Source organism: Dendropsophus ebraccatus, chromosome 1 (genome assembly GCF_027789765.1).
Source record: "Dendropsophus ebraccatus isolate aDenEbr1 chromosome 1, aDenEbr1.pat, whole genome shotgun sequence".
NCBI lineage: Eukaryota > Metazoa > Chordata > Amphibia > Anura > Hylidae > Dendropsophus > Dendropsophus ebraccatus.
The window spans coordinates 86,823,237-86,963,890 of record NC_091454.1 but is presented as its reverse complement, the minus strand read 5'-3'; the positions used below and the strand labels follow the sequence as shown (position 1 = coordinate 86,963,890).

The 140,654-nt window shown below is 43.3% G+C and overlaps 4 protein-coding genes across 6 annotated transcripts; 3 read left to right on the top strand and 1 right to left on the bottom strand.

Moving 5' to 3' along the window:
• The first annotated feature begins 65,347 nt into the window (after positions 1–65,347).
• On the top strand, positions 65,348–87,044 carry USP44 (ubiquitin specific peptidase 44). Of its 2 annotated transcripts, none has more exons than XM_069974339.1 (6): positions 65,348–65,582; positions 70,569–72,069; positions 83,564–83,762; positions 84,866–84,974; positions 85,164–85,369; positions 86,532–87,044. In XM_069974339.1, the coding sequence occupies exons 2-6, from the start codon at positions 70,639–70,641 to the stop codon at positions 86,708–86,710; spliced, it is 2,124 nt and encodes a 707-aa protein (XP_069830440.1). In that variant the 5' UTR covers positions 65,348–65,582; positions 70,569–70,638; the 3' UTR covers positions 86,711–87,044. The 2 variants fall into 2 exon arrangements, with proteins under 2 accessions (XP_069830440.1, XP_069830432.1); XM_069974331.1 differs by lacking the exon at positions 65,348–65,582 and adding an exon at positions 65,607–65,990.
• Positions 87,045–90,472: 3,428 nt separating this feature from the next.
• On the bottom strand, positions 90,473–104,872 carry METAP2 (methionyl aminopeptidase 2). The gene is made up of 11 exons (XM_069974325.1): positions 104,676–104,872; positions 102,691–102,795; positions 98,940–99,005; positions 96,362–96,464; positions 96,014–96,175; positions 94,710–94,891; positions 94,531–94,625; positions 92,177–92,273; positions 91,911–92,014; positions 91,705–91,820; positions 90,473–91,139 (listed from the first exon to the last, which is right to left on the bottom strand). Exons 1-11 carry the CDS (start codon positions 104,827–104,829, stop codon positions 90,887–90,889), a joined length of 1,437 nt encoding a protein of 478 aa, XP_069830426.1. The 5' UTR covers positions 104,830–104,872; the 3' UTR covers positions 90,473–90,886.
• Positions 104,873–104,982: 110 nt separating this feature from the next.
• On the top strand, positions 104,983–116,715 carry LOC138783072 (uncharacterized). Its single transcript, XM_069957301.1, has 8 exons — positions 104,983–105,115; positions 108,364–108,594; positions 110,808–110,867; positions 113,102–113,205; positions 113,360–113,925; positions 114,899–114,973; positions 115,170–115,269; positions 116,490–116,715. Exons 3-8 carry the CDS (start codon positions 110,820–110,822, stop codon positions 116,713–116,715), a joined length of 1,119 nt encoding a protein of 372 aa, XP_069813402.1. The 5' UTR covers positions 104,983–105,115; positions 108,364–108,594; positions 110,808–110,819.
• Positions 116,716–117,967: 1,252 nt separating this feature from the next.
• On the top strand, positions 117,968–140,379 carry LOC138775083 (uncharacterized protein C3orf20-like). 2 transcript variants are annotated; one of them, XM_069955815.1, is made up of 12 exons: positions 117,968–118,105; positions 118,467–118,587; positions 119,628–119,759; positions 119,838–119,948; positions 122,321–122,474; positions 124,231–124,477; positions 124,706–124,798; positions 125,401–125,725; positions 130,673–130,789; positions 133,003–133,145; positions 137,478–137,553; positions 139,955–140,379. In XM_069955815.1, exons 1-12 carry the CDS (start codon positions 118,053–118,055, stop codon positions 139,982–139,984), a joined length of 1,602 nt encoding a protein of 533 aa, XP_069811916.1. In that variant the 5' UTR covers positions 117,968–118,052; the 3' UTR covers positions 139,985–140,379. The 2 variants fall into 2 exon arrangements, with proteins under 2 accessions (XP_069811916.1, XP_069811920.1); XM_069955819.1 differs by lacking the exons at positions 137,478–137,553; positions 139,955–140,379 and adding an exon at positions 135,398–135,471.
• The last annotated feature ends 275 nt before the right edge of the window (positions 140,380–140,654 follow it).

Here is a 140,654-nt window from a genome sequence, read left to right as displayed (position 1 = left end):
TGATCTTTAGTTAAATGAAGATCATGTGTGTGCAGTCAAAAAGGGGGTATACTTTACTATAATTTATGGCAGTAAACTAGTTATGGCTGAAATTTACCCTAGCTCCTAGCTGCTGTAACTTTCAGGCTATGTTCAGATACCATAAAATAAAGTAATTGTAAGGTTAACATGCGCTCCATTAGGCTATGTTCCCAATGTCTTTTTAGGTAAAATATCAGCTGTTATTTTATAATGAGAGACGTAAATAATGATCTAAACAAGACATTGCGGCAACATGGCCTAAAGTCCATTGGAAATTAGCTGGGGTTGCCTTTTTTCATCTGTTCATACATTGATTTATTTTCACTCAAAATAACGGTCGTATTTAGCTTTAATTTTACTATGTGTGGACCTAGGCTGAATCTGTGAGTACATGGAAAGCCATTAAATATATACCATCTTACTGCAGTGCAGATTAGCTAAGAACCGGCATATAAAATATTTCCCCAGTAAATTTTCTCCAAATTGTTTTCAGTGTTTCTAGTGTGATATAGTTGTATCTGAAAGATCTTCAGGTAAACCATTTTTTTGGGGGAAAAAAACTAATTGTATAAACAGAACACTTAGGCCATGTTCCCACACAGTATTTCTGCTCAGTATTTTGCAACCAAAACCAGGAGTGGATTGAAAACAAAGAAAGGCTATGTTCACACACTGTTGAAATTGAGTGGATGGCCGCCATTTAATGGCCATTTAAATGGTTTTAAAATAATAGCAGGGAAGGGAGGCAGATAGGTGATTGAAGCACATTAAAGAGTTATATAACTTTGTAATGTGCTTCAATTACTGGGAAAAAGTTTTTCATGGCACTTGTCCTTTTAACAGTACCTATGGCTGGAATGATCATTATCATGATCATTAATTCTGGTCATCGCTAGTGTTAAACAACGGCCATTCACGGAGAACGGTCGTAGTTTGCACAGCTTGTGAACATAGCCTAAAAGTATATACACATTTCTTACAAAACATCTTCATCAATTGCAATTATTAAACACAAACTATACACATTCACCATTTACTGTGGTCCTTACATAGAAAATACACTGCCATGTATGTCAGCTGCAACCTTGGATAAAACTGGAGCCAATATTACAATCTGACCAATTCTGCAAAGAAGATTTGCAAAGAAATTTGCAGTTATAGTTCTATAAACACTATTCACTCAAATGAAAGGTTTCTACTAAATCCTGAGTTAAATTTAATTTGTGTTTAACAATTGTAAGAACCAAGTATCACTTTTTACCATTTGTTTTCACTTCTTAATAGAACCATCTTCACCAGTGACAAAGATATATATTTTTTATTCAATATTGCTACAATAAAACATGAGAAAGTCTGTGATGTGTATTGCAAAAGAGGAGTCCGTGGAGCCTCATTGAAGAGTCTCAAAACACAGGACTAGCCAGATATCCCTCCGGGAAGGACCCAGCCAAGGGGCAGCTCCTGTTAGGAAACTACCAAATCCACCATATTAAGTGGCCCTATAAGTCAATGTAATGACAAGGGATAAACCAAGGCTAAGTAACCATCCACATACAGCTGTTTCGGGGTGTTGCCCCTCATCAGTGTGGAGCAGGATTCTGGCTAGGTGGGAGCAATGCCTAGTAGAGCCATAAGAGAAACAGATTGCTGAACTCAGGGAGATCAGCCAAACGACAACACCGCCGGCTGCTAGTGAAAGCGCTCAATGCAGTGAAGTCCTAGGTGCATTGCCCCCTGGGAAACATGAATATGCAAAAGAGGAGTCCGTGGAGCCTCATTGAAGAGTCTCAAAACACAGGACTAGCCAGATATCCCTCCGGGAAGGACCCAGCCAAGGGGCAGCTGACTTATAGGGCCACTTAATATGGTGGATTTGGTAGTTTCCTAACAGGAGCTGCCCCTTGGCTGGGTCCTTCCCGGAGGGATATCTGGCTAGTCCTGTGTTTTGAGACTCTTCAATGAGGCTCCACGGACTCCTCTTTTGCATATTCATGTTTCCCAGGGGGCAATGCACCTAGGACTTCACTGCATTGAGCGCTTTCACTAGCAGCCGGCGGTGTTGTCGTTTGGCTGATCTCCCTGAGTTCAGCAATCTGTTTCTCTTGTGATGTGTATTAGCACTGTATTTGATAATACAGAGGTCAGCCCCATTGGTGTGTTCACCACACATGCCTGTCTAGTTATCCATATGGTTCGCAGTACAACAGACTATCAATATTCATAATGCAGAAGACTGAAGCAAAGATTTTTTCTATAAAATATAAGTCCATCAAAAGGATTTGACAGGGCTGGAATTTTAGAAACAGATGTTCAAAGAAAAATACAGGAATTATATATTGCTGAAGACTTTGTGGTGGTTTATGGGATGCTGGACTAACCTGTTCCCTGGAAATAACATATACATTGCACCTCTAGAGCTAAATTGGGAGCTACAGAGATTTTCAGTTCCCTCTGTACACTATCTAGAAGTTTTGTTCATGTTAATTAGATTTCACATATTGGCTGGGGTCTTTTTTTCCAGGAAAAGGAGTGAATAGATGAGCTGTTACTTATGAATCGCACCTCTGTACCTAATGTTATCTATTGCCTCCACAACGAAGACATTTACCAGAATCTGCATGGTTTAACAGGGGTCCTTTCACACGGGCAGATAACTTGACTGTTATGAGTGCCATTCAACTATATAGGAGGCTGATTGGAACGTGTTTACTTTTATTTTCAAAGGTCAGTTATTGGGAAGGGCTTGAATGAATGTTCAGTCTTACATTTATTTCAATCCCCTAGGGCCAAAGACATACATTGTTCGTCAGCAGCACATTCTCTGTTGTGCACAGATGTGGTGACAGCACATGATGATTTTATTGTCTGCCTAAAAGACATTTTTTTCACTGATCACTGACATGTTTACACTGGGCAACAGTAAGGAATGAGTGATCATAGGAATATAGGCCCTTGTGTTACGCCAAGCGCTCACACAACATACAAAATACTGTCAGTGTTAAAATGAGTAAAATGACAGGCAAACCATTAGGCCATGCCTCTGGCATGCTTAGGTATGCATTTTAGTCTCAAATTTGAATTTTCATGCAAATTTTGTTTCTAATGACTGAGGTAGTTTTGCATATACATTACTAATTACTGTAGTTCTGTAGTACATGGCATGCTGTGTGCTTTTTAAAAAGAGTCTACATTTTAGTAGTATACTAGACTATACTATACTATATAGCACAAAAAGTTCCTTTTTATTAGTATAGTACACTCATGAGTAAAAGAAATTGCACCCTCTTTGAATACTGTAGTGTTACATAACAGGAAATAATACAAATATATGGTTCTTGGAAGTGCTTAAAGAGGCTGTCCAGGCAAAAAAAACTTGTACCCTATCCACAGGATAGGGGAAAAGTAGGAGATTGCAGGAATCCAACCTCCGTACCCCCCGCCAATCTCCATATCAGCTCCTGACTCCTTTGTTATGAATACAGCTGTGGGTACATCATGTCACTGCAGTTCTATTTATTCCTATTGAGTCACTGGAAGGAGCCGAGTGAGGTACTCGACTCTATCCAGCGGCTCTATTCATTCTCTATGAAGCTGCTGGAGAAAGCGGAGTACAGCACTCTGAATGAATAGAGCCACTGGTCACATGCCCGCAGCTGTATTCAAAACAATGTAGTCGGGGGTTGAGACAGTATCTTACTATGCCTCCTAATCCTTAGTTAGTTTTACCTGCACAGCTTCTTTAATATTAGGTAAATACAAGCTCAGATTAATAACAACACATAGCAAATTACACAATTTCATTATTTTACAAAAATTTTGCCAAAATTGAAAAACCATGTGTGAAAAAGTAAGTACACCCCATGAATTAATTAATAGCTTGTGGAACCAACTGATAATGTACTGTGTATGAGATATAGACTTACTAATCCCCCATATGCAATCTTCAGGAAGTACTGGCAGGATCGTGGGAAAGTGTCTGCACTGTTGCATGGCAATAGCGGGGTCACAATTTAGAGAGGAAACTAGGAAGTGATCTTATCCATTGAAAAACAGTACAGGGAAGTAAGTTACCTTACTAAAACAGCACATTTGTACTCCTTTACACATATATATGAGGTACACATCTGATTTTAACAGCTTTGCTTTATGGCATAAACCCTTTAAGTTTCCACCACAGCATTTCAATCTACATAGTATGGTATGCTTGGTATCATTGCTCTGTTTCATGTTTAGGCCAAGCTTGGACCATGGCCTCACTTCAGTCTTTTTTAAAAATTGTTATGAACTTGACAACTTGTTTAGATGCTAACTGAGGTTGTAGACTCTAAGATGTAGCTCTTGAGTTTTTTTTTTACAGTTTCTCTCATCATTGCATGGACTGAAATGTTAAATAGTTTTCAAAGGATCTCATGACTATAAGATAATTACTGATGTGTTCTCTCCTTGACATTGTGTTATTACACACCCGAATGCCCCAGACAAGCAAGCTGAAAAAAATGTTGCTTTTATAGAGGTGGTCATACTTCATGACAATCAACTAATCAAAGGCACTTGTTTAGCAGCACCTGGCTGATACTTAGGGTACTATTACACGAAACGATAATCGGCAGGTCCCGGCCTGTGATTGGCTGAGCGGCCTGTCAGCTGACAAGCCACTCTGAAGCTAGAGCGCACGGGACCTGTGGATAAGCGGACCGCAGGAGCAGCCCTGGAGCGTGGATAGGTAATGTATGTAGTTTAAACAAGGGCTGCAAGGAGATCGGTAACGATGCCCGGCCAATCAGTGGCTGCGGCAGGGCAAAACACTGATAGGCCGGGCGCGAGAGCAGGACGCCGGGACCCCGTGGAGCGAGGAGGGAATGTATACAGAGCTGGGCGGGAGGCGGCTGGCATCAGAAGGGGTTAAGCAGCCGGCAGATTTACATACACGCAGCGGTCGTCCAGGACCTAGCCGACTTGCAGCGTTATTAACGCTGCGAGTCAGTAGGTGTGAAGGCACCCTAAACGATTATCGGGCCGTGTAATAGGCCCAGTAAACGAGCGACGATCTAGCAGATCGCTGCTCGTTTACAGGTATTATTGGGCCCCCATCGGCCCGTGTAATTCCACCCTTACCTTCTTGATTCCTATGGAGGCAGTAAGGGTGTATTTGCGTGTTACTGCCACAAAGACATGTCAAAAATTTTGCCTGGTGAGAATCTCAGTTCTTTAACCCCCACAATCTCTAGATATAGCAGGGAGAAGCATGCGGCAGGGTACTTTACACCACGGGTTGCCCCTTAATTCATCTCATTGCAAGAGACAGGCTCCATTAACTGTCGCATGCTGCGTCTGCATTTTGGCCTAGCTTTTGTTAAATAAATAATGACATTGTGGAATCTGTTGTGTGTTGTGGTTCATCTGAGGTTGTATTTACCTAATTTTAAGACCTTCTAAGAGCCAGATGTTATTTTATTATGTCCTGATGCATAAGGAGGGTGTACTTTCTTTGTTCTTATGACTGTAGCTGTTTCTGATCTGCACTTAATTTTTTTATCACATTTATAGATTGGACAAACTCTCAGTAGATGTGGCTTTTATTATCAGCTCCACATAGATGGCACTCAGCTTCCGTGACATCACCACTGAACTACTACAGAATATCAGAGATTTCCGCTGCCTCTAACATCATATCTTCTGTCTTTATATAAGACTAAGGGCCCTATTCCACAGTAACGATAATCGGCCGGATCGGCCCCATTTGGCCCAATTCGGCCGATTATCGTTCGGTGAAATAGAGAGAACGATCAGCCGATGATCATGTCATCGGCTGATCGTTCATTTAGGGCCAGACCTAAAATCAACGTTCCCCCACCGGTTGAATAGCGGTGCGCGGCGGGCGACCGACGATTTGACAAGCAGCAGCAGCATACATTACCTGTCCAGGCTTCTTCATCCCCGGGTCCCGCGCTCTCTATCTTCAGAATGGCCGGTCAGCTGACGGAGAGCTCAGCCAATCACAGGCCGGGACTGCCAGGGCCTGTAATTGGCTGAGTGTGGCCAGCTGACCGTCCATTCTGAAGATAGAGCGCGCAGGAACCGGGGATGAAGACAGCGCGGGGAAAAAGCCTGGACAGGTAATGTATGATGCTGCAAGGGCTGCAAGGAAATCGGTAACGATGTCCCTGCAGCCCTCACTCAACGATCATCGGGCAGTGGAATAGGCCCAGTAAACGAGCGGCGATCTAGCAGATCGCCGCTCGTTTACATCGTTGATCGGGCCCTCCTCGGCCCGTGGAATAGGACCCTAAGTGAAAATCTCAACTTCCTAAACCTGGTATATACATTTCAATGTGGTACTACCATAGGCAGCTTGTTGTCTAGGGGTCATGTTAAACAAAGATAACCCACAGCACACCACTTTTGCAGGTTGATTCCAAGTTTTATAGCTCAGCAGTAAATCTAGATAACGCACACTATAGTTTGTGTAATTTGCTTTTCAAACTGAAAATAGCAAAGCTTTTATCAGTGAGCCATGAGAATTTTAGCATATTTTCTTGCAAAGTTTTGGTCCCTTAACCTTTTTTTAAGATATAACGGTACATGAAGAAGGGGACAAGAATGTGGACCGGGGCTGAGTCGATTCAATATCTTTAACGTTTGATGCAATATCTTTAACATTTACAATTAGAAATCTAATGAAATGTACAAACCTTAGTAGTTAGCCTGTATCCATGTACCCATGACAAAAAATAAATACATTAAATGATCACACTGTAATGAATAGATACTCTCAGAAGCATGACTGCAATTCGAAGGTTGAAGACTGCCCTGCAATTACATTCGATTTCAGTAGTTTCTGCATTTTTTTCTGCCACTGCATAAGTTGTACTGAAAAGGGGCCCACTAAGTGGGGGTCTCAGAGGCCAATCCCCTCCAATCCTAAAATAATGGCATATCCTAGCAATAGAGATCAGAAAAGAAAGCCCTATTTAAAACATCAGAGATGGTGCAATAATAGGACTGTGATTTCTTTTTCTGGTGATTTTTGTGGATGGCTGAAAATATTCCATAAATTATAAAGCTTAAGAAAGTTACTATTTGCTTTGGATCTGTGTTGTAAACAATGATCCTGCAGCCTTTACCCTGCAATTCCTCCTCCGCCCAGCAATGTCTGACACTTCTGGATCTGTATCTTTACTGACAGGCAACTCAGCCAATCATTGACAGTGGGGCTGGCCTGTCTCTGCCAGTGATTGGCTGAGCGGCCTTTTACTGAAGAGACAGGACCAGAAGTTTAAGAGAAAGCTGTGGGGAGCAGGAAATGCGGGGTAAAGGCTTAAGGACACCAGAGAGCATGGTCAAGAATAAACTTTATTATTTTCTATGTGAAAGCAAGGGCTGCACAGACATCATCAACAATGTCTGTGCAGTCCTTGCTACACAATCGTCAAGCCGTGTAATAGGCTCAGTAAGTGAGTGCTGATCTAGCAGATAGTCACTCGTCTACACTGCTCATTGGGCCATGTAATATGGCCTTTAGTCTCAGGTTTCACAGTCTTTCACTACCTAAAAATAGACACTAATGTCTACCCCTTGTTCTTAAAATTCTAAGTACTTGATTTGTACTGCTCTCAAATGCACAAAGGGACAAAAAGATTTATGGTAATTTTGTTTAAATTGCATATGTCAGACAGGTATTGTTACATACCTTGAACCTGTTTAACTGTCAACAGATCTCAACACATAACTGCAGACTTGTCATGACAGAGCTAAGAGGTAACAAGCAAATGGAGTCAATGAGAGATACCATAGAATTCCTTTCGTACTTTCCCGAGGGAATTTCACACACATTAAGAAAAATCTAGACTACTGTGGTGAGCAGAACTATTCTACTGTAATTGTTTATATGATCTGTTTAGGAGAGAAGAGGGACAAGTCAGAGATAAATACGGTATAGCCATCTATGGTGGGCTCCTACAATGACCATGGGCTTTGACTATAAAGGAATAATGTGCTCATATCTTCCAGCCTTGTATGGGGGAGAGTTGGTACATATGCATATGCTTCTATAGTAAAGGACTATTCAAATCTAGGGGGTTAGAAAAGGATCCCAAATCACTGGAATCAGCAATCTGCAGTACATACAAAAGTTGATAGAAGGTGTTCTATCCTTGGTGGGAAGTTCATCAAGTCATGCAAAGTCCAACATGGCAGAGATAGATCAGTCAAATTAACTTCTTTGAGAGACTAGCAATCCAGCAGACAAAGGAAGATATTCAGATCGAAGGTGTACCCCCATCTGTAAGGAAATCCACAGGAATGGAGATGGTCAGGGAATATTGTGAGGGACACTCCTTCTGGTTAAGTCAATAAGGATTTGGAGGTGCTGTCCATCATAAAGGAGTGGGTATATTGTCTTGAAAAGCTGATCTAGAAGGGTGGTCACTAGAGAGCAAATACTCATGTTTAACAAATACAGTACTACCATGCAGGACCAAAGACCACGAAGCAGCACCCGTGTTATTCACAACAGTACCAACCAAATACCACCATGCAGTTAGCATAATACTATCTAACAAAACCAAACACCACAGTGCAGAGGAAAATAACGGACCAGCAATGCCAAATACCACACTGCCACACAAAATACTCCTGCATCAGCGCAGTCAGGGAAAGTGATCATGATCCCTGCAATCACACTGCGGGGCTTCTGATTGTTAAGTGACAGGAAATGCTCCTGTCACTTAAACATAAATGCTGTGATTGTGCCTATGGCTATATCCATGTTTTCCATGCAGCCTTAGGTCTGCATCCAACTTTTTCAACCAACATACAAAGTGAGAGTGCTCAAGGTTCGTTTATCTCTGCTAGAGACTGCTGGTAGCATGTTTGGGTCTATTTTTTCATGGACTGGGTGGCAGGTTGGCAGTGGGGCTGCCCATTCCACTTTCTATCCCCTCCAGGTTTTGTAGTTTGGTTTCAGCCTGCACAGGTGCTAAGGCTGGGTCATTAAGTTGACTATTAAGTCTGCAAACTGTGCAGACAGAGTGAGGCTGGGTGTTGCAGAGGGTGCTGTAAGGCTACTGGCCTCCAAGAACACAGTATCCAGGAGGTAAAAGATTTGTCTAAGAGTATTACTTAGTTGCACGTACAGTTAGGAGTTTTACTCTGTTTAGTAAGTGCTGGAAAAGCAGGATTTATTTTGTTGCCTGAAGTCAGGGTTGTATTTTGTTTATTTTGCACATGCCAATAAATACCGTCAAAGTCTATACTTAGACTATAACTTCGTGTCACTGTCTCTGGCTGCTGTTCACACCAGGCAAGAAGAGGAAGCTCTGCACCCAATGTTCCAGCTAGTGTTTCTTGCTCTAATAGTTGTTTCAAGACATTGTCTAAGAACCATGATAAAGAGAATGCAGAGGTCAGTCATATGTCATTACACATCTTCTCTTGATCTTGATCATGTGTTATGCAAATGCTTGTCTGTAGAATGTGTAATTATATCCGGAGATTAAGCATTAACGACATCTGATGAATCATATCCTCAACAGATGAGTGGTAGAATAAAGTGCTAAATGTGACTAACCAGAAAATAATTGGAATCTTTGCCAGGAATTCTGACTAAACTAAAAAATAACATAAGTAATATAAACTTCCTGATATATTGATCCTTGTATGGTTGCTTTACAACAGAGTCTGCCCGAATCAGAGCATAGAGGCCCACTTGCTGCCTGGTTTATGTCAAACATATTTAAAGAGGTTTTCAGATTTAACCTTACCACCCCAGTTCCTTTGTTATGAATCTCTAGATCGGCACCCCATCTCCTCCGTTATGAATGGAGCCATGGGATGGTGCCTGACTTGCAGCTCTATTTATTCTCTATGGTGCCACTGGAAAGAGTCAAGTGTTGTGCTTTGCTCTCTCCGGCGGCTCCACAGAGAATGAATGGAGCTGAAATTTACAAGCCGACCCGCAGCTCTAATCATAACAAAGGAGGTGGGGTGCCGATGTAGAGATTCATACCAAAGGAGGCGGGTGCCAATCTAGAGATTCATAACAAAGGAGGCAGGGCACTGATCTAGAGATTTATTACAAAGGAGGAGGGATGCCGGTCTAGAGATTTATAACAAAGGAGGCAAAGTGCCAATATAGAGATCCCTGCAGGGCATGGAGGTCGGATGCCCCACAATCTCATACTTGTCCCCTATCCTGTGGGGACATAGGGGAGTTGAAATTTAAGAAAAACCCTTTAGGTAAAAATAAGAATGCAGAATACAGTCAATGCTTACCCACCAGAGTTCCCCACAGTGTGCTCCTTCTTAAGTCTATGTGTCTCCTGAGTCTCAGCCAATCAGAGGCTGCGGCAGGACATTGCTTGACTGCTTGAGCTTTAAGCAGGAGTGCATGGGGAGGGGGGGGTAAGCATTGGCTCTTTATTACTGTTACAGGCACGGCAGCTAAACAGTTAACCATGGCTGTTACTACATTCTCACAGCGGAATGAAAATCTGCAGCGAGAATAAAGGGCCATAGACTATGATGGTACAGAGTATTGCAGCAGATTTCACTGTGAAACTTACTACGTGTGAATGCCCCCTTAGTAGTTTTTTAAAGAATTTTTTGGGGTGTTTTTACATAATTTTTAATGGAGTGTTCCTTTCAAAATAGACTGATGAGATATTCACAGGAAAGGTCATCAATCACTCATCAGCTCCTTTTCATTTAAATGGCAGCTGAGCTCAGGTTACATGTCGCTACTAGAGATGAGCACCACTCTAGTGTGCTCGAGAACGATTGCTTGCCATTTGAATACTGGTGGCTGAAGAATTTGGATGCAGTCCTAAGGAGTCCTGGAAAACATGGATAGAGCTTATGGCTCTATGATATCATATGCTATCACATTTTGTAATAGATTTGTTGGGTCAATGGTGTTTTTTTTCCATATGCTGCATGCTGTATATTGTGGGTATTATTTACTATTTATAAGCCTATGGGGGGTAATGCATGTTTAGTATGTTATTGGCACATGCATGCTGCATTAAAAAAAACAAAACTGATGATATGTCCAAAGGATGCTTCACCAGTCGCTGATCTGTAGAGTGCTCACACATCAGCTGTTCAGCCCGTCCACACTACACAGTAAATGGGGCTGGAAGCAGTTTGTCCCTCTGTAGAGCCAGTGACTAGAGATGAGCATAGACTGCGATCCCTCAGCATGTGAATACCAGTGGCTGACGAAGTTGCATGCAACCCTATGGAGTCCTAAAAAACATGGACACACAAGTAGATTGAAAAGGAATGGGAAATATAAGGGAGGATGTATATTTCTTCTCCTACTTGCTGAATCCACTTCTGGTTTATTGCTTAGTATTGCCTAGATCAGGGGTCCTCAACCAGTGGCTCATGACCCACAGCTGTGTGACTTGCCATAGAAATTCTGAGTAATGATTAAACTGACGCTAATAATTAAGAACATATACCGGCAATTTGGATGATGTAATAATCAACAATAAGGGAGATCTTCTCTGACATGGGTGGTCAAGATGAATGCCATGATTACCTCCCCACCCTTGAACCCATCACTATCTTACATTAACTCTTAACTAGGGGATAAAACATCTCACTCACTCAGTATGAATATGTTTAACAAATGAGCCATTATTTTTGAAGATGCTGAAATACTTAGATTCTTGAGGGATAGGCCACTGTTCATTGAGCCGTGTCAAGTGAGAGATGAAGGAAAATGTAGATTACTAGCTTGCCCAAAATGTAACCAACCATCCAAAGATCCAAATTCATCTCTCTCGTTAATGCTAAATGGCAGGTCTGAATTCCAAATACACCAAAGTCTCTTCTTTTTAATGCTATCCCTGACATTAGGGGTCCTTTGCTGCCATACATGTGACACTGGGTATGGAAAAGACATAGTAGAAATGCTAACCCTTGCACTGACATTCAGGGTTAGTCAAAAGTCTCAAGAGAACCCTTTATTTTAGAAATGAGATGGAAAATGACATATCTGAATATCCCAGCAAGTAATGGGTAAGGGGGCCTATGTTTTAGATTATGTCTGGAAAATGGCTGTTATCTTGAAAGCTGCCATATTGGATCATGAGCAAGTTTTTCCAGCGGTTAGGTGGTCGTGTAGCATATCAAAAAGACCAGAATTTTCTCACACATTGATTGTCACAATCATATTTGCAATATCTTTTGTGGTTCAAAAGTTATCAATACAGAAGTTTGCAACTAAACCAGGAAAGTTCCCAGGGATGCGCAACTATCTCACATGTTCATTGTGTTGTCTATGGCACTAAACACATAGCTGAAGATAAAGACAAAGGAACATGGCCCAATATGGCTGCTTTCAAGATGAAGGCCATGTTACGGACATATCCGAAAAAGATAGACCACCCTCACCCATTACGTGCTGTAGTATTCTGATATGTCATTTTCCCTTTCAATTCTTTTTACTTACCCTGTAATTCAGTGTATGCTGTGAAGCAGTTAGTAGAAGTGTGACAAGTAGCTGTACATACACTCTATATATCATACCTAAACATATATTAAAGGAGAAGTCCGGTGAAAATGTTATATTAAAGTATTGTATTGCCCCCCCCCAAAAGTTATACAAATCCCCAATATACACTTATTACGTGAAATGCTAATAAAGTGCTTTTTTCTGTGCACATACTACAGCATCAAGGCTTCACTTTCTGGATAACACGGTGATGTCACGACCCGACTCCCAGAGCTGTGCGGGCTGTGGCTGCTGGAGAGAATGATGGCAGGAGGACACTGAGGGACACAGGGCACTGGAGGGACACTGAGCATCCCTCTGCCATCATCCTCTCCAGCAGCCACAGTCCGCACAGCTCTGGGAGTCGGGTTGTGACATCACCATTTTATCCAGGAAGTGACATCACCATTTTATCCAGGAAGTGAAGCCTTGAAGCAGTAGTAAGTGCAGGGAAAAAAGCACTTTATAAGTATTTCCCGTAATAAGTGTATGTTGGTGATTTGTATAACTTTTGGGAGCAATACAAAACTTTTAAAAAATTTTTTGCCAGACTTCTCCTTTAAGATGCAAGGTTAAGTTTTCCTCATCCACATAACAACCTTGCACATAAAGCAGCTGGAGAACGGGTACTGGGACACTGAAGGTGAGATTCTGATGTGCTGGACTAGTGAGACTTCCAGTGTATGGGAGAAACATGGGAGAAATCTTGGAGGTGCTAATGTGAGAGACAGACAAGAGGAGCACACAAGAGTTCTTGTGAGGATCAGAGACACATCTACACATGTATACTTAATTCAAACTATTATTTAGCAAGCTCATTAATAATATATGACATTTTAACAGCAATATATTTGTTAGGATAAGTACAGGGACATACAAGGACAAAGTAAGGGACAAGCTGGGCCAGGGGTAGGGGGGCATATGCCCTCCGGGCCGGTCCCCCTGTGCCGTTAAAGGGCCGGGCCGCCGGATCTCTTGTAAATTCAGTGAGCTTCCGGCCCGGACTTCTCCTGCTCGGCAGCGGACATGTGACGTCATCATGTCACATGTCTCCGCCGAGCAGGAGAGAAGTCCAGGCGCCATGGTGCTGCAGCAGTGAGCTTCTGGGGCCGGTGTGTAGCAGGCCGTCTGTGCCGGAAGCTCACTGAATTTACAAGATCAGCTGCCAGACCAGAGGGAGATGCTGCTGCTGGATCCAGGAGAGGTGAGTGTACTTTTTTTTTTCACATAAATGCTGCAATGTGGGGGCTACAAAAGGGCCTATACTATGAGGGCTTCACAGGGGGTCTACACTATCGGTGGGGCTACACAGGGGGTATATACTATGGGGGGCTACACAGGGGCCTATACTATGGGAGGCTACACAGGGGCCTATACTATGGGGAGGCTACACAGGGGGTCTATATTATGGGGGGCTACAAAGTAGCCGATACTATGTGGGGCTACAAAGGGGCCTATACTATGGGGCTACACCGGGTCTATACTATGGGGAGGCTACAAAGGGGCCTATACTATGGGGGGCTACACAGGGGGTCTATACTATGGTGGTTACAAAGGGGCCTATACTATGGGGGGCTAAAAAAAGGCCTATGCTATGGGGCTATAAAGGGGCCTATACTATGGGGGCTACACAGGGGGTCTATACTATGGGGGGCTACAAAGGAACCTATACTATTGGGGGCTACACAGGGGGTCTATACTATGGTGGCTACAAAGGGGCCTATACTATGGGGGGATAAAGAAGGGCCTATACTATGGGAGGCTACACCGGGGGTCTATACTGTGGGTGGGCTACAAAGGGGCCTATACTATGGGGGGCTACACAAGGGGTCTATACTATGGGGGCTACAAAGGGGCCTATAACATGGGGGAGTTACAAAGGGGCCTATACTATGGGGGGCTACAAAGGGACCTACACTATGGGGGGCTACATAGGGGGGGTCTATACTATGGGGGCTACAAAGGGGCCTATACTATGGGGGGGGCTAAAAAAGGGCCTGTGCTATGGGAGGCTACACAGGGGCCTATTCTATGGGGGGCTACAAAGAGGCCTGTACTATTGGGGGCTACACAAACACCTATACTATGGGGAGCTACACAGGGGCCTATACTATGGGGTACTACACAGGGGGTCTATACTATGGGGGGGCTACAAAGGGGCCTGTACTATGCGGGCTACACAAATGCCTATACTATGGGGAGCAACACAGGGGCCTATACTATGAGGGCTACACAGGGGGGTCTACGCTATGGGGGCTACAAAGGGACCTATACTATAGGGGCCCACACATGGGGTCCATACTATGGGGGCTATAAAGGGGCCTTTACTATGGTGGCTACAAAAGGGTCTATACTATGGGGGGCTAAAAAAGGGCCTTAACTATGGGAGGCTACACAGGGGGTCTATACTGTGGGCGGGCTTTAAAGGGGCCTATACTATGGGGGGCTACAAAGGGGCCTATACTATGGGGAGCTACAAAGGGGCCTATACTATGGGAAACTACACAGGGGGTCTATACTATGGGAGCTACAAAGGGGCCTATACTATGGGGGGCTACACAGAGGGGTCTATACTATGGGGGCTACACAGGGGGTCTATACTACTATAGGGGGCTTCACAAAGATGGCATATGGGGCTCAAAGAGGGTCAAACTATATTGTACACAGAGGGACTTAACTACTATAGGAGCAATAAAAAAGTGGCCTAATACTGTATGGGGGCAGAGCACACTGGGGCACAGAGGAGCACTGTATCTATGTGAAGCAATACACATGAGGACTTAGTATAACAAATAGCATAATGCTGGAATGAGCCTAAAATTTTGTCTGAAAGATCCTATGGAGACAACTGGAGAAGTCTTTGTGATAGCCAGGCCAGATGGAGAAGAAAAGGAAAAACGAGCAACCTTCATAAGCAAATTGCACTTGCAATTCATGCAGAGAAGACGCCCCCTGTGAGTCACTGGATGTAGCTGCACTATTATCACTTATAATGTCTGCAAAACCTGTGTAGGCTGGATCTACCTCTATATGGTCACTGCATAAGGAGAATATTGGTCTTTTTATAGTGGATTTTATACAGTAACAGTACAGTGGTATTATCCACTTAATATGTCGTTAAAAAGGTAGTGTTCATGGTATATTATTTGCCCTTTGTATACTGGTATCATTGGTAATATTTGTGTTTTATATAGTGGAATCAGTATTCAGTTTTTTTTGGGAAAAGCAGCCTTGTTTTTTTTAATCCTGGATGACCCCTTAGAGGGAATCTGTCAGATCACAGCTGCAGATCTCACCAGGTGTATGGGAGATATAAGTCACAGGATCTTTAGTCACCATTTGTAAACTTTTAAAATTGCCCTTTTGATAACCAGCTGAAGTGTCACAGTGACAGGAGTGGCAGCACCGCCCTATATGTCAATGAGAGCAGAAAGAAGCAGGGTAGGGAGATGCTGCTGCTTAGCTCCGCCTCTATGACACTTCAGCTGTTAAATGGCTGATATTAAAGAGGACCTGTCACCCCCGGTGACGGGGTGACAGGCTCCTGACCCCCTGTTAGAGCCTTCTATACTCATGTGATCCTGCCGGGTCCCACTTCTGGAGATGGTCGGGTCACGGAGATATCGGCGCCGAAGCCCCGCGCGCGCGCTCCTCAGATGAGTCCAACGCTCATAGAGAATGACAGGAGAGTCCAGCGCTCCATCATTCTCTATGAGCGTTGGACCCATCTGAGGAGCGCGTGCGTCGGGCTGCAGCGGCTGAGATCACCGTGACCCGACCATCTCCAGAAGCAGGACCCGGCGGGATTAGGTGAGTATAGGGGGCTCTAACGGGGGGTCGGAAGCCTGTCAACCCGGCACGGGGGGTGACAGGTTCCCTTTAAACCTTTATGCTACGTTTACATGGAGCGATAATTCGCCCAATCGATCGTTTAACGATTTTGAAGCTACGATTTGTTTTTTTAATGATCAGCGTTTAGACGAATAAATCGTTAGAAAAATTTTTTGAAAATTCGTAGGAAAAATCGTTATTGCGATCGATTTTAAGATCACTTAAGCCCCATCTTTTACATAGAGTAAATTGGTGAAAGACTGTTTACACGAAGTGATCTGCGAATTTTAAGAACATGTTGAAAGATCAAAATGAACGATTTCTCGCTCGTCGTTTGATCGTTTGCTGTGTATGATTATCGCTCAAATGCTATCGTTTATGCGAAAATTCAAACGATAAGCGTTCCGTGTAAACGCAGCAATACAGTCAGTGATCAGCAGCACTAAAGGCCAATCATCTCTACCTCCCCAGCACCTGTCTTCTGGAATCTGCCTCTCTGTACCTCATATGGACCTGATGGATTCTCTTTGAAAAGGTGGTTTTCCTGGCTCTAAAAAACATGGTGGCTTTCTTCCAGAAACAGAACCACTCTTGTCCTCAGTTTGGGTGTGGGTTTTGCAGTTTGGTCCCACTGACATGAATAAAGCCTAATTGTAATACCACGCAGAACCTGAAGAAAAGGGTGGCGCTGTTTTTGCAATAAAAATAGCTTTGCTTTTCTGTAATCTTGGATAAACCCTTTAAGAGTCTTTTCACACTCACTTAATCTGTTTTAGATTTGATGCTGTTGATTTTATCAGTATAAATTCATATATATATATATATATATATATATATATATATATATATATCCCAACATTAAATTCAGGTTGGATTAAAAACATGTGAATGTACCCTGAAGATTGGTGGCTACTAGAGATGAGCGAACCGGGTTCGGATTAGAGTCCATCCGAACCCGAACGTTCGGCATTTGATTAGCGGTGGCTGCTGAACTTGGATAAAGCTCTAAGGTTGTCTGGAAAACATGGATACAGCCAATGACTATATCCATGTTTTCCACATAGCCTTAGGGCTTTATTCAACTTCAGCAGCCACCGCTAATCAAATGCCGAACATTCGGGTTCGGATGGACTCGAGCATGCTCGAGGTTCGCTCATCTCTAGTCAAGAGCAAAAGTCAGGTAACCAGAGAAAAAATGCAGGAAACCGCTAGGTCAAGTAAACTAGGAGCTAGATAATAACACAAGCATAAACCATGATACAAATGCCGGTACTTATGGAACCTGTAGTCCCAGCCCCAGGCTTGATTGGAGCTGAGGCTCCAGGTCCTGCAGAGATACTGACAGCTAACTGGTGAGTCAGCTGTCAGTCAACAATCAGTGAACACATACAACACCTTATGCTGATCAATCAGGGGAGTGAAACCCTGGCCTCTGCTACAACAAAGAACAGCAGAGCAGAGTAGGTGAAAAACATTAGAATTAGTCTGGCTGCTATGGACACAGTCGTCGTGCCCCCAGCAACCAGCCTGAGTGGTTGTTATTAGAGATGAGCGAACCTCGAGCATGCTCGAGTTGATCCGAACCCGAACTTTCGACATTTGATTAGCGGTGGCTGCTGAACTTGGATAAAGCCCTAAGGCTTTGTGGAAAACATGGATATAGTTATTGGCTGTATCCATGTTTTCCAGACAACCTTAGAGCTTTAGCAGCCCCGCTAATCAAATGCCGAAGGTTCAGATGCACTCGAACCCGAACCCAGTTCGCTCATCTCTATTTGGCATTTGATTAGCGGTGGCTGCTAAAGTTGGATAAAGCTCTAAGGTTGTATGGAAAACATGAATACAGCCAATGACTATATCCATGTTTTCCACATAGCCTTAGGGCTTTACCCAACTTCAGCAGCCACCGCTAATCAAATGCCGAAAGTTCGGGTTCGGATCAACTCGAACCCGAACCCGGTTCGCTCATCTCTAGTTGTTATATATGCTTTGGCAGCACGCATCAGCAAAACCTGGGGCCGAATGCAGGGCCCTAGTCCTAACAATATTAATACATTTCTGTTCTACTCCATTATCAACAGATTCCTTACATCCCAAAGCTTTTTAGCTGAAGAAGTCATTGCATTGCTGAACAGGTATTTGGGGAAATTAGTCTCTCATTGGAAGCTACACTTGTTTTTCTGAGAATATGTGTTGGAGATTTAGGTACAAATAACGCCTGTGTAGTTGAGCACTTACACATGAATCATTCTAACAGTCTATTCACTGTCATAACATGCCAAAGCAATCATCAACCAAGAATGTTTATTGTGCAACACCATCCAAATGCCAACCCAGTAATATAAAGCATTTAAGTGCTGTTAGGACACGAGTAGCTCTAGATTGTCTGCCGGTTATACATAAAACATTGCACTTTATATGTTTACTCAGAAGATGCAAGCTGTACATAATAATGTTCTATCACAGTTTACTATATTTGGTCATTACAAAACCAGTGAACTGCACCCAATATCAGAAAATTGTGGTTTCATTGCAGTTCACTCTAGAAAATACATAGTAGGTTTTGTTTGTCCGGCACCTCTATTGAGAGCTGGAGGTCACTATTAGTGGTGAACTTTAGGGATGGTCCGAACCTGCCGAGTTTCAGGTTCGTACGAACCTGAACTCTCTGCAATGATTCCTGCTGTCTGCCCGCTCCGTGGAGAGGGTGGATACAGCCAAAGGACCGCCTGGAAAACTGGGATACAGCCTATGGCTATGGCTGTATCCCAGTTTTCCAGGCGGTCCTCCGGCTGTATCCACCCGCTGCACGGAGCGACGGAGCGGGCAGACAGCGGGAATCAGATGCCGAGAGTTCAGGTTCGTACGAACCTGAACCTCGGCAGGTTCGGACCATCACTAGTGGACTTCTTTCTTTACCAAAACTGTGGCTTTGAAGGGTTAAATGTAAGAGAAGCTGCACCTTTTAGGCACATATACATTTTTAACATTTTTCTACATTAAAAGTGTAGACAAAGGGTAAAGGGGTTGTCTAGGCTCAAAAAGATGGCTGCTTTCTTCTAGCATCTGTCCTGTTCTCAGTTTGGGTGTGGTTTTGCAGCTGAAGGGAGCTGAATTGAAATACCACACACAGCCTGAGGACAAGGGTGGAGCTGTTTTTACAAGATAGTATCTGTGTTTTTTTTTTAATCCAGGATAACCCCTTTAACCAATAGATAACCCTGGTAAAGCCTGCCTCCCCCCCCCCCCACCCAAAAAAAAATTTAGTGAATGAGAAAAAGCATTTTAGAGCACTAAAATCACATTGTTACTACTCTGAAGGGTTAAGCTAACACAACTATGCAGGGTTTAAATGATTTTTTAAACTATTACTCACTCTGACAGTCCAATATTACATAAATTTTGCATTACTCATGTAACCCATACATTTGTCACTTACTTGGCTATTACACAACATTAGCGTTTTCATGCATATTCATATTACTTTCTCTACAACCATAAGATGCCACTCATAGAAGTCTGTGGGGCTCTCTTGTTCTTTTATATGTCTTAAATATTACACAGATACATACATAGTCAAAAGGATTCAAAAGAAAAAAGATTTCACCACATTTCAGCAGACAGTGGGAATCCGACGCCGATCGTTGTGGTTCTCACGAACCAGAAATCCGAAAAGTCTGCTCATCTCTAATTATGAGGAAACATAATTGTGATAGAAATGTCATGGAACCGGATAGGGGGATTTAAATAAGACTGGCATTTTCTGAGCTGGTCTTTAACTTCTTCACGTCCAAAATCCGTATATATATGTTCCTACTGTACATGCCCTACTCCAATGCAGGCGGTCCCACACATCAGTGTGGCCGGCTGCAGAGCTAATGACAGGCAGTGGCGGTCATGCAGCTGTCTGTCATTAACCCCCTTAAAGTGACTGTACCACCAGGCCCAGGCTGAAGCACTGGAGGCGGGCCGACCCACCCTTAGTGGGAGGAAACTCTAGCCCCTCTATGATAGGGTCGGCCTGCCTCCAGTGCTTCAGCCTGGGCCTGGTGCTACAGTCACTTTAAACATTGCAGTCGCTGTGCAAGAACCTGTCACTGACTTATTGGGCTGCGGGGGTCCAATCACTTGTACTGGCAGGCGGGGGTAGCCACTTACATCTGTCCTGTCGGATCTTTGATCTGTGTGTAGAGTCTGCTCTCAGGCAGGCTCTATGTACAGATCGTTGATAATACGAATGAATTCTATATATAGAGATAAGCGAACCTCGAGCATGCTCAAGTCCATCCGAACACGATTGTTTGGCATTTGATTAGCGGTGGTTGCTGAAGTTGGATAAAGCCCTAAGGCTATGTGGAAAACATGGATATAGTCATTGGCTGTATCCATGTTTTCCAGACAACCTTAGAGCTTTATCATACTTTAGCAGCCACCGCTTATCAAATGCCGAATAGAGATGAGCGAACCAGGTTCGGGTTCGAGTCCATCCGAACCCGAACTTTCGGCATTTGATTAGCGGTGGTTGCTGAACTTGGATAAAGCTCTAAGGTTGTCTGGAAAACATGGATACAGCCAATGACTATATCCATGTTTTCCACATAGCCTTAGGGCTTTATCCAACTTCAGCAGCCACCGCTAATCAAATGCCGAAAGTTCAGGTTCGGATTGACTCAAGCATGCTCCAGGTTCGCTCATCTCTAATGCGAACCATCGGGTTCGGATGGCCTCAAGCATGCTCGAGGTTCGCTCATCTCTAATTCTATACTATGGCATGGCATTCATCAGTATATGCAATCAGAGCATTGCATATATAAGTCCCCCTAAGGGACTTATATATGCAATGCAAAATAAAAAAATAAAACATATTTTTTGAAAATCCCTAATAAAATGCCACAATAAAGATTTATATTACCCCCTTTCCCAAAAAATATAAAAAATAAACATTACGGTGGTCTGATGGCTGCCTGAGGCAGACGCTTCTCCTGAGAGCTCCTGCATTCCCTGGCCTATTCTCCTGAATATCTCCTGTACGGGCTCCCCCCTCGGCCCCAGCTTGCCCCCCTGAGGTACCCGGTGACCCCTACACTTCTACCGGCAACCCTGAAGACTAGTGGTGCCCGGCAAGAGACCCTCTTCATCTGCGGCCTGGTGAGACGGTCGGGGCGGCGCGCGCGCAGTGTGGGACACTTACCGCGGGAAGCAGCGTTACCGGCACAGTCCCCCGATCCTTCCTTGCGGTCTCCTGGGAGCAGCGTGTCCTCCGGCGGACCCCTCCGGACTGCGGTGGCGTGTCAGGTGGTGAGTGCGCCCGGCCCTGGCCTCACTTCCGGCGGCCGCCATTACGCTCCGGCGCTTCCTCTCCTCTCCTCTCTCTGGTCTGAGGTCTGCTGGCGGTGGTTGTCTGCGCCCGCCCTCCGGTCTCCCTCGGGCAAACGGCTGGATACGGCCCTGGGTAGACACCGGGGCTGCCTAGGTGACGGGCCCGTCGCTGCCTCTTCCCGCCGGTTCCACCCGCCGGCGGCCGCCATCTTAGCTGGAGACGGCCCTCCCTCCATTACTCTGCAGGCGCAGACTGGGCGTGGAGGACGGCCCGGGTCCCCGCTCATAAACACAGGCTGCACATACAGCCCCTTGGACCTGCAGTGGGGGGCAAAGAGGAGGCCTTCATCCAACTACTGAGGTGGGGGTCATAGACGGCTGTACCCCTTACAGTGCACCCTCTGTTACAGGCCTGCCAGGGCCCCTGCTGCTGCTCCCTGCTACCAGCTATAAGCCTGCCTGCCTTGCCTCCTGGAGACTGTGTCCTTTTGTCCCCTTACCGGCGGCTGTGTTGCCTGTGCTGTCCGTCCTCCCCCAGGTGTTATGGGAGGATCCAAAGGAGGACACAACCCTACTAAGACTAAGAGGAACAAGGGGATCCCGGCGGCTCCCTCCCGTCCCCCATCAGACATAGACTCTGGGCCTGAAGGTGTTGAGGGGACCTCTGCAGAACGCAACCATCTCCAAGCGAAAGTGCAGGCTCAAGCGGCTAAACAACTAGAACGCTTCTCCAGATCCATGGCACGCCGCAGGGACGCCTCTAGAGACAGTCACGCATCCTGCTTTGAGGGCTCCCCTAGCCCGCCCAGACTGCATTCTCCTGAACGGTCCCAGTACTCAGCCTCTGCTATTGATGGGAAATTCTCAGAAATCCTAGCTGCCATAAACACCTGTCAATCAATGCTTGTCACTAAGGTGGACGAACTCCGTCAGGACTTTGTCATTCTGGGTCATGAAACCCAAAAAATCCGGGAGCGCACCACTGAGGTGGAGAGGAGGGTTTCGGAGATGGAGGATACTGTTCATCCTATTCCTGCTCAGATTGTGGATTTGCAGAGGCAGGTGAAGGCAGTTGTGGCCCGTGCGGATGACTTTGAAAATAGACTGAGACGGAACAACGTCCGCATTGTGGGGCTGCCGGAGAAAACGGAGGGCGACGATCCAGTAGGATTTACCGAACGCTGGCTACGCCAAATTCTGCCAGCCGAGACCTTTTCTGCTTACTTCTCCATTGAGCGAGCCCATCGTGTTCCTGCTAAACCCCCGCCACCGGGGGCCCCCCCCCAGACCTTTCCTGTTTCGGTTACTGCATTTCCGTGATCGAGATGCCATCCTGAGAGCGGTCCGGGTCAAGGGAGAAGTCATGATTGACAACAACAGAGTGTCCTTTTACCCTGACTTTTCCGTGGAAATACGAAAGCAGCGCACGCAATTTACGGAAGTCCGCAACAAACTACGTGCCAAAGGATACCAATATTCCATGCTGTACCCTGCTCGCCTACGAGTGGTAGTCGGGAATACCACGAAATTCTTCACGTCCCCCTCAGCTGCCCTGGAGTGGGTGGAAATGGCACCGCGTGTTCCGCCGGATGATTGAAGATGACACTTGAAGGTGCTCCCACTCTTGGTGTTCCAGCCGCTATACAACATGGGACTATTTGTCTACAATGGACACTCAAGTCTTTAGCCGGGGGTCCAAGATCCTGAACTCACCTGGTTGATTTTTGGGGGGGGGGGGGGGGGGAGGAGGGTGTTTCCTTTTTGAGGGGGGGGGGTCTATACTTCATTGCTCAGGGGGGGCGGGGGTGAGTTGGAGACTATTTAGTTTAAGCATAGAGTAATTGCCTCGGCAGTGACTAGCTCTGTCGATTAGTGTTCAGTTAGGGTCTAAGGTCTGCACTCGTAGGTTGGTAGTGTTAGACAGGGAGTTGGGTACCTAGTCCAGTTGACTAGGATGTTCATGTTCTTGCCTTTTGTTCATTATATGTGTGCCTTTTGTTCCTTGTCTGTCCTGTACGTTGTGTGGTATGTTTGGTGGTGTGTGTGGCCGCGCTTTTCCCCCCCTTGGCTGCTGGTCCTGATAGGTCCACTTTTATTTTCTGGTCGACATGATGGCATCCCTTAAAGTTATTAGTTGGAATGTGAGGGGCCTTAACTCCAAATTCAAGAGGTCCCTGGTGTTAGACTTTGTGAAACGCCACTCTCCACACATTATATGTTTGCAGGAGACTCATGTGATCGGACAGAAAACCCTGGCTCTGAAGAGGGCCTGGATAGCTAAGGGTTACCATGCTACCTATTCTACATCCTCTAGAGGTGTCTCGGTTCTCATCTCTAAAGCTCTGCCGGTAGTGGTCTCCCAGGTGGTGTGCGACCAATTTGGTCGATTTGTGATCTTGCACTGTGCATGTCAGTCATTGTCATTTACCCTGGTCTCCCTCTATGTCCCCCCCCCCTTCTCTGAGTCTCTCCTGGACGTAATCTCTGTGCACTTATCCTCTTTCCCTGTAGACCCCGTCTTGGTGGTTGGTGACTTCAATGTGGTTCCTGACCCCTCTCTGGACCGGACGAGTGGAGTGGACCCGGCCTCCGCCCGGTTCAACGCCTGGTGTGCTGCTCTGCATTTGCAAGATGTTTGGCGCTGGAGGTTCCCACAAACGGTGAAGTACTCATACTTCTCGCAGGTACATGGTACCTTCTCTAGGATAGACCTAGCCCTTGCCTCTTCTGACTTACTGCCCCGTATTGGGGAGATATCCTACACCAGTAGAGGGATCTCAGACCATTCTGCCCTACTAGTCTCCCTCACAATATCTGGCCCTTCTTCATTTCAGTTGTGGCGTATGCAACCCGGATGGTTGACCTCAGAGGTGGTGCAGGAGGCTTTGTCAACTGCTCACGCCTCCTATTGGGAGCACAACTCCGATTTCCCGGATCCGCTGATTAAGTGGGATGCGTATAAGGCAACCATCAGGGGGGCATATGTCACAGGAGTTACCACCCAAAAAAATATGCATAGACGACAGGAGGCTTCTTTAATGGCCCTGATTGATTCTCTGGAGGTAGAGGTGGCGCGCACTGGGGAGGAAGACAAAAGGAAACAATGGTCTAGGGCCCAGAGGGACTTGCTAATCTTGCAAAAGGAGCGCACAAGGAAAAAACTCTTTGCCACTGAGGCGGCTCTCTTTGAGTTTGGGGATAAAAATGGCAGGCTGCTAGCTTATCTAGCGAGGGCAGAGCGCCCCACGGTTTCCATCCCCGGGGTTGTTGATGACCGAGGGAGTCTGGTGACTGAAGCTGCCCAAATTAACTCAATCTTTCGGGCCTTCTACCAAGATCTCTACTCCCCCCACTGCTCTCCTGATCCCTTAGCATGTGCGACCTTCTTGGACCAGATCCCCTTACAGTCCCTGTCCCCCTCACAATCCGAAGCCCTTGACTCCCCTCTAACGGTGGAGGAGATAGTGGAGGCTATTAAATCCATGCCTCTAGGGAAGACGCCGGGTTTGGACGGGTTAGTTATTGACTGGTACAAACATAACGCCGAGGCTATAGCCCCCCGCCTCCTTACTATGTACGGGGAATCCTTAGAAGTGGGCCGCCTCCCGCAATCACTTCGTGAGGCCCTGATCGTGCTGCTCCTGAAGCCGGGCAAGGACCCACTATCCCCCTCCTCTTATAGGCCTATCTCTCTCCTTACCATTGATGTGAAAATCTTGGCTAAGATACTTGCGACACGGCTTAATGGGGTAATACACTCGGTGATACACCCTGACCAGACCGGGTTCATGCCGGGTAGAGCCACGGATATCAACATCTCGCGCTTATTTATGAATATCTCTGCTAGCGAGTCGGACGCTGTTTCAGGGTACGTACTCAGTCTTGACATCCATAAGGCCTTTGACTCTGTAGAATGGCCGTATCTGTGGTCTCTGCTCGGCAGGCAGCGGTTTGGCCCACGGTTCCGAGCCTGGGTTCGGTTGTTATATGCGGAGCCCACTGCCAGAATACGTACCAACCTTGATATCTCCCCCTCCTTCTCTCTCGGGCGAGGGACGAGGCAGGGCTGCCCTTTGTCGCCTCTACTTTTTGCCATTGCCATTGAGCCGTTGGCGGCAGCGGTCCGGGCCTCGCCCTCGGTCGGGGGCCTCCGGAGGGGGTCCATTGTTGAGAAAGTGTCGCTGTATGCGGACGATACCCTAGTTTATTTGGCTGACGTGGGCCCCTCCCTGGTGGCCCTAATGTCGCTTATCCACGACTTTGGTGCCATTTCCGGGCTGGTGGTGAATTGGCCTAAGTCGGTCCTTATGCCCCTGTCACCTTCTCTTCCCCTGCCTACTACCCTGCCGGATAGACTGTTGGCGACTCGTCAATTCCGTTACTTGGGCGTAGAGATCACGGCCTCCATAAGCAGCTATATGTCCCTGAACTTAGTCCCTCTCCTGTCAACTACCAACCTCCGTTTGCAGAAGTGGGGGCCTCTTCCGCTTTCCCTGCTAGGTAGGATTAACATCTTTAAAATGATCTTTCTTCCTAAATTCCTCTATCTGTTTCACGCTTCCCCAATCTTTCCTCCTAAACAGTTCTTCACAGACTTGGTCAGGATTCTGAGATCCTTCTACTGGCAAGGCGGGTCACCTAGGATTAGCTACTCCCACCTCCTTGCGCCCAAACATCAGGGGGGCCTCGCAGCTCCTGATATGTACCACTATTTTCTAGCCTCACAATTGGTATATGCTAACTGGTGGTTAGACCTGGACCTTAGCAATGCAGCGGTGGCGTTGGCCGGGGCGCTGGTGGGCTCCTATGAGGGCTTGACGAATACCCTTTATAGATACACCCCTTCCTCTTCTTGGGCCCCTCCTCTGGCTACGGTGCAGAAGGTGTGGAGAGTTGTACATAAGCAGTTGTCCGCGACCCCCTTCTCCCCCCGTACTCCTCTGTGGCTCAATCCTCATCTCCCAGAACTCCTGGGCCTGCAGGGTGCCTCTCTTTGGGGTAAACATGGAGTCCGTTACCTATCACATCTATTTGCATCCGATAAAGTATTTCACTCCTTCTCGGCCATGTGTGAACTCCATGGGATACCTCGCACAGCGTTTTTTCATTACCTGCAGCTGCGTCACGCTGTCCACTCTCAGTTTGGCAGCCTTACAGTTCCCCTGGAGTTCACGCCGGCCGAAAAGCTCTTAGGCTCCCCTGACCTCGATAAACCCCTAACGCATAGCTATTTACTATTGAGCCCAGATGACTCATCCCCTTTCCAAAAGGCATATGAGAGATGGGTGGTTGATATCCCCTCTCTGGGGGAACAGCAGTGGAAGGAGGTGGTGCACACATATTATCCTACAGTGGTAAGCGCTAGAGACCGTCTGATTCAGTTTCGCTTTCTGATGCGAACATATTATACCCCGGAGAGACTTAGGAAGATGGGGGTATCCCCATCGGATACTTGTTTTAAATGTATGTCGGATGTTGGCACTTTCATGCATGCTGTATGGTCATGCCCTAAAATACAGATCTTCTGGCGTTCAGTCTTACAATTTCTGTCTGATCACTTCGACTTCCCCTTTGTTTGTACCCCCTCTGTCTGTCTCCTAGGACTGATCAACGGAATCACACGCAATAAATACTATAGGGTATTCATCAGATTTCTTCTATTTTGTGCCAAAAAACTTATAGCCATGGAATGGAAATGTATGGATACCCCTGCTCTGGCTCACTGGAAGCAGATAGTCAATAAATACGTCCCACTATATGAAGCCCTATATGAACATCGCAAATGCCCCCAAAAATTTAAGAAAATATGGATCCACTGGCTCATGCTGGATGAGTCGGCTGACGTTTGATCGTTTCTATTGGTTCTCTGGCCGGGGGGAGGGGGAATGCGGCGCTGTCCAGGTATGTGTGTGCTTGCGTGTATGTGGAGTCCTTTTTGTTCCGTCCTGTCCTAATTGATCAGGGTTAATGTCGCCTGACATCTTCAGTGTGGTGATACACCCTGGTTGATACCCTTGCTTACTGTACTGCTGTTGCTGTGGCCTGCAGCCTTCGGCTGAGCTCCCTACTGAAGAGTCTGTATATGTTATGTAACGGGCGGATTGTGCCTGGTTTTGTTTTTTTTTTTTTTTTTTTTTTTTTTTTTTTCTATGTATGTCTTTCCTTTCTGGAACCAAACAAAAGAGTGAAAATGTTTAAATAAAGTTTTTAAAAAAAAAAAAAAATAAACATTACATATCGTAGCCTGCTGAATTGTCCGCTCTATTAAAAAATATAACAATATTGTTCCCACATGGTGAGCGGCGTAAATAAAAAGTATGCTTATACATACAGTAGATCCCGTGCACACCTGAACCCCCCTGTGCTCATGCAGTGAAATGTACTCCAGCTAAGAGCTGGTATAGATTTCATTGAACTTTTTCCACCAAAAGAAGGCTACATCCAGGGCATGCAAAGGCTGTGACCCCTCTGTGTGCGGCCGCATCCACTGTCCTGGCCTCTCCTCACATCCCAGGCATAAGCGGGGCAGAAAACCGAGATGCAAGTAATTTATTCACAGAACAAGCATTTGCACATAGATGTATTCGCATCTCGGCCCTCTGTGCCATAAAATGCACTCTCCATGCACTGATAAATGTCCCCCAATATCTGCTTTATAGGCTGGGCAACCTTCAGGCTTCTAAATGTTTGTCTGCAGACAAAGCTGCCAGCCAAAGTTTGGGTTGCTGCGGAACTGTCCTAAGCATTTGTGAGTTCTATGTACCAGCACTATTAAAGAAGAATAGGGTTTGTGCACGGAACTCGAAGACGCTTTGGACGTTTCCACAGTATCCCAAACTTCTATCATCAATTGCATCTGCAGACAAAAGTTTAGAAGCCTGAACCAGGTTCTTTTTAATTCCTATTTTAAGGAAATCTTTCAGTGAGTCCAGTTCACATTATTGAGCCTTTTCTATGCTGTTTTCCTCCATATTGTAAAATGTAAAGCATCTGTACTCCCACAGACCACACAAAGTTTGCTTATTCAATATTTTAGCGTTAGCAAGGACAACATGTAGACTATCCTTAAAGACACTTGAGTCTCTGTACATTCTTGTCGTTTTTTGCACCCTTCCCTCGGAGGGATATATGTACTTTGGCAAGTCTAGATCATTATCCTCAGCTACAGTCTCCTGAATTCCCCAGCACAGCGGATGTTTTTACTTGTGAACAAGAATTTCACATTGCTTCTTACTTCTTCATCTGTCTGACTTTATCCTTAACCTGCTAATGTTTCACCTTTATTATTATTATTATTATTATTATTATTATTATTAAGCCTTTAAATTTAAAAAAGAAAATACATGTCATCTATACTGAAGGACATGATCTTCCCAATACATAAAAACAGGTGCAAACACAACTCTACATAACTTAATAAGAAACACGTTTGAACGTGGTAACAGCTTTAGTAGTAATTGATCCTAATTATTCTGCACATGATGCTTTGTGGGGGGTAAAATATGTTTTAGAATTTGCATATAAAGAATCAATAAACATTCTTTCACACTGCAGTTTATACTGAAATATAGTCCTTGCCTGCTGGGGCAGAAGCATTTTGCACATACTCTACAAGAATGCTCTACTGATAAATGCCTTCCTGCCTCTTGAAACAGCAATGTTCAAAAGGTGAAACAAACAATGCAGAACAATACATTCCTGCTGACTACATTAGCCTGTAGGTATGACTGCTATTTTAGGCAATGCAGTTTGACGTTAACCAGAAGCCTGCTAAGGACAAAAAGGTTAAATATATTAAACATTAAGTGTAAAACTTCTACAGTCTATTTTATGAACCTACTATTCTATCTGTGAAAATAAAAGCAATTAAAGTTTTTTTGCCATCCCAGGGGACCCTGCTGCTTTCCCTGTACAACGAGTGGCCAGAAGCACTGCTGTATTCAAAAAAAAGCTGTGAAAGGTGCTGCAGCTCTAAACTGTATTTTTTTGTTTGTTTTTTTCATTTATAGATTTTCATGTGTCAGAGACATAGGAACTCCACGGATCATGAAGTAATGTATCCTAGTTATGCTCCGTTATTTTATCACATAAGAATAAACCTTTTAAAGTAACTTTGTAAAAGGTTACGTGCTTCTACATTGGATCAGTGCTGAAATGTGTAGCTGTTTGCCTGAAATAATGTAGCTCTCCTTCAGAAGGAAAAGAGCTTGCTTGCTCTTCACTGTTGCATATTATCCCCAGTCATGTTTCAAGCCTCTGTAAAGGGAAAGTGACACTGTGTTAGCCCATACCAACCTACAGGCATTCAGTGATACACTTGTGATTCCGATCACAATAATCCTCTTCTCTTTTTAAATCTGTTGCATTGTTAGTTGGGTTTTTGGCTGAAAAGGAATGTAAGGGATATAAGCCTGTCTAGTGAACTGATGGCATTGCCCAGGCCTTCAGTGCACCACTACGCTCACCCAGCAGGTTCTGGAAACACACCTCCTTATAAATATTCATGCCTCTCCCTTTAAATAAGCCCTACTGTTTCAAACAACTTTCCTCCATGTGATGTCAATATGATTCCTAAATCACTTCATTAACCTGTTGCCAGGGGATATCTGTCTCTAGTTACAGACAGAGCAGGACAAATTAAAAAAAAGTTGGGGTGGGGCTTAGCACTTGCTATGTACAGAAGAGAGAAAGCCTGAGAAAGCCTAAGCACTGTATCTGCAAACCAGTCTACCTGATGAAGATGATCCAAACTGTTCCTCAAAAGTAAATTAAGCCTTCCGTGTCATCTTTTACCACCCTCAGAGTGGATGTACTTTGCATAAATAGTAGTGTACTTACTGTTAAGAACTGTTAAGGCTGATTACTGTACCTGGCTAATTAGGAATTTAAATGCAGCTGTCAAAACTGACAGCTGCATTTAAATGCTGTGTGAAGTGTTTTCATAAAAAAAAAAATCTGTGTGTGGAATCACCCAAACTATTTAATTATTGCATTCCTGAATCCTGCGCTATATATAAAGGCGCTATAAAGAAACTAAACACATTTAGTTTCTTTTAAAAGGTTTTAATTTTTTAAAAGCATTTGAATAATATAAAAACGGCATAAACAAGAACCCCCCCCCCCACACACACACACACACCAAATCAAAACAAATAGTTTTTTTTTCCCCCAATTTCACTACACATATATTTTTTTCCCACTTTTACAGCATATTTATGGAAAAATTAAGTCTGTCATTACAAATTACAATTGGTGTAGCAAAAAATAAGGGCTCATGTGGGTCTGTAGGTGAAAAAATGCAAGTGCTATGGCCTTTTAAACACGAGGAGGAAAAAACAAAAGCGCAAGAATCAAAAGTGGCTCAGGAGGAAAGGGGTTAATAAAAGAACTCACACCCCCAGGATATATAAACTGGCTGCCATCTTTAAATAAAGGAGATCCACCTTAACCAACAATGTGTTACTACAAACTTTCTCATTTTTAATTCAGAGCACAGTCAATATGACAGCACAATTTGGCCATGTTCACAAAAGTATGTTTGGCATAAATCACGTCTGTTGTTGCAATTTGCTGGTGTAAAGTAGAACTGACTCAGTTGCTCCTTACAACCAGAGTCCACTTTTCATTCCTCACAGATCCTTTGGAAAATGAAAAGTGGAATCTGATTGGTTTGCTAGGGGCAACTGAGGCAATTCTACCTTGCACCATGTTTGATACATCTCCTCCATGACTCCTTTAAAGCTCCTGGTCTTCTTAGGGCTGTAACACCTCCTTCCCTTCCATCCCTTATACTGCTTAGACCTCTGCTTGCAGCTGATTGCTAGTCAAGCAGGGTCAGGTAAGAAACTATGAAGTGTTGGATACTGTGATATGGATGCCATTCAAAACTTTGTTTTGCTATAATGTAAAAAAAAAAGAAAATTAAAGAATTAAAAAGGAGGAATTAAAAAAATTAAGGGACGGGTATGGGAGGAGAAGTTAGAAGATATTGTGGCTTGCAGCAAATCAGGAATCCTCTCTGGCACTTTTCACTGCAAATTAAAGCATTTTCTATGTTTTAGAAGTATGAACAGATATATGATACCATGTGTCTTCTTGACCTAACACTTATCTAGCAGTGTCCGCAGTTTGGAGCATTAATTGCATCTGACAGATTCACTTTTACCATGACATAAAGGCCATCCGCAACCTGTGCCTTCCATACATCTCTGACCTGATCTCTCGATACCAACCCTCACGCAATCTCCGATCCTTACAAGAACTCAGTCTGCGCTCTCTCCTTGTTTACCTCTCATACAATAACCTCCAAGTTTTCCTGAGCTTCCCCCATACTCTGGAACTCAGTACCCTGTCATATATGGCTCCAACCAAGCATTGCAACTTTCAGAAGCAACTTGAAAACCAATCTAGGCTTCAACCTACAATAACTCTGCTGCCAACTCACTGTACTGTGACCAGCAGCTCCCCTAACCTGCTGTCTCCCTCACCTCACCCTTTAGTTAGCACTCACTGGCAGGGTGCTCTCTTCCACACAGCTCACTATAGATAAATGGTTTGAGGGAATAATTTGTAATGACTAGAGTCATGGATCCGCTGTACTATTACTAGCGATGGCATAAGCCGCACCAGTGGGTGGAGTCTAAGGGGCCACCGGTCTTCACCAGTGCCCACCGCAAGGCAGGATGGGCTTGCTGCGGCAAGCAACCCCCAGGTTGCTACCCCTGGCTTGGCTTGCTAGAGGCAGCGGCCGAGGTGCAGCTGGTAAAATGTAGACAGGCAAGTTGGAACACAGCAGGAATCACAGCTTGAACCAAAATAGCAGACAAAGGCAGAACCACAGGTAACTGGAAAGAGGAACAGCAGGAATCACATAGAGCTGGGACCACACACTTATGAGAAGCATGCAGAGGCTCCAACAGGGAATGTCAGGACAGGACAGGTGCTTTATTTATAGGACAGGTGATTGTGCACAAACCAATTAGGGACAAACTGTCCCTTTAAATCTGTGACAGCCGGCCGGGACAGCGGGAAGCAGGACAGTGGTGCTGGGCCCTTGCACATGGGCTCCAGCGTCTGCAGAAGACAGCTGGCGGGGAGAGAAGGTGCGACGGCCCAGTGTACAGGCCATCACCGCAGCCCTCACATAATTCCTGCATAGCTTTCCAATTCAAAGTAATATAAATCTGTAAACACTATAGTATGTGTGTCTTTATTTAATGATTCCATGATTTCTTGGGTTTTTAATAAAATAAATGCCAATCATAGAAAGCAATCTCAGGAAAAGGGTATGTCTTGCTCACAGGAGCTGCCTTACTGTGCAATGAATAATTGAATGCTGGTGTTGAGGATTTCCCAAAAAGAGCAAACACAGTTCAAGGCTGGGACCTTATTAGCATTTTCATGAGAAGGCAGTCGTGAAGCTCTTGCCAAAGACATGCTGTTGTGCATTTTCTTCTCTGTATGTGCTTGGAACACAAAGTTTCTAGGTTAAGGCTTTCCTAAACAAACAGCATATTTATTTTAAGCTAGGAATTGCTGCCTATTTACATATGTGCAGCTTAGGAAATACACAGCCCTATTCTTCACTCATTAAACACACACTGGAAAAATACACTTGATTCAAAAGCTATAAACAGTGTTATTTTAGGAGAAAAACATGATCTATATTTTAGATTCCCATGAACACTGCCAAGTAAAGAGCCATCAATGAGATTGGGTTCCTTCAATGTAATGTACATGGTGGTAAATTATGCCCATATGTAGCTCTCGGTATTTGCTAAATGTGCTTAAATCACCAACCTGTCTCTTCTTTCCTAGTCCTTATATATCTAAGAATCGTTCAGGCGCCCCCTCCCGCTGCTCCCCACTCGCTGTCTGTGTATGTAATTGCTCAGGCAGCGAGTGGAGAACAAGGGGGTAGCGAGCGCTGAGCTGACAGCTCGGTGCTCGCTTCCCCTGGATTATCAGGCTGTGTAATACAGCCTTAAAGGATACCTGCCACCCCCCGTGCCAGGGTGACAGGCTCCCGACCCCCCGTTAGAGCGCCCTATACTTACCTAATCGCGCCGGGTCCCGCTTCCTGATGCGGTCGGGTCACGGAAATTTCAGCTCCCGAAGCCCGGCGCGCGCGCTGACAGGAGAGTCCGATGCCCATAGAGAATGACTGAGCATCGGACTCCCCATTCATTCTCTATGAGCGTCGGACTCTGCTGTGTGCTCATTAGGTGAATATAAGGGGATCTAGCAGGGGGTCAGGAGCCTGTCACCCCGGCACGGGGGGTGACAGGTCCTCTTTAAGCTCCTGAAACCATTAGATTTCAAGTAGAAGATAGGAAAAATACAGGTTTCTTTTACCAAAGAATAATAGAATGCTCCCTTTACTTGGCTTTGTTTAAAGATGTATTTAGTTATAAAAAAGAAAAAAGTTATTGTCGTAACTCTTGAGAACAGGTTATCCCTTGACTAAAAAGGATTAGTCATGTTTAAATCCATCATGCATGACCATTTTTCCATCAAGATATACTTAATGGAAAAAGTGGCCAGCTGGGACCCTCCCATACACATGAAATCTAATTTTTAGATACATACACATTTTATCTAATGCATATAGCACTTTAGTTTCTGCTGAATCATAAAGTCAATTTGGTAATTAAAAAAAAAAATCTGCATGTATAGCCCTTGTCTAGCCATATTGAGCATAACTGTTTCAACAGTAAGGCTTTGTTGTGGTTTGTAATATAAATTTAATGGGTTGCTAAGTGCTGGATCCACCGGCAGTCACAAACAGACTCCCCTGACTTATAGAAAGAAAAAATATATTACTGGTGCTATACACACTGTGTAACCAAGTCCCAAACCAAGCCGCTTACTTGGTGTAAAGTCCAATACAATAAATAATGGGACATGACAACTTCATGCTTGCAAAAAACTTCTTTCTCTTTATATAAATTTTTTCAATTTCCACAATAAAGATCTATATAAATCTTCCACATACAAATAGACATAAAAAAGGAAAAACGTCACCACAGTGTGTTGGACAGACGCAAGATTGATCTTCACACCCTGGTAGGTGCTCGCAAGTCTCTGTCCTTCGAGGACTGACTTATAGTGCAGTGTGCTAGCTTACATAGGGGTTTCTGTGGTTTCAAATGACTCAGGACACGATTTTATTTCAGAAATAAAAGAGAAAATTATCTAAATACCCCAGCAAGTAACGGATGAAAGCCTTATCTTCTAGGCTATGGGTGGGCTCACACTACGGAATTCTCGCGGATAAACTCAGCGGAATTCCGTTGGCTGTCCGCGTGCAAGGCCCCGCACCTTTCCGCCGGCTCCATAGACACCATTCTATGGGCGGGCGTATTCCGCTATCCGCCGAAAGAAGTGACATGTCACTTCTTTCGGCGGATAGCGGAATATGCCGGCCCAAAGAATGTTATCTATGGAGCTGGCGGAAAGACGCGCAGCCATGCGTGAGTTTATCCGCAAGAATTCCATAGTGTGAACCCACCCTATGTCTAGAACATTGGACCAAGGGCATGTTTTCCCTATAGGAAGATGGTCATGTAGCATATCAAAGAAGACCATAATTGTCCAAGAAAACAATTACCACAATCAGATTTGCAATATCAACACAGAGTGGGACATTTATCAAGACTGGCATGCTCGTACGCCAGTCTTAAATAAAGCCCTGTCCCCTTCCTCAGGCTGGATTTAATAGGAGGCGTGCACCTCTTTATACAGCTGGCCAGCCCTGCACCCAGCCCAAGCACTGCTCAGAGCAGGTTTAGATTTTTGCCTGGTTTACGCCTGTTTCCAGGTGTAAACCTTAATTAACCAGGTGCAAAAGGAGTCCAAGCCTCCCTGCGCACCCATTAGGCAAGTGGGGGATACGGTTGTCATACGCCACGGGAAAGGGGTGAATCTGCCCCTCCCCCCCCCCCCCCCCCCCCGAAAGTTAATTTGTGTTTAGTACCATGGACAGCACATTTAACACATCAAATAACTGTGCATCACAGGGGAAATTCCCAGTTGTTGCAACTTCATTGAGCAAATTTTTTTCTGCATACCTACCCCATCAATTTGGTTTAAAATATTCTGTGATCTTGGGATAAAATACTTTGTTCTTCTGTTCTAATGAAACACATTTTTATTTATCCCTTTGGTTTATACATTTTGCAAGAACATCAAATTTTCAGTCTTAGGGTTAGGAATCATAGATGGGACAGCAAGCAAAGCCCAATTATCATATCGTCTTAAAGTGACTCTGTACCCACAATCTGCCCACCCCAAACCGCTTGTACCTTCAGATAGCTGCTTTTAATCCAAGTTCTGTCCTGGGGTCTGTTTGGCAGGTAATGCAGTTATTGTCCTAAAAAACAAATTGTCAAATTGGCGTGGCCTTGAGTGTGTGTGCCCAAGCCTTGCACCATCTCTCCGTCCCTCCTCCCCACCCTCCTCATCATTAGGAATGGCCCTGGCAGAATTTCTTCTTTTTTTTATAACTAATTTTTATTGAAGTTTTCATTTTATGACAAAAAAATTACAAAAAGAACATAATACAATAGAAAGGGTATCAGCAGTATACAATGTAACTGATATGGACAGAAAGGAGTGCAAATGAGGTGGTCTCCGGCCTGTATGAAAATAAAACATATTGGCGTAAGCTTACAAATAGAGCTGAAGCAACGCAAAAAGGCGACACCCTCCAATTACAAAAAGGTTTACCACATCCGTTGGTATCCACAAAACTTTGAACCAATAGCATACCCTACCATAGAGTAATACAGATAAACAAACACAGAGAGACTAAAGCAAGACAAGAAACATAAGGGGGGGGGGGATAGAAAAGAGGGAAATCTAGGGTCTGGCAGAATTTCTTCTATTCCTCACTTGTTTGAACACTGCACAGGTGCCTTAACGATCCAGCCCATGTGCAGTGTTAAACCAGGTGCCTGGAGCATTCTTAATGATGAAAAGGGTGGGGAGAAGGGACGGAGAGGTGGTGCCAGCCTAATGCACAAAGACACTAGGCCACACCAGTTTGACACAGGTCTGCAAGTTTAAAAGTTGTTTTTTAGGACAATAACTGCATCACCTGCCGAACGGACCCCAGAACAGATCTTGGATTAAAACCAGCTATCTGAAGGGACAAGTGGTTTGGGGGGGGGGGCAGATTGTGGGTACAGAGTCGCTTTAAGTGATGTGACTCATCTTCATTGTAATAAAAGTAGAAAATAAAGCTGTGCGTGGTGAAGATCAGGTGTTTGCGGCATCTACCATGTAATGTTAGCTTGTCATGCAAGTGACTGGAATTCCAACTTCAAGGGCAGCCCCTTTAGGATATTTGCCTGACACGGTACAGCAGGTACTGACTTGCAGATCTGAAACAAAACAGACTGCTAGTGAGAGTTATTTATAACCATCTGAAAAAAATGAGATTCACATGTAATTAAATTTCACTAAATTCCAGTTGCCTTGGTTTTTAGAACAAATATAAATATAATTATTCTTGAGTTAATGCCAAAAATCTTCTAATTCATGTTTTTAACAAGGAGGCCATTGTGTATATGATGGATTCTAGACGCTTTTAGCTGCACCCTCTTGAGCATATTGTATATTTAATTTCTGTTTCATTATTTTGATTAACATTTGATAAATCAGGGTGGGCGTCATCAGTACCTGGCAAGGTATGAATTACAGGACATTGGTAGTTCCCAACATTGCTTGGGGGAAAAATGTTTATATCATTTTGATTAAAAAAAACAACAACAAACATTTATTAAAATTTAATTATATAAACACCACACTTTTGTTGTACTTGCGGATTTAAAAAAAAAAATAATTTTTATTACATTCAGTTTTTTTTTATTGTCAGGAGAATATGAAAATGTACTCTTGTGTAGAAAATGTAATCTAAGTATGTACTACTTAAAGAGATGGTCCCAGGAGATAATGTGAATAATGAAATAGTTAAGGTCTTTTTACATTAAACAACCTTCGGCCATCTGCGGCCACAAACGAGAGTCTATCAGAGAGATCACACTTGTTTGCAGTGTCTTTAGGGTCAGTTTACACACACAAATTATCTGACAGATTTTTGCAACCAAAGCCAGGAATGGACTATAAACAGGGAACAGGTCATAAAGGAAAGACTGAGATTTCTCTTTTTTTCAAATCCATCTCTGGTTTTGGCTGCAAAAATCTGGCAGATATCTGTCAGATAATCTGTGTATGTAAACGGACCCTGATGCCACGTTTACACGGAACGATTATCGGGTGAATTTTCGCGATAACGATCGCATTGAGCGAGAATTGTTCCGTGTAAACTCAGCGAACGATCAAGCCATTAGCTAAAAATCGTTCATTTTGATCTTTGAACATGTTAATAAATCGTCGTTGATCGTTCGCAAAAAATTCGCAGATCGTTCCGTGTAAACAGTCGTTCACTGATTTTTCCTATTTGCGAGATAGGCTTAAGCGATCGCAAAACGAATTTTCTGTACAATAAATCATTCCATCTAAACGCTGATCGTTATAAAAAAAAATCGTTACTTCGAAATCGTTAATCGTACGATTGGGCGAGTTATCTCTCCGTGTAAATGTAGCATGAGGGTCCATTTACACAGAAAGATTATTTGACAGATTATCTGCCAAAGATTTGAATCCAAAGGCAGGAACAGACTATAAACAGAAATCAGGTCTTTCAAATACGTTCCTGGCTTTGGCTTCAAATGTTTGGCAGATAATCTGTCAGATAATCTTTCTGTGTAAAAGGACCCTTATGCTACGTTTACACGTAATGATTATCGGGCGAATTTTCGCGAGAACAATCGAATTTGAACGATAATCGTACGTGTAAACGCGGCGAACGATTGAAAAATCGTTCATTTTGATCTTTTAACATGTTCATAAGTCGTTGTTCGTCGATCGCAAAAAATTCGCCGATTGTTCCGTGTAAACAGTCGTCGCGCGACAGTCCGGCAGCCCCGCCTGCCGCCTGGCCCCCTGCTCGCAGCCCGCCCCCCCGCTCAACCGGCACCCCCGCCGCCGCTCTGATCGCCACCCCCGCCGCCGCTCCGATCGCCACCCCCGCCGCTCCGATCGGAGTGGCGGGGGTGGCGATCGGGGCAGCACAGGGGGCTGCGGTTGAACGGGGGGGGCGGGCTGCGGGTGGGCCGGGCTGCGGGCGCGCGATCGCAAAACAATTTTTCCGTACGATATATCGTACCGTCTAAACGCTGATCATTATAAAAAAAAACGTTACTTCGAAATCGTGGCCAATAATCGCCTCGTGTAAACTTAGCATTAGAAAGCACAATAAATTGCATGTCTGAGGTGCACCAATGATTACACGTGTGGCTATTAACGTTCATTGTTATCTGTTGTACAGTACATCCTGTGTGCATAGTGTGATTTGTCATTAACTTGCTAGCACTCTAATAATAATAAGATTATTCTCCTTATCCTGTGGCTGTTTATACAGCAAAGAAAACAAGTGTGCTATGGCAAACAGGAAATATCCACATATTGGTACTGCTCTAGTCGCTGGAGTGAAATCTATAATAATTCTAATTTGTTTTAGATGGATGGCCACAGGAAAAGAAAATCCTTTTACGTCTCCATATATGATAAGCTAAGAGTATGTTCTAAAACACTGGCTATTATTATCATCACAGATCATCAAGTAGAGTCCTAAGAAATATAAAAGTATGAAGATCTATTTCAGAGGTTCTTAACACACGTACCGCAGAGGCCAGCTGTCCGGACCCTGGACAGCTGCGCTGCTCCCCTTTGCACAGTAACTATGAGCACTTGTAACAAGCACTCATAGTTACCGTGCAGGAGCAATGACAGAGAGGGAGCCATCGGCTTCCTCCCTATCAGTCAGTCTTGTGGCCGCAGCGGTCAGAAGAGGCCGCTCTCCATCACTGGTGTCGGCGCTCGAGTGATGTCACTGCGCCAGCGCCAGGACAAGGGGAGACTGGCCTCTTGTGACTGCTGCAGTGTGGCCACAAGAGTGAAGAGGATACGCCCTGACCCAGGTAAGTATAAGTGTTTGTTTTTTTATGTTATATGCTATATGGGAGGGGGAGCACAGGGGGGCTATATACTACTGGGGAGCACACAGCGGGGGTCTTTTTAAACGGGGGAAGCACACAGGTGGTCTCTAAACAAATAGGGGGAGCACACAGGGGGTCTATATACTACTGGGGAAGAGCACAGGGGGGCTATACTGGAGGGGGGCACACAGGAGGTCTATATACTACTGGGGAGCACAAAGCGGGCGGCTATATACTACTGGGGAGCGCACAGGGGCTATATACTACTGAGGGAGTGCACAGGGGGACTATATACTACTGGGGGAGTGCACATGGGGGTTATATACTACTGGGGGAGTGCACAGGGGGCTATATACTACTGGGGGAGCGCACAGGGGGGCTAAATACTACTGGGGGAGCGCACAGGGGGACTATATAAGGGCTGGTGATAGAGAAAAAAATGCCAGTTTTCCCACTAATAGGCATCAATTCTGTATGTAAATAGTTTAACAACATTTGTGAAACGCTAACAAAACAACATGTTTACTACTGATGTTCAGCTCGGACCTTCACCTAACAATAGAACCCAGTAAGTGAACCTTTACTAAAAGTTGTTGAGTACCCTTGATATATTTCATAGTCTTTACAATATACTACCTCTGGCTGATCCACTGATGATCATCTCCTGCTTCTAGCCATATTGGACTGCCATTTTAACCACCTTGTGTCACCACTCCTGACAGCCTAATTGAAGAGCAATAAGGCCTGACATTATTGCTGGCTGGTGTATTGTGTTTGATCTTGACTTTATTCCTGATCTTAGGGCCTGATTACATGGCCCTATGCTTGCTGTTAAGGAGTTCCAATATATACTTTATATATAGCCTATATACAAGGCCTGACCACCAGGAACATTCACTGGATCAAAAGTGTAGCCTTGCTTTCATCACTGTGATTACACATCCTCAATTACACAGGGAGATGTGTGCTTGTTTGTCAGCCGATCTCTTGTTCTTCTACACATGATATCGGCCTATTCAGCTAATAATCAGGCCGATTCAGCTGATCATGTCTTTTGGTCCTGACCTAAAATCATCGGCCAACAGGCGTGCATCGCTATGTGTAATAGTGATGCATGCCCAATGGCTGATGACTTAAACATATTTCCGGGTGGGTAGCGGGCCGAAGCTAGCAGGAAACCAGGAAACATGGAGCGATGTGTATACATTTATTATTTTACACTTTTTAGGCAAGGGATTCCGATTATTGAGCCATGCAATGTAATCTAGGAAATCAGCATTCACTTACACCAAGTCATCGGGCCGTTTAATATGTCCCTTGGTCATAGAAACATAGAAACATAGAAGATTGTCGGCAGACAATCTTACTTCTGGATTCTGCTTTTGTCTTGTTTCTTCAGATTTGTCACCTTGAACTTACAGTTTATCACCCTGGCAGATGTGGTACCATGCCAGGTGGACCTGACAGAGGTGGTACCATGGCCTCAGCTGTTTAAAAAGTGTGTCCCTGTCCACAAAGAGGTACTAATGCGTTTAAGGCAGGTTTAGTAATAGTGGTTACCTGTTTAAAATGCATTAGCTCCACTTTGTGGCCCAAATCTATGCATTGTATGTCTCAATTTAAATCAAATTACAAATGAAACTTATTGGAATGTTATTGGGATTGTGGTATGTTGCTTACATAATCGTGGCCTATGATTCATAGACCATGCTAATGTAGCCTTACGGTCAAATAAGTTACACAGAAGAATGTAATGCTGAGTTTATAGGTATTATAGCCTCTAGCTATGATAAATGAAGCAGCAGTCTAAGATGATAATATGGTATACCTCTAACTAACAGTAATACAGTTACCAAAGTACATAGTATTGCAGGACAAGCTACTATTTACCTGAAAACTGTACAACCATAGCTCATAAACCATGTGGCCATTAACAGGCAGAAAACACTGTTCATTAAATTGTCCATGTGGTGTTTGCCGAAATTGTTTGCGCGAGCGAGACTGTGTCCTTACATTTCAATAAAACAATAGATAACAATGGTATTTTTCTTGCAGAGATAATTAACTAGCGGCACTGTTTTTATATGAACACCTTAATTTAGTGGTAATGTTATTTTTGTTATGTGTTTGTCTACACGATTGTCTCCAAAGGCGACTGGGAGGTACTGGACACTCATTCTTGAAGCACTCTGTCATGAGAAGGCATAGAATGTCTTTAAATAGGGTTATTTTTGTATTTGTTTGTTTTTCATGTAAATGAGTAGCAGACATGCATTCCTAAGACTCTGCGGGAATGTAGACAATATCCAAGCTGAAATATTATTTTAGACTCCCTTATATCCTAATGTGCTTACAAAGGGAAGTAGTTGAAAGAATAGAATGACTTGAAAACATAAACTGATACAGTATAAGAAAAACAGTCTTTAATATTCACAGCTTTTTGCATTTTGGGAAATGTAAAAGTACCAGTGTTTTGGAGAGTTTTGCACTTCCTGAGCTATGAGACAGAAGGATAACATGAGCTGATAGGAATAACACAGATTAGTATAGGCTATGTTCCCCAACCTGTTGCAGAACTACAACCCTATCATGCACTACTGAGTTCATGATGGGTGCTGTAGTTTTGTGACAGCTGGAGAGAAACAGATTGGGAAATAATGATTAGCGGGTAGGAGCACAGTACTTTAAAAGGAACAACAACAGAGTTCATTTGAGCATGGTGGCACATAATTAGGGGACAGTGGTATCGATCATGTCGGCATGTTGCAACATCACTGGGGACAATGGTATAGATCATTTTGGCATAATGGCACATAATTAGAGGGCAGTGGTATAGATCATTCGGGCATGGTGGCCAGGGCCGATTCTAGGTTTTCTACTGCCTGAGGTTAAACCTGAAATGGTGCCCCCCTCGTGCCCACACTCATTACAGCATCCCAGCCTATTGAAAATCATAAGTAAGGTGAGTGTGCACAAAACCTGCATCTTATAATAATAAGTGCATACTGTATACACAATCCTGCTCCACCATAAATCACTCTGTCCCAGCACCACCTTCCATGCTTGGTGAGGACAAGACAGAAAAAATATCAAAGTTTCCAATTCTTTAGGGGCAGTGATAACTTGTAGAGTAGTGACGTGTGAAGCATATAACAATACCTGCATATTGTCTGCAGTCCTGACTTCCCTGCATTCTACGTCTGTGTACAGCTATCATCTGCAGGTCATGGGGTCAATGAAGTCAGTGGTATATAGCAGGCAATATAATTTATGGCCACTCCATAAAATCTGCTGCCCCTACAAACAACTACAAAGCTGCCGCCCTGAGCAATAAGCTCATCTCGCCTCATGGCAGAAGCGGCCCTGATGGTGGCACATCATTATGAAACAGTGGTATAGATCATTTGGGCATAGTGGCACATCATTAGGGAACAGTGGTATAGATTATGTGGGCATGGTGGCACATCATTAGAGGACAGTGATATAGATCATTTTGGGCATGGTGGCACATTATTAGGGGCGATGGTATAGATCATATAAAACTGGTGGCAGTTTTATAGATCTTTTGGGTATAATGGCACATCATCAGAGGACAGTGGTATAGATTATTTGGGCATGGTGGTGCATTAAATTAGGGGACAGTGATACAGTTCATTAGGGGATGGTGGCACAGTTCAGAGCGGAAGTGGCATCGTTAAATTAAGGGGGTATAGTCAGGGGCGGATTTACTTTACCATAGGCCCCGGGCTGTTCACCAAGCCTGCCCCCCCCCCCCCACTGTAACTATGCTGCTGCAGACCATCTGAATAGATTGCCGAGCCGGGATCAGCGTCATTACGACGCTGAGCCCCGGCCGGCTCATTAGAACGGATCTCCCCTCCGCGATCGCATCGCGGGGGGAAGATCCCCCACTGGACACCAGGGAGAGGGGGCACAGCTGCTATTCAAATGCAGCTGTCAGCTTTGACAGCGGCATTTGAATAGTTAATTAGCTGGTCACGGCGATCGGCCGCTCCGGCTAATACACGCGGTCCCTGGCTGCACTTAGCAACCGGGGACCGCGCGCTGCAGAGAGGGCTCACGCCGGGAGCCCTCTCTGTTTACTCTTAACGGCCGCATGACGCGTATACCCGTCATGCGTCGTTAAGAGGTTAACATACATACAATGCACTGTGCAGCAGCTTTAGCTAAGAAGCAGCACACAATAAATTATTACACGTTCCATACTTTTAAATATGCAGAACTAGAGTCCGTGGAGCCTCGGTTGCGAGTCTCAAAACACAGGATAGCCAGATATCTCTAGCCTGTTGCCACGGGGTGCCTCCATGATGGGGAGAGCACCACACCACCCTGATAGATAGCCCCTTAAGTCCCACTCGGTTGCGAGTATTGGAACATAAATAGGGAAACATCAGGGTGGCCCCTTTTTGTCAATGTCTAACACAAGGTACGAGTATTGTGATCATGACAAGGGCTTGCCAAGGCAGGCTTCCATCCACAGACAGCTGTTCCGGGGTATTTGACCCTCGTCAGTGTGGAGCAGGGCAAGCCCTTGTCATGATCGCAATACTCGCACCTTGTGTTAGACATTGAAAAAAAGGGGCCACCCTGTTGTTTCCCTATTTATGTTCCAATACTCGCAACCGCGTGGGACATAAGGGGCTATCTATCAGGGTGGTGTGGTGCTCTCCCCATCATGGAGGCACCCCGTGGAAACAGGCTAGAGATATCTGGCTATCCCGTGTTTTGAGACTCACAACTGAGACTCCACGGACTCTTGTTTTGCATATTTAAATTTTTGGGGGCATCAGTGGAGACTCTTGACTCTTGGTTTATTGTGTGTGGCTTGTGTGTGGCCCCTTCTCTTTTCCATAACCAGCCATGTAAAAACGGGATTAGTCTTTTATAGTACTCAGATATTTCTTATAGCTGCCTTGGGTATCCTAAAATATATTGTGAAAAGAGCAGGAACATGTAATGACTAACAACATAATAGGAAACATTACAGCTACCAGTTAGCTTGTTTTTACATGGTGGGAAAGAGCAATAAAGCCCCATGTAAACACATCACATGCATTTTTTGCCATTGTATGTCTGGCTTTCTGACGCACAATTCACATCACAAAATACACCCTAAAATTAACCCTTAAATAGAAATACAATTCATCTTATTTGTGTTTCTGTTGCTTTTTATATTTAGTGTGAAGCTTTTGTTGTAATTTGTGCTAACAGGTTTTAAATAAAAACAAAGCTACACAATAAATCTTAATCTTAAGGATCATCATCCAAACAACATCAAGCTATCCACATAGGTTTAAAACGATAATCTTGTACATCATCCATGTTGTTTCATAGCTGTAAGGACACAGTGGATTTTGGCTTAAAGGGGTACTCCGATTAAAAAAATTCTCTTAAATCAACTGGTGTCAGAAAGTTATATAGATTTGTAATTTACTTAAAAATCTCAAGTCTTCCAGTACTTATCAGCTGCTGTATGTCCTGCAGGAAGTGGTATTTTATTTCCAGTTTGACACAATGCTCTCTGCTGCCACCTCTGTCCATGACAGGAACTGTCCAAAACAGGAGAGGTTTTCTATGGGGATTTGCTAATGCTTTGGACAGTTCCTGTCAAGAGGTAAATCTATGCATGTACATGAAGTATGTAAGTATGTATGTGAGTCTGTGTGTATGGTGCATGTGTGTGAGTATTATCTATGCATATATGTAATGTGCATTTGTTTATATCTGCATATGCTGTGTGTACGTATGTATCTACCTATCATGCGTGTGTGTACTATGTATGCCTATAGGTAATGTGCATTTCTTTATATCTGTGTATGATGTATGTATGCGTGGTGTCCCACCACGGGTGTTGCTATTGGTTACATCCCTTGCAAAAGCCTGTACTTATTGTAAGTAAGTGGTGATTTAGTAGTGATAAAGTTTTGTCACAAGGTGTTGATAATCTAAGTATGTGTACTTAGTTGCTGCACAGCTGAAGTATGGAAAGGGTTATTATTTGCCTATATGTCACATGGGTCTGTGAACCTATGAGAGTATCTTCTTCTTATGTCCTATGATCTTTTTCCTTACTTCTTCATTATGCACTCTTCACCCATTCATAGCACATCTTACAGGAGCTGTAGACAGGAAATCACGTGGGTAGAGGAAGTGTAGTGTTCTTTTGTATTGGACTTTGTAGGGGAAGGACGCAAGCTAGAACGCTCTCTACAATGGTTCCTTTGGGCCCTTGCCCTGTGCCAGGTCCCCAGCCTGAGGTCTTTGCTCACTAGACTGTAGAGCTAGGATGCACCTAACAGTTTCTCTTAAAGTAACCTTACTCAGCACTATGCAGTGTTAAAACCCTTACTGGAGAGGACAAGAAATCATCTTAACCCACGCCGTGGACTAGGAGAGTCACAGTGCAGGACAGTATCCACAAAAGCAGAAAGCTAGGAACTGATCCCAATAGATCCCAAGTTGCTAGAAGCCTATGAACTCTATCTCGCAGCACGGTTGTCAGCAGGAAACCCTCAGCATACCGCTCATCCCAGGTAAATAGGTCTAGGGCTTGTGTCACCCTTTAGGACGGGTCCCCAGACACTGGTAGGGCAACAGGTGGTTTATTCCGACAAGAGTTGATGCACGGGCACAAGTGTTCTCTCCAGTATTCTTCTATCTCTACCTCATCCTCCAACATCCCGGCAGAGCACAGTACTACTTGGATTGGGACTCTCTCGACCTCCTCCTCTCTGCTTCTCTAATTCTTCTGTATACCTCTCAACATGCAAACTAGTCAGCACGACTGTACTCCTCGCTATACTCCTATCACAGATCTGGATCCTGAACTATTAAGTGTTTTATCAAGTGTAACGTATTCTGTCAAGGCAAAGCTGTATGTTCTGCTGCACACAAGTACCTTCAGAGTAAACAAGATTTTATTTATAGTAAAGAGACTCTGTGATTCTTCATCCAGCACCAACACAGTATACACAACTCCTTGGGACATTTCCCCTTTCTGTGGGTGGCAGTGCCAATAGCCCGGGAGGGTCACTACTCTACTCCGGCCCTTCGTGACTATAACCCAAGGGAGGCAGGTCACTGACCACAGGGGTACAAGGTGTAACCGGCCCTCTAAAATAAAAGCAGGTGTGTCACCATACCTGTGTGCCCAACCCGCACTGGCGTCACGAAATAACACCCTAGGGTCCGGCTACATCTCGGCCAACCACCATAGAGCTGGCGTCACACTCCACCACCTAGCAAGTGACTGGTTGTACCTCCTCTATACTAATGCGGGGGTGGCACATTACATATGTAGGTGTAATGTCCCAGCACAGGTGTGCCACTAAGTTTTATACACCTGGGTAAAGTAACTCTCTCAGGTTTCACACAGAAGGGGATGAAGGAGATTGTATTGTTTATTTTTCCTCACTAGATGTCGCTGTATTTATTATGTATGTACTGTACTATGCACAGCTGAAGGTCAATGGGTTAACTGTTTATGTCACATGCTATGTTTTGTCCTGTCACAGGTGCAGGCTTGTTTCCCTCACTTTTCTTCCTATCCTATTTCTTCTCTCTTATCATCCCCACCAATCACACACTAGCTAAGGTACTCGTTTAAAAGGGGCTAGTTCCTGGTGGGAGATACAGACACAGAGAGCTCAGTGCCTGCTGCAGTGAAGCCAGGGTCTGGCTTAGACCAGGACCCTTGTCAGGGACCAAGAGACTTGTTCTTTTATGCAACTTACTACAGCTAGCATGCAGTGCTAAAAATTTTAGGAGGGAGTGACGTCCTCTAAGGAAAACCTTGTCCACACCTGGGATACCTTCTACAAGACACAGGGCAGTAACCTGGAGTTAGGTACTAACCCCAGTAGGACAAATAGGGTTAAGAGAGAGTATTCTGCAATGCATGTCTCTTCTGGGAAGTCTCGGAAAGTCTGCTCAACCCATTAAAGGGTCCTGGGACCTCATACTATCCTAGCGGGACGTGAAGCTGACACTTTAAGGCAACAGGTAGTCAGATTTGCAAATCTATATGTGAGTACAACGCTCTACCCTGTTGTTACAACTCTTAGTACTACTACCCCCTGCCTGCACCTGCAGTTACCAAAATGTACTTAAAGGAGAAGTCCGGGGAACATTTTTATTAAGGTATTGTGTTGTCCCCCAATTGACATACCAATTGAAACTTATTACGGGAAATGCACATAAAGTGCTTTATTCCCTTCACTTACTACTGCATCAAGGCTTCACTTCCTGGATAAAATGGTGATGTCACGACCCGACTCCCAGAGCTGTGTGGGCTGAGGTACATCAGTCTGACACTGGCTGTAGCAGTCCCATGCACAGTATATGAGCACTTCTACTGGGGATAAAGGAGTCAAAACACAAGCACAGGAGTGACCATAGGGATTAGCTTAACTTTACTTTATTTAACCTCTAAACCTCTGCCACCTGGAAATTTTTTAAAGACCTAAAAAGCCCTTTAACTTAACTGGTCAATAATCGCTAGGATTAAATTGGTTACATTAAAGGAAAACTATCAGCAGGTTAGAAGAATTTAACCTGCTGATATCTCCCTATTGCACATGGGGTGATGAGGATAAAGGGAAGTTTCTTGCCTTCATCCTTGTTGCAGTTTCCTTGCTAATAGGGGTTTAATCTTTATGTTAATTAGGTGTTTTGGTGTACTGGGAACGGAACTACCACCCCCTGTGCATTAATCCCCCCACCCCCAGCTGGGCCTGCCCCTTCTAATGAATATCAGCAGTGCAAGCCAGCCCACAGTGGAGCCCTGGGGGTTGTCGTCCTGACCTCAGTGCAACAAAGAACATAACATAAAGATTAAACTCCTAATCAGGGCCGTTTCTAGGGGCGGGCGAGCCGGGCCACCGCATGGGGCGCTGACAGCTAGAGGGCGCCCTGCAGCGTCTGGCCCTTGCACTCACCTCATCATCAGCGCCCCTCCCCCACCCGGCGGCCGGACTCCACGGAGCTGTAAGCTGTGAGCACTACCCTCACTCCACACCTCCAGGACCAGTCCCCTAGTGGCTGTTTGGGAACAGCAGGCTGGGGCAGAGACTGGGGCACTTCCTGTGCAGGCAGCCTCTCTATGACAGGCTGCCTGCCTGCACGGGAAGCTAAAAGAGGACGCAGGGACCAGAAGAGGAGCAATGAAGAGCAGTGTGATAGGTAAGTATATGGCCATTAGTTTTTTTGCTTGCTTACAGTATGGGTGCTAGGGGGGAGAGGGGGAGGGTGGATCAAGCACTGCACAGAGGGGGCCTACACAGAGCCGTTTTAATACATTGGTGGGCCCAGTGCACAGCCCTCAAGAGTGGGCCCCCCCCCTTCCCTTTCGGCACATTGTATAATGTACTGAATTTGCCCCCACACTGTATCAAGAGCCCCAATACATACAGTAGTTACCTTATAACACTCCTACCACCATACAGTGATTACATATTACATAAAAACTGCACTAAACAAAACTGAAAGATATCACCAATTATACCATTACATAATACCGCCACATCATGACCCCTAACACTACAACCCTATAACAGAGTGTAGTTACATCCAGTGACTCACCGGGGGCGTCTTCTCCGATCAGAGTCTGTCACCTTTTCTTTTTCTCTCCATCCAGCCTGGGCCACCTTGAAGTCTTCTCCTGGCTGTGAATCTTCTCTCCAGAATCTGCCAGACAAATATTTTAGGCTCCAACACATACAGTAGTTAGGTCCCTTGTATCCCTATACAGTAGTTACACCCCTCTGTACCCCTACATAGTTACACCCCTCTGTACCTCCATAGTTTTAAGGTGTCCCTGTAGTATATAGCCCCTCATGTGCTCCTCCAGTTATATACAGCCCTCCTGTGCGCTCCCCCATTAGTATATAGCCCCCCTGTGCACTCTCCCCAGTAGTATATAGCCCCCTGTGCTCTCCCACAATAGTATATAGCCCCCCTGTGCTCTCCCACAATAGTATATAGCCCCCCTGTGCTCTCCCACAATAGTATATAGCCCCCCTGTGCTCTCCAACAGTATATAGACCCCTATGCTCTCCCACAACAGTATATAGCCCCCCTGTGCTCTCCCCCAATAGTATATAGCCCCCCTGTGCTCCCCCCAATAGTATATAGCCCCCTGTGCTCTCCCCAATAGTATATAGCCCCCTGTGCTCTCCATAATATATAGCCCCCCTGTGCTCTCCCCCATAGTATATAGACCCCTGTGCTCTCCCACAATAGTATATAGCCCCCCTGTGCTCTCCCACAATAGTATATAGCCCCCCTGTGCTCTCCCCCAATAGTATATAGCCCCCCTGTGCTCTCCAATAGTATATAGACCCCTATGCTCTCCCACAATAGTATATAGCCCCCTGTGCTCTCCCCCAATAGTATATAGCCCCCCCTGTGCTCCCCCCCAATAGTATATAGCCCCCTGTGCTCTCCCCAATAGTATATAGCCCCCCTGTGCTCTCCATAATATATAGCCCCCCTGTGCTCTCCCCCATAGTATATAGACCCCTGTGCTCATCAATAGTATATAGCTCCCTGTGCTCCCCAATAGTATATAGCTCCCCTGTGCTCCCCAATAGTATATAGCCCCCTGTGCTCCCCAATAGTATATAGCTCCCCAGTGCTCCCCCATAGTATATAGCCCCCTGTGCTCCCCCATAGTATATAGCCCCCTGTGCTCCCCCATAGTATATAGCCCCCTGTGCTCCCCAGTAGTATATAGCTCCCCTGTGCTCCCCCATAGTATATAGCTCCCCTGTGCTCCCCATAGTATATAGACCCCTGTGCTCCCCATAGTATATAGACCCCTGTGCTCCCCAGTAGTATATAGTCCCCTGTGCTCCCCCATAGTATATAGCTCCCCTGTGCTCCCCAGTAGTATATAGCTCCCCTGTGCTCCCCCATAGTATATAGCTCCCCTGTGCTCCCCATAGTATATAGCTCCCCTGTGCTCCCCATAGTATATAGACCCCTGTGCTCCCCATAGTATATAGACCCCTGTGCTCCTCAGTAGTATATAGCTCCCCTGTGCTCCCCCATAGTATATAGCTCCCCTGTGCTCTCCCCCATAGTATATAGTCCCCTGTGCTCCCCCATAGTATATAGCTCCCCTGTGCTCCCCCATAGTATATAGCCCCCTGTGCTCCCCCATAGTATATAACTCCCCTGTGCTCCCCCATAGTATATAGCTCCCTGTGCTCCCCCATAGTATATAGCTCCTCTGTGCTCCATCCATAGTATATAGCCCCCTGTGCTCCCCCATAGTATATAGCCCCCTGTGCTCCCCCATAGTATATAGCTCCCCTGTGCTCCCCCATAGTATATAGCTCCCCCATAGTATATAGCTCCCCTGTGCTCCCCCATAGTATATAGCTCCCTGTGCTCCCCCATAGTATATAGCTCCTCTGTGCTCCCCCATAGTATATAGCCCCCTGTGCTCCCCCATAGTATATAGCCCCCTGTGCTCCCCCATAGTATATAGCTTCCCTGTGCTCCCCCATAGTATATAGCTCCCCTGTGCTCCCCCATAGTATATAGCTCCCCCATAGTATATAGCTCCCCTGTGCTCCCCCATAGTATATAGCTCCCCTGTGCTCCCCCATAGTATATAGCTTCCCTGTGCTCCCCCATAGTATATAGCTCCCCTGTGCTCCCCCATAGTATATAGCTCCCCCATAGTATATAGCCCCCTGTGCCCCCCCCATAGTATATAGCCCCCTGTGCCCCCCCCATAGTATATAGCCCCCTGTCCTCCCCCATAGTATATAGCCCCCTGTCCTCCCCCATAGTATATAGCCCCCTGTCCTCCCCCATAGTATATAGCCCCCTGTGCCCCCCCCCCATAGTATATAGCCCCCTGTGCCCCCCCCCCCATAGTATATAGCTCCCCCTCCCATATAACATTGAAAAAAACAAACACTGTTACTCACCTAGGTCCACGCGTTCCTCTTCTCTTCCCTCTTGTGGCCGCACTTCCTGCGGTCACAAGAGGCTGCACTCCCCTTACCCTCGCGCCGACGCTCCAGTGACGTCGGGCGCTAGAGGGAGAGTGCGGCCTCTTGTGACCGCAGGAAGTGACTGACACAAGAGTGACTGACAGGGAGGGAGCAAATGGCTCTCTCTCTGTCAGTATCGCTGCTGCTGAAGCGCCACAGCAGCAGCGGGCGGGGGCAGCGGCGGACAGGGGGCCCTGCAGGGGGCGCCATGGAGGGGTAAGTAGATTACCCATCCATGGCGCTCCCCCCTGGCAGGCTGGTGGCCGGAGCCCTGTGCGACCGCATTGGTCGCACATAGCAACGGCCGGCCTGCTCGGGGGGGCCCCTTTAACCAGTGGGCCCGGTGCACGTGCACCATGTGCCCTCTGGTTAAAGCGGCCCTGGGCCTACATCCCGATGGGTGGGGGGAGAACACAATCTCTACTCCTAGATGATGATCCTAGCTGCCGATACGTCCCGGTAAGCCCCGCCCCCAAAACGATAAGCTCCGCCCCTGTTGCCGACCTCCGGTGCCTGAGTTCACAGGCCTCCCAGCATCCTGTATGTCAGTATAATTTAGGTCACACATTTTCCAGCATCCAATATGTCAGTATAATGAAGGTCACCCAGCTTTCCCAGCATCCTATTTGTCAGTGTAATGGAGGTCACCCAGCTTTCCCATCATCCTGTATGTCAGTGTAATGGAGGTCACCCAGCTTTCCCGGCATCCTGTATGTCAGTATAATGAAGGTCACCCAGCTTTCCCAGCATCCTGTATGTCAGTATAATGGTGGTCATTTAGCTTTCCCAGCATCCTGTATGTCAGTATAATGGTGGTCACCCAACTTTCCCAGCATCCTGTATGTCAGTATAATGGTGGTCACCCAGCTTTCCCAGCATCCTGTATGTCAGTATAGTGGAGGTCACACAGCTTTTCCAGCCTCCTGTATGTCAGAATAGTGGAGGTCACACAGCTTTCCCAGCAGACTGTACTTAGTATTATGGGGGTAGGGGTGTACTGCACATGGGCCTGTACTAAACAGTGGAGGGAGTACTGTACTCAGGGCCGGCGTCAGCACCCGGCTAAGTAGGGCAAATGCCGGGGCCCCCAGCTCCTCCAGGGGCCCACTCCCGTTTGTTACTACATTTTTTTTGTTAGTAAAAAAGAAAAAAAAGTGTAGTAACAAAGGGGACTGGGCCCCTAGAGGCCGCATGTGACAGTTAGGGGCCACGCCGATCCATACTGGGGCCCCCGACCACCTGTCTTCCATCACAAATCTTCCCTACAGCCGAGTAGGAAAGAGGACCTTTGAGTCTGAAGGACCTTTGATGATGTCACGGGTCATGTGATCGGACACATGACCTGATAGAGGGCAGCAGGTAGGCTCTGCAAACTAAGTGTCCTGTATGTGCTGGTTCTTCTACTTGTTTTGTGTATAGAGGTCCTGCTGTAATATCTATCTATCTCCTATCTATCTATCTATCTATCTATCTATCTATCTATCTATCTATCTATCTATCTATTTCCCTATCTCCTATCTATCTATCTATTTCCCTATCTCCTATCTATCATATGAACATGGTGAGACCTCTAGTTCTCCTATATTCAGGCCCTGCAGTGATATACAGTGTGTGTGTGTGTGTATATATATATATATATATATATATATATATATATATATATATACACACACACTGTATATCACTGCAGGGCCTGTATATAGGAGAACTAGAGGTCTCACCATGTTCATATTATAAATATATATATATATATATATATATATATATATATAATGCTGGTGCTGCTAGTTCTCTAGTATACAGCTCCTGCTCTGTGTGTGTGTATGTATATACACACACACACACAAACACACACAGAAGGAGCTGTATACTAGAGAACTAGCAGCACCAGCATGATATATATATATATAATCCTGTGACTGGGTCTGACTCCTCCAGAGTCCTGACTACTGCAGAGATCAGGAGATACAGGAGGAGAAAGATATGCAGCAGCCGCATGTTTCTTCTGCTGCAAATCTTTCCTCGCCTGTCTCTCCATGATTTGCTCCTCAAAGGGTCCCGCCGAGGCTCTGTCGCCCAAGGGCCCACAAAAAGCTGGAGCCGGCCCTGACTGTACTGCACATAGGTGGGCAATACAACAGAGATGCCTACACTCCACACAGGGGGCTATACTATAGAGGCTGCATAGAGGGGGCTATACTACAGGAGACATTATTACTATATGGAGGGCACAACAAGAATTGCTACAGTTTGGGACCTTATAGGTGGGAAAAGGGAAGGAAGTTGCTGTAAGTGCGGAGCCTGAGATGTCTGTCTTGCAGGTTCTGAAGAGAAGAATTGTAGCTGGAAGAAATCATTATGGAGGCCTGGGCCGGATGGAGAGGAAAAGGGAAAGTGATGCCTCAGATTAAAGAAGACGTCAGCTGTGAGTCACTGAATGATGTTTTTGTACTTAGATATCCCACCAAAAAGAGGGCTACAACACTCATAATTCAAAAATACTATGTTTTATTTATGTAATCAAAAGAAATAGAGATTAAAAATATGCACAGAACAAAGTAAAAAATTCTTCACACAGGATACATCACAGCCACATAGTTATATTTACAGGAAGATACATATACGAGGCAGGCATAAAGTCACAAATGTCTAAAAGACCATGATGTCTATTGTACTGCCCCTAGTTAAAATGCAAAGCTGCCTCCTCTATATCCTACAATCCAAAAGTGCAAGTGCCCAAAATACAAAATATATAAGCAAGGATTGCAGAGTAATGGCTGACGATATTACCTGTCACACTGTGTGTAGATACACCCCCAATATATGTTTTTGTACTCAGTAGAACATTAATTAGTAGTGGCGCTGCACCACCCTATGCCATAACATACACACTGATTCTTCCTAGTAACCTGAATCTTTTATCAAGATTCGCCCTGTGGCCAAAATGCCCTAGAAACGGCCCTGCTCCTAATAACACGGAAACAGTGCTGAGGTGAAGGTAAGAAACTTACCTTCATCCTTAGTGCCCTGTGTGCAATAGGGAGATGTTAGACACCCATTTTCTTGAGGTACGTGATGTAATGTTGTTTAAAAAGACAGTGTCCATTATCTTTTATTCCATTATCACAATAATACAATGGTTCATGTACTCTCGCTGTGAGTACTGACCTAGCAGATTACACCACATGCATGGACATAATTAGCAATGTCCATGGCAGCTCTTGCTTTACCTGTCCATGCTCCCCTGCCTTGTCTCTGTGTCCCCAGCTGACGGCAGCTACCCCAACACTTCTGAACCCTCAGTGACAGCCTGCTCAGCTCACTGACCAAGACATTACTGTGCCACAACCAGTGATTGGGTGAGTGGCTGCAGCCAGCTGGAGACGCAGATACAGGGCAGGAGGACTCCAGGGGAGCATGGAGAGATTAACATCATCTTTATTATTTTCTATACACCAAGTACCCCTATTATTAGTCTTTCATGACTGGGCCCCGGGCTGTTCACCAAGCTTGGGCCCCCAAACCCACAGTAACTATGGTGGCACTCGCTATAGTCTTTTTCCTCCATAATGCAGCCTGTAAAGGACCTGTGGTGACATCATTGTCACATGATAAGGTCCTTCAGTATGTTCTCTAATATTACTGCATTGTCTCCTGGCTGCAGCTTTGTCCTGATTTGTTCAAAATTGCGGTAAGAAGCAGCGATTTTTATGCAAATCATGGCAGAACTGTAGCCTGGAGATAATACACCAGTGAAAGTATAATTTTTTGGGGTTGGCCATGGGCCCCCCAGTAGCTCAGGGTCCCGAGCTACCGCCCGAAACTGACCTATTGTAATCCGCTACTGTAATATCATTATTACGTTCTGACTTGGCAGATAATAGCTCTGTGTAATAGGACCCTTACTCATCTAAATTGAATTGAATTATTATGATATTTTTTATTTTGTAGTGTTGAATGTTAACGAGACTGTTAATGCAATGTTGTAATTTGCCTGATATGTACACAACTTCATAAAGATACAGATCACATTTTAAAGGTTGTTATGTAACAACTAGATGCAGTGTCTGCTTTCAATTTTAACAGACTGATTTTGCTTTTATATTGTATATAGAGAAAGAATGTGAGTATAATACAGCTTTGGCTGTATTATATCCACTAAGATCACAGTAATGTTTATTGTACTTTAGTACATTTATCAAAATCCATACTGTATGCATACTTTTGTAGTTGCTCTACGACTACGTTGTTCATTAAGAAACTCATACACCCCAACTACTGTATAAAATCTAAGTATTTCAAATATATCTGCGTATAATAATTTGTTTGAAAACCATTTACTCTGCAAAGTTGAGATTTTAACAACAAACATAAGCTATAGGTCATCTGGCTAGTTAGGTTATATCGCCACCTGGTGCTTAATAGTGGTTTTGCAAAAAATCTCAGACTACATTTTACAGAGCTAGAATATGAAATACAACATAATACTAAGGGAAACTGAAAGTTGAGAATCGTGGGTAAAACCATTGGTAGGCATGTATAGTACAAGAGACATACAGCAGCATACATCGGAGTGTTATCTTTGTGTAATCTGTCAGCTTCTTTATTTAAGCAAAAAAACCTGCATCTTTGTTCCTTCACAGTGTCACAGAGTAATGTCCCTGTGACACTGCTGATGTCCGCCTTGCTCCTCCACCCCACCAATCTCCCCTCTCAGAGTGCTTTCACAGGATTTCAGTGGGCCTGAGCCTTTTCTGCGCTACTTATTTATATTATGTATGCATAACGTAGTGACGTCTTCTTCCCTGGACCACAGCAACCTGCTATCGTTACTATGGAAGCTTGGGATCTTGGGCCGAGGAAGAAGACATCACTATATTATGCATACATAAATGTGTACTGTCTACAAGTATATGGCACAGAGGAGGCTGGTGGGCAGGTGGATCAGTGCACCCACCAAATGACAAAAGGCTTCTCATTTTTGTTCATTTTACTATAATGCCAAAATATTCAGCTGCACTGTACATATGTTTTGCAGCCATTCACATTAACCCATCTGTCCCCAGTAAGGTACAATCAAACTGTCTTTGTGTGTGTGTGTGTGTGTGTGTGTGTGTGTGATTGCGTATTGCTAGGCTTGCACCGCACTTCTTCCCACAGTATGTTCTCTAATGTGGTCTATGCTTGAGGTATACATTGACATACTGGGGGAGAGGTATACTGAATCATACAGTACCTAGGCAATTGATGGACATGTGTCTTTTTTCAACCGTATAAACTATGTAACTATGTAATTGAGTTTAATGGAGTAAATATACTGCTACTGACTTTATTTGGCCCATATACTTTTATAGTGAGAATAACAGATGAGCAAATTTTTAACACAAAATTTACGAACTCTGCAAACTAAACTTAACGGATCTATACTCACCTGTTCACGCTCCCCGAGTGTCCTTTATTGTTTCTTCAGCTGCCTCCAGCTCACCCAGGGAACAAAGGCCACGGCGCTGTTCCTTCACGATTAGCCAGTGATTGGCTAAGCAGGCTATCATTCTCTGCTTAGCCAATCACTGACTGACTGAGAAGGGAAAGCACCGGGGCCAGTAATTGGCTGAGCAAGCTGTCACTCTCGAGACACAAGAATAACGTATTTTGTTAATGAATTTAGAAAAAATTTGCTTTATCAATTAGGCAATTTTTTGCTAAATTCACTGTGAGTCCAGCTTTAAACTTGCAGCCCTAGGATTGTGACGCCCCTCCTTCCCCCTCCCCACCCTCCTCTTCATTAGGAATGCCCCCGGGCAGGATTTTTCCTATTCCTCACCTGTCTGAACACTGCACAGGTGCCTTAACGTTCCAGCACATGTGCAGTGTTCAGACATGTGATGAATAGGTTAAATTGTTCTAGGGGCATTCCTAATGGTGAAGAGGGTGGGGAGGAGGGATGGAGAGGTGGTGCAATCCTAGGGCACAGACACAGGACTGCAAGCTTAAAAGTTGTTTTTTAGGGCAATAACTGTATCACCTACCGAATGGACTCCAGGACAGATCTTGGAATAAAAGCAGCTATCTGGTGGTACAAGCGGTTTGGAGAGGTCAGATTGTGGGTACAGAGTCGCTTTAAGAGACCATTACACGGGCAGATTAACAGCCAAGAGCATTGCAAGAAACACTCCCAAACCCAAGAATCGGCCCGTGTAAAAGTTACAGTGATCAACTGAGGACCGGAAAAATCCTTGGCTGATAATCTTCTTAGAACATGTTTTAAAATTTATCGTCAACAGCCGTATATCTTACTGTGTAAACATGGGATGTGAGGCTCGTATTGATAAAGGCAAACCAACAGCATGGATGTTATGCACATATCCGTGCTGTCAGTTTGCAGATCACACAGCAGTGCATACTTACCTAATGTGCTGCTGCTTTGATCTAGTATACTGTTCCTCCTGCTCTGCTGTCTGGTTGCTGCATCTTCAGGCTGCTGCCTCCTCCAGAATGATTTATAGCCAGAAGAGGTTGGGCTGGAAGGAAGAGCCAGAGAAAAGGATCCCAGATCACAGCAGCAGTGCACTAGGTAAGTTTTTTTGTAATCAAAATAAGTGTGTTATAAGATGGGTTATGTGATGAGAAGGAGGAATGGAACTGTAATTCATCCAATAAGAGACAACTTAAGGTCCATTTACACAGAAAGATTATCTGACAGATTATCTGCCAAAGATTTGAAGCCAAAGCCAGGAATGGATTTGAAAAGAGGAGAAATCTCAGTCTTTCTGTTATAACCTGATCTCTGTTTATAGTCTGTTCCTAGCTTTAGCTTTAAATTTTTGGCAGATAATTTGTCAGAAAATTTTTCTGTGTAAATGGACCCTTACTCTATTTGCTTATTGTGATGCAGTTTAAAGAGGACCTGTCACCCCCGCTAGAGGCCCTCATACTTACGTGATCGCGCCGCTGAGATGAGTCCGACGCTCATAGAGCGTCAAATTGAAAAAAAAAGGAATTTGTTTTTATTTCAGGGAGTTTCATGTTTACGCCGTTCACCCTGGGGTAAAACTGACTTGTTATGTATGTTCCTCAAGTCGTTACGATTACAACGATATGTAACATGTATAACTTTTATTTTATTTGATGGCTTGTAAAAAATTCAAACCATTGTTAATATATGTTCCTTAAAATCGCTCTATTCCCATACTTATAACGCTTTTATCCTTTGGTCTATGGGGCTGTATGAGGTGCCATTTTTTGCGCCATGATGTGTTCTTTCTATCGGTACCTTGATTGCGCATATGCAACTTTTTGATCGCTTTTTATTACATTTTTTCTGGATTTGATGCGACCAAAAATGCGCAATTTTACACTTTGGAATTTTTTTGCGCTTACGCTGTTTACTATGCGAGATCAAGATCAAGAATGTGATAATTTAATAGTTCGGGTGATTATGCGCGTGGAGATACCAAACATGTTTATTTGTTTATTTATTTATATTTATAAAATGGGAAAAGGGGGGTGATTTGGACTTTTATTACGGGAAGGGATTTTTTATTAATAAAAAACCTTTTTACTTTTATTTTTACATTAACTAGAAGCCCCCCTGGGGGACTTGTATATACACAGCACTGATCTCTCATAGAGATCAATGCTGTGTATATACACTCACCGGCCACTTTATTAGGTACACCTTTATTAGGTACACCAGCCAATCACATGGCGACAACTCAGTGCATTTAGGCATGTAGACATGGTCAAGACAATCTCCTACAGTTCAAACTGAGCATCAGTATGGGGAAGAAAGGTGATTTGAGGCCTTTGAACGTGGCATGGTTGTTAGTGCCAGAAGGGCTGGTCTGAGTATTTCAGAAACTGCTGATCTACTGGGATTTTCACGCACAACCATCTCTAGGGTTTACAGAGAATGGTCCGAAAAAGAAAAAACATCCAGTGAGCGGCAGTTCTGTGGGCGGAAATGCCTTGTTGATGGCAGAGGTCAGAGGAGAATGGGCAGACTGGTTCGAGCTGATAGAAAGGCAACAGTGACTCAAATAGCCAACCGTTACAACCAAGGTAGGCAGAAGAGCATCTCTGAACGCACAGTACGTCCAACTTTGAGGCAGATGGGCTACAGCAGCAGAAGACCACCCGTTACTAGCATGGTGTACCTAATAAAGTGGCCAGTGAGTGTACACAGCAAAGATCCATCATATCGGTGATACATTGCACTGGTCTGCTGCAGGCCAGTGCAATGCATTGCCGAGCCGGGACCGGCGTCATTGCGACGCTGAGAACCGGCCAAAAGCACGGATCTCCCCCCTGCAATCGCATCGCGGGGGGAGATCCATCCCACTGGACACCAGGGACGTGCGAGCAAAGCCTCTAAATGCAGCTATCAGGTTAGAGGCTCCCGTTGCCGCGTCGGCTAATAGAGGCGCTCCGCGGCTGCACATATCAGCCAGTAGCGGCGCCGTTCAGAGCGGGGTCCCAGCGGGATGCCTCTCTGAACTCCCCCCGCAGCACCATGACGTACCAGGTACGTCATGGGTCGCTAAGGGGTTAAGGGCAACTGCACATTTCCTAGACTAGAATTCAAGCAGAATTTAAGCCCAATTGACTTCTATAGGATTCTCCTAGCGGAATCCACCCAAAGAAGTGACATGTCAATTCCTTGGGCGGAACACGGAATCCGGAACAAAATTTCTGCAGTGTGCACTAATGCGTGGAAATACAATAGAAAACAATGGGAGCCAAGACTACAAATTTTTTATAGGCAGAATTTCGTGCGAATTCTATGCTCATTTTGGCGCAGAATCCACTTGAAATTCCATGAGAATTGCTCAGTGTGCACATATCCTTAGATGAATATTTGACATAACAATCCCCAGGTATTCGGTCTGGTCACTAACTATTCAGGCCATATGAATTAATACTATTTTTCTGGTTAGTCGATAACCCCATACATGAAGATTTATTCCAATTACATTTTAATCCGGAAACTTTTTCAAAGCCTGCAAATTTTTCCATGACCCTAGGTATTGCTGTGTCTGCATCTCACACAAATACCAAGATATCGTTTGCATATAAGACTATACCGTTCTTTTCACCTTAAAGACCAAAGCCCCTGATCTGCTCCTCCTGTTTTAACATAGCTGGGCCCACCATTGGCCCCGCCCCTCCATGACGTCATAGGCACATAAGCCCCGCTCCTCACCGGCCATTAGAACAGGCTGGCCTAAAGGTCTAGGCCCTGGAGATGATGGGGTCAACTGTGATGCTGTGTGCAGGGCTAAGTGGCGCTAATGCCATGAAGCCCCGCCCACTTAGCACAATCTGCAGTTGATAAAAGATGACTTTTTGCTTGAACAAGCACCATGACATATGATATAAAATAAGGTTTGAAAACTGCTAAATTTACCCATTACACTTGTGTAGAGGAGTCAGAATGCAAAAAGGGGGTGAGCGTCACTTTAAAGAGGACCTGTCACCACTCCAAAGCTGTGTGTTTTAGCCGATACCCTGTTTCTTCAAAAATAAGCCCTAACTTGATTTTGTAGGGTTTTGGAGTAGACTTGAAATATAATCCTGTCTCCAAAAATAGGTGCTAGTTACAGCCAGAGCCTCCAGCGCTAGGTTATGTCACCTGAGACTTATAGTGCGTTTACACAGAGAGATTTATCTGATTTTTTTAACAAAAGCCAGTAATAGATTTGAGGAGAAATCTCAGTCTTTCCTTTATGAACTGTTCTCTGTGTATAGTCTGTTCCTGGCTTTGGCTTCAAAAATCTGTCAGATAAATCTCTGTCTAAACATACCATTGGATAAGGCATACAGTACATGTGACCCACTACCACTTGCCATTAGGGCCGTCTTACCCATTGGGCATGGTAGGCGGCTGCCCGGGGGCCCTTGCGTCCTAGGGGGCTCCTGCCCGCTGTCACAGCGGGCAGGGGCCCCTTGGACGCAAGGGTCCCCGGGCAGCCGCCTCCCATGCCGAAAGGGTAAGACGGCCCTGCGCGCCCCCCCTTCCCCTTCTCTTTCGACCGCAAGCACTTTCTTGCTTGCGGTCGCAAGAGGAAATCCGGCCCCGGCTGATGCGCCACTCCCCGGGGGATTCTCCGGGAGCGCACGCATCAGGAACCTCAGTGCTCGTCGCTGGGGCTTCCTGTACCGGAAGTCCCGGCCTGGGCGCACACTGAGCTTCCGGATGTGTGCGCTCCCGGAGAAACCCCCGGGGAGCGACGCATCAGCCAGGGGCAGAAGAGGAGAGGAAGCAGCGACGGGGGAGCGCTGGTAGGTGAGTTGGGTGTTTGTTTTTTTTATCTGCTGTGCAGGGGGGAGACATCTATAAGGGGGGAATACGGGGGAGACATCTATAAGGGGGGAATACGGGGGAGCCATCTATAGGGGGGGTATACAGGGAGGAGCCATCTATAGGGGGGGATACAGGGGGGAGCCATCTATAGGGGGGATACAGGGGGAGCCATCTATAGGGGGGATACAGGGGGGAGCCATCTATAGGGGGGATACAGGGGGGAGCCATCTATAGGGGGGGATACAGGGGGGATACAGGGGGAGCCATCTATAGGGGGGATACAGGGGGAGCCATCTATACGAGGAGGGGGGGATACAGGGGGATCCATCTATAGGGGGGGATACAGGGGGGAGCCATCTATACGAGAGGGGGGGATACAGGGGGGAGCCATCTATAGGGGGGGATACAGGGGGGAGCCATCTATACGAGGGGGGATACAGGGGGGAGCCATCTATAAGGGGGGATACAGGTGGGAGCCATCTATATGAGGGGGGGGATACAGGGGGGAGCCATCTATAGGGGGGGATACAGGGGAGAGCCATCTATACGAGGGGGGGATACAGGGGGGAGCCATCTATAGGGGGGGATACAGGGGGAGCCATCTATACGAGGGGGGGGGATACAGGGGGGAGCCATCTATAAGGGGGAATACGGGGGAGCCATCTATAGGGGGGGATACAGGGGGGAGCCATCTATAAGGGGGTAATACAGGGGGAGCCATCTATAAGGGGGTAATACAGCGGGGAGCCATCTATAAGGGGGTAATACAGGGGGAGCCATCTATAAGGGGGTAATACAGGGGGAGCCATCTATACGGGGGGGTACAGGGGGAGCCATCTATAAGGGGGTGATACAGGGGGGAGCCATCTATAAGGGGGTAATACAGGGGGAGCTATCTATAAGGGGCCAATACAGATGTGCAGTGTGTAGAGAGATGAGGATGGTGACAGAGTGTGGAGCCTAATATGTCTGTCTGGCAGATTCTGTGGATTCGTGGCTCGGAGAAGTTCTCATAACGGCACAGGGCAAATGGAAAAGAAGATGAAAAGGGAAGAACTCTGATCAGAGAAGACGTCCCATGTGAGTCACTTGATGTATCTGCACTGTAATGTATATGGTGTACAGAACCTGTGTAGAGCTGGGTACCTCTATATGACTGGATGAGGTGATAGTGATCTGTGTACAGTGGATTAGTCAGTAGCAGCGGTGGTGTTAGTCAGTATGCGGTGGTAATATTTGTTGCTTGTTATCTGTCATATATATAGAGAAGGGCAAAACAACATGTCTCATATAGACAGAGGAGCAACAACATGACTATTATATATGAACCATGTTGTTTCCCTGTATTCTGTATACAGGGAAACAACATGGTTCATATATAATATAATAGTCATGTTGTTGCCCCTCTGTATATATGAGACATGTTGTTTTGCCCTTCTCTATATATAAGCCATGTTGTTTCCCTGTATATTGTATTATACAGTATACATACAGGGAGACAACATGGTTCTCATATATAATAGTCATGTTGTTGCCCCTCTGTATATATGAGACATGTTGCACTGGTGTGACAATAAACCCTGCAGATTGCTGTTGGAAGTGCCGTCTCCATTGCGTTTTTTGGATACTTTGAAGCCAACCTGGTCTGGTTTGGTGAGGCATGCACGCACGGTTATTTTTTGTTTTTGCGCTGCTGAAAGACTGTGTTGTGAATTAAAGTTTATGTTAACAATAATTAGTATTTTATATTGTACGTAATTGTACTGGCTAGGGGCAGGGTTGCAAAGATGGGGGGTTTTGATGGCGGCGGCCGCGGGGGGTGGGACCCAATTCACACCTCTGCCCAGGGGCCCATAATGCTGTTAAGACGGTCCTGCTTGCCATGGCAGGGCAAAATTCACTCACCTGCTTTCGAGCCCTGCTTCTTGCATCCACAGATACGGGCCGAATATGTGAATAGATTTCAGCATTTCTAACTGGTATGCTGTATAGGTAACAGTACATTTTTACCCCTGAACAACATAAGTTAAAAAAAAAATAAAGCTACTCTGTGGGGTACAAGGGTTTGTTGGTCATGGAAAAAAATAAGAACTACCCTGGTCCTTTTTTTGGAGAAAAAAATTATATAAAACACTGTCCTATTTTCAGAGAAAATTAACTTTTCCACTATCCACAGGATATGGGAAAAGTAGGAGATAGCAGGGGGTCTGACCCCTAAACTCCCTGGCGATCAGACCCCGCTGGCTCTGTTATGAATAGAGCCCCTAGGTTGGCATGTGACCCACAGCTCTATTTATTCCTATGGAGCGTCGGAAGGAGCCGAGTATACCTGAAGAGAGTTAATAAAATAACCCTTTAAGTCATACATTTCTAGTAAGAATAAAAGAGGAAAAGGACATCACAGAGCTGTAAGAATTTTTTTTATTATTATGAGAAATACAGATATTAAATAAAATGGTCAGGTCAGGAGTAGAGATGAGCGAACCTCGAGCATGCTGTAGTGCATCCGAACCCGAACTTTCGGCATTTGATTAGCGGTGGCTGCTGAACTTGGATAAAGCCCTAAGGCTATGTGGAAATCATGGATATAGTCATTGGCTGTATCCATGTTTTCCAGACAACCTTAGAGCTTTATCCAAGTTCAGCAGCCCCCGCTAATCAAATGCAGAACGTTCAGGTTTGGATGGACTCAAACCCGAACCCGGTTTGCTCGTCTCTAGTCAGGAGTGATAACAGGTCTTCTGTAAAAGCTTGTGGGCCCTATGGCAATAGTTTACTTTGGGCTCTGACTATGACCCACCCATAACTTACAGCTGACTCACAGGGTCTCTAAGGTTAGGCCATGATTGGGGGTCACATAACCAAACGCTCTGCCTAGGTGACACTGTGCACCCGTGAAGAAAGAGTAGGGGGGGGGGGCATTATTACTTAAACACAAATGAATAATGATGTAGATTTAAGTAACAACAGAGACCTTGAATTCTAAGAATGGCTGTGGAGAGCTGAAGGCTGTCAGGGCCTGATGGGAGTTGTAGTTCTACAACATCGGGAGACACTAGTATATATGAATGTTGGTAGAGACAATTAAAAATGTCAAATGAAAAACCCTGTCTGTTTCCCATAGCAACCAATCACACACCCGCTTTCATTTTAACTGCACAGCTTGAAAAAAACAAAGCCGAGCTCTGATTGGTTGCTAGGGGACACAAAGGCAGTTTTTCTTCTAGACAGCTTTGATTTGTTTCCTCAACGAGACAATCCCTTTAAATCCTCGTCACGTCTGAGCTTCAGCACTCTGAGGAGACCCCTGCTGGCTCGCCCCCTCCCCGGGATCCCCGTGCGAGCACTGATAGGATTACATCGGCCATAGCAACAACTGCAGGAAACCGTCACCCGGTTGATGTCACTATAGGGCCATACAAATGCGTACCGACCACAACGGAGCGGGAAACATCAGTCTCTGCTAGTGATGGTCAGAGATCAGAGCCCGGCATCTGCCTTATACATCCCAAGCCCATGTGGTTAGTAGCTGTAAGCACAGAGCTTGCCCTGCTCTCACTCCTGCTGCCATAAGGACAATACACGTTACACAAGGACACGGCTTCCCACTGCCTCTTCCGCACCGCATGCGATCCCATGCCCTCAAAAAACATGGCGCTGAGTCGTATACTATGACACGCCCCTTTCTCTCAGCTTAGCCAACCAGGAAGCTCGAGTGTTGTTGCTCGTCCTTAGCCCCGCCCACCCCCGGCGGCAGCGCAGCTGTGTGCCCGGATTCCCCCTCCTCCCCCCGTCCCCAGACGTCATCCTCTTCGTCACCGTCGAGAAAGAGAGAGCCGAGCGGCGGGCTGAGTGAAAAGCCCACTTTGTTGTTATTGTTGTCCCCGCTCCGCTTCTCCCTCCCCGGGGAGCAGCAACACGTCTGCGCGGTGAGTGTGTTCAGAGCTGGGAGGCAGCGGCTCCACCGGACAATGGGGACGGAGTGCGGCGGGCACATGTCACCCGGCTCCCGGCCGCCGCCGCTCCGGGCTTATGTGTGTGTGTGCTGGGGGCACTGGGGCCGGACAAAGCCCCTCACAGGGCACATGTGCGGGGTCTCCTCACACACACAGGCAGGGGAGAGGGGGGAGCCCGGGCACTGCATACGTCTGTGTATATAGCATCTGGAGAATAAAGTTGCTGGGTATATAGTAGAGGTGGGCAGTCATTGTCACTCAGGGACTTCCCTGACGTCACACAGTGGTGGTGCTGATGTCACACACATGCTGATGCCACTGGGGTCACATTGTCCTTCCTAACATATGGTCCAGCATGGTTACAGACTGGTCCCAGTCTATAGGGACAGTACTCCCAGTGCCCATCTAAAGTTTACCTAGGTGGTTATATAGGCACCCTTCTATATACATAGTGCTATCAGTGACTGTCATGTCTATGGGGAGGTAGAGGCCAAACCTGCCAGTGGATGGAAGCGGCCCATTATAGGGGGGAGGGTTATGGCTCTATAGTGACCCCCCAGCTGTTGTAGAACCACAATTCTCAGCATGCCTGTAGTTGTCTGGGCATGATGGGAATTGTAGTTTTGTAACAGCCTGAGAGCCACAGGATGGAGAACACTGCTTTATAGCATAAGGTTAGGCTGCCTTTACACAGAGAGATTTATCTGACAGATTTTTGAAGCCAAAGCTAGGAATGGGCGTTGTGTTAAATGGATTTGAAACAAGGAGAAATCTCAGTCTTTCCTTTATGACCTGTTCTCTGTTTATAGTCTGCTCTTGGCTTTGGCTTCAATAATCTGTCAGATAAATCTCTCTGTGTAAACACACCGTCATACTTAACCCTTTGTTTACTGCCAGTGAATGGAAAAATTTATATTTCCATCGGAAGCGTTCTAGCAAAGCCTAAGCTTTAGGGACTGTTAGTTTTGCTCATGTTTTAATTTAGTCAAGGCAGAAAAATATCTGAAGATATTTTAAGGAATAAAAGTACAGCTCCAGATCTCCAGTACAGTCCCGACCAGTCACCTCAGCCACTGTAGCTAACTCAGAGTATCACTTCTGTATTACTGGACTGAATAGGAAAATGCAGGCTGAGAGTGGGTTCAGACTACGAAATTCATTACGCCGAATTCCGTTGCTAGAACGCGCTCACGGCCGCGCGCCTTTCCGCCGGCTTCATAGACACCATTCTATGGGCCGGCTGATTCCGCATTCCACCGAAAGAATTGATGCGACAATTCTTTTGGCTGAATGCGGAATCAGCCGGCCCATAGAATGGTGTCTATGGAGCCGGCGGAAAGACGCGTACAGGCGACGGAATTCAGCGAAATTTATCAGTGCGAATTCCGTAGTCTAAACCCACCCTATTACTGCAGGTCAAGCAGCATGGAGCCCTGGCAATATGGCAGCAATGTCTCTGCACGTAGGAGGAAGGATCTTAGGATTTACACTAGGGCCACTTATCTTCATGCCTCGGTTTCTTGTTTGAATGCACATAGAAACGTCACAATACTTGCTTGTACTCTGCCTGTCTACACACAGCATTTTTGTTGCACCTTTGTTTCGATTGGATAACTTATTGATGGACTTGGCAGTTCACCAATCAGATCAGAAAATGCTTGTTACACATGCACCGAAAACACAGTGTGAACACAGACTCATCCTAATTCTCCTGCGTTGTTAAGCTGCTTAGCGTGGTTCACACCTGCACTGTATTTTCCATTGCTATGGCTTGTCAGTGAAGCAGAACAACAAAAAATTATTGTGATGGCAGATCCATTAAATGCTGAACATTGGACTGTGCCAATATACCCTATTGCCTTTAATAAGAGTGTGTTGGATGCTATAGGATTGTATAAATCATTTTACAGCATATTGCACCACTATGGGCCCTATTACACATAATATTCTGCCGAATCAGGGTGGTTTGGCAGATTATCGCTCTGTGTGAGGGTGTGTTTACACAGAGAGATTTATCTGACAGATTTTGGAAGCCAAACCCAGGAATGGATTTGAAAAGAGGATAGATCCCAGTCTTTCCTTTATGATCTGATCCCTGTTTATAGTCTGTTCCTAGCTTTGGCCTCCAAGATCTGTCAGATAAATCTGTCTGTGTAAACGCACCATAAGGCTGGGTTCACACTACGTAAATTTCAGTCAGTATTGTGGTCCTCATATTGCAACCAAAACCAGGAGTGGATTGAAAACACAGAAAGGATCTGTTCACACAATGTTGAAATTGCATGGATGGCCGCCATTTAATGGCAAATATTTGCTGTTATTTTAAAACAACGGCTGTTATATTGAAATAATGGCCGTTATTTACTGTTATAAGGCAGCCATTCACTCAATTTCACCATTGTGTGAACAGAGCCTTTCTGTGTTTTTAATCCACTCCTGGTTTTGGTTGCAATATGAGGACCACAATACTGACTGAAATATAGGTAGTGTGAACCCAACCTAAGGGTCCATTTACACAGAAAGATTATCTGACAGATTATCTGCCAAAGATTTGAATCCAAAGCCAGGAACAGACTATAAACAGAGATCAGGTCATAAAGGAAAGACTGAGATTTTTCCTCTTTTCAGGTTATCTTTCTGTGTAAATGGACCGTTATGATGACAATAATTATTGGCTGATCATGTCTTTGGGCCCTATTACACCAACAGATTATCTGACTTTTTTTAAGCCAAAGCCAGAAATGGATTTTAAAAGAGGAGAAATCTCAGTCTTTCCTTTATTACCTGTTTCCTGTTTATAGTCCGTTCCTGGCTTTGGCTCAAAAAATCTGTCAGATAATCTGTTGGTGTAATAGGGCCCTTTTGGTCCTGACCTACAATTCTCAGCCGCCGACTGCACATCGGTACGTGTAACAGCAATGCATGGCTGATGACGTAAAATATATACATACCTGTCCACGCTCCCTTGTGCTGCTGCCCGTTCCCCGGTATCTTCCTGTTTCTGCCCACTGTTTGCAGCCGTGAAATTTTAGAGCCTGTCTCAGAAGTGGCAGGTTGTTCAGCCAATCCCTGGCCGAGACAGCCACAGCCATTCATGAACCAAACTGCTGACACAGTGGCTGTTAGGTCCTAGAGACACACCCTACCTTTCAAATTTCTGTCTACACTTCCATAACATAGAACAATTATTTTATTCTCTTGTGCAAATAGTCAAAAGGGTTTGCTTAAGTGCTGCAACCTGGAATGCATCCTCTCTCCCATCCCTATCCCTGCTTGATTGACAGTCAGCTGGGAGTGGGGACCTTCCTCCACACCTCGCTCCTGTGCACAGTTCAGATGCTCAGCCAAGGAATGAGATTTGAAGGCATGACTGTTAGCTCAGCAGGAACAGGGAAAACCTCTTTGACTCATTGCACAAAAGAAAAAAAGCATTTTCTATTTTCTGGATGGGCAGGTGGATATATAAAAGGTACCTTGTGTCTCCTGGATCTAACAGCTGTCTGTGTCAGCAGTTTGGAACCTGAACTATAGCTGACAGATTCCCTTTATTAATAATTTTCGCAGGATTTCTCCTTTAAAGTATTGTATTGCCCCCCAAAAGATATACAAATCATCAATATACACTTATTACAGGAAATGCTTATAAAGTGCTTTTCCCCTGCACTTACTACTGCATCAAGGCTTCACTTCCTGGATAAGATGGTAATGTCACGACCCGACTCCCAGAGCTGTTCGGGCTGTGGCTGCTGGAGAGGATGATGGCAGGGGGACACTAAGGGCACTGGCGGGACACTAAGCATACCTCTGCCATCATCCTCTCCAGCAGCCACAGCCCGCACAGCTCTGGGAGTCGGGTCGTGACATCACCATGTTATCCAGGAAGTGAAGCCTTGATGCGGTAGTAAGTACAGGGAAAAAAGCATTTTATAAGCATTTCCCGTAATAAGTGTATATTGGTGATATGTATAATTTTTAGGGAGGCAATACAATACTTTTCGCCGGACTTCTCCTTTAAGGGTGCATTCACACGTACAGGATCTGCAGCAGATTTGGAGCTGTGTTCGGTTATTTAGATCAAATCTGCTGCAGATCCACACCATCAAATCCGCTGCAATATGGTACATGTGAAGCTACCGTAACTCTGTGTTCCTATCCCTACTGCATGTTGCTATTAGAGTTTACAGCATAAAGTCGCTGTCAGGTTCTTTTTTGGCAAGTGCAAGCTGTATTTGATGTACTCAAGAACTTCAACATAGACTGAGACTGAACACAAGAAAATTAGATCTTATATAAAAATAGCCAGATGAACCTGTTTACATGAAGGGATTATCCTACAGTAACAGCTGTACATTCCTTCAGGGATCATCATCATAAAATAGTCATGTGCTGATCAGATAAGGCATAGGACATATGGACAGGCACCTGTCAGTGGCACTGCTTGTTTATAGGTTACAAACCCTTAATATAAAGGCTTCATTGTGGCTGCTATTGTAATATTATAGTGTACAGCGGTGTATTCCATCATTATATCTTCTCATTGTTGACTTATAGGCCAGAATGTCCATGGAAAGAGCCACAGACCAGTTGCAGCACAGCTGACCCGTGAATCTGAAAGTTCAGGATGGATAAATGTAGACATGTGGGTCGGTTACGGCTCGCTCCAGACCATTCAATATTAAACCCTCAAAAATGGCACTGTGTGGATTGTAACACTACAGAATCTGTGTGGGCCTGCCTGAGCTGTGCACACGTGGCATGTGGTCGATACATTGAAGAACATGCACTGCGACACTTTCAGGAAAGCAAGCATGCTATGGCACTGGAGGTGAATGAACTATATGTATTCTGTTACCTATGTGATGATTATGTTCTTAATGACAATGCCACTGGTGACCTTAAACTTTTACGGAGCACATTGAGTGCCATAAAAAGTCAGAACTATGACTGCACTACACGTAGTGGTCGGACTTTGCGGTCTATGGTAGCTGTTGAAGACTCTTATAGTTCTCATCAAGGTGCTAAAGCACTTCTTCAAACTGAAGACCTCACTTTTACTGCTCTTTGGCATCGAAGACATGCTCTCTTGGGGAAAGTGTTTAGATCATGGTTGGCTTTGACTCCACATGGTAAACAAAGGTTAGAGGAAGAATGCCTTAGGGAGAAGACGGAAAGAAAAAGAGAGGAGGCCAGGAAAAAGCGCCAGCTGCAAAAGCACAAATTGAAAGAAGAGATGGAAAGTACCCCCCCAAGAAAGAGTTCCCGCTTGCAACAGCAAATGCAAACACCTCCTAAGATTTTGCTGCCAACAATGCAGAAAACCTACCAAAAAACTGTACCTACCACAAAACAAAAACCACCACAACCTACCTCTAATGCTGTACGAAAAAAAAAACTGGGTGATTCTCCAATAAAACGAAAACCCACTGTGACCCCTGGGGTGACAGGACTGAGAAACTTGGGGAACACTTGCTATATGAACTCTATTCTTCAGATCTTGAGTCACTTGCACGTGTTCAGGGAGTGTTTCTTACAGCTTGATCTCAATCAAACTCAGGAGTTATTGGCAGCTGCAGCCAATGGAAAAACACGATCCTCTAGCCAAATCCCTCCTGCTGCAGACCTAGCTAGAATAGCAAAAAAGCACACAAAAGTGGAGAGATCTTTGGTAAGGCGCCAAAGCTCTTCATCTGGCCTTAGTGGCGGAGCATCAAAGAGTCGAAATATGGAACTCATTCAGCCTAAACCTAGCTCAACGCACATTTCTCTTTGTCATGAGTTGCATACTCTCTTCCAAGTCATGTGGTCTGGTAAGTGGGCACTGGTCTCCCCCTTTGCCATGCTTCATTCAGTCTGGAGGCTGATACCAGCTTTTCGTGGATACGCACAGCAAGATGCTCAGGAATTCCTTTGTGAACTTTTGGATAAAGTACAACAAGAACTGGAGACAACTGGGACCAGGTACCCAACCCTGATTCCCAGCTCTCAGAAGAAACTCATTAAACAAGTCCTGAATGTGGTCAACAACATTTTTCATGGACAGCTTCTCAGTCAGGTATGTTAATTCATGGTAATATAATAAGTGGTGGGAGGTGAACGCAGCTTAACATGTCACTTGCTGTGGACAGGAGCTATGATGGTATTACTTGCAATATCAAAGACGTAGCCTGCAATTTTTAAGATCTTAAAGAGACGTCAGTGATCAGCACCTAAAGCTTATTTATTGTGTAATGAAGTGTTATCAGTCTTCATTGTACTCAAGATCTCTGCTTGCTGTTATTTAGTACAAAGGGAGAAAATCTGTACCGGCTTGTTGACCCCCCATAAAGGGTCGCTGCCATGTGCTTTCCACAGTTCGGCCTGAAGAGACATAATGGTTGTGAGGCGCTTGGCTTAGCAACTCAATCCACCGACATAAAGTGGCGTTCTGCACACAGAATTGTCAGTAACCCTTTAAATACAGAAATAAATTTAAAAGGATATTTCTAACAAATATGAACTAATGTAAAAGATATACATAAACATATAAGCTACCATTAAAGTGTAATACTATTATGGCAATGTGAATCTTGCTAATGTTTAAAGGGGTTTTAAGAGAGAAAAAAATAAACGGCAGCATGCCAGAGATCTCATATATACTATACTCTCCATGCTGAGTCCCGCAACAGTCTTCCCTGTTGCCTTTGATCACTTCAGATGAAAAGCTGTCCCTGCTCTCCTTATGAGGTTATGGTGTGTTTTGACAGAGATTTATCTGACAGATCTTTGAAGCCAAAGCCAGGAACAGACTATTAACAGAGAACAGGTCATAAAGGAAAGACTGAGATTTCTCCTATTTTCAAATCCATTCCTGGCTTTAGCTTCCAAAATCTGTCAGATAACTTTCTCTGTGTAAATGCACCGTAACAGAAGAACAGGAATAGCGAGTCATCTGGAGAAGTGATCAGAGGCAGAAGGCTACCATTTTTTATTTTTTTATTTCTCTCTTAAAATCCTTTTTAAGCACAGTGGAGCAAAAATAATAATCTTGGCTGAAATAAAGATAACTCAGAACTAAAGAGATCCGGCTAAATATGTGCTAAATATATCACAGACTATATCACACTTGCACAGTAGCGTTCTGGTACACAGGCTATGAAAACTCCTATGTATAAAGTTGGCATACAGAAGACTTCCATGGTGTAAGTTTCTGTACACTTGTGACTCACACATCAAAGATGCCTTGATTTGTATTTATCATGACGCTGACAAATTAGAATGCATGGCCTCCTTTGTGGACAGGTTATCTTTTGTCTCTGTTCAACAGATCCTTTTCTCTGCTCAGTGCCTGTTGTGCCAGGTCAGTGTCGCTTTTCCTTTTCTGTCATGCAGTAAGACATCTAGGGCAAGTAACAGTGGCTGGCTTCTTGTATAATATTGCTCTCTGGTTTGGGCACATTGTAATGTTTGGCTCATGGATGTCTAGTCTTTGGAGGATATCCATATTACAGTGTAATTGACATGTTTCCACTAGTATAGTGCCATCATTAAAGTGTTTGTTATGTTGGGCACCTCAGGGTGCAGTATTTGCAGATAGTACATTTCGTCCTAGGTGTTGATCATGTTTAAGATACTGTTACTGTTCCTGGATAAGAACAGCTCTGCCCATTCTCTCCCAGCACCAATGGATTTTAATTGTATAACCTTTTCTTTGAGAAAAGGCTCAGTGGAGCATTTTCTTTTGTGTCGGAATGGTCATTGGGAAGAAACCTTTTCACATGCATTGAAGCATAACAATCAAAGCCCACCAAAGGCAGGCGGAACCGATTGCGATTTTTTTGAACAGTGTACCAGTGATCTCTGGACTCCCCCCTCTACTTTGTGTCTTGTTATTGAAATCCTGCTGGAGAGATGTGTGAGGGCCACTTTGATTTTTAATCCATATAAATTGTTGCACGCTGATATGTCCTGCATATATCACATTATAGACTGTAGCTATTTGAAGGGGTTGTCTAGTATTTATTAGATAAGCAAATAATACAGGACCAAATGGGCTAAAGGTAACATCATTGTGTGTTGGGTTATCCAGTTCCTAAAAGAGATTGATGGAGCAAGTGACAGCTGCAGTAGATCAGTGGCCATTGAGGCTCCCATCACAGTATTGTTGGTAGTAGTACATACGGTGCATAGGCATGTAATTGCCACTGTTTTGTATTGACTGTAATGTGTCTGCGCTGTTGTAAGCAAATACCCTTCTAGTACCTCTGTCCTTTGGTTCAGTAATTTAGGTTCCAAGTACACATGTGACCAGGACACAGTTATAAGTATGTGGGGGGGGAAAAAAAGCTCTCCTTCTGTAGGATCCATCACTCCATAAAATTGTTGGATTTATTCTTTATATTTTTCTCTTCTAAGCATAGACTACACATAAAATCCAGTTCACATGATGCTTTTCTGGCCAGTGTTTTGAACTATGCCTTTATAAGGACATAATAGTCTGCCCAAAAACTAGCGCAAACTTTTAGCAGTTTTATCATGATGCTGGGAGCTCCAAGGTCCAGTCTGCAGAACACAAACCATGCACGGACAGAATTCTTCGGACGTGTGAATGCCCCTAAAGGGGTTAATGGAATTGTATGGAGTTGTCCACACAACAGTTTGTAAAATGGATTTGTGTATGGCTGCTGTTTCATGATGCAAAAAATGAGACCTGCACCATATGGTTCTCTTTTCCTTCACGGAGGCTTCTGTAGAAGTCAGTGGGTCAGTTTTAAAATGGATAGCATATAGATGTGTTGTCTGTATTTACTGAAGCATTGAATGGTAACCCTTAGGGCCCTATTCCACCGGACGATTATCGTTCAGATTATCGTTAAATCGTTCGGTTGAAATGCAGTTAACGATTAACGACCGAACGAGAAATCGTTGATCGCTTTATAAGACCTGGACCTATTTTTATGTTTGCTTGTTTGCAAATCGTTCGCATTGAATAAGACATTGTTCGGTCGTTCACAATAGATACGAACGCAATAGCGAATAAATAGCGAAGAGAAACGATTGCAATTACGATCATAAGTAACGATTATCGTTCCATGGAAATGACCTAACGTTTTCAGGTCTTTCGCAATAGCGGTCGTTAATCGTTAACGATTATGCAAACGATAATCGTCCGGTGGAATAGGGCCCTTAGACATGCCTAGCACTAGTCCTAGGGGCCATTAATTACCTTCCTATCTGTTTTTGAGAAAATGGATGCAAAACAGATACATAACAAATAGAGATGAGTGAACCTGGAGCATGCTCGAGTCCATCCGAACCCGATTGTTCGGCTTTTGATTAGCGGTGGCTGCTGAAGATGGATAAAGCTGTAAGGTTGTCTGGAAAACATGGATACAGCCAATGACTATATCCATGTTTTCCACATAGCCTTAGGGCTTTACCCAACTTCAGCAGCCACCGCTAATCAAATGCTGAACGGTCGGGTTCGGATGGACTCGAGCATGCTCCAGGTTCACTCATCTCTAATCACAAACACTGATGATTTCTCCAGGACATTACTGATCCTGGCTTCTGATGTCTGAAAAGAATTACTGATGTGCGGATGAGGCCTTACTGACATTTCAAACAGGTTTTTTATAAATCAATAGTATTAGAAAATATAAGAAATTGCAATTGATGAGAGAAATATGCATTCTTTTGCACTAACAAGCCCCCACCACTACTTATCTATCCTTCACTTAGGGCTGTAAATGAGGGCTGATCTTGGTGGTTACTGATCAGTCACAGCGCCCTTTTCTGCAACCCGCCATTGGCCACATATCCCCTATTATACAGATGTGTGGCCAACAGCTGATCATTTTTTAGCAGGTCAGAATGACCCGATCAGCCAACAAATAGTCATGTACTTTTGAGATCAGGTTACACTGCCTATACAAGTCTATTGAGAGGGGAGGGGCCCGAGGGGTGAGTGAGGAGGAAAGGAAATGCAGGAAATTCACACGGGTGTGGTCAGTACTGCTCTGTATGATGCTACAACATCTGAGGGTTTGTTACAGAGACGTAGGAAAGTGGGAACCCAAGTTTTATGGGTGTATGATGTGTATGGGAGGAGTCCTCCTGCAGGCTTGTCTGCATCCACTGTGCTGCTGAGCTCAAGGAGAAAACACACAAACAGATGGAGCCTGCAGGGGGTAACCATATACTAGTCATATAATGGCCAGATAGAGTGCTGCTCCTGGTGTACACACGGGAAAGCTTATACTGAAAAGTTACCTGAAATGACACATACCATTTGCTCCCAGGCAGTTGCAGTATTCATAATATCCCTTATTGATCCTGTTGTGTTACCCTGTTGATAAATTAAGGTTGGGAGTACTTTGTGTGTGTGGGGCAATCACTGTATTAATCTGTGGGCTATACCATTCTACAGTACAGACAAGGGGATACTACACTGGAATAAGAAAGGTACATGAACAGAGTTTTTAAAAGTAAATTAGAAAAGTGTATCTGATGATTATGAAGAATGGAAAAAAAATCAGATGTTTTTGTTCTCTCCAACCACAAACACACGGTCTGCAGCAGCAGTGTATGGGGTCTATGCTAGAAACCTCCACTCGGTAACATTTCATGCCTGATTATAGTGTACGCTAAGCTTTATGACTAGAGATGAGCGAACCTGGAGCATGCTCGAGTCGATCCGAGCCCGAACTTTCGGCATTTGGTTAGCGGTGGCTGCTGAACTTGGATAAAGCCCTAAGGCTATGTGGAAATCATGGATATAGTCATTGGCTGTATCCATGTTTTCCAGACAACCTTAAAGCTTTATCCAAGTTCAGCAGCCCCAGCTAATCAAATACCGAACGTTCAGGTTCGGATCGACTCGAACCTGAACCCCGTTCGCTCATCTCTATTTATAATGCATGCCTGCTGCAGCCCAAAGTGGGATTTTCCTTTGCTATCTTTTTTTTTTCTCATCTTTGTTGTGACTAAAATGACCTGTCATTAGTTTCAACAGGGACAGCCAATCTTATTACAGTGGTGTCTGATACGGTTTGAAACGAAACATACAATGGCTATGTTCACAATACATATTTATTTATTTCCAAATAATGTTAGTCATTTAGCCTTTTAAACGCCTGGCATTATAATGACTGCTTTTGGTACGTTTATTCTTGTTCAGGCCCTTTGAATTAAATAGTAAAGATGGGGATAGAACTGTGAAAAAAAATGTGTGTGAACAATGAATAATAAAATCTGTTTGCAAAAAACATCCACAAATAATTAGCTTGAACATTAATTTGATATCCGCGCAAACAAAGTTAGTTATTTAATACACTGTGTGTATTGGGCATCCGTCATTCTATTGACTTCAATGCAATACATTGACATCAATAAAAATGTGTTAATGATTGACGCTATTTAAAAAAGAAAAAGTGGACACCTTTTCTTTCTATTTCTTTTTTACTTAGTGTGAACATAGCCCCTAGGTTTAAAGCTAGCCCTTAAATCAGCATGCTAGTCCCTAGTGACTTCTCTCCACCCTGCTGGCTTTGATTCATAGATGTCTTCCTGTTTGGGTATATCCTGTTTGTTATCAGCAATCTGAGGTTTTCTACAATCACATTGAGGCTCCCCTTAGACACAAATTTTCTCAATTTAGTATAATTACTGAAATAATTATTGGAGTTTTTATCTCTGGAATTTTATCCCTTACAATTTTTTTTAGTATATGTCATGTGATTCTGCGCCATTTTCAATTTTCATTAATTTATCATTTTTTTAGTTTTTCTTTAATACAAATCTATACTTACTTTAATCCAGGTCCAGTCTCCTTAAAGGGGTAGTGCGGCGGTAAAGAATTATTCACAGAATAACATACATTACAAAGTTATACAACTTTGTAATGTATGTTATGTCTGTGAATGGCCCCCTTCCCGTGTCCCACCCGTGTACCCGGAAGTGTGGTGCGCTATACATTACCTGTCACGTGCCGACCCCCGTCTCCGATCTTCAGTCAGTGACGTCTTCTTCGACCAGCCGGCCGGCGAACAGCTCACACTGTTCCGAATGCCGGCCGCCCTCTGCAGCGTCATGCGATGCTCAGCCGCGATTGGCTGAGCGTAACTGTGCGCAGCCAATCGCGACTGAGCAGCTGATAACGCGGCCGCGTCATCAGCCGCGATTGGCTGAGTATAACTGTGCGGAGGGGGGACGGCGGCAGGGATTCGGCCGTGCGTCCGAAGATGACGTTTGGCCCAAAATGGCGGACCGCCCTCGACACGGATTAGGTAATGTATAATGCACCACACACTTCCGGGTACACGGGCGGGGGTGGTGGGACACGGGAAGGGGGCGATTCACAAACATAACATACATTACAAAGTTGTATAACTTTGTAATGTGTGTTATTCTGTGAATAATTTTTTTTGCGCCGCACTACCCCTTTAACCCCTAGACGACCCTGGACGTAGGGTTACGTCATGGAAGTCTGTCCCCAGACGACCCATGACGTAACCTTACGTCCTGGGTGTTTTTCCCGCTATGAAGCGCGCTCCGGAGCGGAGCACGCTTCATAGCAGGTGGGGGCCGGCTGCAATCAGCAGCCGGGACCTCACCGGTAATGACACGCTGCAGCGATCGCGCTGCCGCGTGTCATTAACCCCTTAAACGCCGCGATCGCGGTGCGACCGCGGCGTTTAAGTGTAAGTGACCGGGGGAGTCCCCTGTCACTTACCGATCGGGACCCCCGCAGTGTGACTGCGGGGGTCCCGATCGTTGAAACGGACTGCCGGAGGTCTCTTACCTGCCTCCATGCGGTCCGATCGGCGATCTGCTACACTGAGCCTGCACAGGCAGGCTCAATGAGCAGATCGCCGATAACACTGATCAATGCTAGGCATAGGCCTATGGTATAGCAATCATCAGTGTAGAAATCAAAGTACTGGATGTAAAAGTCCCCCAAAGGGACTTCAAAAGTTTTAAAAAAAAGTTTAAAACACCAACACACTACCCCAAAACCCCTCCCCCAATAAAAGTCTAAATCACCCCCCTTTCCCATTATATAAATAAAACATATAAAAATAAATAAATAGATAAACATATAATATACCGTAGCGTGCGTAATTGTCCGATCTATTAAAATATAATAAGCGTTATTGCGAACGGTAAACGGCGTACACGAAAAGAGGGGAAAAAGTGCGCAGATTACCGATTTTATGTTACATTATATATTAAAAAAAATCAATAAAAAGTGATCAAAACGTCCGATCTTCACAAATATGGTATTAATAAAAACTAGAGATCATGGCAGAAAAAATGACACCCCATACAGCCCCGTAGGTGAAAAAATAAAACCGTTATAAGCGTCACAATAGGCCCATTTTATTAATATTTAATTGCCAAAAAAAAAGGATTTAATAAAAAAAATACATATATAACATTAGAGAATCTGTGTAACCTGCATATGGTTGTGTTCGGACTGACCTATAGAATAATAGTGTCATGTCGCTGTTACCATATAGTGCATTACGTAGACACAGGAACCCCCCAAACGTTACCATATTGCATTCTTATTTACGATTTCACCAATTTATATCTTCATAAATAATATATTTGGAATTCCATCATACATGTTATGGTAAAATGAATGACGCCATTACAAAGTACAACTATTCCTGTAAAAAACAAGCACTTACATGGCCTGTAGATAGAAAACTGAGAGTGCTGGAGCTCTTAGAAGGGGAGGAGGGAAAAACGAAAGCACTAAGATCAAAATTTGCGCGGTCCACTGGGTCATTTTGGGCCTGGTCCTCAAAGGGTTAAGGCAGATTTTTATTTTTGTGCTGGTTAAAACAAAAAAAAAAAAAGAAGAGGTCCCAGCCAGTACAGAGTCACTGCTCAATGCGTCCATCAATCAAATGACTGCCTTCTCTGTGAGTGCTCTGATGGCCTGGGCTCGCTGCATTTAGTTTTGTTTGTTTTTTTGTTTGTTTTTTTAAATTAAGCACAAGACTAAAAAGTTGCCTTTAGGAGCCTGGACCAGGATACAAGTATAGCTGTGTTTTACAGCATGATAACTAAAAATAATGAATGTAAATGTAATGAATGAATGTAAATTGCTAACTTGCTTTATATCAATTTAGATTTAGACCTGATACGTGTCACTTTAACACAACCTACAGTAGGTACTGTGGCAGGTTTGACTGTCAGGCTGTTCTGTCTACCTTTTAGTCCTGAAAAAATAAAATGATATATGATGTGGAAGAGAAGTCACTTTTATGGGGATCTTGCTCATTGCAGAAGACTAGGCATGAGAGATTGGCTTATTTGCATATAAATTAATCCTGTATGCATTCATCTTGGTGAATTTCTAATTGGCCCATTTATATTCATTTGCATAGTGTGAGTTAGGGTAGTAAAGTGAGATAAAATTAGTGCAGACAAATACCATGGTAGATAGCTATGCTTCAGAAGCAGACTTCCTTCATGTGGCTTGTGTTCAATTGTTCAGAATTGGCCAAACTTAAGTGATCTTGTACACGGAATATAGTATCAGATGTGGTCATCCAATTGTATACAATGGGTGTTTATGCTGCGTCCATGAGAAGAAAAAATGATTGTTTTTTTTTTTGGCTTAAAGAGGTACCCTGGGATGGGGACTCCGCTACGACAGCTAAATGACTGAGCTGCCTTGAGACATCACAACTCAAGCCTCAGCTCAGACCAGGCAGCGGGACGGGAGCGGGAAATAGAAGTAAATTACAAATCTATATAACTTTTTGAAACCAGTTGATTTGAAAGAAAGATTTTTGCTGGATAACCCATTTGATAATCATCAGAGGTGTCTTTTCCCTTTAAAGTCTCTTCTCATTAATCTTGGAAAGTAGCAGCTGGTGTTGGGCAAGTATGCTTCAGTGTGAAAGTGCTCTAAGTCAGCTGTTGTAAGGTTGTCTGTCTCTAACACACTTGACATTCAGAAGTTTCTCTCCTGGATATGTAGACAGATGAATAGAGCTGTAAGGTGTTTCAGGACTCTTTCTAAGGGTAGCATTACACACACCGTATCGCATCGGATTTTCCGCAGCTGATTTGATCTAAATAACTGAACACAGCATCAAATCTGCTGCGAAACCTGTACGTGTGAATGCACCCAAAGTAATCATTCCTGTGCTCCATCAACTGGTCTATTCTGACAGCACAGTTCTAAAACTTCAGTGGGGAAAAACAAAAAATACATTTAAAGTTGAGTTGTGTGTTTTTTGTTTTTGCAGAAAGAAACCTTCATTTTCATGTTGCAGCAGGGGCAACATTTTATAGATGTGTTGGTCTCCAACTATTTTTGGTGTTCAGGATGTAAATGTGTGAATATCTCCTAATGGAACATACAGTTGTAGTAGCATAACTAAGTTTCACATCCAAATAAAACCAAGGGCATTTTTACTTTACTGAGCACAGTGCTTAATGAAGATTTTAGGAGAATGGCTGCACAGTAGGATTAAAGGAAATGTGTAGTCTAGGTCCTTTACCTAATTATATACAGGTACTGAAACCAGGACTGTGGAGTCAGTAAGCCGCAGCTCCGACTCCTGAATTTTATCAGGACCGACTCCTGCCCCTTCATAAATGGCCAGTCATATACCAGGGGAGTTATTTATCACACTCGCTCAGCAGCTTCTCCCTAATGTGCTACATGATCCTGGGGCAACTTCTGAGGGAATAAGGAAAGATATAAAGCAGCTTCTCCTGTGTGTGCAGTGGATGCAGCCAGTCTCCAGCCTCCATGTCCTGAACTACTCACAACTAGACTAGATGGAGCAGGTGGTCTTTTCCTGCTGACAGTCTTCTATGTTTCTAACTAAATATTCACCATACACACAGAAACACTGCTAACAATGCCAGATACCTAGAGGTCAGTCATAGTGATATAGAGGGGGCAAGCCACAGCGCACACACAGCCTGCTGCAGCCATAGCATATACACACACACAAACACAGAAGCTGCAGCCATAGAACACCACATTGAGGACTGAGGTTACAGCTACACTACTTATGTCTTCTCTATATTACACAGGATATCTTCATATTACACTGCTGCTCATACACAGTCATCCAGCATCCAGGAAGAGAACCGCACAGATCTCCCCCCACACAATGGACTCTTCCAGCTCAGAAACAAACTGCCAAATAGTAAGGGGACAACTTTTCCATGACCACCCTTATCTAATAGGGCCAGTGTCCTATTACAATGTTGCTCATAATATATATTGATGAGCAAAAGGATAGAATTCATATCAAAACTCAATTCTAAATCGTTCTAAGATTTATTTTTATTTAAAGCTGGAGTCGGTACATTTTTTCCGACTCCAGCCAAAACTAGCTCCGACTCCACAGCACTGACTGAAACATTTTTTTTCCTTGATGTCATTTATTTTGTACATTATTATGGGGTCAGCCATTGTGCCTGAAATTTGTGCGCAAAAACCTTGTAAATTTTGTACATATTTTCTCACTTGAGCAAAAATTTAAACGGTCAGGAACTATCAATTAGCTGTGCAAAATTTTGCGGGACAGTAAAAATAAGTGAATACAGAAATTAATAGTTAAAAATGGTGTACATTATGAGGATCTGTGTATTCTGGGGGGAAAAAAAAAAACACTTAAAGGGGTTGGCCACTTTACAGTACTTTTACTTTTTTTGTCCAACACATGTACATCCTATAGGTTTTGAGCAACATCAGCAAACTCAGGAGGGGATTTATCAAACCTTGTGCAAAGGAAGAGGAGCAGTTGCCCATAGCACCCAGATTCCAGCTTTTATTTTTCAGAAGCTGTTTGAAAAATGGAAGATGCAATTTGATTGGTTCTTGTGGGCAATGGCTCCACTATGTCTTTGCACTGAAATATTATATTGAACTATATATATATATATACACACACACACACACACACACACACACACACACATACATACATACAGTGGTGCCTTTTATTACAAACATAATTCGTTTCTCACTGATATGCAGACAATTGGTTCCACACCCCAAAAATAATGATTTATTTTTCTGAATAACATGTAAGACACATGATACAAACATTCAGAAACAACAGGATATGTGATATTATAAGTTACTGTACAGTAATGGAGATGATTGAAAACACAGAGACTGCAGGGAGCATGAAGGAATGAGCAGGACATATGTGGGCACATACATGCAGCGCTCTCTGTCTGGGGAGAGAGGTCCCTGTCCCCTGATGCAAGCCCCAGCCTAAAGTGGATCTGCTATGATTTGGAAGGTGAGGGAGACTTCCTGGGTCAGAGTACAGCGCTGTAGACCCCACTGTGCAGACCATGCCCCTTCCCCAGCTCTTAAACCAAAGCAATGCTCTTAAACCAAGTCACAATTTTGAAAAAACTGTGAGCTCTTAAACCAAGTTACCACTGTGTGTGTGTGTGTGTGTGTGTGTGTGTGTGTGTGTGTGTGTGTGTGTGTGTGTATATATATATATATATATATATATATATATATATATTGTATGTAATACATATATAAAATGATTATTTTTTTTTTTTAGGTGACTTGTCTAGCCTGTGATAATAAGTCTAATACAATAGAACCCTTCTGGGACTTATCACTAGAGTTTCCTGAGCGGTATCATTGCAATGGCAAGGAGACTGCCTCTCAGCGGCCTTGCCTGTTGACTGAGATGCTGGCGAAGTTCACCGAGACAGAGGCATTAGAGGGAAAGATCTACGCCTGTGAACAGTGCAACAGTGAGTAGATGCAGTATGTATTGACAAGAATATTGTTTTAATCTTTCCACAACGGCTGCTTTACCAGGAATGCTATAGATGTTCTGCCGTATTGATTGTTTTCTCTATGGAAGAAATTAAAGATGAGCTAAACTACAGGATGTTCCGTTTTGCGAAATGCTGAAAGCTTGATTTTTGACTCCCAGGGAGTCCAATACAGTGCGTAACGCATTTCACGAAATGGAACTTGGGGACTTATTAGGTGAAGCGATTTTTAACAATAAACGAACGTAAACGAGAGCTACCTGAAACCATTCACCATGTTACACAGAATAGTTGTTAGTTACAAATGTGGAATTACAGCAAACGGTTAACAATGATTTTAGGTTCAGCTCAAGAGTTTTAAGTCCACACGAAACAATTATCATTTAAATTTGAACGATACAATGATTTATGCCGCAATAATTGTCTCGTGTAATAGGGCCCTTACTGTAGTTTCGCTCATCTCTTGAGGAGATGTATCAAACCTTACCAATCAATCTAATTCCACTTTTAATTTCTTTTTAGAGGTCTTAAAGAAAGAAATGTGATTGGTTGCTATTAGCAATTACTGCGCTGTTCCTTTGCACATGGTGTAACTAAACTTAAGATATGGGGGAAATTTTATAACAGTAAAGAGCATTTGCCCTTAAAATAGGAACTGAACAAAACTAGCTTCCCGTCTTATCTGTAAAGTTGTTGAAACTTTGTTCTGTTGTGTGCGAGTTACATCTGACTCTGGGACAGCTGGGTGACATGTGACTACTATTCAGTTGCATAACCCAGTCATTTAAAGTAAGGATCTAAGGAGTATAAGAGACACTACAAACTATTTATAGGTTCGTACTGTCAGTAAATAGGCAGCATAGAGTGAAACGGCAAGAGGGTGCAGAGCTTGCAAAAGAGCTGCGACTAATTCATTGTGCTGACCTCAGCATCTAGATGACTGGTATTTATTACACTGCAGGTCACCATTAATGTGTTTTATGCCATGACTCTGCTTTTACCCGCTATCAGTGCTTTATATAGCTGCAGTCTAGAAGAATCCCCTTACAGAAAATGAACATATTTTATTTAATTCACAGCAAAACGCAGGAAATTTTCATCAAAGCCAGTTGTTCTTACTGAAGCCCAGAAACAACTGATGGTATGTGGACTACCTCAAGTTCTGAGACTACATCTTAAGAGGTTCAGGTAAAGAAATATGTTATGATCTTCAATAACATGTTTAGTATTCAAGGTGCATGCTTATGATGATTTTCAATAACATGTTCAGTATTCAAGGTGCATGCTAATCACAATGGAAATGACATTTACATGTGATAGAAAGTGTTATGTATGATGACCAGTGCAAATTACATTGCAGCTTTCATTCTTCCTCAGGTGGTCTGGTCGCAATCATCGTGAGAAAATTGGGGTGCATGTCCAGTTTGATCAGATGCTAAACATGGAGCCATATTGCTGTAGAGAATCTACTGCAAGCCTAAAGCCAGACTCCTTTATTTATGATTTGTCTGCTGTAGTGATGCATCATGGGAAGGGATTTGGTTCTGGCCATTATACAGCCTTCTGTTACAACCCAGAAGGAGGTAATGTATGTGCTCTATATTTCATCTTGTATCAAGGGTAACAATGTCCCATTTAACTAAATCATGTCAATTACAAAGTGAATATAAATGCTTTGTATTCCCTCCCTGGTATTGTAAATTGATGGAAGCTCTTTGGTTTCAGTATCCTTGTCTATTACACTATGGTAGTACTTATAGTTAGTTTTACAGATTATTATGGATCGTGTGGGCATATTGAGTTACACTAACATTTTGATAGGCTAGATCACTAAATATTTACCAAGTCAAGCCCTGGAAATACATGAGCACTGCCAACTTTCCTGATTCTCTGGCACTGGGACTTTGGGAACACCTCCAGAATGAAGAAAAAAACATTAACTAAAATTTTATAGTGGTAGTGCAAATATCTGTATGTAGTTTCCTGAACTATATTACTTGGCGGTTGTAGTTCACCACAGGGCACATAACTACTGTCTGACGGGAGGGGGCCTGGGATAAACTGCTTTTATTGCCTCATTATAGCAGCTCCCTGAAGCTTACTATTCAATGATGTTTTCTAACACCTCCAATCCACACTCCACAATAATATATGCATGCTAGGTTCATACAGCATCAAAATTACAGACATTATTTGCAGTTAAATGATATCTGTCCACTAAAAACAGATGTCATTTTAGCAGTGTGTGAACGTAGCCTGTCTATTCATAGTTTATATTTAAGTAACATAGTAGGGTATAGGGATGGCTGTGTGGTTAAATCCTTATCAGAAAAACTGTAATACATCCATACAAGATAGGGATGACATACATAATATATACCTCGGCTAACTGTAGAAATACATGGGAGGTGTTAGAAATTAAGAGGCAAGTCAAAGGAGTGCAGCTTTATACTTGCCAAACAACTTTTCTTTCCTGCTCTGTTGCTCAACATAATGGGAGGGGGAAGCAGGAAGAGCACGTCAAAATGATATGGACTGCAAACCTGCTACTGGGGTATACAGAAGTTAGGCAAAGTGTTTTTGTTTTTTTTATTGGATTGGATTATTGTCCATACGCTAGTCTTTTTTGATGTCAGATCATCATAGTCATACACTTTCGGTATGAGCTAGAAAACTGACACAAACACATGTAAATGTAATTATTACAGTGATTAGTAATGCCAATGTTCTTTTTTTCCTGATTAGGATTTTGGGTACATTGTAATGACTCCAAGTTGCATACTTGCACAGTTGAAGAGGTCTGCAAGGCACAAGCTTATATTATATTCTACACCCAGCGTGTCACTCGGGAGAATGGACACTTGTCAAACAGACTTCTGGGTTGTGGTACCCCTCCAAACAGTCCACCATCCACCCCCTGCTGAGAATATGAAAACCAACAGGAAACTAAACAGAATGGCAGCTTACAGTCCTTGTTAGAGCAAGTATTTATCTTTCTATGTGTAATGGACTTTGGTACCAAGTCCCTTGGTGGGACAAATAAATAACATTGCCCTGTATGATCTGGGCTGAACAAATTTTTCTATGAATTTTAATGTTTTTGAGCAGGTTGCATATAGTAAATGTCTAAACCACCTCAACAGAAGGTGTCAGCACCACAAGTGTAAGAATGTGATATTTCTCATGTAAAATATGTTTATACACTTTTATATGGTATCAAGCACTCAAAAATAGAATAAAATGATTTTAACATTTGTATATTGGCAATGTATAACTTTGTAGCCGATTATTTTTACTGTGCCCTTGTAAATTTTATAGTTCATACCTCAGGCTGCATTTTTCACTTTGTGATTTATGAATGTTATTTTTTGGTTTTAGAAATTTTATTTCTCCTATTCATTTTAATACATCATGCATTGTATTTTTACAATTCCTGTTCTCCTGTCTATTATTCCCTTCTACAACCATGGTTTTTGTCTGTTTCAGAAACATCAGTTCCTTAGAATAACATCAATTCTCAGGCACTGACAGGTTCCAACCATAGACTACAGGCTCATACTGTGCCTATGGTATATGCCATAGGTGTTTTCTCAGTTATACAGTAGGAAAAGATTATGTATAAAAGGTCAGTGTTACAAACAGGTTTCAGGTTTGTAATTGAAATAGGTATAATTTGGCCATAGTAACCAGTCACTGCTCATTTTCATATCTTAAAGGGGTTGTCCAACAATTTTTTTTTTTCTTTCGAACCAACTGATTTCAAAAAGCTATATAGATTCTAATTTACTTCTATTTAAAAAAGTCTTTCCGGTACTTATCAGCTGCTGTATACATCAACTCTAAAATAAGTAAATCTACTGCAGAAATAAGATTACACTATGAAACACAACTATTAGGTGTACAGTGTTTGGTTTAACGTAATAGAATATTGGCCTGTACGCCTTATCCAATATCAACATACTTACATGACTGGCAATTTCTGTAAACAGCACACTTTCAGGCCTGCAAGGAAATGGCAGATTCACAGAAGGCTGTTAATACTACTACAGGAGTTATCAAGCACTAGAAAAACATGGCCACTTTCTTACAAAGAAAAAACAACCCTTACCTCCAGTTCAGGTGTGGTTTGCAAGGAAAGGGAACCAGTCACCCCAGGCAGTCCCCCTGAACCCACGATCACAGTCATCTCCACTCATTTTGCATATTGAGCATGCAGATGAGCTGCGCCAGAATCGGGACACGCAGGAGCTGGTATGTATGCAAGGCCCTGTTCAGGAGGCCAGGTTACCTTTAAGATTCATTCACATCAGTGGAACAGAGTTACAAAACCCCAACCAAACTGGAGATAAGGTGCTGTTTTTGGAAGAAATGGAGCTTGGATAACCCCTTTAAAAATAAGTGGATGAAAGGTTTTCTTTGATAATTTGGGGCCAAAGTATAATGAACAATCTGTGTAATGGTGCGTTTACACAGAAAATTATCTGACAGATTTGGGAAGCCAAAGCCAGAAATTGATTTGAAAAGGAGAAATCTTAGTCTTTCCTTTAAGACTTATTCCCTATTTAGTCTGGTACTGGCTTTGGCTTTAAAAATCTGTCAGATAAATCTCCGTGTAACGGCACCTTAAGGCTGGGTTCACACTATGTATATTTCAGTCAGTATTGTGGTCCTCATATTGCAATCAAAACCAGGAGTGGATTAAAAACACAGAAAGGCTCTGTTCACACAATGTTGAAATTGAGTGGATGGCCGCCATATAACAGTAAATAACTGCCATTATTTCAATACAGCAGCCGTTTTAAAATAACAGCAAATATTTGCCGTTAAATGGCGGCCATCCACTCAATTTCAACATTGTGTGGACAGAGCCTTTTTGTGTTTTTAATCCACTCCTGGTACTGGTTGCAATTTGAGGACCACAATACTGACTGAAATATACGTAGTGTGAACCCAGCCTTAGGGTCCATTTATACAGAAAGATTATTTACCAAAGATTGGAAGCCAGAGCCAGAAAGACTATAAACAGAGATCAGGTCATAAAGGAAAGCCTGAGATTTCTCCTTTTTTTAAATCCATTCCTGGCTTTGGCTTTAAATCTTTGGCAGATAATCTTTCTGTGTAAATGGAACCTAATTTGCCCAGATCAACTAGTCACAGCTCAGGTTTCATTTTACCAGAGCCCAGTACGATATGAAAGTTGTTGTGATTGGTCACTATTGACACCAGTTTGTTGCACACAGACTGATAAAACTGGGCCTTTTGGGGATAACTTAAGGCTTCTATATTGATACCAAATACAGTATCTGTATGGTTTTCAAAAGGCCACCATACACTTATGAAGGAGGCCTGATCTATGTACCGGGAAACTCCATGCTTAGGATACTGTGTTTTCATGGAGCTAGTTATCAGCAAAACAAATATTCATAGGGTTAGTTCCAGCTTATTGCCTTGTAATACAGTTTCTCAGTAGCACATCTCACCATTTAAGCAAGAGGATGCGCTACCAATAATGAGGGGGAAAAAAATTAGCCCATGTAAAAACTCCTTTTTGACCAGCACTGATCAACTTGTGAGATTGTCACTCAGCGCTCATAACAGACAATTTTCCCCATTTCTCCTGTATACAGCCAGCGGTTCTTGTGTTTCTAATAGGGTAAGGAGAGAAAGCAGGTGTTAGAAGAATTGGGCACTGAAATTCAACATGCTCAATTCTATTCTGGTAGTCTGTCCAGAGGCCCCTATAAAAACTAGACAGCTGACAGATTCAGCCTACTTTTCTGGAATGTAACTGATCATATGACATGTAAAGATTTTTAATGGCTACAGTTTTACTATCCACTTTCCATAGTACATGAAAATAAAATGCTACCTAAGCTGTCAGCATCATGTTATAGAGCAGAATGAGCGGAGCAGATTAATATATACCTTCATGGGAAAAGAATGATCAGAGATTTAAATCGTTATATTGAGTCTTTCCCCACAAAGATGTAAATCAATCTGCTCAGCTCTTCCTGCTCTATAACATGATGTTGAGATTACATAGCATTGTCTTGGTGATAGGTTCCCTTTAAAGAAAATTAATGTATAGTGAATTAAAGATCCGTCCCATAAAATCTGGTCTGGAAAAGGGGTGGAGTTTGAGAGTTTTCATGGAAGGAAAAACCTTTTATTCTGTACAGTTTGCCAGTCTTAGTATACTAAAGTAAGCATTTCCAAACAATCCTCTTTAGTAAACTCTTGCCAACACTCTAGTTTAAATTTGTGCATGGTAACACCAGCATACTGAACAGTGCCATAATTTAATGTTCTAAATAATAGAAAAAAATCTTTAAAGTGGTAGACAAAGCATATTTTACACACCTGAATGAGAGGTTTGTGTTGCTCAACTGGAAATGATAAAAACAGTGACAGTAGCATGCACCCAAAACTACCACCTCCTTTCAGAGCTTGTACCTGCAGGCAATGCCCACTCAGCCACAACGGTAATCTGCCTTGGCCAGTGATTGGCTGAGCAGACAAAATGTCTGACCTAGAGCCATCAGAAAGACAGGTAAATATAGTTTCTTTTTATATCACTATATATATATATATATATATATATAAATAAAAGGTATGACCAAAATAACCATTTAACCCAAGAATGATTCAGTTGTCCAAACATCTCAAATTAACTTCTTGATAGATAGTTCTGACCGAAAATTCAACTTTATTATTTTTATTTTTTTTTACAAAATGGTTCCCAGGGAATTAAAATGCAATGCTAGTATTTGCAGAATTAAGCTTAAGAAACTCATGGTGACTTAAATGAATATAAATACTTCAAAAGCCTCTTAAATGCAAAATAGTTTTCAAAGTAAAATGTAACATTACATTTTCCCCTAAACCAGTAAGCTAAACAAAGACAATTGCTTCTCCTTTAGAAAGGTCTGAAATTTAAACTTGCCAGATTGTTAGTAAAGCTATACCTTCAACCAAGTTCATTCCATTTCCAGATATAGGAATGACGTCTGTTAAAGCCTTTTTCCTTTCGGATTATTACACAAAAGGGCTTCAACAGAAGCAGTATTTAGAGACAGACAGCACCAAGTTCTACAATAGCTTTAATAATCATCTCCTCTGCTCACAACTTCCTTGCAGGTTGGGCGCAATAGTATGGTATGCTCAAACTGTGCTGTGTAAGAGCCTTTGATGTCACAGAGTGGTGGGTAGGGGTCTACAATACCCAAATCACACAGATTCTTTAGTGCCATTAAGTATTTACTCTCTCCAAGACGATCTAACCATCTGCGACAGAAAGCAAGAGTGCCAAAATTCTCATTGACGACATTCAACAAGTGTTTTGCTCGTGGAAGCCTGTAAATGCAAAATAGAAGGTCAGCACTGTGGCTTAAGTATAAACGCTAAGCAACTATATTCACTAGGAAGAGTGCAATTCACCTATAGTTTGCATATCTGCATGTATAATTACAACAAAGAGCCACTTTTCAGACTGGGGTGATGGGTGCAACAACAACCATCATTGAAGAGTCAACGATCATAAAAAAAAAAAAAAAGTAATCACATTTAAAAAAAATCATTGTTCGCAGTGGAGATATAGCCAAGGATAGAGTGCAGCAGTGTGCTTTACTCCCTGGCCAGCCAAAGATCCAACACTTTTGCTTCATTATAGTCCATTTACAGTCTATGAGGCGAAAGTGGTGGAATTTTTGGTCAGCCGGAGAGTGGAGTGCACTGTATCTCAGTATCACGGCAGGTCTCAGCAGTGACTAGCTACGCTCAATAACTTGACATGTCTGATGTCGCCAGACAGGTACTCTTTAAAAGGTTGTTGTACGAACCTACATAATATAATGAAGTTGGTCTGAGCTTGTATCTTTGTAAGGGATATTTAGTATAATTCAGTATAGTCATACTTTACCTAATGGGCACATGTCCAACATCAAAGTTCTTCATGTAGTGGGAACATTCCATGTCATCATGAACAACTCCCTTTCCAGTGCTCCCAAATGTTTCTATTGCATAAACCTCACCTTCCTGAAGAACATACAACAATTTACTATAGACACAGATACAGTAAATGCAAACATGTCATTATAGTGTACTGTTAAATGCGCCAGTATGTACCTCCATTCTTGTTGCTTCACCACCTTTCACAATGGGCACGGTTTTTCCACCATGTATTCTATAAGGTCCAATGGAGTGGCCATTCAAATTCCGTATGGGTTTCACTAAAATCACACAGAAAAAAAATACAAACATTAATAAAAACCACATGAAATGTTACTAGCAAGGAAAAAACATATAGTCATGGCTTAATAGCAGAGGACAGTAACAGGCTAGGGTATGCAGATTCACACATCACAGATACAGACTGTGTAACAAGCACTCACCTTGGTAAGTCTTGCCATCAATTTCAACCTCATATGACTCCATAACTTCTTGTACTGCTTCACCAACATCGCATAAACGCACATCAATACCAGAACACTAAAAAATACATATATACATCCTTAAGGTTAAGTTCACTACTACAGAAATTTAAAAGTGCATGTCATGGGATGCCCATGCGAAAATCACCCTGCAATGCAGATATATACTAAGCACAAGGCTCTCATCAAAGTGTTTGTTAACCCTAATGTTCCTTTCAGTTGGATGCCAGGCACAGTATAAAGCTCTTCTAATCACAGATTCTGGGAGGGTAGAGGGGGAGCCCTTATTGCAGTTTAATCCTTTATGGGTAAAATAAAAGATTCGAGCATCATTTTCATAGGAGTTACAGTTTAACCCTTTAAATCGGCATATTTGGGGCGTTCCCCATGCTCCCGGAGCACCAGCACGGTTGCTCTAGCCTGCCTCCTCCCGGTCCGCCCACTATGCATAAGTCATATATGCATAGCCAGACCGCTTCCTGCACATGCGCCGTAACAAGCGGCCTAGTTATGCATATATAATTATGCATAGTGGGGCATGCCGGGAGGGGGCAGGCTAGGCGGCCCGAGCGGGTGCTCTGGGAGCATGGGGAACGCCCCAAATGCAATGGGACCACTAAGTAGCATACCAGGAATTAGCCAAAAACGCTGGTATACCAAACCGCACCAGTATATGGAGGATGGCCAGGTCATTGTACTGTATAGTGCACTGTGCCAAAATGATAACCCCAAAAAGTTGCATGTTTCACCTCAAATATATGTTTCTGGTTTTTGCTGTATAATTTTATGGTGAAGTGAAAGATGTCACTATAAAGTTCAGTTGGTGCCATGCAGCTCCTTTAGCTATGTAGATGGCAAAATAGAACAAAGGAGTCACATCTCTTAGAGGTTGAGGAGGGGAAAAAAAATGCTAAAATTTTAATTGTTTGCATCCTTAAAGGAGTTAACAACTCCTCCTTTAAAAACAGGATTGATATGGATAATAAAGCATGGTAATATGGCTGAACAGTAGCTCATGTGATTTCCCACTGTAAGATCTCCAGTGAAAACAAAATGTTTAAAGAAAACCTGTCGCTAGTTTTGGGACGCTAAACTACCAGCATATGTTGTTCATACAACCTTTATTAAGCCTACCTGGCTCAGCTATCCTGTTTAAATGTACTTTATACTTACCTGAATTAGAATAGCAGACTTCCTCCCTGGCTTCCGATGCTTGTACAATGCAGCAATGATGCAGAGGGGAGAGTACCTCGATCCCAGTAAGTACAAAGTAAATGTGGACAGCATAGCGGGGCCAGGTAGGCATTAGTTTTGTGACACCAAATCCAGTCTGTGTAAACACATGTTGATGGCTGTGTGTCCCTAAAGCAGCTGGCTGGTTCTCTTTAAAAAGCTGCAGCTTCTGTTTGCTTCTGACTAGACACTGAAGCTTTTCCCTACCTTTGTGCTGTGCTCAGGCTATTCCTGTTATGCCAAAGCACCGCATCCCATGAGCAGCTACAGACCATTCCATCTCTGCTTGCTGGGAAGATGAAGTGTCTTTCATTTATCAATAGCCTTTTGTAGCTAGTCTGTACTGAGACCCCCAAATCACCAGTACCATTATTATGTAGCTTTAATGAATCTATAGCTGATGCCGGGGTTTAGTTCCATCCTGCTGCTGGCATTCCGGTAAAAGTTTCTTTGGGTAGCGCAGGGTCAAAGAGGCAGGACCTAGAGCTTCCGTGCCCTGGGCCTGCAGCACTTAGCTACCCCTGGGGTGGATAGCAAGAAGAAAGTGGCACTGCAGGCCCAGGGAAGGGATGCTCTAGGACCCGCCTCTTTGACCGAAAATGCCAGCACTGGAAGGAAAGTGGACCACAGCACGAACCATGGATTTGTTAAAGCTACATAACAGTACCTGTGTTTTTTGCTTAAAATAAGCTAACAGACCTTAAGTATATAGTTAAGAGGCTAGCTGTCATCCTCATGACTGATGCAAAGTCATCAGTTATGCAAGAACCATCATAGAGAAAGTTCTGGTGCCTGTATGAGTGACACCAATCTGTACACACTCAAGTAAAAAAAAACCAAAAAAAAACATAATAAAGCCTGATTACAGCAACGCCATCTCAATGAAAAAATACCTGGTCTCTATGAACGATTAGTGTATATGGGCATCACTATACTTTAACATCACTTATACAGGAAAGAGGAAAATGGAAAAGAACAAACAGCTTGGACGGAATGAAATAAAGCCCTGTACACAAAGAATTTCGGGCACTCATCTCTAAACATACGAAACAAACTACACATTCCCCCCTCACATTTCATACCTTTATCCCAGTGTTTGTTGCATCTTTGACAGCTTCTAGCAACTTGTCGTACTTTGGATTGAATGTTACAGTGAAAGCACAGTCAATTATACGGCCTGTAAATGTGGCACAGAGGAAATACCTTAGATCATGGTTTTCAGGCTACATATGGAAAATATTAGATTTCCCACTCCACTTACCATTGATGTGTGTTCCAAAATCAATTTTGCACACATCATCATACTGCAGGACTGTGGTATCACCGGCATTGGGAGTGTAGTGGGCAGCGCAGTTGTTTAGGGAACATCCTGTGGGGAAAGCAAGGCCAGCATACAGCCCATTCTCCTTGATAAGCTTGCGAGAACAGTCTTCCAGCTTTTCACTAAAATGCACAAGAATATTAAACAGCAGTGTTTTATTATGGTATGTCAAGTTCTTCATGCACACAACGCTGCAATTAGAATAAAAACATGTGGTAGACGTGTTCCAATTATCTGAATGGGACTGTTTTGGTGGCAAGCACGTGGATTTCTGCATCTTTACCCTTCAGGTAAGTTCATATGTATTGGGGTAACAGATTTGCAGAGACAAAGTTATTGGAGATGTAATGAATCTCATGCTGTGGAAAATCTCTGTGCGGTAACTGAGTCACCTACCTCCATCCTGCTCTCAGGCAGGCTCTATGCATAGATCGCCGATTACACTGATCTATGCTATGGTATAGCGTAGATCAGTACATGCAATCTATTGATTGCATGTGTTACAGTGAAAAAAAAGTGTAATAAAAAAAAGTTTTGAAAAAGTATTTTTTTTAATAAAACCCTTATAAATTCCCCTCCCAATAAACGTTCAAAATACCCCCTTGCCCATTGTAAAAATAAAAAAATAAATAAACGTATAAAATATTGTAGCGTGCGGAATTGTCCCATCTGTTAAAATTATTAAAATATAACATTATTGTTCCCGCACGGAGAATGGCATAAACAGGGGTGAAAAAAAAACACACATCGGGAAAAAATTTTATAAAAAGCGATCAAACTTTTTTTGTTACACCAATATGATATTAATGAAAACTAGAGATCATTGCGCAAAGAATGATACCCCAACCAGCCCTATAGAAGGAAAAATAAAAGTACTATGGCTCTTAGAAGGGGAGGAGGAACACTGCATTAATTTTACCCTAACATCCGTGCATCAAAGGGCTCTGTCTTGAAGGGGTTAATATCTTAACTCACAAATTATATTAAATATATAAAAAATATGAAAACATTTGAAGTCTAAAAGGCTGTCCGAATACACTGTACCTCAAAACATCCTTTATCTGGTAACTCGATATATACCAGCAATGCAGATGTGATCACAGTCTTAACTTTAAAACTCTATCGAGATCCAGAAGCAGAAAATTCTATAAAAAAGCTCCACTTTTCAGCTATGTACAAGTCATTCGTATAATATTACACTGATGTAACAACCACTAATAAACTGAAGGATAGAAATAACTTACCAGATTTCGATCATGGTCATGCCTGGCTTGATCCAACTCATGACATATTTCCTTACTTGTCTGTGGGCTTCAGCAGCTTGCCTAAAATCCGACCATATCTCTTCGCTAGCCTGGTCCATGGCTTTCTTTTCATCACTTGTTGTCCTCCATGCAGCAGTTCGTCTACAAAAGGCAGAACATGAGAACAGGTCACGTTTCTTCGGCCACAACACCAAGCCACCATACACATATAATTAAAAATCCTGCCAACCTTCTTTTTATTGGCATCATCAGAGAGACCAAACATGTATTATGAGAACTCTGCTGACTTATTCAGAGCTCACAGAATACAAACCCTCAAGTACATACCCATCCTGGGATGGAGGATACTCGCATTCCTGGCCCTTTGGAAACACACCATTTGAATAGAGATCACATATTGGAATAGATGGTGGATCTGTCTGACATTTGGCTAGAATAAAAACAGAAGGGCTACTAAATATCTGGAATATTTAACAACATCATAATTTACCTTTCATCATTAACTTATGGCATCATCTTTAGAGATGCACACAACCATGTAGAAACACTGACTGTATACATTACACAATGAGATATTCAAGTAACCCTTAATGACTATTCCTAACGTTGCATTTACACAGATCTGACAGATTTTTTAAGCCAAAGCCAGGAATTTGAAAATAAGAAAATCTCAGCCTTTCCTTTATGACCTGTTCCCTGTTCATAGTCTGTTCCTGGCTTTGGCTTCAAAAATCTCACATAAATCTCTCTGTGTAAACGCACCCTGAGAAGGATGCATTGACCAGCTGTTTGCGTTTGAGCAGCCCAAACTATTTTTTTATATACAATGTTCAATTCTGTTGACAGCAGAGAGGTGTGTTGTCACCCCTTACTTTATTACAAAGATATATAACTTTATGAAAGAAATAAAAAAAGAATTGTGTCATCGGCATACCCCTTTAATTTAGTTGCATCCTCCAGCAGCTGCTCCCACCACCTGTCTATACACTTAGGTCCCATACTGCAGTTGCCATTGCATATCTGTTGCCCTAAATAGTGAATAACTCACTGTGTGCATTTCTACAGTTTAACAGAAGGTCATCCACTATACAGGTTCCTTGGTGGGTCAAGACAGTAGCTGTTCAGCGGGAGAGCATAAACACCGGCTACAGGAATGATATGCTCCTACACTCCAGGCAAAAAGTTCTCGAAACTTGAAAGGGCCTTGGCCTTTGAATAGGCGACCAACTAAACTTAGCTGCCATATCAGTCACAAACAAATACACACTGCCATGCCTGGTAAACAAGGAAGGAGGCACTGCCTATTCATTCAATTGGTTAGCAGAAATGCCAGGAGTCTGAGCTCCAGCAATACCGATTGCCTTTTCTAATGGTGCATTAACACAGACAGATTTATCTGACAGATTCTTGAAGGCAACGCCAGGAATGGATCTGAAAAGAGGAGAAATCAGTCTTTTATGACCTGTTCTCTGTTTATAGTCTGTTCCTGGTTTTAGCTTCAGAAATCTGTCAGATAATCTGTGTGTGTAATAAATCTGTCTGTGTAAATGCAGCATAAGGAAGGAGCCACAGTTTTGTAATCCTGGAAACCTCTTTAATATACAATACAGAGCTCCAGAATTTAAAAAAAAAAAAAAAAAACACACACACAAATATATAAAAATCATAAAAAATACATCATGTGGACAGAGCCTGCATCTCTCTTCCATTTAATCCTCCTTTAATGCATCTTACAAAGAGACTTCAAAGTAGTCTTCAAAAGATGAACAGTAAGGAGTTTAAGGCCTCAAAACTGCCATTGTAGTGTTATAACAAATGGGAATATGTTTAGATAGATGGATCTATACTGCGCTATGGAGAAAAATTTACAAAACAGGGATAACCGCTAATTACATTACAGCTGAGGAGTCCTGCACTCAGCTTTCCAAACTCTGGCTTTCATGTATCATTAACATCTTCCTGCCATCCACAAGTTTCCCGAGCATGCGCAGAGGAAGCAGTGTAGTCTGCCTGATTACTGCGCGAGGCATTCCTGCGTATACAACTTTGTTTACTATGAGCACTTGGTAAAATTGTTGGAAGAGAGGTATGTAATGAGGACTGTAGTGATAAGCTGCCACGGGGATATCAATTAAGCAGGGATGGAAGGAGAACAGGCTGCATGATTCTTACAAACACCATCTAGTGACTCATCAATTGTAAGGAGCATACAGCACATGGCATAATGCCATGGTAGTTGTGTAGCAGCACACAAGCTCTAAAAGTACTGTCCCATAAGGACAAGATAACTGCCCCTATTAATACATCCAGTGCCCTTCTCTCCAAGTGTAAATTACATACAGACATCCAGAGTATCCCCCCACCTACATGGCTTTTCTCCCAGAGTAGCCATCTAAACAACAGGTGTGAGGTGTTACTTAAGTCTGGGGCTACATGGTGATTCCCAGTCACATGACCAGGATCCATTGCATCACACTGCCAGGTTGCATGACCTCTTCACTTATACAAGAATTTGTTCAACTGCAGAGTCGCTAAGGCTTGTGGGTAACAATGCAACCCCATTTACTTGTATGAGTGAGGGGTTGTATGACATGACAGCTTCTGGTCACGAGACCAGGAATAATCGTGTAGCCCCAGTCTACAACATACCTGTCATCAGGCAGGTCTATCCTAATCTGTGTGCAGTGGCCCTAGCCGCCACCAGAAGATCGGGTAACCATGGTTATTGACCAAACTTGGCGAGTTCTATGCACAAACCCTATATAATAGGCTTGAGCAAAGAATACTCCCTGGCAAATTCCTGACAGCATGGGCATTTTGATTTCACCTGGAGAATTGTAATGTTATATACAATGTAATACTACCACCCCCATGTATTATCATATCATTAAATGAGAATACATACATCCTTTCTTCTTCTTCTTTTTCTTCTTCTTCTTCCCACCTGCACCATCTCCTTCACCTTCACCATCTGGAATAGAACGGGAGAGAATACTCTAATCTAAGCAATCAATGATGAAAGAACTAGCCACACACCAAGAACGTATGCACGTCCGTCTCCTTGGAGCTTTGCACTCCCTAAAACATGAGACTAATACAGCCACATAAGGGTGCAATAAACTTTAGCATAATAATTGGAGAATAATGGCTTATTGCATGTCCATCTCTTCACTTTTTATTCCATCAAAAGTAGAGGAACAACACACACAGCATTACCACCCTATGGCTGAAGCTACACCACAAACGGCATAGACTAGACTTGATGTTACATTATGGAGTCCACCCCCTAACTCATGTGCACTGGACTAAGCAAACAGGTGACGTCTATACACATAGGCCCATATTTATTAAAGGGTTTACAGTATACACTGGCGTAAACTGCCCACAGCAACCAATAACAGCTCAGCTTTCATTTACCAGAGCTATGATTGGTTGCTCTGAGCAGTTTACACCAGTGTATACTGTAAACCCTTTAAAAAGGCAATAGTATCAACATGGCATGTATTACATCTTTGGATACATGATTAAAAGCACATGAACACTTTCATGACCAAGCTGATTTTAATTTTTGTATTTTCTCCATCTACTAGGCCATGTTACCTTTTTTTTTCCAGGAACAAATGTACTTGTAATGTAACGGTGCCCTCAATCCACCATAAAATTTATGACGGAACGCCAAAATTATTATTAATGGGGTGAAAATAAAATGCAATTTTATAACTTTTAGGGGATCCTGTGTCTACATAATGCACTTTACTGTAAAACTGACATGATATCATTACTCTATACGACACTCCAAAAACAACGTTATGCATGTATTTATAGCTTTTCTGATTTTCTATTTTACAGAACCTTTTTTGCAATTGATTATTAGTAAAACTAAAACTCTATTGTGGCTCTTACAGATGTTTTATTTTTTCAGTTACGGGGCTGTATTGGATGTAATTTTTGGGCGCCATGATCTCTAGCTTTTATTAGTACTATAGTTGTGTAGATGGGACATTTTGATCACTTTTTATTAAAAATGTTTTGATATATAAAATGTTACAAAAAATCTGCAATCCTGTCTTTTTTCCCCCTCTTTTCGTTTACGACAAGCACTGTATGGAAACACTATTGTTATATTTTTATGGATTGCCCAATTTCGCAAACATGTTTATTTAATTTTTTCACACTCTTTAAAGTCCCCTAAAATCTTTAGATTGCATACACTGATCATTGCTATCCATAGCATAGCAGTGTTATTGGCATTCTGCACATAAAGCATGCCTGTGGCAGACTATGAGCAGAAAGCCGATCAGAACGTACCGTGTTAAGAAGAACTCCTCCAGCAGTCTGGGAAAGCGATTGGGACCCCCGCAATCACACTGCAGGGGTCCCGACCGGTAAGTGACAGGGCTGCTCCTGTCACTTAAAACGCCGCAGTCGCATGCAGCCTGTCATGAAAGGTGAGGGTCCCCCACCTGCTATGAAGCGAGCACAGCTCCTGAGCTTGCTTAATAGCAGTTTATGCATTCAGGATGTACCGATACACCCAGGGTCGTCTGGTGACAGGCGGTCAGGGTGTACCAGTACGTTTTAGGTCATCTAGGGGTCAAAAGGGTACTCCAGCTAAAATGTTTTTCTTTTAAAACGACTGGTGTCAGAAAGTATACTCCTCTACTGACCACAGGCCTGCCAAGGCCAAACAACATATATATCCTGCAAAAAGGCAGCAATCCAATGTACACAAATATAAGGCTTTATTTATCAATAATGAAATCACATAGACAAATAAATTACACAGGGTGAAATTCCTCACATAGGACCATAATAGCACAGCAATAGGAATACTCCAGAGGAAAAGATGTGCAAATAAATGGCATAATTAATTAATTCCTCACTAGTTGTTAAATACATATAAGACCACAAGTGTCTATTGCACTGCCCAATCTCTATGCACTACACTATATAGCCTCTGGTAGTGTAGTGTATAAAGATTGGGCAGTGCAACAGACACTTGGGGTCTTATATGTATTTAACAACTAGTGATTCATTATTGCATATTTGCACATCTTTTCTCTGGAGTATTCCTATTGCTGTGATATTTTGGTCCTGTGTGAGGAATTATTTTATTTCACCTGTGTATTTTATTTGGCTATGTGATTTATTGATAAATAAAGTATTATGTTTGTGTGCATGGATTGTTGCCTTTTTGTAGCATATATATAGTGCCAGAGATTTGTAATTTACTTCTATTAAAAATCTGAAAGTCTTCTAGGACTTTTCAGCTGCTGTATGCCCTACATATTTATGGTCTATGACAGGGGTGGGGAACCTTTTCCATGTCGAGGGCCGGTCGGGCATTAATAAAATCATTCGAGGGCCGCATACCGTGCGCGGCACTTAGTAGCGGGGGTTTGCAGCACCCAGGACAAGGCATAGTATTGTTCCCCTAGTGCCCCTGCTATTGTAGTTAACCCCCAGTGATGCCCCTTGTAGTCTAGTTAACCCCCAAGTCATGTCCCTGGTAGCCTAGTTAACCCCCATCAGGCATGTCCCTGGTAGCCTAGTTATTCCCCCCCCATCAGTCATGTCTCTGGTAGCCTAGTTGTCCCCCCCATCAGTCATGTCCCTGGTAGCCTAGTTGTCCCCCCCCCCCATCAGTCATGTCCCTGGTAGCCTAGTTGTCCCCCCCCCCCCATCAGTCATGTCCCTGGTAGCCTAGTTGTCCCCCCCCCCCATCAGTCATGTCCCTGGTAGCCTAGTTGTCCCCCCCATCAGTCATGTCCCTGGTAGCCTAGTTGTCCCCCCCCCCCCCCATCAGTCATGTCCCTGGTAGCCTAGTTGTCCCCCCCCCATCAGTCATGTCCCTGGTAGCCTAGTTGTCCCCCCCATCAGTCATGTCCCTGGTAGCCTAGTTGTCCCCCCCCCCCCCCCCATCAATCATGTCCCTGGGATCCTAGTTAACCCCCAAATAAAAAAATAAACATCCCACTCACCTTACCTCCGCTCCCACGCAGTCCAGGTCCTCTTCTCTCCCAGGTCCTCTGTGCCGGTCTTCTCCTGCAGGCGGCGCGCGATGAAATGACGTCATCGCGCGCGGCCCGCAAGAGACTAAAGACACGCGCCGCTCTGCTGGGGAAGAAGCCGGCATAGACACCATCCTCCTGTGTCCGCCAGCTGTCACAGACACCGGAGGATGCGGTGTATGTTGGCTTCTTCCCCAGCAGAGCGGCGAGCATCACAGGGGAGCTGCGGGCCGCGGGCCGCATCGGGAGGTCTCAGGGGCCGGATGCGGCCCGCGGGCCGGAGGTTCCCCACCCCTGGTCTATGACATACAGCAGCTGATAAGTACAGACTTGAGATTTTTATTTACAAATTTGAATAACTTTCTGACAACAATTGATTTGAAAAGAATAAAAGTCCAATCCAGTAAAAAGAATAAGCGTCAGTCACGGGTCTTCCGATACAGAAAGCTTCTCTTTATACCATTGGCAATGTAATACAAAAATGTAAAACCGCTGGCGTGAAGCAGCAGGTAAGATGGCTGGTGAAATACACAGCATATAGTGGAGGAGTAACAAAGGGGGATATGAACACAATTTATACACATCTAACACACACCAGGACCCATTTCTGACCTACAGTTCACAGTGACTATATCAGACACTTACCATCTTCCTCCTCATCTTTGTTTTCTAGAGTTTGCTTGTCCAGCTGTTTGGTCACCTCATCGATGACAGGTGCTGCAGCTCCGCCTTCTTTATCAGGTTCTTGTCCTACAAGGCGCACATGTAATAAATTGTCACACTGACTTTACATACAAAGCATTAAATCCCACACTCAGTGGCACCAAGACAAGACAGAAAAGATGGTAGGTAGCCATCTGTAAGTTCTGAGATATGGCCATGTTATCATAGGCTCTGTTCAAAACCTCTATTGATAGGTCTTCCAGAAAACACTAATCCTTAAAGGGGTAGTGCGGCGCTAAACATTTATTGACAAAATAACACACATTACAAGGTTATACAACTTTGTAATGTGTGTTATGTATGTGAATGACCCCCTTCCCCAGGTTTCCCCCCACGCTAGACCCGGAAGTGTTGGTGCATTATACTTACCGCATTCGTGTCGACGGATGGAGTGGTTCGGCCGGCCTCTCGAAGACAACGTCATTGTCACAAGATGGTGGCCGGGGGTCGACGCAACTGCGGTGAGTATAATGCACCAACACTTCCGGGTCTAGTGTGAGGGTGGGGACACAGGGAAGGGGGCCATTCACATACATTACAAAGTTGTATAACTTTGTAATGTGTGTTATTTTGTGAATAAATGTTTGGCGCCGCACTAAGAGCCAAAAAATTTAATGCTAGCTGGTCTTACGTACCAAGCCCCCTGAGTATTTTGAGCCATCTCCAGTCTTTCTAGCTACTGCCATTTCTAAGTTTACAGGCTTTTTTTTAAGTTTTCATAAGATCTATAACCAAGTTAGAAAACTACATTTCCCTGATTGGTCCACTTGTGTACTCGCCCCCTTAGCTTTCTTTCCTTCCCACTGCTGTCATTACTATTGCACAGTAAACACAGGGCTGTTTTTTCATCACATTCCCCCCCAATATGTAGTCCATACTAGCTGATGGTGTAGCAGAGCTGATGAGTGCATGGTGTAGCTATATGCTGAATTATTGTCATCTGTTTACCGAGGGTGGGGGTGTAGTGTAGGTTTAGATCTCTGCTTGCTGAGTGTGAATGAAAACATTCTAGTTCCATCCAGACTCTAAGAACATCTATAAGAACATCTATAACACTTACAATATAAAGAGTTGTGACACAATGAAAGGGTATATATACCTGCATTCACTGACAGCAAGCAGAGATAGAACTATAACTTTTCATATTACAGAAACCTGGGCTCATGGACACATGTAAGTCTATGGAAGTAGTACAGGTGCATGGAGATTATGCAGATAATGTCTCCTGGGGGTCAGGTTAACAAGTCAATAGACAGCTAACCTGGTCCCCAGAGAGGAGCTCACATGTCCTGTGACAAAAAAGGGAGGGGTAAGAGGGAGCTGTGTATGGTCAGAGTGGACCTAAAGTAGATGATTTTAGACATCCAGAGCAGATAAAAATAATAAAAAAAAAAGGGGAAAGGGTGTGAGATAGGTTATACATGTATATTAGACATAGGGTGGTATTGGAAAGGGGTTTGTTTAGAATATTGTTTTTGTTACCTGGATAACTCCTTTAATGAACTGAATTTTATATAGTGTAGACCTGCCCGCTGTCACCAGTAGACTACATGTGGGCCCATGACTGTCCGGGTAGTTACACAGCTGACAGACAGATGTGCAGAGGATTTTCAGATGTTAATGTCAGTCCGGCCTTACAGACCAAGCACTGACAACTTGCTGATGGTTTCCACGTCCCCCTGAGCAGCAGACGCCTCTCCTTATCTGGACAGACAGCGCACCCGCACTAGGTCCCGCAGCCTGCACTTGGTCTCGCAGCCCGCACCGGTTCCCGCAGCCTGCTGTGTGCACCGAGTGGAGGCCGCCTGCTCTCCTGCTCATACATCACACGGCAGTATAGAGGGAGAGAAGCGGCCTCCACACTGCCGCCACCACTACCCATCTCCCCGGCTCCGCTCCTCTCTTACCGGCTTTACTCTTCTTCTTCTTCTTTTTCTTCTTCTTCCCCGCGGCGCCTTCTCCTGCTGCCGCCACCTCCTCCTCCTCCAGCTCTCCGTTCACATGTCGGTCCCCGTTCTCCGCCACCCCGGGGTGCTCCCGCTGAAGCACGACGCTCGCCATCCTACCAGAGAAGGAAAGGCCGTCAGCGGCGCATGCTCACGTGTTGCATGCATCACGCAGCAGGGTCGGCGCGGTGCGCACTGGGATATGGCTGGAGGACTGGAGGCTCCGGCGCGGAGAGTGTTCATGGAGGAGGCCGGCAGAGGGCGCTGTGTCACCCCTGCCGCCGCCGCTGCTGCTGCTGTCAGCGTTATTTGTTATTGTTTTTATCCGGTGGTTACAAATGAAATATCAGAAATTTACCTGAGCAGAAGGATGTCTCCATTCCAGCACCCTCCCACTCACAGTAATGAAAAAGCCCGGATTCTTAACTGATTGGAGGTTAAAATAGCAGGGAAACTGCCCTATGGCATACTGCCCTATGTTTTCCCCATTAAGGGTGCGTTCACACCTACAGGATCTGCAGCAGATTTGATGCTGTGTTCAGTTATTTAAATGAAATCTGCTGCATAAAATCAGCTGCAGATCCTGTAGGTGTGAACGCACCATAAAGGGGTATTCCATTCAAACACAACTTTTTATATGTCGCTGCCCATGGTGAGACTAAAAGTTCATTCCATACTTGTTATTATCTCTTTAGTCTCCTCCCAGTTCTGAGCTGCATCTTTCTGCTGAAGACACAAAAATCTGTGTTTGAGCCTTTCTCTCTGTCCCTCCTCCCTTCTGAAACAGCTGATGTAAACATGTCCCTGACTGGCTTTATATGCAACATTGTAGCTTCTTTGTAATGCTGGGAGGGTTAATCACGGTAAGTTCATTAGCAACGTGACCTCAGAATAACCCTCCAAGCATTAGGGTAGGTTCACACTACGGAACCCGAGCAGAGAATTTCCAACTGATTCCGTAGCTTGTACCTGTTCACGGCCGTGCGCCTTTCCGTCAGCTCCATAGACACTATAAAATGGGCGGCCTGATTCCACTATCCACTGAAAGAATTTACATGTCAATTCTTTTGGTGGAATGGGAAATCCGTCCGTGCATAGAATGGTGGCATGGGCGGAGAGGCATGCGCCTTTGAGCGGGTACAAGCTACGGAATCCGTCGGAAATTCTCAGCTCGAGTTCCACAGTGTGAACCTACCCTAACACAGAAGCTACAATGTTGCAGATAAAGCCACTCAGGGACTTGTTTACATAAGCTGTCTCAGAAGGGAGGGGGAGGAGGAAGGGCCAGAGAGAAAGGCTCACACACAGATTTTTGTGTTTTCAGCAGAAAGCAGCAGCTCGGAACTGGGGGAAGGAGACTAAATAGAAAATAACAAGTATGGAAGGAATTGTTAGGCTGCATGGAACACGGACGTGGAATGCCTGTAACGTACTCCCCCCGCCCAGGCAGCATCTGTTATAAGACGCTGGGAGCAAGGGAAATGTACAGATATGTGCCGTGCTGTAATGACAGCACTGCGTGGCTGCTTCATTAAAGCACATGTCTGTACAGTTCCCCCGCTCCCAGCATCTTATCACAGATGCTGCCCGGGTGGGGGGATGTCTGTTATAGTCATTCCACGTCCGTCCGGAAATTAGGGCCAGTTCCTGTCTGGGGTCTTTAGTTCCACACTATAGGTGCTAGAAAAAGGAAAAACCCTAATGTTTGTCCAGCAGGTACTGCACAGATGAGTTTTCGCCCGAAGAAGTTGTCATGGCAATCTGGGCCATAAAAAGAAAAGCGAATGTGAACAATTCCGATCAGAGAAGTTGTCACCTGTGAGTCACTGGATGTAACTGCATGGTAATCACACATATAACGCTTCCAAATCAGGTGTGGAGTACCTCTTTTTCATTACATTGGGATAGGGGTCCCTTCTCCAAAGCCTACACTTGAGTTATTACTGCTTTGAAGCCTTCTAGCTACACTGTCAGGATAAAGTACAAGTTTTTTCGTCTGCTGCTCCAAGAAGGAGCATTGTAATTGTTAAAGGTTGGATAATTGCTGTACAAAGGCCTTTTTGCATTACACTAAGCTCTTCTGAGGCCTACAGTCAGTGCTGGTCGCCTGCCATGTCATTGAAGCTTTCCTCCAGGTATCATGTGACAAAGCAGAGTTTGTGAGTAACAGAGTGTATGCACTAAACTACGGTAAAGTCAATCTGTGAAGATCACTATAGGCAGAGTGCAAGCAAATGAGTTCCCTTGAAACCCTGTAATTAACCTACAGCAACTATATTTGCCACTAACAGCTCGGTTCCACATATAAGGTGTCTTCGAGACTTTCTCCAGTTAGATCTGCTAGTAAAGCTTTGTTTATTGGGGGAGCACAGACTAGGTAAGCATTCTTTTTTATTACCTCAACTAACACTAAATGGCTGCACATTTGGAGGGCAAAGGGGGCATTATTACTTTATGGGGAATTATTATTACTTTGGGTAATCATAACTATGGGGAAACAGGAGGCATTATTACTATACTGTATGGGGCACAGGGAAAATTACTATATGGAGGCAGGGGTAATATTTTTTTTATGGGGAACTAAAGGACATGGTATCTTTACCTATGTATTTAAAGTAAAAAGAAAGAAAAGTGACTGCAATAACAAAGTGACAGTGCATCCAATATCATGTACATAATTATGATATTTATTATGTATATGATATTGTATGCACTGTCACTTTGTTATTTCACAATCACTTTAAATGGGTTACCCCGCGATTTTTTTAAATCTCTGGCACCAGTTGACTTGATAGATTTTTTTTTTTTTTGCTGGAGTACCCCTTTAATTTTTTTTCATTGTTCACTTTATTGGCACTGTCACTTAAAATGCGTAGGTATGGATATCAGGTCCTCTATGTGTTATTCCAAGTTATAGCTTCTAATAGTGATTTTGTGGAGTTGGGGTGCACATGTGTGGGAACTCCTGGTGGGCACGTCATGGAAGTGTGGGCGGAAGTTCGTCATGTAGCTAAACACATAACTATATACGCACAGAAACTTCCAGACATGGGCCAAGGATGTGCTGCATAAAAGAACACTGGGCTCAGTCTCCCCTCACCTACTGACAAAGACAGACGTTAAACATGCCTCAGGCTTGTAGGTGAGCACCGGATCAACAGCATGCCTACATCAGGTATAGTTTAATTATATATGTATAGATTGTGCACTAGCAGTTGGGAACAACACATGTAGGATTGTGGTATATGTACTTAAAGGGAACCAATCAGCACAATCATGCTATAGCTCCCAGCTTCCCTACCGTATGTACACGGCTTCCTTACCGTATGTGCTGTGTCCTGATCGATATGTGGATTTCAGCCAAAAATATAGTTTTATTCCGATACGGAGAGAGGCGGGAATTAGTCAATCGGGGCGGTGTTCAGCTCGTGACTAGTCACTGTTCTCTGCCTCTGACTAAGGTCAGTGCAGGTTGTATATATATATATATATATATATATATATATATATATATATATATTATATAATTATTATATATATATATATATATATATATATATATATATATATATATATAATTTAAGTCCATCATATTATTATGAAAATAGTGACCAGTTTTATCTTTTATGTGATCCCTTCATTCTCCTAGTGGAAAGTTCCCGTGGGGTGACGTCAGGCTCTTGATGGCAGCAAGAAAAGCCAGTATGTAATGAAGAAACTAAATCCTCAGCTAGAGCCGTCTGAATACATATGTAACCAGGCAACAACCCTTCAAACTCTGCAAGGCCAAGCACAGTGTGACAGCAAATGCTTCCCTGCTACTTCACAGATCATTTCAATGTTAATACTCGGAACTTTCTAACAAGTTACTCCTCTCAATGTAAGTTACATACTTCTTGTATAAAGTATAGGTTATCTAGCTTCATGGATAGTAAAGAATAGAAAAATAGCACACTCCAAGAAGCACTGTGTGTGTATATATTTGTTTGCATGTCAACAATTGTGTTTGTAGGAAGAAGGATGTTAACTTTCATGCTTTAGGTAACTCTAAAATTCATAATTATATACATTTTAAATCATAAATTTCGGTTCGTATTTACACTAGATCACAATGTATGGACATGGGATGTTTGCTGCTGAATCTTTGGACAAGCTATAGATCCATATTCAGAAATAGTTTATGATTTACTTAAAATTGCAAATTAACTTGAACAATGACGAATATAAAAAGTATAGAAAGTTGAGCACAGTTTGACAATTATCGGTGAATCACAAGCACTTTGCTCATCCGCAGCTGCCCAGCTGCCTCTCTAGAATTCCCAGATATAATGTATACAGAGTATTTTTGATTCAGTTTCATATAGAGACACTAATAAGCAGGCTGCGGGATTGTCCATTATTAGGGTGGGAGCTCTGCCTTTTAGAGTGAGCAAGGTGGTCAATAGGGACAGTTTCTGCTTAATACTTCCCACTGTAGCTATGAGCCTGGGGATATGTATCCACCTTGTAATGTGGCCAACATTGGCTAGTTAAGTGAGGCTGCTTAGGACAACAGTCTTTGAAAAAAACAAGCCCCTTCCTGTGATGAGGTGATAAGAACACTTTTGATCTCGATTGATAGTCTGCTCCCCCCCTGGGACTGCCCTCACCTGTGCAATCCAAACAGTGATCAATCACTTAAATAGGTTTCCTGTAATGTATTTGCTACTATAGCCTAATGTAAATACATACATCTGTGTACACACACGCTCCATGGGTTATCTCCCCTTTCTGTGGGTGGCAGTGCCAACAGTCCGGGTGGGTCACTATTCCACTCTGGACCACTGTGATAAGTACCCAAGGGACCCCACAACAACCTGGCAATTCACTGACCACAAGGGTACACTTCCAAAGAGCTAGTTGGCGATATGCATATCTTCTTTTACTTGAAAAAGAGGCATCATTGCCTTGAAACGCGTTGGCTATATGCTAAAAAACTAATTCATACGCCAACTTCATTCATCGTGACCTCCTTGCGCCAACTAGCTCTTTGGAAGTGTGTACCTGCACAGTCACAATTCCGTACCCGTACTACTTACCCAGATCGTTGGACGAGGCATCCTGTCCCTGGTCCCTGAAGGGGCGGCATCAAGGTTATTACTTATATCGATGTGCTTACAGATGTTGTGCTCTTAGCGCAACCACACCAGGTGAGTGCATTCCTCACCGCTACTGCCTTATATACACACCGTTACCGATTCACCAAGGGGGAGCCTTCTTGTGCTTTCAGCCTTCATCACGATGCTCCCACCCTGCCTACTCCCCTACCAGAGTACCCCTGGCCAGAGCTGTTGTAGAACATCTAATTTCACTGCAGACTATTGCACATGAATGAGGTTGCAGCACCTGCAGTATTTACAGCCTGACTGCTCTTTCTGTAGCATCATTTAGCATGCAGTAAACACACTGCACTCTCCCTAAGGATATATATGTATCTGTGTAAAGAAGATGGTGATGTAGGCTGGAAGGGTTGGTCAGAGATTTAACATATGAAGGTGGGACTAGAGCTCAGAGACAGGATCCAGTCAAGCCTCCTATAACAACAGAGGATAATGTGTTGTCTATGAAGAGAGGGAGGAGCTGGAGAGCCAATACTATTAGTTAGTAAGTTATATATCTTGGCGTTTTATTTCAATTTTCTGAATACCCCTTTAACTTTACTGCCTCTTAGTTGAAAAACAAACAAATCATGTTCACTTTGAAACCCCATTTTATACTATACAGCGTATAGTATACAGCTGAGTAACTCTGTAAATGCATTACTTTACTCATTTTACACAGAATCTGAGTTACAGCCCTTATTGTAGCCAAGGAACATAGTCATAAATCTGCTGCCTGCCATTGAAAACAGTTAACAAGCTTGATGATTGACTCATTGAAGCCTGCAGAATTGTAATTACAGCTCTGGATTTAATTATCACCAATGCATAATGTACATGTATAACGTCTTCCTTACGTATTTTATTTAGAACTAAGAGATAACAGACAATATAGAGTATAAATATATTTTATGTATCTCCTATGGATTATGTATATTTGATATTCTTTTTATAGTGAGTCACACCGATGTCATCCATGATGCTGAAAACAGGACCTCTGTATTTCTATGACCAGGTACAGTAAATACTCACCTCACCAGCCTGTACATCAGACCTTCTTATTAATTTTTAAAAAAGCCTAAACATTTCAAAGATATTATGAGAAAAAAGTTAATATAAATACAATGGTTGCATTATACAACAAGTAGTAGCGTGCCCAGCACCAGTGCCGATATTACAGTGATTTTTTTAAATTAATTATTCAATAAAGCACAACTTGTAGAAGAAGCAACTGAAATTCCTGTTAATGTGCAGTGTTGAAGATGCATGGCTAGAGTAGCAACTCAATCTTCCTCCAGGTGAAGAAAAGCCTGGAAGCTGGAAGAAACATTATATGTGTTATACATGTATACATATGTGTACTAACATATACATTGTAAAAGGGTCTAAGAAAGCAAGTCAGGGCAAGTGCTTTAAGGATTTACAGTACCTAACCACATACTGGATTTTCTAGGATCCAGATTAAACCGGTTTGCTCAGAAATTGTAGGAATGCTTTACGGAATATGTCAGCAGTATTTGATGCAAGGATTTAGAGTGATTGTCAATAAGAAAATATACATTTAAATATCAAAAAATCTCATCACTATTATCTCTAATTGGCATGATAAAGGGAATGTGGATGTCATAAAGGAGAGTCCCCCATTTATGCCAGTATATGCCAGAATGAAGTGTGCTTAAAGTGCCTTAAAGTGTGCTTGTGGTTTATAAACCTAGGTGGTTTTGTTAGATTAACCAATTAAAGTGGTAATAACATGATTTTCGTGTTCTCACTGCTGTTATTGAGCCAGTGAAGCTCCCCTCTATGGTGTACAACTATTTCTCATTGTCTCCATTTCACGGGGCGGGACCAGAATTGGACTGTTTGCCAGTAGTACGCAGTTACTTCCAATGTTAGATGCCTGTCCAATCACAGCACAGCATTTACCCCTCTCTTCTATACTGTGACATAGTGCTGGTGAAAGTACACTGACATGAACAGGCTGCACTGTGCTGGGGGTTATTTTACATATTACAACTCTAAACAGGGAATTTAGAGGAAGAAAGGTTACAGATGCATTGGGTCTGCAAGGTGCTATATTAGCGCACATACAAAAAAAACAGCACTAGATGTAAGGGGTTACATTAAAAGCAATATCCAAAGACCAGAAAAAGGTCCTACCTCTTCTGCTCTCCAGCACTGACTGTCTCTGCTTATAACTTCTACAGATGAGAGGGGGCAGGAGCATGTTGTAGGCATTGTGTGCAGGCATAACCATGCCCACAGACACTGTCCAATAGCTGCCCAATGTCACTTCTGCAACAATAGCATCAGGCAGCTATTGATCATTGCAAGCAACATGCTCCCGCCTTTTGAATTATGGAAGTGATTAGCAGAGACGGTCAGAGGAAGGAGAGCTGAAGAAGTAGGACCTTTTCTGTTCTCTGAATAACCCCTTTAAAAACCAAAGTGCTGCTGAGATAAAAAGGAAGCTTTGATCTCTAGTAAAATCCTCTGGGGTATGGAGAAAGCCTGAGCTTGCCTGCACACAGCCCAGAATCACTCTTTCTCTCTCCCCCATCCTGGCCATAGTACCTGTCTCATAGCTTGCAGTTTCTGTTTCTAGAGGCAGAATTGCCCGAACAGGCAGTAAACAGTGAGACATCTTGTGGCCACGGTTTTAGACCTTTTTTTGTTAATATGGAATAATTTTTCAAAGTGTACCTTTAAGCATATCTGCTGACCAGATCAGCGGTAAATTCCTCTCTGTGGCCGGAAGTTTAGGTATCCATGGCTATGAACATGTAGAGCTTGTGATGCATTATGGTCTCGCCGTGTTTGTAGCCAGATTCCTCTCCTCCAGCTGCAGAGAGGAAGTCACCGACAGTCAGGTCAGTGGGTATGCTGACAGGTACACTTTAAATGAAGTGATTTACAAATATATTGCAGTTTACACATAAGCATAGATTTATGAAGCTGCCTAAACCCCACACTGTCTAGTCCCCCCCCCCCCACAGCAACCAATCACAGCTCATATTTTATATCCTAAAAACTCAAAACTCTGAAATTGTACCTGTGCTCACTTTACACACCTCAAAAGTCAAAAGTGTTGATTGGCTGGGTCTGTGTGCAGAAATCCCCCTAAACTTCTGATATGTCTCTATGACAAGTCAAAAGGTTTCTAAAAGTAGAGTTACACTTTAAATATCTTGCTTTATACATATTAGTGATACATGAGTGTTTTCTTCAACTGTTTGAGTTGTATTTTAGTCAAAGATAAAGACAGTAAAAAGAACTAAGAAGATGCCAGAGGAATTACCCTCAGATATGAAGTACATGAATATCAATCCACGTCTTGCAAGCTTTATTAACAGGTAGGTTTATAACTTAACCTTTCAATATGCCAGTATATGTCTTTGGGGGTACAAAAAATTTGAACTGAAATCAATTTATTCACAATTTTATATTCATAGTAATATTTATAAAATATTATTGCAAAATATAACTAAATATTCTATTTTACACCAGCCTAAACAAAAATAAAAAAGGAGTTTCTACTCAGTCTGAGCTCAAGAAGCAAGCAACCTCACCTAAAGAGGACAAGCTGCATAAGGAGAAGTATGCAGTGCTGCCAGAGATCGGCACACCTAGCTTTGGGAAGGTTGGTGGAGACAACCATAACCGGAAGCTCAGTCAGGCCATCAATGATGAGGATCAGTTCATGAACCCATTTGAAGACTATAAATATGTTGCTCCCGCCTTGCTTTATGAGCTTGGGAAGTTATTGCATTTTTTCTCACAGTATGAGATTGTTTTCCCTCAAGGATTGGTGAATGTGCTAAACTACAATTGGCAGGAGCTTATTGAAGGAGCAACCTACCCCAAAAAGCAATGGCAATCAGTGTCCTCCAAGAAGACGGCGGACACATGTATACAAATGGCTGCAGAGGACAATGACTGCAAAACACCTGCCAATCTGGAGAGTGTGGACAATGTCAAGAATAGTAAAAATAAAACTAACACCACACTGATGGAGGGCGGCAAGGACAAATCTGTTCAAGACCTGAGCCAGACTAAGCCTACAGGAAACAAATGTATGTTTATCACCTATCAATACTAGTATATTAGACCATTGTTTCCTTTTGTAAGAGAGCAGAAGTTAGGCAGTTGGTTGATTCAACAAACTTTTTATGGATTTTTGTTTTCTTATGATTAATCTCAGTAGTTCTCCTTCTGGGAGCCATTCTCTGCAGGGGTAGACAATACATATGCTAATGCTATGCTTTCAAGTAAAACAAGATACAGCTCGGCAACCACTGCTTTCAGTGGACCCCTGTGATTTTCTATGATGGCCCATCCCCATACACCTTATACTTTTGTTGGCCATACCCACTGCTCATGTTGGGTTTGGAAACCAGTATAAGGTATATGGGACTCTCCCAATTGTCCACCGACAGATGATGCCGGTGGAAATAGGGGTCTGGGTTGACGGAAAATCGCTCTTTGTTCTGGGAGAAATAGGCAGCAGCCAGAGATCTCTGGCTTTGGCTTAACCCTCCCCATAGAGAACACAAGAATGCTCAGCCATGCTGAACGTTCCTATGTATGGAGAGGATGAATACTAGGCAGGAGAGATAAGTGATAGCCAGATGATCATTTGTCCGTCAGTTATTGAAGGTCTATGGTCACCTTAATATAGAACCCCATTCTGTTAGCCCAGCATGCTATTCTGGAGGATTTGAAGAGGGTTTGCTTAAACCACAAGTCTCCTTTAGAGACCATTTTCCATAAATTCTGAATGTTCTGTATGGTTTACATTTATTAGTTATATTTGCCCCAGTAGAGATGGTTGACAATTGTAATCATGATTACAGTTCTAGCACATTATCGTCTAGCTTTTTAACAGTAAATTCTCCTATATCAATGTTGTTATTACCTTATTTTAGGGAAATGCTTTATGCTAAATATCAGTGCGTTGTGTGTGTGTATATATATATATATATATATATATATACTATTTTTACATGTGTATTCTACATACATGTTTTTTTTTCCCCTTTTATGTAGCTCCTCAAAACTTTGCGGCCCACTTACCAGTTACCATAAGTTTCTCAATGTCATCTAGACTATGTGAAGACAAAGGTACACCTAAATACAATGTTTTTACATGTATCCTCTACATACATCTGTTTTTTATGTAGCCCCTCAAAACTTTGCAGCCCACTTACCAGTTACCATACGTTTTATCATTTAAAGTTCAGTACAAATGTCTAATCCTTTTGGTAACTGCAATTCATTCACATTAAACTTCTTTTTATTCCTAATGTGTTTGGTTCAGGATGGATTTCACAAACAAATGAATCCAAATCTGAGGATATGGAATGGAATGGATTGATTTCCTGGGCAGTGGAGAGACTGCAGATTGCACAGATCCAAATGTAAGGACCACTGTATAAAATATGGTTAATTGTTTTTGTGTGGCTTTAAAACATGTAAGTAGTGCAGAGACAAAATATTTTTATAGCCTTGGTAGATCAAAATTGTAATTTGCATTCAGACTTGAGATCTAAGAAGTGAACACACATTATCCAACTGGCCTCATCTAAAGTAGATTGGGTCCAGTGTAGTGCATGGGTAGAACTCAAAATACATAGGCATTATAGTATTGTAAACCTCATCAATAGACATGGGATACATGGTGGACATAAAAATATACTTGCAATGTTAATGCCATATATCCTGTCATATAACCTATTGCTAACTGAAAATGGGTATTGCATAGTGTATTTTAACCTCTATTATATTACAATGCAATAAGGGTTCCTTATGTTATCCATAAACCAGAATACCCCTCAGATCATAGAGAATGTACCCTATGAAAATTAATTAGGCTATGTTCACACACCGTATCTTTTTGTAAAAGTATGTCCGTTGTTGCAATGGCCATACTTTTTACGAATAGATACGTGTCCTGTTTCGTTAGAGGATCCCGGACGGGGCGTATACACAGAGTATACGCTCCGGCCGGGATCCCTCACGGCGCCAGCGAGCGGCTGCAAGCTCCATAGTGTGCTGTGAAGAGTTCTGATGCGGACGTGCACGGATGTGCCCGCATCAGAACTCTGCGGCTGCTAAGATCATCCGTCCAGTATTGCAGTACCGGCTGGGATGATCTTTTCAGAGACCGGCCACTCCTAATTGTTTATCTCCCAATTGATAGGATTTGACCAGTGACATTTAAAATTATGCCCATTTTGCATACCAGATCTGTTTATTTCCCCAAAAACAAAATCTTAAAAATTGAGAAAATAGTTTCAGTAATTATTGGGGACCAATGTATACATTTATAAACACAGTCTAACAGTATAACTGATCCTGTAAATCATAGCAACCAATCAGAGCTCAGCTTTCATTTCTAGAACTACTCTGACAAAATGATAGCTGCTCGGTGAATGATCAGTATGGGCAAGACAATCAACTTTTCTTTCTACATGCAGTACTGTTATAAATGTGGCCCTTGGTATTTATTGGATGTTGTGTTAATATGAGAACTCACTGGTTAATTTGAGCTTTGCCATAGTTCTGTTTTGTATAATTGTGTTGTTTCTAAGCTGTTAAGAATTTTTATTATGATGATTATAAATATTTCCTTTTACAGAAACAAAGAGTTATCTTTATTAAATGAGAAAGGATTCTGTAAACCAGTTATCCTCCGACATTATGAAACTACTAAAAAGGATCCAATAATAAAGAAAAGGAAGCATATTAAACCTCCAATACCTGTGCTGGCGAATGGAAAACCACATATTCCAGACATCATAAGGGAGAATTCTTCTCTGCACAAATTCCATTATGCTGTCATTGATGGTTCTGCATTGGTTTAATATCCTCTCAATGTAAACATAATTCTGAGCAGCAATGTGCAGTATTTTGTCACAAACAGAGAGTAAAGCACAGGGCACTCACCAATGGTTGCAAGCTGGACAGTCCTTTATTGCATGGATCTAGACTCTGAGGGAAAGGAGGATAGATGGACTCAGCGGGTGCATACACCCCCGGTACACCTACCTACCGGGGGTGTACGCGCCCGCTGAGTCCATCTGTCCTCCCTTCCCCTGAGAGTCCAGATCTATGCAATAAAGGACTGTCTAGCTTGCAACCATTGGTGAGTGCCCCGTGCTTTACTCTCTGTTTGTGACACTCGCACTCTCTTTCTCCCGGGAGCACCCCATATACAAGCTATCTGTGTCTCGTCCCTTGATTGTTCTATCCGTTGGTTCATGGTGCCGGCAGTGCCGACTGCACTCTACACATTTGAATGTGCGAATGTGCAGTATTTTACTTTCAAAATGATTATACACGGTAAAAGGTTACAGGTCATGATGTTTTCTCTCCAAATCGACGTGTAGTCATCCCTGACGCCGGAAGTTTAGGTAACTATGTATATGACCATGCTGGATCTGTTCCGTGCTCAAGCCTCATTCTGATCCAATAGGGCTTGTACATAAAACCAACCTGGCATGGTTGCATCCCTAGTTACCCAAACTTTTGGTGGCAGGAGAGACTTTTGTAGATGACAGAATGTATGCTGGGGGTTTAATTCATACTGTCACCCCAGTTTTCCTGTGTGCTTTTATCATTGTTGGACTAAGGTAGCCCTTAGCGTCCATTGAGCCCCCCTCCCTGTCTTGGTGCAGCGCTGTTATCCTCCCTTCCCCTGTGATAAGGGCAGGGATAGGGGGCTCAACTTACGCTATGCCCCACCTTAGTGACAATGTCCAACAATCATAAAAGCACACAGGAACACTGGGATGACAGTATTAATATGCAGGATATGAAAAACATTCAAAATAAACTATTTTTGACTTTGGTCCTGACACATATAGTCATACACTATAGTCATAGTATAGCATGGTGTGGCCATATAAAACAAACTAATCCTTGGAAATACATAATGCAGACACATTTTTTCCATAGATTCTGAGCATAATCTGAACAACTGAACCTCTACCATTTGTACCACTCATAAACCACAGTTACATTATAGTTAATCGTATGTCACACAGCACACATCTTGATCATATTAACATTTTAGAATCATATCATGTGTTCCCTTAACTCACAATCTATTTATCCTTCTGGACATCTGGCTGTATGTCAGAGCCATTCTGGTTTGTCATGTGGAGGTTTCTATACCAACATATTTTCCCCCGAGCAGACCATGCTGGGCACATTTACTCCATTTGGACATGGCAGCATTCATTCTCCTGAAAGGTTAGTACTGTGGAAGATCAATACATACAAGTGTATATGGATTAATCTGTTATAATAGCAAATTAGCTCATTTACTATTTAATCCATGTTTTCTTTATTATCTGATTGTTTAACAGACCACATTCTGCAGATATAATATATGATGGTGCAGTAATGTACAGTCTAATCTATTACTTCATAGGTGTATAAAAAAGGCTGTTTCTCTCATACACACACACACATATATATATATATATATATATATATATATACTGTGTATATATATATATATATATATATATATATATTTAGCCAGTGAAATATTCAGCAAAAATAACTACATTTGTTCATTATTCTTTTTTATGTGACTAATATTTTGTAGCAATGTTTTTCTTCTACAATACAACCAAGTTAGAGGAATATTGACTAATAAAGAAGGGGAAACCATAAAGGAATGGGACTGGCCAAAAAAAGGGAAACTATCCGATCCCTTTACAGTACAGGTAATATGACCATTGAATAACTGATATCTTAAAATAAAGAATTGATCCAAAATTGAGTAATACCTTAGATTAAAACAAACGATACAAACAGCATTATTAGGCCATCTATACTCTCGATTAAATTTCTGTAGGGAAGTTTTTTTTAAGGCACTTCCTTTGGGTACACACACTGCTCATGTCTTCTCTCTGTTCAACAGTGATTTACATGACACTGCTCTGAGCTATTCACTGATATTACATGAGATCAGCGGGCTGGTTCTTAAATAAGCGGCTTGGCAGGGTTAGGAAATTCTGAGTTTTTACAAGGATCCCCCTTTCTTGACCAAAACAGTCTGTTCTTCCTGCTCTTTCATCCATTTACAGCCCACATAGCAAAATGCAACACCATTTCATTAGAATATACTGGTATTTATGTTGCATATATTAAAGTGTCACTGTCGTGAATTTTTTTTTTGCAGAAATCAATAGTCCAGGCGATTTTAAGAAACTTTGTAATTGGGTTTATTATCCGAAAAATGCATTTTTATCATGAAAAAGCAGTTTGAAGCTCTCCCCCCTGTCTTCATTGTTCTCCTATGGAGAGAGCTAAAGAAAAGACCAAAACAGGACAACAAAGAGTTAATCTACAAATCCCTCACCCGTTATCTGTTCTGACCATCACCAGTGACCTGTATGAGCTCGGATTACAGCTGTCACCCAGCTCCATGCCTGTAATCCTCTGTTATCTGCTTTCTGCTGCCGGCTAACTCCCTCCTTCCTCCTCCCCCCTCCCCTCTCCCTAGAGCAGACAGGGTACGTCTCCTGCAACAAGTCACAATTTTCAGATTTTTCAGAGTGGATGAAAAAGAGGAAGGAGGGGGGGACCTGGGAAAAGGCTTTTTACATGCAGATAATGGCAGATTTGGCTAATAAACCCAATTACAAAGTTGCTTAAAATCGCCTGGACTATTGATTTCTGCAAAAAAAAAAATACGACAGTGACTCTTTAATCTTTCCTTTAACCACTCCTCACTGAGTAGCATTGACTCCTCCTCCTCTAGGTTAATGAATATGTGTCTGTTAAGATTGCCGGACAATATGCTGTTAGCTTGATCTTCAGGTGGCAGTATGAGGCAGTACGTTTATCTCTCTCAACAATCCCAGATGTCCCCCCTCCACAGACTGAAGATTTGGTAAGTGGTTATGAGTGCAGGAGGAGGCTCATACTTGTACAGTGGTTGGCAACTTGCCCATTATACTTTTTGTTATAGGGCCATCTCATGACCAGTGAAAATTTCTTCTCAAGAACTGCAAGAGAAATGGCCAAAGCACACAAAAGGAAAACCAAAGACAAGGACACAAAGAGAAGTCCAAAGAAAACTGTAAGAAAAAATTATGCTTTCTAATCTGGGCTGCAGTTTTGCAGTTTATGGCATGGACATTATATGTATTTGTCATACCAGGTGCCCACTGTATTTATGTCAGCACATTTGTTCTCAGCCATCAGCCCGGTGTACATTGATGGCTGACAACTGTGGAAACCCTCAACTTTTCTGGGGAGACTTCTTTTTATTACTCTTTTTACATGTACCATAATTTTCATGATTATGTATGTGTAATTTAGAACAGCTTTAATTTAAAGTACTACTATATAATTAGGTATTATGATATGACTTACTTGGGAGGTCAAGTCTCTCAAGTCTCTATCCAGCCAAAACCAAATTTATCTAAAGTTTACAATAGCCACCAGACACAAAAAAAATGGACCAGAGAAAAAATTAGGAAAAAAAACACCCGCTTTTTTCCCCCCCCCACTATACAACACCACCAGCTTCAACCTTCTCTCTCTTTCCTGCATCGACATAGACCTTCTACAAACTATGTAAAATGTCTATCCTCTAATACAGTGATTTTCAACCAGTGTGCCGCGGCACACTAGTGTGCCGCGACACATGGTCAGGTGTGCCGGGGGGAAAGTTCCCCAAACTATGGTGCCCCTGTGTTTTGTTCCCTGGCAATGCGAAGCGATCAGTGGGGGATTATAATGTGGGCAGTTGCGTGATGCGCACCACGCTCCCGGTCTCCGCTGATTGGAGGAGCACGTCCGGGCCCTACAGGCGGCCAGTAGGTGAGGCGGACAGCAGTGGCGACCATCTCGGAGGAGGTGAGGAGGTAGGGGGGGAGAGAAACCTGGGGATGGGGGAGAGAAACAGTGGAGAGAAGCAGGGGGAAGAGAAGTTTGGTGGAGAGAAGCAGGGGGAAGAGAAGTTTGGTGGAGGGAAACAGGGGGGAGAGAAGTATGGTGGAGAGAAGCACAGGAGAGAAGCATGGGGGAGAGAAGCACAGGAGAGAAGCAGGGGGAGAAGTATGGTGGAGAGAAGAACAGGAGAGAAGCATGGGGGAGAGAAGCATGGGGGAGAGAAGCACAGGAGAGAAGCATGGGGGAGAGAAGCACAGGAGAGAAGCAGGGGGAGAAGTATGGTGGAGAGAAGCACAGGAGAGAAGCATGGGGGAGAGAAGCACAGGAGAGAAGCATGGGAGAGAGAAGGACAGGAGAGAAGCAGGGGGGAGAAGTATGGTGGAGAGAAGCACAGGAGAGAAGCACAGGAGAGAAGTATGGTGGAGAGATGCACAGGAGAGAAGCATGGGGGAGAGAAGCACAGGAGAGAAGCAGGGGGGAGAAGTATGGTGGAGAGAAGCATGGTGGAGAGAAGCACAGGACAGAAGCATGGGGGAGAGAAACACAGGAGAGAAGCAGGGGGGAGAAGTATGGTGGAGAGAAGCAGGGAGGAGAGAAGCACAGGAGAGAAGCATGGAGGAGAGAAGCAGGGGGGAGAAGTATGGTGGAGAGAAGCACAGGAGAGAAGTAGGGGGGAGAAGTACGGTGGAGAGAAGCACAGGAGAGAAGCAGGGGGAGAAGTATGGTGGAGAGAAGCACAGGAGAGAAGCACAGGGGGGAGAAGAAAACAGGCCCAGGTTTCACACTGAGTGAGTATAAATACATTTAGAATCTATAATATTAACTATATGTATAATATCTACTGTTTTAGTGTCATTTTGTGCCATTTTGGTTGGTGGTGTGCCCCGGGATTTTTTAAGTATAAAAAGTGTGCCGCGGCTCAAAAAAGGTTGAAAATCACTGCTCTAATACATGGGTCTCCAAACTGCGGCCCTCCAGCTGTTGCGAAACTACAACTCCCATCATGCCTGGACAGCTAAAGCTTTGGATTTGGCTGTCCAGGCATGGTGGGAAATATAGTTTTACAACAGCTGGAGGGCTGCAGTTTGGGGACCCATGCTCTAATATGCTGCTCAATCCTTTTCATCCAGTCCAAAGCAGTGTATTTGATGCACAAGTTGATACGCCATAAAGGCTCCTATCTCAAATGCATTGAAACCTGTTAATCCAACTATATTGGTCTCATTTGACAGTCCCAATGTTGATGTCTTCAGGGCTGAATGTATCCATAAAGGGAGTGCTTTCCCTGCCTCCCCCAGCCCTCCTCCCAAACTGCAGGTACACCACAGCCAGCTGCTCACTATTACTGAGAGGAGTGGGGAAGTGCTCCCCTCAAGAATACATTATATATATATAAATGAACTATATATCCAGTATATATACCTTTTTACGTGCTATTTTGCCTAGTAGGAGAGCCCATACTATGCTGTCCTTTCGTAAACCAGCATAATCTGATGGCAGATCCACTGTAAGAAGTTGATTTCTAAACAAATATTTATTTATTTTGTAAAATAGACGATTTTAGCAGAACTGGCAAAGACACTTGTAATTCCTGAAGATCATATCAGTCCTTCAAATGACTTCAATGCAGCTGTTGAGCTCAGGAAGCTTCAGAGAAAAATCAGAAATATTGTAGATGACTGGATGGAACATTATCGCTTGGCTTCAGGTACGTTTCTTGCATTGTTATTCACAACTTTGAGTGGGTTATGAACCTCTATAAGGAGACCACCTTTATAGTGCAGCTCTCTAGTGCAGCCCTAGCATCCCTGTATGTCAATGCTCAATCCATTAAAGAGCCCTGAACCTGACTAAGGATTATAAAATAAACCAAAATGTCATCCAGAACTCTTAAAGGGGTTATCCAGTATTAGAAAAACATAGCTGCTTTCTTCCAAAGACAGTGCCATACTTGTCCTCAGGTTGTGTGCGCGGTATTACCACTCAGTGCTGTTCACTTTAATAGAACTGAGCTGCAATATCACATAAAGACTGAGGACAAGAGTGGCACTGTTTTTGGAAGAAAGCAGCTATGCTTTTCTAATCCTGCATAACCCCTTTAAGTGAAAATGTATCTCCTTGTATGATCTGCAACATTACTGTGTGGGTGATATTGTTGATCAAGTTGGGGAAGGCACATTATAATCTGTCCTTCTTAAGGGCCCTATTACATGGAGAGATAATCAACCGAACTATCACTCTGTGTAATAGAGACAATGATCAGCCGATGAAACAATCATGGGCTGATCGTGGGCATGCGCATTAGAAGACCCGGAACGTGGACAGGTAAAGTATTAAAGGGGTAGTGCGGCGGTAAAGAATTATTCACAGACTAACACACATTACAAAGTTATACAACTTTGTAATGTATGTTATGTCTGTGAATGGGCCCCCTTCCCCGTGTCCCACCACTCCACCCCGTGTACCCGCAAGTGTGGTGCGCTATACTCACCTGTCACGTGCCGACACCCGTCTCCGATCTTCAGCGAGTGACGTCTACTTCGAGCGGACGGCGAACAGCTCCGACTGTCCCGAATGCCGGCCGCCCTCTGCAGCGTCATCCACAGCTCAGACGCGATTGGCTGAGCATAACTGTGCTCAGCCAATCGCGGCTGAACACAGTTGTGACACGGCGGAGGGGGGGCGGGCGGCAGCGACTCGGCTGTCGGTCCGAAGATGACGTTTGGCACAAGATGGCGGACGGCCCTCGACACGGATCAGGTAATGTATAATGCACCACACTTTCGGGTACACGTGCGGGGGTGGTGGGACACGGGGAAGGGGGCGATTCACAGACATAACATACATTGTATAACTTTGTAATGTGTGTTATTCTGTGAATAATTTCTGAACGCCGCACGGGTTTGGGCAAGGGCTGCTAACAATGTCCGTGCAGCCCTTGCTAAACAATTATCATACTGTGTAATAGGCCCAGTAAATGAGTGCCCATTTAGCAGATCGGCACTTGTTTACAATATTGATTGGCCTTCATCGGCCTGTGTAAGAGGACCCTTAGTGTCCTTAGTTTTACTCCCTGCCCAGTAGTTGCCCACTGGTGATATTAGCTGATCTCTGGGAATCCCATATTACATTCTAAACCAAAATCTAAACATCAAAGATACATAAATTACAAAGTCTTTGCTTGTTCCTGTATTCTACTGTTCTGTATCATTTGTTTGACAGTTTAGAAAACAGTGAATACTGACTTAATTGCTTTGTTAATTGTTACAAAATTCTGAAAAATAAACAATTGATAAAAAAATAAATTACAAAGTCCATTACTTTTCAGTTTGGGGGATCATCAGGAAGTTTTCATTTAGCTTGGTTGCTATGAGTAATTCATTTTTAACAAATATTGGTGTCACTGGGTATTTTTCTATACAATTTTGCACTTGGTTTGACTGTAAGGCAATGTGAATTTGCAGGTCTTGATTCTCCGCATATACAGAGGATGTCTGATGCACCTCCGAAAACATCAAGAAAAAGAAAGGTGCAGTCTGCTGCTGCATTCCCAGTTACATCACCTGATCTACAGTCTCAGCCAGTCACAGAAAGAGAGGTAGAGAGTGCACTACAGAAGGAAAGTGCCCTTCTACATGGCCGCTTTCTATCAGCTCCTGCACATGCACATAATATGAGATGGGATACATCCCTGAGTTCTGCTTCACCCAGGTACAGAAATATTTTAAATGGTGAACTATGTAAATTGGTTTAAATGTGTGCTAATAAGTAGGACCCTCCTGTCTGACAGCGACATATCCCCCTTTCCCTATAAAAAATAAAATAAGCATATGGCCAACTTTAGCTTAGATGTTGGGCTTGCTACCTCAAATCACACAAAATGATGGCTATTTCTGAGTCTTTACATTGCACTTTTCTCATTTGTGTTTGATATTTTAGACCTTCATCTTTTTCAAGCGTGAAGCGGGAACAAACTGCAGCGGATCCAACTTTAAGTAAAAGTGTAAATAATTTAAGTTTTAATAAATCAGGGTAAGGAACCTAAGTCTGATCTAAGTTTATGATTTCACTTTACCATTTAGTCCATATTATTTGTATGTCTAACAAAAATGTGTTGTTGCAACATGTACGACCATCAATATAAAGTGTATGGCACTCTGATGACACTTCTACAATAGGAGATATCGGTAGACATAGAAGTGGGCGTGATGGACAATCAATGCCCAACCCCTTTGTTCTCAGAGAGATATGCCACAGTCAGAGCTATCTGGCTAAAACTTCCCCTCCCTATAAATAACAAAGGAACACTCAGCTGTGCCAAATGTTCCTGTATATGGGGAGGACAGAGGTGGGATGGGAGAGAAAACTGTTGGTAGAGTGATCGTTCATCGGTCAGCTATTAATAGTGTATGGCCAACTTAAGAATGCAGGTCAAGGTCTGTACACTATTATATGTGTTTTGTAAATATATGGATAATAAAACATAAAGCGCTCGGTTCAAATTAATTCGTTATTTCTTCTTGTTTTTAGATTTGTCTTGTGACTTCACTCTCCTGTAACATTGCATAGTAGCCAAATTCTTATTTTATGTTTACGCTTCAACCGCATTCACTTTTCTTCTTACATTATTATAGGACCAATGCAAACCTTTCAGGGCCCCTGGTTTCTTTAGAACAAGAAGCAGTGAAGCTTTGGGACACATCACAATATGCTTGCCCTGTCGTCTTACAGAAAGTACTGCTGGGTGAAGAAAGTAGTATCTGCAGGTGTAGTAGCCACCAAATTCCCCAAGTGACAGACTTGGAGTTTGACCAGCTGATAACCAAGACCTCATCCTTGGAGCAGGTCATAGTTGTGTGTGTTGTGTCTTCCCTGGGCTCTGAGAAAAATGACCCCAAGGATATGCTAGACCAGTTATATGAAAAAAAGAACCGATACAGAAGTATGCCATGTATGCAGGTAAGTAACATAAGGAGAATATTTTTTTGATAAAACATTATTTGACTACAGTAGCAGGTGAACTACAGTGTACCATGCCAACATGCAAATTCCCTGTATGGGAAGCATTAAAGGGTTATCCAGGATTAGGAAAACATAGGTGCTTGCTTCATAAAACAGCACCACACCTGTCCTTAGGCCGTGTGTGGTACTACAATACAAGACATAAACTGAGGACTGTAAGTGGCACTGTTTCTAAAAGAAATTTGGATAACCTCTCTTTTAAAGACGTATTTGTAAGTATACCACTTCCGTTTTATAACGTTGAAATTTGTATCTGATACATGTAAGGACATGTGCATGCTTGCTTACACCTCAGACTGCCAATGGAAGATGGGCAGACTATATGTGCAAGTCTGAAGATGCTTGTTGAAGATGCCTTGTTGTAAAGCACAGCCTACCTGCAAAGAATAGGATATACTAGCTAACTTTCAGAGTACATGTAAAGCATTGTGCTAACGGTACCATGGATCTTTACTATAGGGGCATTGGCATACTGGGGAGAGGACCAGGGCCGGCGTTAGGGGGGGGCAAGCAGGGCAAATGCCCAGGGCCCCCATCCCCCAGGGGCCCCCTCCCGCAGTTCCAGTGGAGAGGAGAGCACAGACAGCGTCCTCCAGCGTCTGGGAGTGATCCCCGGCTGCTGCTATCAGGGGTCACTCAGAGGCTGCAGGACGCTGGGCTCGGTGTCTGCTCCCCCTCCCCCTCCCTCCAGCTCCTCACTGCACGTGACTTCCTGCTCTGGTGTGGAGCTGTCGGGACGATGGAGGAGAGGGCTGCCGGGTGAGGATGACAGCCTGCTGCTGCTGCTGGGAACATGAGGGGGATTCACCACTACACCCAGCATGCTAGAGGGGGTAAGTATTCTGTACATGTAGTGTGTAATGTGTATGAATGTAGGTGTATAATGCATGAATGTAGTGTGTGTTACATGTCCTGTGTATAGTGTGTGGACTGGATGGTTTGTATCTGTATAATGTGTTTTCATGGGTGTGTGAGTGTGTGTGTGTGTGTATATATATATATATATATATATATATATATATAATGGTGTGTGTGTATAAGCACTGCTGACTCCAAGTGTTGAGGTGAATAGACTGTATATAGGAGCTGCAGCCATTCTCCGGCCTCATCAGTCCTATGTAATTGCTGCAGCTCCTATGTATAGTGTATGATGACATCACTAAGGCAATACGGTGTATTTTATTGAGAAAAAAATAAGGTGGTACTCAGTCCTTAGGTGGTGGTCACTGTATGGTGGTAATATTGGTCTGTATATAGTGTATATAGTGTCATTATGCAGTGGTCACTGTATGCTGGTAATATTGGTCTGTATATAGTGTATATAGTGTATATAGTGTCATTATGCAGTGGTCAGTCTATGGCGATAATATTGGTCTGTATATAGTGTATATAGTGTATATAGTGTCATTATGCAGTGGTCACTCTTTGGCATTAATATTGGTCTGTATATAGCATATATATATACACTCATTACTGCCATAGATTGACTACCACATAATGACACTATATACAGACCAATATTACCGCCATACAGTGACCACCACATAATGACTCTATATACACACTATATACAGACCAATAGTACAACCATAGAGTGATCGCCCACATAATATTGGTCTGTATATAGTGTGTATATAGAGTCATTATACAGGGGTCAGTCTATGGCAGTAATTTTGGTCTGTATATAGAGTCATTATGCAGTGGTCACTCTATGGCGGTAATATTGGTCTGTATATAGTGTCATTATGCAGTGGTCACTCTTTGGCATTAATATTGGTCTGTATATAGCGTATATATAGAGTCATTATTGCCATAGATTGACTACCACATAATGACACTATATACAGTACAGCCACAGTACAGTATATATAGTACAGCCATAGAGTGATCGCCACATAATATTGGTCTGCATACAGTGTATATAGAGTCATTATACAGGGGTCAGTCTATGGCAGTAATATTGGTCTGTATATAGTGTATATAGGGTCATTATGCAGTGGTCACTCTATGGCGGTAATATTGGTCTGTATATAGTGTATATAGGGTCATTATGCAGTGGTCACTCTATGGCGGTAATATTGGTCTGTATATAGAGTGTATATAAAGTCATTATACAGGGGTCAGCCTATGGCAATAATATTGGTCTGTATATAGCGTATATAGCGTAGAGTCATTACTGCCATAGATTGACTGCCACATAATGACTCTATATATACACTATATACACCAATAGTACAGCCATAGGGTGACAGCCACATAATATTGGTCTGTATACAGTGTATATACAGTCATTTATTATACAGTGGTCAGTCTATAGCGGTAATATTGGTCTGTATATAGTGTATATAGAGTCATTATGCGGTGGTCACTCTATGGCGGTAATATTGGTCTGTATATAGTGTATATAGAGTCATTATGCGGTGGTCACTCTATGGCGGTAATATTGGTCTGTATATAGTGTATATAGAGTAATTATGCGGTGGTCACTCTATGGCGGTAATATTGGTCTGTATATAGTGTATATAGAGTCATTATGGGGCGGTCACTTTTATGGTGGTAATATTGGCCTATATATAGTGTGTTTTCTTCAATAACGGTATGGAGGTAATATTTGGTCCTGATTATAGTGATTTTTTTAAATTTATTTTTTTAAAGCAATTCATATAAATAGTTCTTGTATTTACACCACTAGGGGCAGTCCTGGCATTTAGCGGCAGTCCTGGCATGTAGGGGCAGTCCTGGCATTTAGCGGCATTCCTGGCATTTAGCGGCAGTCCTGGCATGTAGTGGCAGTCCCAGAATGTAGCGGCGGTCCTGACATGTAGGGGCAGTCCCAGAATGTAGCGGCGGTCCTGACATGTAGGGGCAGTCCCGACATGTAGAGGCAGTCCCAGAATGTAGCGGCGGTCCTGACATGTAGGGGCAGTCCCGACATGTAGGGGCGGTCCCGACATGTAGGGGCGGTCCCGACATGTAGGGGTGGTCCCGACATGTAGGGGCGGTCCCGACATGTAGCGGCGGTCCCGGCATGTAGCGGTAGTCCTGACATGTAGCGGCATGTAAACTTCTAAACTGAGTAAGGGCCCTAATACATGGAGCGAAAATTGTCCGAATCAGGACGCTATCGCTCTGTGAGGACACTGGGGAACATAATCAGGTAGTATATATCACAGACAAGGCCTGAGGGCATCGGGGAACATGATCAGGTAGTATATATCACAGACATGGCCTGAGGACACCGGGGAACGTGATCAGGTAGTATATATCACAGACAAGGCCTGAGGGCACCGGGGAACATGATCAGGTAGTATATATCACAGACATGGCCTGAGGACACCGGGGAACGTGATCAGGTAGTATATATCACAGACATGGCCTGAGGACACCGGTGAACGTGATCAGGTAGTATATATCACAGACAAGGCCTGAGGACACCGGGGAACGTGATCAGGTAGTATATATATCTTTATTGTTTACTATATACAGCAAGGATTGCACACACATCACTAATGATATACTGTATATATATATACACATAGGGGGAGATTTATCAAACATAGTGTAAAGTGAAACTGGCTCAGTTGCCCCTAGCAACCAATCAGATTCCACCTTTCATCACTCAGATTCTAAGATGGTGGAATCTGATTGGTTGCTAGGGGCAACTGAGCCAATTCTTCTTTACACCAGTTTGATAAATCTCCTCCATAGCTTTTGCTGTAGTCGGCTCTCTAAGCGAGCTCCATTCTACCAGATTGGCGCTCACTTCTGCAGAATATCAGGCCGTGTAATACGGCCTTAAAAGTGGCCGTACACTTCCAATAATTGCTGGCTGAACAATCCTTCAGCTGACAATTATCTCTCCCATCTGGTCCCGTCCTCCCCATACATAGAAATTTGGCACATCTGAGTTTTCCTGTGTTTTCTATGAGAGGGTAAAGCCATAGCCATACAGATCTGATGGCGGCTTATCTCTCTTAGAACAAAGAGGTTGGGCATTGATTTTCCATCAAGCTTGATCCCCTATGTCCACTGGTATCATCTATCAGAGGACTGTCCAGAGAGCCCCATACACCTTACACTGATGGCCGAACCCACCAGGAGCAACAGGTACCACCAACAAAAGAGTAAAATGTATGGGGACCTTAAATTGTTGCTAAAATATTTCAGCATTTGGGGCCCCACCTTCAACTTTGCCCAGGGCCACATCTAGTCTAAAACCGGCCCTGGAGAGGACTAATCACATTAGCAGTCGGAAAGCAAAGTGCCTCCTTACGATTCTTATACAGAAGTTTATCTAACTTGGATGTCCAGACCTGACGTGACTACATTAAGGGGGTTGGGGATGCTATAGAAATTTTACTTCCTATACTTTTAGAGACTTATTTATTACATCTAAGCCTTGTTTGTTCCTTTGGCTTGCCCTACTTCTTTGACTGATCAGCTGAACTGGAAAAATGACAGCTTTTAAATTTGCAAGTAGCAATCACAGTAAATAAAGGTCTTTATATTCCTGTGCCCTAGTTGTAAGGGTGTCCAGCTCTGTACCTCATATGGACCTGATAAATTCACTTTAACTAATAACTTAATGCAACTAATAAATATGTAGTGGGGCATGGGAATGGTAAGGCCTCGTCCACATCTGTGTTGGGTCATCTGATAGGAGCCTCTGTTGCACATTCCATCAATAATCCTGCTGCTTGTGTCTGACATGCAAGGGATTCAGCCACCAGCCTATAATGGAGCAGAAAAACAGAAATAAAGGCAGTGTGATATCAGTCTGTATGGAAGCGTGATACAGTTTGAGCAACAAGTAAAAGTTATGATGGAGTCATGATTGTACACAGATTAGATTGCTGTTGTGATGATACAGTATCTGTCTTACAGAGCCGAGTGAACTCCTTCCGTTTACTAAAGTATGACATCAACACGTGCAATATTATCACAGGTCATAAATCACCTTTACTGGTTCAGAGACACAATGTAGCACCAGGCATGATTCTGGTAAGAACAAATGTATTTATTGAGCTGCTCTGTTTAGTCATGAATTTAGGACGTACGTGAGTGTGAAAGGACGGCGCTGTAATGTGGAGCAAATTCATTATCTTGTTGCCTCAATTTTTACTTCTCTTGTCCAATTCTTGTATTAAAATGTAGCCCTGAGGTATTATGTGTATGCAAACAAAGCACAGTCTGTCTGTACACCCACAGGCTACCGTCCTAATCACTGTATTGAGACATATCTGTAAATTACACAAAATAACTGAGCACATCCAACATATGACCTCTAAGAGGGATGAACCTCTGCCTGCCCCAACCACTCTAAGGACTGAGCACATACAACATATGAACCCTTCTTAAGTCGTCCACTGAGTGGCAGTGTAACCCTTTATCTATGAAAACCTATGCACTGCAATTTCCTTATATGAACTTTTTGCCTTGCAGTGCTTTTCTATTGTTTCTTTAACAATGCCTTGTTTTTATCCTCAATATACAATGTAACTTTACATAATGTGTCATCAGTGATGTTTCAGTTACCATTGCATTGCTATTTTGATATATTTTATGCTTTTTATGTGAAATACACAGATTTTACAATCAGCTGTAGATTCACAGGTCTACCACATAAACATTTCTTAACGCAGTCAGGGATCTAATGTTTGGATGTGACCCAGCTGAAATTGTCTCGAATACAATGCTTACTGTAGTCAGAAGAGTAAGACTTAGCTGTGCCGACCTTATTTTGGTTCCACTGCCTTTAGAGTGAATTTGTCAGCTGCAACAAACTGTTAGTTGCTTTAAGGTTAAGGAGACACATACCTTTTATATATCCAGCTGTGCTTCACGGATGTAAAAAAAAATGCTTTTATTCTGCAAAGTGCAAAATGTTGAAGAGGCTTCCCAAAGCTCCTGAAGGTGATACTTATAGTGGTCCAATGTCGGGCAACCAGTGAACTGGCAATGGGGTTATGGGTGCTTAAGGCTCCAAGACGTGTAGGAGAATGAAGATTAAGGGCCGTATTACGTAGCCCGACATCACACTGTAAGTGAGTGTCGATTTGCTAGATGAGCGCTGGCTTACCGAGCCTGTACACAGTCAACTTACTGTACAGCAAGGGCTGCATGGACATTGTTAGCATGTCTGTGCAGCCCTTGCTTTGGTGTAGAAAATAATAAAGAGATGTGATTACCTGTCCTAGCTCCCCTGGTGTCCTACTGCCTTGACCCTGTGTTCCGCACTTACTGCAGCCACCTCAGGGACTTCTGATCACCTCTCTGAAGTCACAGGCCGCTCAGCCAATCACTGGCTAAGACAGGATTGGCTTAGCCGCCTGTCACTTCAGAGAAGGGTTTGGAAGTATCAGAGGCGGCTCCAGTGAGCCGAGAACACAGGAACAAAGCTGGAGGATACCGTGGGTAGATAGGCAGGTAAGTAATGTATAAACTATATTTTTTTTCTTTACCCCAGCATCAGTCGCCGGCTGTGCATCACTATTACACGTAGCGATATGAAGCCAGCAGCCATTGATCTTTAAATATGTTAAAAGACAAAGATGAGCCGATTGTTATGTGTACGCAAAGGGATATTCTGCTGAACTGTTCCGTGTAATAGGTCTGTCTACTGTCTACTGTCTACTCCAATCCCATAGAATAGCTAAAGTAGCACACCAAACAAATATTGACGGCTATAAGGGTGTCTTTGGGGTGAAGGCAAGCTGGCAGGGGTAGTGTGATATTCTGCTGGAAGAATTTTAGCTCAAGGCTTTCATGTGGATGTTACTTCATATGTACCATGCTAGTTACATCCCTTCATTGCAAAGGTATAATCTACGGACAGTGGCCTCTTCTAGCAGGATAATATGGCCTGCCATACTGCAGAAATGATTCAGGAATGATTTGTGTTACATTACGAAGAGTTCAAGGTGTTGAACAAAACACATAAGCCAACACAGTCTTTTTATGACACAAGGAGAGTGCTGGACTATGTATTTTGTTGGACTATTGGATTTGTCTTGTGCACCACCCAACACAGGTGATCAGGCAATCCCTATTGTATAGTTTTATGCTACAATGATTAGTAAAATTAACAAAATGTACCGAAACGTTAACAGGTTAATGTAGCCATTGCTGTAGCTTGAACTCTGTAGGCTAATGTATACTGCACAGTAGAGATCAATAATATTACATTCATAAGTCTGTCTTGCAATGTTTCCTAGATGTATATTTGTGGCAAGCTGGTGTTTGCAAACTACATTTTTAATGGATACAGTAGATCTATAAAAGACCTTCTGAAACAGATACTAAAAACTAGGAGTGACTACCAAAGAGGATGCCATTTGCCCAAAGATTTCAAATTCAGGTATTCATCTTTTTTTTTTTTTACATAATATAAGGTCTGATTTGTGTCTTAGTTTACTAAGATATTTGTGATCATGTTTAACTTCACTGTAATGGATATCTGTGCAAACAGTATACAAAATATACATACTAAAGTACTGTCACTGGACCCAGCTGTTTTTGTAAGCCCCGAAAAATTATACTGAGCAACAGCATACATACGTACTTCTGGTTGGAGGGGTAGAAGCTTCCAGACCCCAATGATCTAACATTTATCAACTATTCAAAGTATAGGTAATTAATATTTCTTGCTGGAGTGCCTTTTTTTTTAATGAACAGAACCACTGAAAATGGAAAGATGAATGTTGTAAAAAATAAAATGTATATATATATATATATATATATATATATAAATATATATATATATTACCATAAATAATTTTTTTAAGGGTTTATGTGCTCTACACAGTCCCTGTTAGAATGATCATTTGAAGCACAATACAGTGTCCTGCTGGGACCCCCAGTGATTAGCTGTAATATGTGGGGAAACTTGGCAACTTGGTCCTTTCAAATCAACTGTGTGTTTATTATGGACATGAATGATCCTCTAAAGCTAGAGTTGCCCTGTGTAACCATTCTCTACTCTGGCATAGAGATGAGGACCCTCTATGTTAAAGTGACTCTGTACCCACAATCTGACCCCCCCCCCCCCCCCCCCAAACCGCTTGTACCTTCAGATAGCTGCTTTTAATCCAAGATCTGTCCTGGGGTCTGTTCGGCAGGTGATGCAGTTATTGTTATAAAAAAACAACTTTTAAACTGGCAGCCCGTGGCCTAGATTGCATATACATTAGGCTGGCACAACCTCTCTGTCCCTCCTCCCCATTAGGAATGCTCCAGGCAGATTGCCTACTATCCGTCAGCTGTGAGAGCCCGGCACATGGGGTGGATCGTTAAGACACCTGTGCAATGTTCAGCATCGAGAAAATGTTCCTGTGGCATTCCTAATGATGAAGAGGGTGGGGAGGAGGGAGGGGAGGTGCAAAGTTAGGGCACAGATATTCTAAGCCACACCCGTAGGGCACGGGGCTGTAGGTTTAAAAGTTGTTTTTTAAAACAATAACTGCATCACCTGCCAAACGAACCACAGGACACATCTTAGATTAAAAGCAGCTATCCAAAGGTACAAGTGGTTTGGGGGGGGCAGATTATGGGTACAGAGTCACTTTAAAGGAGTTGTCTGGCAAAATAGAAAGAAATTGCAGGTCAGCAGGGGGTGGAGTAAACATAAGTTACACTCACCCATCCTGGTCCTCCGCTGGTCTCTTCTATTTTCCAATTCCTGTGAAGTCTCTGCCCACTCAGTGACCAAGATTACTATAGATGCTAGGGGTTGATAGAAGTTTTTTATTGATTCATACACGGCTACATTTCAACACAATTAAAGAAGGCTTGTAAGTCAGTGGAGGTGACCGTGAACTACATTGCTGACAACAGTCCAGGCAGTCATTCATATCTGGAATAAAAACATACATTTTATTTGCCAGAATAATTGTAATGTAATAATAAAATATTCCGCTAAATCCTTTACTCGTAAAATAGTAAGCCAAATGGCATAGCTTTTCAGCATAGATATCAGTTTTATTTGTTCATATGTGTTATATTATAAAATGCAGTAGAGGTCTGATATTAATAAAACAGAGTAATTCCCTATAGATGGGCACCTATATATGCCATTCTGCTGTTTGTGTTATTAGAATCTTTATGGCATTCTGTGCTTTAAAATATGCTAGTTGCTTAAGGCATGATAATAGAAGTGCAAAGATCAGAGAGGACCTTGATGTGGGGGTATCTATTAATGTCCACTGCAGAGTCACACAGAGACTCAAACTAGAAAACAGCATGTGGTACATTACACAAAGTCATTTCCTCTACAGACTGCAATGAGTGAAATCTAAATGACTTTAATAGGTTCTCAGCTGATTATTTGGTCCCTGCTTATAAAGCAGCTTTGTAACTGCCAGTGCTCCGCAGTCTGGAATGCCATGTTGTGTGGAGATGTTAAGTGTGGTTTGCACTTTTAATCCCTATGAGTGTCATCACACCGCTAGTAAAGAATCACACACAAATACCACTATTAGCCCTGCTATAATTTTCCAGCTACTTCATATGTATTTAGCCTTCACTGTTTTTTTACACTCTTTTCCATTCACATGTCTGTGAATGACATTGGGTATAAAGTGTCCGTCAGGCTGTCTGTTTTATTTGTTCCAGGAGGTTCCATGCCATAGTTCCATTGTTTACTGGAAAATCTCTAGTTGTCCTACAGTGGGGAAAATAAGTATTTGATACACTGAAGATTTTGCCAGCTTTCCCACCTACAAAGAAGGGAGAGGTCTAATTTTTTATTGTTGGTACACTTCATTTGTGAGAGACAGACTTTATATTAAAAAAAAAAAAATGAAAATCACATTGTTTGATTCTAAGTAATAATTTTTCATTTTATTGCGTGAGATAAGTATTTGATACAATAGGAGAACAGAATTTGATATATGGAAACCTTGGTTTGCAATTACAATTGGTATGCAATTAGGTCAGACATTTCCTGTAGTTCTTGACCAGGTTTGCACACACTGCAGCAGGGATTTTGTCCCACTCCTCCATAGAGATCTTCCTCCAGTTACAGCTCTTTTTCTTTTGGGTTCAGGTCTGGAGACTGGATAGGCCGTTGCAGGACCTTGTAAAGCCTGTTATGGAGCCACTCCTTAAGGGCCTTTTACATGGGCCGATTATCGTGCAAAAAAAGTTTTCAATCATCCAAATTTAGACAATAGCTGTCGTTCTAACAAACATAAGGCCAACAACTATCTGGGGTGTATGTGGACCTTTAAAGGGAAACTAACATTAGGTTAGAAGAGACTAACTAATTAATGAATATGTAAATAAGGCAGGTTGGTGTGCTGCGGGTGGGACCACAGTGCTCACTCCTAGCACCAATCCACTCTGTCCACCTGCTCGTCCTCTTGAATATTGATCCTGCACGCTGCAGTTATTAGCCCTGGAGTGATGTCACTGCAGAGCTTCAGCTCTATGTCCATAAGGATTGCCAGGCCGACTGGACAGACTGGGTAGTTCTGTCCCTAGTGCACCAAACTACCTAATTTACATATTCATTAAACTGAAGATTTAATGAAAACGACTCTGAGGACGAAGGTAAGAGGCATACCTACATTCTCAGCTTCCCCAGTGCTATGGGAACATAATAGCAGATTAGCGTCTTTTAACCTGCTCTTTAGTTTCCCTCTAATCACCAAATGTGGTACAAACCTAAATACACAGAACAAGAACTGTATATTTTAAGTGCCAAGAAAATCACCTAGTCCTGTCAGGACAAACCAGGGTAAGATTACCCAATCTGTGCTTTACTTTGATCTGTTCTTCAGTGTATAACACCCAACTCTGCTTAAAGGAGAAGTCCAGTGGATTATAAAATATGGCAGCTGGCGGAGGGGAAATTGATTGCAAGTGCCAACTTACCTTTCCCCATGCCCCAGGTCAGCAACGGGACCCCCACCAGGCTCCAGGATCTCCGGAGTAGATACGTCATGAACCGGCTGATGAACTGGCTGCCCAGCCAGTAAGTGACTGGGGCGGGACTCCACTCCAGTCACTGATTGGCCGAGTGGCTAGTCCATCAGCCCAGACAGGCCTTTTCCCCCCCGAGTTGTGATGTCATCACAACTCGAGGAAAATGCCTTCCTTGGGGGGTCCCGCAGCCGATCCTGCCACTCACCGCAGGCACGGGGAGAAGTAAATTCGTACTTGTTATCAAATTCCCCCCTGTCATATTTTGTAATCTGCTGGACTTCTCTGTTAAGGAGATTGTGCAATGGGTGATCTTTGTGAATATCATGTAGATTACACATGTCAAATTCAGGCCCTCCAGCTGTTTCCAAACTGCAATTCCCATCAAGCCTGGACAGCCAAAGCTAAAGCTTTGGCCGTCTAGGCATGATGGGAATTGTAGTTTTGCAACAGCTGTAGGGCCTCAACTTGACATTTCTGATGTAGATGCCTCTATATGATGGTATTAACTAGAATTACAGTTTGCAAATTCATAAAGTGTGTCTGATACTACTATACTGCTATTACTGAATATCGTATTTTGCCAGTTGTGTAACTAGCGAATGATTATATTTGTAATTCTATTTTCTTTTTTTAAAACCAAAGAAGGGTATCCAATAAGATGCTATTATTGAAGGTGTATGAGTACTTCTAGTTCTCAAAACATTGTCAGCCAAATTTAAAGAAACCTTTTAAAAATTCTAATTTTATATATATATTTCTTTTAAAGCTATGAAAGACACTGGGCCTTTTCATCCTTCGACATAACTCGTACAGGCACAACTATTGAGGAAATCTCCCCTCAGGTATTATGAATCATCCTACACACTGTTGTGTAACAGCCTTTACACACATTATATGTGTGTGATAGGTGAAGTGAATAACTTTATCCCTTTACAATGGCAAGGGGTTGGAATATATAAGTCAACAAAAGTGAACAGTCAAAGTTGAAGTTGATGTGTTGGAGCCAGAAAAATGGGCAAGTCTAAGTATTTTAGCAACTTTGAGAAGAGTCAAATTGTAATGGGCAGACAACAACTCTTTTAGAGTGACCAGTATACGGTGGTATACATTTTTGTTAAAAGTGTTCCAAAGGAGGGTAAATGGTGAACTGGCAAAAGGATCATGAGCACCTAACGCCCACTGATGCATTTGTGGAGTGAAGACTAGCCCATCTGGTTCAATCCCACAAAAGAGCTACTGTAGCACAAATTACAAAAAAAGTTTATGCTGTCTATAATAGATGGGTGTCAGGATGCAAAATGCATCACATCAAGACTACATAGCTGCAGACTGGTCAAAGTGCTCAAGCTCACCACTGTGTCCACACATAGGGGGGCATTTATGAAGACCGGCATACAAGTACACCAATCTTAAAGCTTCACCCCCTTTTTCCCTGCGCATACCTCTTAGTAAAGCCCTGCACCTGGCACAGACACTGTGCAATAGATCTGCACCTGCTTCCTTCATTGTATCTTGATTGAAGCCAATCATGTGCAGGAGAAGGGCCACGCCTCCACCTCACCGTGCCTTCCCCACCTGCTCATCGGATGAGCAGGAGATAAGGCAAGCGTACGCCAGGGAGAAGGGGTAAATCTGCTCCTTCACCCTGGCATACACCCAGGACACAGCCTTAAGTGAATCTGTAAAAATGTTCAGGTTTGGCAACAATATCCAAACCTAAACACTTAGCGTTTGATTCCCCAAGGCTGCAGAAGATGAACTGTACTTACAGATAATACGTCATGTGAATACTGTCTTATGTTTATATGTAACCACATACCTAAACATTGTTGCAGACCAAAAACACCTCTTCGTGACAACTGAATTTCCTAATGCAGGGGTACTCAACAACTTTTAGTGAAGGTCCCCTTACCAGGGTCTATTGTGAGGTGAAGGTCCGAGCTGAACATCATTAGTAAACGTGTTTTGTTAACTTTTCACAAAGTTTGTTGAACTACATACATACAGAATTGATGCTTATTAGTGGGAAAACTGGCATTTTTTTCTCTCTCACCAGCCCTTTGAAATTAGGTACAAAGGGGGTGACTGCCCCAGTAGTATATAGCCCCCCTGTGTTCTCTCCCCCAGTAGTATATAGCCTCCCTGTGCGCTCTCCCACTCCCATATAGCCCCCCTGTGCGCTCTCCCCATGTAGTATATAGCCCCCTGTGCGCTCTCCCCTTGTAGTAAATAGCCCCCCTGTGCGCTCTCCCCCTGTAGTATAAAGCCCCCCTGTGCTCTCTCCCCCAGTAGTATATAGCCCCCCTGTGCGCTCTCACCCAGTAGTATATAGCCCCCTGTGTGCTCTCCCCAGTAGTATATAGCACCCTGTGCGCTCTCCCCTGGGAGTATATAGCCCCCCTGTGCGCTCTCCCCTTGTAGAAAATAGCACCCTGTGCACTCTCCCCCTCCCATATAGCCCCCCTGTGCGCTCCCCCAGTAGTATATATCCCCCCCCCTGTGCACTCCCCCTCCCATGTAACATAAAAAACAAACACTTATACTCACCTGGGTCTGGCGTCTCCTCTTCGCTCTTGTAGCCGCACTGCAGCAGTCACTAGAGGCCGCTCTCCCCTGTCCTGGCACCTGTCAGTGCTGCTGCTGCACGGTAACTATGAGGGCTCGTTACGAGCGGTCGTAGTTACTGTGCAGGGAGCAGCGCTGCAGCAGGGGTCCGGATAGCTGACCTCCGCGGTCCGGGTTCGGTCTGCTAGTTGAGGAACATTAAAAACATAAAAAAAGAGTTTAAGGTGTTGCCATGGCTTTCAACTTAGCAAGATCTTAGTCTGATTAAGTATATGTAAAAGAAAAGATGCTGGTAGTACAAGTTTGATCCACAGAAGTCCCAATTTACAGGTTGTTTGGAGAATTGATGACTTCTGCTCCCCCACCTTTACTTGCTCTCTTCCCACACCTCGGAAGTATGCATTATATATATATATATATATATATATATATATATATATATATATATATATATATAGTGACGTGTGTGTAAATTGGCCTCATGGTAGGCGATTCTGATGTAATTTGAATGTCCAGCTGATCTTTAACTGGAAAAAGCAGGCTAAGAAATAACTATTTATAGCATCTGCGTTTTAAATTGTGTAAGTGACAGCTCTACGGATATTCATAAGAACAATGTCATACAGGACTGATTCATAAGGCACGAGTCTAACTTCTGTTTTTTTCATCTCACCACAGGTTGCTTCATTAATTCAGCAGACAAGGTAGAGAAGAAGGCGATGAGCCTACGCAAGTACCAGTGTATGTGAACAATAGCATCATAACAGAATTCTGAAATATCACTGGCTACATTCTGGAGATTGAACAAGTAAACGCAGTATGACATGCCTTGGTTTATAAAATGGACAAATTATATTTAAATTACTTGTCATGTACATGATGTCATTAAAATGATAAAATGTATCACTGACTCTTAGTGGCTGGATGGAAAAACATGGATACAGCCATAGGAGGAGTCAAATGCCGAGAATTTATGATTTCATGAACCCAAACTTACTGTAAATTTGCTAATCTCTAAATATCATTCTAGCAGAAATCAAGATCACAGTTTCTTTTAAATAAATTGTTTAAAGCAAATGTACCAGTAGTACATCGCTTTATTTTTTTTTAGGGATGCCAGTGCCACGATCCTTTTTTTGAACCACTGCCCGGTTCCCAAGCACTGGACGAGCATTAAAGCAACTCTGTACCCACAATCTGACCCGCCCAAACCACTTGTACCTTTGGATAGCTGCTTTTAATCCAAGATCTGCCCTGTGGTCCATTTGGCAGGTGATGCAGTTATTGTCCTAAAAAAAGTACTTTTTTAAACTTGCTATTTCTAAGCCCAGTGGCCGGGGCTTAGATTGTATATGCATTATGCTGGCACAACCTCTCT

Bases quoted from the DNA above. Each gene is read 5' to 3' on its own strand.
- USP44 (XM_069974339.1), top strand. From the start codon at position 70,639: ATGGATAAATGTAGACATGTGGGTCGGTTACGGCTCGCTCCAGACCAT. The intron at 83,763-84,865 runs GTGAGTAGATGC...TTTAATTCACAG, and splicing joins CGCCTGTGAACAGTGCAACA to CAAAACGCAGGAAATTTTCA. The intron at 84,975-85,163 runs GTAAAGAAATAT...ATTCTTCCTCAG, and splicing joins CTACATCTTAAGAGGTTCAG to GTGGTCTGGTCGCAATCATC.
- METAP2 (XM_069974325.1), bottom strand. From the start codon at position 104,829: ATGGCGAGCGTCGTGCTTCAGCGGGAGCACCCCGGGGTGGCGGAGAAC. The intron at 99,006-102,690 runs GTAAGTGTCTGA...GTTCTATTCCAG, and splicing joins CAAAGATGAGGAGGAAGATG to ATGGTGAAGGTGAAGGAGAT. The intron at 91,821-91,910 runs GTACATACTGGC...TATGTTCTTCAG, and splicing joins GTGAAGCAACAAGAATGGAG to GAAGGTGAGGTTTATGCAAT.
- LOC138783072 (XM_069957301.1), top strand. From the start codon at position 110,820: ATGTCATCCATGATGCTGAAAACAGGACCTCTGTATTTCTATGACCAG. The intron at 113,206-113,359 runs GTAGGTTTATAA...ATTTTACACCAG, and splicing joins CTTGCAAGCTTTATTAACAG to CCTAAACAAAAATAAAAAAG. The intron at 114,974-115,169 runs GTACACCTAAAT...TGTTTGGTTCAG, and splicing joins TAGACTATGTGAAGACAAAG to GATGGATTTCACAAACAAAT.
- LOC138775083 (XM_069955815.1), top strand. From the start codon at position 118,053: ATGCTGGGCACATTTACTCCATTTGGACATGGCAGCATTCATTCTCCT. The intron at 118,106-118,466 runs GTTAGTACTGTG...AATATTTTGTAG, and splicing joins AGCATTCATTCTCCTGAAAG to CAATGTTTTTCTTCTACAAT. The intron at 137,554-139,954 runs GTATTATGAATC...ATCTCACCACAG, and splicing joins TTGAGGAAATCTCCCCTCAG to GTTGCTTCATTAATTCAGCA.